Source organism: Acomys russatus, chromosome 3, assembly GCF_903995435.1.
Source record: "Acomys russatus chromosome 3, mAcoRus1.1, whole genome shotgun sequence".
In the NCBI taxonomy this organism is placed as follows: Eukaryota; Metazoa; Chordata; class Mammalia; order Rodentia; family Muridae; genus Acomys; species Acomys russatus.
The window spans coordinates 55,983,368-56,127,546 of NC_067139.1; the positions used below are offsets into that span (position 1 = coordinate 55,983,368).

General features: G+C 40.8%; 2 protein-coding genes across 5 annotated transcripts; one reads left to right on the forward strand and one right to left on the reverse strand.

The window, feature by feature from the left end:
- Positions 1-22,310: 22,310 nt before the first annotated feature.
- On the forward strand, positions 22,311-75,062 carry Tasor (transcription activation suppressor). Of its 3 annotated transcripts, none has more exons than XM_051140726.1 (24): positions 22,311-22,738; positions 33,212-33,357; positions 35,446-35,538; positions 36,979-37,051; positions 37,815-37,906; positions 38,452-38,613; positions 42,570-42,694; positions 44,683-44,714; positions 45,390-45,495; positions 47,329-47,432; positions 47,514-47,617; positions 53,858-53,930; positions 54,021-54,092; positions 55,748-56,449; positions 58,083-58,447; positions 60,541-60,685; positions 61,863-61,922; positions 66,409-67,331; positions 69,509-69,631; positions 70,568-70,727; positions 71,174-71,282; positions 72,518-72,696; positions 72,828-72,992; positions 73,849-75,062. In XM_051140726.1, exons 1-24 carry the CDS (start codon positions 22,384-22,386, stop codon positions 74,328-74,330), a joined length of 4,950 nt encoding a protein of 1,649 aa, XP_050996683.1. In that variant the 5' UTR covers positions 22,311-22,383; the 3' UTR covers positions 74,331-75,062. The 3 variants fall into 3 exon arrangements, with proteins under 3 accessions (XP_050996683.1, XP_050996676.1, XP_050996692.1); XM_051140719.1 differs by having other exon boundaries at positions 22,329-22,738; positions 73,571-73,989; XM_051140735.1 differs by lacking the exon at positions 61,863-61,922 and having other exon boundaries at positions 22,329-22,738; positions 73,571-73,989.
- A 66-nt stretch (positions 75,063-75,128) lies between these two features.
- Positions 75,129-106,701, reverse strand: Ccdc66 (coiled-coil domain containing 66). 2 transcript variants are annotated; one of them, XM_051140746.1, is made up of 17 exons: positions 106,623-106,701; positions 105,586-105,650; positions 104,949-104,974; positions 99,493-99,946; positions 96,889-97,054; positions 96,549-96,652; positions 95,464-95,576; positions 87,174-87,424; positions 86,910-86,994; positions 85,539-85,700; positions 84,101-84,245; positions 83,477-83,605; positions 79,635-80,098; positions 78,406-78,446; positions 77,148-77,395; positions 76,748-76,872; positions 75,129-75,618 (listed from the first exon to the last, which is right to left on the reverse strand). In XM_051140746.1, exons 1-17 carry the CDS (start codon positions 106,631-106,633, stop codon positions 75,532-75,534), a joined length of 2,676 nt encoding a protein of 891 aa, XP_050996703.1. In that variant the 5' UTR covers positions 106,634-106,701; the 3' UTR covers positions 75,129-75,531. The 2 variants fall into 2 exon arrangements, with proteins under 2 accessions (XP_050996703.1, XP_050996712.1); XM_051140755.1 differs by lacking the exon at positions 85,539-85,700.
- Between the last annotated feature and the right edge of the window lie 37,478 nt (positions 106,702-144,179).

Consider the following 144,179-nt stretch of genomic DNA (forward strand, 5'->3'; position numbering starts at 1 on the left):
CCTGAAGTGGGGGAGGCTGTGGGAGGTATTTGTCCTGGCCAGTTAAGAGCCAGACAAGTCTGTCTTGCCAGAAAGAGCCATTTCCGGCCCACACCAGAGATTCCCAAGGGCCAGGGAGGAACTGGCAGGATCGAGACCCCATCTGCATTATGTTCCATCATGCCTCAGCCACTCCTATTTAGAGTGGTGCCGAGGGGACACGGAGACTGTGGCTGCATCAGTGACTGTTGACAAGCATGAGGGGAGGACTTGGGGGTGAGAAATGTGTCACCATCACAGAAGCCTCCTGTGGAAAACACGGAAGTTGAGGTTACTTTTGTGGGGTCTTGGGATTTTCTGCTCTGCTTCTGGACCTTGTATCTGCATCCCTGGCTCCTGGGCTATAATCAGAATGGTCATTAACTCCCCTTGAGGCCAATCCCGTTAGCTCCAGTGAACTAGGATCAGCTGGTCAAACTGGAAAGTTCTGTGCTCCAGTCCTGATTTCACAGAGCGAGGATGGGTACAAAGACCTTGGAGGGGAAAATGTTCACAAAATACATGGAGCAGCTCCCTGCAAGTGTAAATACTTAGGGGACTTGTACAAACTTATACCCACACCAGCACTAGTAGTAGTGAGTCTAAATTATTGCCAAAAAGGTCTTTTTTGTTGTTAATTTCTGCATCTATCAAGTTTACAGAAAAGAAAGTAGCAAAATACAAAGGCGTCCCTTTATCATGCACATGTGCCATGTGCACTAAAAGAAGCTGCGTGACAAGACTTCAGTAGAAAAGCAAGCTATATTACATTATTATTTTTCAAAAAAAATTGTGGTCAGCTCTACCCTGTAAGACATATTTCTGTATTTATAGAGTTTAACCGTGGTGATTTTTTTCTATAACAATTTTATTTAAAACCACTTTTCAAGTTGCTAATTAAGCAAATGAACCTGCTGCAGACAGACGCAGTGGAAAGCTGAGACAGGACACTGGATGATAGAGAAAAGCCTGAACTGTTTTCTGTAGAGCCGCTGGCCACTCTAGCCACTGAGTTGAGAAAAGGTCTCTATCAGGGTCATCCTGTGGGAAGAGAGTGGACGAATGTTCTGGTGAAATGATACTTTTGTATAATGGCCTTAAACTTTTCTGGAAGCATTTCAAATAAATTGCATTAAAAATATCTTCTTCCCTTTTATACAGTGTGTGCTCAACCATCATCAGACCTCAGGTTGTCTTCTTGAAGGGCAAAAGTTTCTTCATGAAATTTTACCTGTGGTTCCCAACTACAACTTGCCATAGAGCACAGGCTACAATAAATGGTGTGATTGATTGATTGATTGAAACCGTAATAGAACATTTCTAAAGCCTGTTTTCTCAAGCACGTATAAATATTACATGTAATATATAATATTTATATTATATGTATATATTATATGTAATATATAATTATATATTATATACTAATATATAAATATATACATATTAGTGTGTGTGTGTGTGTGAGTGACACACACACAAGTGCACAGGTACTACCACACCTGAGTGGAGATCTGAGGACAACTTGAAGTAGTCAGTTTTCTCCTTTCACTTTGTGGGTTTTGAGGCTAGAACTCAGGTCATCAGGCTTGGCAATCAGCACCTTTACCCATTTTAGGCACCTTGCCGCACCCCCTATTTATTCATCTTTAGTAACGACCTTGACTCACACCCTATACAAAGCTAAGTGCTAAGTTAGAGTTGTTACAGAAAAGAAGAGGTAACGCTTACTACTCGTACAAGTGACTGGCGAAGCTAACAGGTGTAGTGGTGGACTCCTGTTAGTCCAGCACTTAGGAAGCAGAGGCAGGAGGATCACCACAAGTTCAAGGCCAGTCTGGTCTATAAGACTACATAGTAAGGCCATGTCTCATAATAGTAAATAGAAGGAAGGGAAGAAGGAACATTTCATTTTTAAATTGTACTTGAATTTCAGTCTACTTGTTCACTAAATTGTTTTATTTTTAAGAAAGAATAATTGTTTGTGAAGAGGCCGAACAGCTCTTAGTAACCAGTTGCAACCAATTGTTAGTCCCATAAAGCTAGTGGTTAGTTAGTTTGATTGTTTGTCTGTTTATTTATTTATTTATTATTTTGGTTTTTCAAGACAGGGTTTCTCTGTAACATCTTGATTGTTCTGGACTCACTCTTTACATGAGGCTGACCTTGAACTCATAGCAATCCACTGGCTTCTGCCTCCCCGAGCACTGGGATCAAAGGTATGTGCCACCATGCCAGGCTAGGGTTTTTTTTGTTTTGTTTTGTTTTGTTTTTTGTCTTTATGATATGCTTCCTCTATGCTCCTTTTTTTTTTTTTTAACTTTTCCTCCTTATTTTAAATTTTATTATTATTATTTTTGTTTTGTTTTTGAGACAGGGTTTCTCTGTGTAACCTTGGCTATCCTGAACTCACTTTGTAGACCAGGCTGGCCTGAGATCCACCTGCCTCTGCCTCCCAAGTGCAGGGATTAAAGGCGTGCGCCACCACACCCAGCCATCTATGTTCTTCAAGACAGTTAATTCCTAGATTTGGCATGACATTCACATAAATGGTAAATACCAATTATTTTTCCTCAAGGGAAAACTCAAGTTCTCTGCCTGTAATTCCTGCACTCCAGAAGTTGAAGCAAGAGAATAGCTATGATTTGAAGGCCATGCTGGGCTAGATAGTACCAGGTCAATCAGCTATATACCTAAACATCACACACACACACACACAAACACACACGTGCACACACACACCACATGTGCATGCACGCACGAACACACACACACACACACACACACACGAGAGAGAGAGAGAGAGAGAGAGAGAGAGAGGAAAGAATGAAAGAAGAGAGAGAGAAAAGAAAGGACCCAGTCTCCTTTGTTCTCTTGTCTTCCTCCTGTCCTTCAGAGCACTTCAGATAGTCCCTCCATTTGCATTCCTAGAGTGGCATTGGCTTGTTCACCTTAGGGGCTGTGTCTTTACTAGGACCTTACTTGTTTGTGCTGACATTTTGAGAGTTAGGACAAGTGACAGAGGCTACATGGCTTCCAGTCTGTTCTGAAGATGATATGGTACACACAACTAAATGTAATCCTTGTAGTCAGACGCAATGAGATCAGCCAGATTTTGTGCAAAATTAGAATGTGGTTTCAGTTTCCGGGCTGTGGTCACTGTCACGGACTGCTTCGGTTTCCATTCCCAGAAGCCTCCAGCAGCTAAGAATACAAACTTCTCATAAGGACACTCTTGTTTCAGCGAAGGCTGCCTGGTTACAGGAAGCTACAGCCCATCTCAGTGAGCACCTGGCGGTGAGCAGCTGGCTTACCTTTACGTCCTCTCCGCATCCATTTTTTTTTTTTTTTTTTTTTTTAATGTATACAGTGTTCTGCCTACATGAACACCTGCAGGCCAGAAGAGGGCATCAGATCACATTACAGATGGTTGTGAGCCACCATGTGGTTGCTGGGAATTGAACTCAGGACCTTTGGAAGAGCAGGTGGCGCTCTTAACCACTGAGCCATCTCTCCAGCCCCCCACATCCATTTTTTAAATTTAATATTTCCAAAGCCAGAGCGCCACCTGGAAGACTTGATTCTAGAAAATGGCCATGCAGAATTGGAAGAGGGTTCCCAAACCCAAAGCTATCTGTGGGAATCTTAAAGTCTCCAGAATGTAAACTCTGCACACGAGCAAGTACACAATGAGAAAAGGTAATGATATCCTTCAAGTCTATGTAGGCAGACAGTTTAAAAAGCAGCACAGACCATTACGTCACACCTCTTTTCTTGAGGAGTGGTGCTTCTCCCAGTGAAGACCTTCAAGTTCAGTCCATGGAAGGTGCAGCTTCTTCTGTCAGATAGATGATCTGCTAGACTCCTGAGAAATATGCCAGGGGAATCGCCCCACGGAACTGATAGAAGGTTTCACTCTTGTTCCCCTTAATCTCCTTTCCCTCTTAATTAGGGTTGTCGGGTTGTAAGGGAGGTATATGCCTTTAATGAATCCCTAATAAAATAGAATCATTAAAGAATCAGAGCCAACAGGTATGAAAGTGTCATTACTCTGTACGCTAACTTAACAACAACAACAAAAATCTTAATTCAAGCCAGGGTGATAGCAAAAGCCTGTGATCATGAAACACTTAGGAGGTGGAGGTAGGAGAACTTCTGTGAGTTCAAGGCCAGCCTGGAATACATTTCAAGCCCCATGTAAGCCAAGGCTATACAGAAAGAGCTTGTTTTGAGCAGGTGGAGAGCTGCTGTGTTTGTTGTGTGATCACAAGGACTCAAGTTCAAATCCCAGGACCACATAACAAACCAGGCATCCCATAAATGCTTGTAACTCCAGCTCATGAGATTCAGTATCCTCTTCTGGCCTCTGTGTACTGATAGGAGCATGCATGGGCACAAACACAGGAACATGCACCTGTACACAGGACACATCCACACACATACATACACATAAGTAAAAATATTTTAAAATTCTGAATCTATAAACTCATTCATGAGATCAGACCCCTTCCTTGTCCAATCAAACTTACCAAGACCTCACCTCTGAACAATACTGCATTGTAAACCAAACCTTTCACATAGGAGCTCTGAGCACCGTGTGGAGAGACAACCTCCAAGATCTCCCTCATAGACTCAGAAGAACATTGGCCAGTGCGCTGATGTGCATAGACTCAATGTTGGAGAAAACCCACCAAAAAGGATTAGAAAGAACTCACAGTTAGTAGAAAAGGCAACATAAACTATCAAAATACACAAGACAGGATTTCCGTTTGTTTTTTAATGAAAAGAGCTCAGTCACGGGCCATCTTTAAGTACCATAGTATGCGTATGGAAAGAGTCTTCTCCAGGTGTGGTGGCTATAGAGAAATTGTAGTCTGTGGGTTGTTCCTGGCAATGGTGTGGTCAGCGTAAGATACAGATACTGTCTGCATCCTTGCACAGCTGCAGGGACTAAGCTGACTGGAGTGGCAAGAGAATAAAGAAAAGACACATGTACAGAGAAGCTGGGATCAGTGGGTCTGAAATCTCTGCTGGTGAAACTCAACTCCACTCCGCTACGCCCCGCCCCGCCCCGCCCCAACCCCACCCCCACCCGAGGAGCTCAGCATGCCTGCTACATACAGTTGAAAAGAGGGGCAGGGCTATGACATCCAGCTTGATCAAGAAGGCAAGGTTATCACACACAGACAAGCGAGGAAGTGGGGTTTATAGGGTACAGCTGAACAAGGGGGCAGGTTAGCTAATCTCAGTAGGAGCCGTCTTTGTAGGGGAGCGGTCTTCAGATTGTAAATGCGTAGGGTGAAAAGCTTTGGCCGACATGCTCTGCACACACTGTCGATCTCCACGCGTAGTCCAAGGGAAAGCTTTGGCACCTCTCTGAGCCCCAGCTCTAGTGGGAGTTTTGCCATTTCTCTATGGGTCTGAAGGTAGACATGTCAATCAACTGCACACATCCACCCAGGACTTCATACCCTCAGGTTCTCCACAGAAATTCCTCAAACAAACTAAAAATAGAACCAGCATTGTGCCCAACAAGCTCACTTCTGGGGATATAGCCAAAAGACTTGCAAGCAGGACTTCTTTTTTCTTTCTTTTCTTTTTCTTTCTTTTTTTAGTTTTTCGAGACAGGATCTCTGTTTCCTTGACTATCCTGGACTTGCTTTGTAGACCAGGCTGGCCTCGAACTCACAGCAATCCACCTGCCTCTGTCTCTGCCTCCTAAATTCTGGGATTAAAGGCAAGCACCACCACCCCCACGCCCCACCCCCGGTTTTTATTCCCCCCACCCCCACCGCCGGAGACGGGTTTCTCTGTGTAACCTTGGCTGTCTTGGACTCACTTTGTAGACCAGGCTGGCCTCGGACTCACAGAGAAAACTCACCTGCCTCTGCCTCCCAAGTGCTGGGATTAAAGGCGTGAGCCACTACACCCCAGTGAAAGCAAGATTTCAAAAAGATATTTTGTACATTCATGTTCATTGTAGCATTTCTCACAATGGAGAAGGGATTAAAAACCCAGGTATTGCCGGGCAGCGGGCGGTGGTGGCACACGCCTTTAATCCCAGCACACAGGAGGCAGAGGCAGGTGGATTGCTGTGAGTTCGAGGCTGACATGGCGACGAAGAGTCCAGGACAGGCAAGGCTACACAGAGAAACCCTATCTCAAAAAATTCCAAAAAACCAAAAACGAAAACCCAGGTATCTATGAGTGAGTGAATGGATCATACAAATATGGTATGTACTACTTGACTTTTTGCTGTTTTTTTTTTTTTTTTTTTTTTTGTATTTTGTTTCTAGAGACAGGGTTTCTCCGTGTAGCCGTGGCTGTGCTAGACTCGCGTTGTAGAACAGGCTGCTCAGAATCACAGTGATCCACTTGTTTATGCCTCCCGAGTGCTGGGATTAAAGGCGTGGGCCACCACTGCCCGGCTACTACTTGACTTTTAAAGGAAGAAAATGCTAACACACTACAAGAACAGATAAAGCTTTGAGCAAAGTGTGCTAAGTGAAATAAACTGCTCACAGAAAGACCATGTAATCCCATTTATATAACATTTTGAAGGTGGGGAGATTCATGGGCACATACTAGAGAACGTAGGGCTGCCAGGGGCTAAGAGGGGGATTGGCAAATTGAATGGATATAGGTTCAGTTTTCAAAGATGAGAAGATTCAATGGGACACACACCTGTAATCCCACCACTAGGGAGACTGAAGCACAGGGATTTTTAAATTCAAGGTCAACGTGGGCTACACAGACATCATCTCCAATAATAATAATAACAATAACAACAACAACTATTATTTATTATTATTATTATTATTATTATTATTATTATTATTATTATTATTATTATTATTAATTCTCCCTAGGAGAAAGCATCCTAGGGAGCTGGTGTGCAACGATACAAATATGCTGAACACTATTAGGCACTTCAGATTGGATTAGATGGCCGGGCAGTGGTGGCGCACGCCTTTAATCCCAGCACTCAGGAGGCAGAGGCAGGCGGATCGCTGTGAGTTCGAGGCCAGCCTGGTCTACAAAGTGAGTCCAGGACAGCCAAGGCTACCCAAAGAAACCCTGTCTCAAAAAACGACAACAACAACAGCAACAACAAAACGATTGGATTAGACAGTAGCTGTTAGGTGTTTATTGACACGAGTAAAAATAAAATAGAAATAAAGCAGACTCCATTTCAGATACGGTAGTGTGGACCCATTCTTCCCTGTCCACGAACCTTGAGAATAACACAAGATGCAACCACAGGAGGATTCTGGTAGTAGTGATAGAAGACGAGCTATTTGAGATCCTAGGACTAGAGAAACAACACAGTAACAGGGTACCCGACTGCCCTCCGGCCTAATGGAAGGTGGCCAGGCTCAGCATGGCCTGGGCTGGCAGCAGTCACCAGTCCAGCAGACCCCAAAGAGCAGTAAAGGGATGCTAGTGGCACTCGCAAGTGGGACCCTTGACACAACAAACCTCTACCCTTTTCAGAAATAGCAGGGACCTTCTATAAGAACTAAAGTCTGGAAGCACTTTTTGTCACGCAAAACCAAGGGGATCCTGCTACAGCAAACACATCCAGGAAGCTTCTTATTGTCAACAGGCCTGACCTCAGCCCTCATCTCCCAGGCACTTGATGGTCAAGCCAAGGAAACCCACTCTGCTCTCTCAGACAGCACCAGCAAGGACAGGCGGGGGGCCCCAACAGTATCACTTAAACACACTTAAACACTGATGGCACTCTGAAGAATGATCCAGAGTATTTTTTATAAATCAGCCTGTTGTTCCAGCACTTGAAAGGCAGAAGCAGGAGGATGGGGAGTTTGAGGCCATCCTTGGCTATGTGGCAAGTTCAAAGTCAGCCTGGGCTACACAAGACCTGTTTCAAACCCCATTTAAAAATTGTTTAATTAAAAAAAAAATCATACTGGGCTAGGCGTGGTGGCACATGCTTTTAATCCCAGCACTTGGGAGGCAGAGACAGCAGCTCACTGTGAGTTTGAGGCCAGCCTGGTTTAAAACAAGTAAGTACAGGATAGCCAAGGTAACACAGAGAAACTAAAAAAAACTAAAAATAAAACTAAAAATACTAAAAATAAATATATTTTTTGAAGATTTATTTATTTGTATAGTATTCAGCTTGCATGTACGTCTGTACACCAGAAGAGGGCACCAGATCTCATTATAGCTGGTTATGAGCCATCCTGTGGTTGCTGGGAATTGAACTGAGGACCTTTGGAAGAACAGCCAGTGCTCTTAACCTTTGAGCCATCTCTCCAGCCCCACAAATGAATTTTAAAAATAATTTCTTTGAGCCAGGCAGTAGTGGTGCATGCCTTTAATCCCAGCACTCAGGAGGCAGAAGCAGATGGATTGTTGTGAGTTCGAGGGCAGCCTGGTCTACAAAGTGAGTCCAGGACAGCCAAGGATACATAGAGAAACCCTGTCTCAAAAAAAAAAAAAAAAAAAAAATATATATATATATATATATATATATATTTTTTTTTAACTTTGGACCTTAAATCATGACTCATTGTAAATATATATATAGATCATAAACAGCAGGCAAATGATTGTATGGAGATGCTGGGACTTACCCTCTTGCCATTGTTTCAGGTTCTATGTAAGAACTGCCTGCAACTCAGACTTCTGGGAAGAATTCTGCTCTAACTAAATGTAAGTGTTGTGATGGTAATAGCAAAATTACTATAATAAAAACATTACACACACATAGACACAAGTATGTGTACATACATTTATCATATGACTCTTCTGATGAATTTTTTTTTTTTTTAAATAGGATTTCAGTATTTAGTCCTGGCTGGCCTATAACTCATTATGTAAATCAGGCTGTCTTTAAACTCCTAGAGATCCGCCTGCCTCTACCTTCTGTGTACTGGGATTAGAGTGTGCCACTGCAGCTGGCTTCCTGGGATATTTAAAAACACTGTCAGCCCAGGATGTATGAGACTCTGCTTCAAAAATGTCATATATATTGTATATAATATATCTTTATATAATATGTATCCCTTTATTGTGTATGTATATGCGCACTTGAAAAGCTAGTTTTTGAACCTGCTTGGTGACGTGTTGCTGCCCTCTGCTGGAATATTTGTGCATGTGTTCTTGGGGATCCCTTAAGTATCAAAAAGCCTGTAGTGTGGACCACTCTAGTATTATTAGTTTCTCTTCTCAGACCCTAGGGCTTCAAGGAGTAGCTGGGGCATTCTACAAGTGGCTATTTGTATTTTATTTTTGGAAGTGTTTAAACGATCTCTTCATAAACAAAGGAGTGTGTGTCTAAAAGGTATATGGGTTAGAGGTGTAGCTCAGTGGCAGATAGGTAATTATGATCTAATGTGATCCAGCAGTTAAGAGCTCTTGCTGCTTGGTCAGAGAACCCAAGTTCAATTCGTGGCGCGCACACTAGGTGGCTTACAAAGCACCTGTAACTCTGGCTCCGGGATCTCCTGGCCTCTTCTGGCCTCCACAGGCACCCACACTCACACAAACTATTTTTTTAAAAACTCAAATGCATTGGTTTATATGTAATGTAATTTATTTTTTAACCTTGAAAGCTGTAAACTAGGGACTTGAGATGTAGCTCATTGCGTGCGTGCGCACACCACACACACACAGACACACACACACACGCACGCGCACACGCACATTCACAGGCTGGAAGGCAAGTAAGTAGTAAACGTCTATAATTCAAATACTCAGAAGGCAGAGGCAGGAGGATTGCCTGGGATATCTAGGAAGTTCCAGACCAGCAAGTACTACATACTGAAATCCTGCCTCAAAAGAAAACTACACGCTATTGCAGTGCTTTGTTTGCTTGCTTTTTCTTTTCTTTTCCTTTTTGGTTTTTCAAGACAGGGTCTCTCTGTGTAGCCTGGGCTATCCTGGACTCGCATTGTAGACCAGGCTGGCCTCGAACTCACAGAGATCCCCTTGTCTCTGCCTCCCTGAGTGTTGAGAGTGCAGGTCTCGGCCCAGCTTATTGTTGTGTCTTTATAGCCAGAATTTGTTTGTTTTGTGTGTGTTGGGGGGGGGAGTGGCTGTCTGGGGGAGGGGGTGGCAGCTATGAGGGATGGAGAGATGGGTGCTTTTGTTTTGCTGAGCTGGAAAATAAGTTTAGGGCCCTGCTTACACAAGGTAAGCATACAACTTCTGTTGACCCTGAAAGGATTTTTGGCTTATTTTAAAAACTATCTAACAGTCTTATTTTATGGTTTACTATTTAATGCTTTCAGAAAATTCTAAATTGCAGAAAGGAGGGTAGGGGAGGCCAGCAATAGCTAAACTTCTTTTTAGTAACATTTCCCTTGAGCTAGAGATTGAGCCCAAGAACTCCAAGTCAGAGTTCTACCATTACTCTGTCCCCAGGCCATTAACTTTTTTGACCTCTTACCTTTTCCCTTTGTGTGGCTCAGCCCTGACACATACCTTTAATCCAAGAGCTTTCTGCTTGAATATTGTAAATAGGGTTAAATAAAGTCAATCATAAATTAAGAAGCAGAGCAAGCTGCCTGTTGACAGGAAGTGAACGTAGAAAAAAGAACCATAGAGAGTGAGAAGAAATCAAGAGGTCAGATAGAGAGACACACAGGAAATAGAAGGGAGGGACAGTCAGCTTGAGGATTTTTGAGAGGCCGGTGGAGGAGGAAGATCAACTGGGTGCTTTATCTGCCTCTCTGAGCTAGCCGGTTTTCACCCTAGCAACTAGCTCCTGAGTCTTTATTGGTAAAAATCAAACAATTGAGATTTTGCTAAAAACAACACACCTCCAAATAGCATAGCATCTGAGTTTAAGTTGCAGCATATGAATTTTGAGGAGACAAAACATTCAGTGTCTGCCAATAGAAGAGTGAAATTTTTCTTGAATCATTTCTGAAGCTTAAATATTTAAATTACCTGTGTGCTGGCTAATTTTATGTCTATTTGACACAAGCTGTAGTCATGGGAAAGGAGGAAACCCCGATTGATACAAAGTCTCTGTAAGAGTGGTGTAGACAAGCCTGTAGGGCATTTTCTTAATTAGTGACTGATGGAGGACAGCCTGGCCCATTGTGGGTGGTGCTGTGCCTGAGCTGATGGTCCTGGGTTCTATAAGAAATCAGGCTCAGGGCTGGAGAGATGGCTCAGTGGCTAAGAGCACTGGTTTCTCTTCCAGAGGGCCTACGTTCAATTCCCACAACCCATTGCGGCAGCTCACAACTGTAACTCCACTTCTAGAGGATCTGACGCCCTCACACAGACATGCATTCAGGCAAAACACCAATGCACATAAAATAAAAAAATAAATAATTTAGGAAAGAAAGCAGGCTGAGCAAACCGTGAGGAGCAAGCCAGTAAGCAACACTGCCACTGCCACTGCCATATCCCCCTGCCCCTCCACTCCTCCCCCCTCCCCACCCCACCCTCGCCATGGCCTCTGCATCAGCTCCTGCCTCCAGGGTCGTGCCCTGTTTGAGTTCCTGCCCTGAATTCCTTCAATAATGAACTACAATGTGGAAATATAAGGCCAAATAAACCCTTTCCTTCCCAACTTGCTTTTGGTCATTATGTTTTATCATAAAAGTAACCTTGACTTATACACTTTACATGCAATTCTATGAGGATCTGTCAGGTGTAGGCAACCAACCAGTTCGTGGCCAGCATATGACTGAGGAAAACTGAATTTTGCCCAACATAAACTCATGAGCTTACTCGAAATACTGTGAGGATTGTTTTGTTTTGTTTTTTGATTTTTCGAAACAGGGTTTCTCTGTCCTGCACTCACTTGTAGACCAGACTGGCCTCAAACTCACAAAGATCCACTTGCCTCTGCCTCCCTAGTGCTGGGATTAAAGGTGTGTGCCACCACTGCCTGGCTTTGTTTTGAATTTTAAAAAATAATTCCATTGTGAGGTTTTCAAGCATTTGCCTTGTATATTTAAAAAAAAAATCTGTTGTAATTTTGGCAAAAGTTTGGTGTATCTGACTCTAGAGGTTCTCTAATGTATTTCTAGAAACACTATTATAGTTGGTACAATAAATTTTGGAACAAAATTTTATAATCTTCAGGGTCTTACATTGTATTTATAATAAACTTATATTACTATATAGGCCATATGGTCTGTGACACCAAACCAGTTAAGACAGTGAAGAACTCATTTGCACTGATGTGTGACTTTTCCTGAGGGGATGTGAACAAACATTTATTTTTTTTATTCTCTCAAATTCTCTCTGCAGTTTCCCTCCTTCCCCTCCCCCCAAGTATCTCCAACCCCATCTCCCCTCTCTCCTAGTTCTACCTCCCCTCTCTGCCTCTTCTCAGAAAAAAAGTAGGCCTCCCAGGGACTTCAACCAAACATGAAATAACAAGCTACTATAAAGCCAGACACATACCATCATTTCAAGGCTGGACAAGGCAGCCCAGTAGGAGGAAAAGAGTCCTATAGGCAGGCAAGAGAGTCAGGGACCTCCCCAGGTCACTGTTAGGATTCCCACAAGAACACCAAGCTACTCAGCCATCACTTATATGCAGAGGACCTTGGTCTATGAGCCCCCATGAGTCCTGGTCAGATGATTCTGTGTCAAGGGAAACATCTTTTTATTGTAGATAGGACACTGATAGAGCAAAGAAGCATTCTACTGAAGTCTAGCCTGGGGCACCAATAAGTTCATTGGGGTTACTTATGGGACCATGGGTGACTCAAAGACAGCTGCATCATGGGAAAGCCTACCCTTGTGTGGGCAAGGACTGAGGAAAGCTACATCCCTGGAGCTCCCTGCTGACCTGCAGAGACAGCTCCTTGCAAGTTTCCTCTCTCTGAGCAGTTGCTTCCTGCTTAGATAACCTCAGGGAGGGCTGATGAGTCTTGTAAGGTTTCTGAGCTTCCTGAGTCTTGGACGCTTACTTCCTCCCAATAGGAGATAGTGTTTCAGCTCAGAGGACATAGCTGTACAAGAAGCAGGGAGAAGGGTGGGACATCCTAGTGAGTCTACTCCACATTGTTAGCAGGAATATGAGCAAATGTCTAAAGGAAGGATAGGTTTGTGCGATGTTAACGCCACCTATGACATATATGGATAATATTTTGTATTTTTTTGTTTTAGCTTTTGCAAATAAAGCAAAACTAATTCTTCCAGCATTATTATCATGTATTTCATCCCCAGAGGAACTCAGGTTCTCCAGAGAGTGAATAACCACCAAATGGCACCAACCACAAATAGAATTCCTCTAGATAAGTAACTGAAAACCTCATTTTCCTCAATTAGAGAAATACCTGGTGTCATGTTTCTATAATTTATGTAAACTGAAACCATAGACCTAACAACCACCTGATTTAAACTTGGCTAGCTCCCCAAAGACATCATAGAAGAGAATTTATCATAATTAATTGTCTATATATCCAAAACTTTGGGGATACTAAAACTTGAGGTGATCTATCTAGCTACGTGTCTCTTTTCTTTTAAAAAAAAAATCTCTTTTTTAAAAAACAGGACTTTTCTATTACACTGAATGGAAAATAAACTGCTAATTTGTTTTTCACTTGGGAGTATTTTGGAAGCAGGCATGTGAAAACCAGATAACTTGGGCTGGGCATGTAGAGACCCTAGGTTTGGTTCCCAGAGCTGTATAACCCAGGCATGGTGACATATGCCTGTAATCTTCGCACTCAAATGAACATAGAGGCAGGAGCATTTGGAGTTTAAGGTCACTCTTGGATACATAGCAACTTTGAGGCTCTATCTTAGAAAAACCAAATCAGCTACAATTTTTGTTTTGTTTTGTTTTGTTTTTTCAAGACAGGGTTTCTCTGTGTAACAACTCTAGCTGCCCTGGAACTTGCTCTGTAGACCAGGATGGCCTCGAACTCACAGAGATCCACCTGCCTCTGCCTCCCAAGTGCTGAGATTAAAGGCCACCACCGCCCAGCCTAAAACTTTGTTTTAAAAAGTTTAAATGTTAGTACTTTGGGGGGGGGGGGAAATCTAGAATGTTTTAATTGTTAACTCACTGGATTTTACGTTCCATAGTATGTGTAGAAGAATTTTAATTCAGGACATAGCTGTTCTTGCAAGAGATTACATCCAAAGATTTTCTCGGTCTATATGATCGAGCTGGAATACAAACACGCCTTTAATCCCAGGACACAGAGGCAAACAGATATCTAAATTCAAGGGCAGCCTGGTTATAAAGCAAGTTTCAGGTAAAGACAAGCTTAAGTCCAAGAATGGTCGTGCATGCCTTTAATCCCAGCATTCAAGAGACAGAGGCATACAGATCTTTGAGTTCTAGTCAGTTCTGTTCAGGCAGTTTGGTTGAGTCAGTAAAAGGAGAAAGCAGCACAGAGGGAGAGAGAGAGAGAGAGAGAGAGAGAGAGAGAGAGAGAGAGAGAGAGAGAGAGAGAGAGAGAGAGAGAGAAGTTAGTTTTACCTGGGCAGTTGTACAGAGACTGGTTGTAGAGTGAGAACAAGCTACACACTGCCAAAGCTAGTATGAAGCCAAGTAGAGCAATCCAGTCAGAAGCAGAAACAAACCAGTTTGAATCAGTTAGCTTGGAGAAGAGGTAGAGCCAGAACAGCTGAATTGAACCAGCCACTCGGTGCTCAGAAAGAACTAGAAAGGGGCTGGAGAGACAGCTCAGAGGTTAAGAGCATTGGCTGTTCTTCCAAAGATCCTGAGTTCAATTCCCAGCAACCACATGGTGACTCATAGCTATCTGTAATGAGAGTTAGTGCCCTCTTCTGGTGTATAGGCACACACATGCAGGCAGATACTGTATACATAATAAATAATTTTTAAAAAAGAGCTAGAAAGGATGACCTTATTAAGCAGTGAATCTCAGAGGCTGAATGTCCGGCAGTGGTGGCGCACGCCTTTAATCCCAGCACTCAGGAGGCAGAGGCAGGTGGATCGCTGTGAGTTTGAGGCCAGCCTGGTGTACAAAGCAAGTCCAGGACAACCAAGGCTACACAGAGAAACCCTGTCTCGAAAACCAAAAATAAAACAAACAAACAAACAAACAAACAAAAAACCCTCAGAGGCTGGAAACATTTTTGGCCTAATTTAGACTGTATAGAGGCTGGGAGCTTCCAGGACTAGGCCAAGGTTAGCAGAAGGATGCAGTAAACTGAATGAAAGTGACTTTTACTAGTATGTGCTTATTTATTTTTTGTTTTGTTTTGTTTTAACAGGATTTCACTCTATAGCTCAAGCTGGCCTGGACCTCACAGCCATCTTCTTGTCTGGGCTGTCTGAGAGCTGACGTTATATGCAGAAACTACCATGCCTGGTTTATAGACTGTTTTTGTTTTTGTTTTTGAGGCAGGGTTTCTCTGTGTATCTCTGGCTGTCCTGGAACTTGCTTTGTAAACCAGGCTGGCCTCTGTCTCCTGAGTGTTTGGATTAAAGCTATGCACCATCATGCCCAGCTAGTTTTTAGAAGAAGGCTAATATTAATTAACTTTAGCACAAATCATCTGTATTTGATAATCAAGAAAAATTAAATACAGAAGTGGTAGTACACACCTGTACTCCTAGCACTTCAAAAGCTGAGGCAGGAGAATTGTCAAACTGAGCTACATAGGAAGACCTTAAATGTGAAAATTAAACCAAACCAGCTGGGCGTGGTGGCGCACACTGGGAGGCAGAGGCAGGCGTATCTCTGTGAGTTCGAGGCCAGCCTGGTCTACAGAGCAAGTTTCAGGACAGCCAGGGCTACACAGAGAAACCCTGTCTCGAAAAACAAAAAAACAAAACCAAACAACAAAACCCTCACAGAACAATCAACCGAACAAATTAACCAAAACAAAAATAAATGAAGGAAACATAGCTGGCATTCTTACAGAGGGTGTAGCTATCTGAAATGACCTAAGCTACTTCTAGCTTACCTATTGTGTTTGCTTTATGTTACAGCCATGTTAGTAGAACAGCATGGGCTTTTGTTTCATTTTTTTTTGGGGGAGGTATAGGAGATTTTTATTGTTAGCTCTGTATACTCAACAGAAATGTAAGCAGTAGCCGCAAGTCAAACACCTTCCTGCATCATATACCTGAAAAGGCGTTTTCTCTACTTATTTGTGGAAACTAATATCAATTTTTCTTGGAAAAATGTTTTATTGGTTTAGTTTGTGCACCACATAGTTCAGTAATTTAGAGATCCACTCACTCGCGTCCACTTACACAGTTGTTGGTAGTGTTTTCAGAGTTAAGCAATCATCACTGCAATTGTTTAGTTATTTGCAAAACCTGACCTAAGAAATGCAGGCTGGTGTAAAGCTCACAGATCCTCCTGTGTTGGCCTCCTAAATGCTGAGAGTACAGGAAAGTCATGTTATATTAGTTTTAGAATCTTTTCATCACCTCCTCCATCCCCTCTTCTAATAACCAATCTAACCTCTCTATGACTTTCCCTCTTCTGGACGTTTCATGTTACTCTTTGTGCCTAGCTGTTTCCACTCATGTTGCAGCATCAGCACTTTATATTTTTTATGGCCAGATAATGTTCCATGTTACTCTTATACTACGTTTTTTTCATCTATTCATTTATAAGTTAATGGAGACTTTGCAGTATGCTTTTAAAATCATTGCTTTATAGCATTTATGGTGTAGACAAAGGTAATGCTAAATGCCTTTTACTGCTAGGCTTTTGTAAATTGGAGAGGATATGTACAAAATTAAAGCCCCAGGACCCTTTCGGTACTATAAGCCACAAAATAGTGAAGCACTGCTGAATCTGGTAAACAAAGTCTGGCTGGAAATTCAGTAATTGGTCCAAGAAACCAGATGATTGGTGATGTTTTGTTTGTTTGTTGTTTGTTTGTTTTTCTTTCTTTGAGACAGGGTTTCTCTGTGTAGCCTTGCCTGTCCTAGACATGCTTTGTAGACCAGGCTGGCCTCAAACTCACATCGATCTCCCTGCCTCTGCCGCCGAGTGCTGGGATTAAAGGCATGCACCACTACACCCGGCCTGATTGGTGATGTCTTTTTGCCTCCCAAATCATTTATAAATTTGCAGAAACCACTATTTTTTTTAAAAAATTAAGGGTTGGAGAGATGTCTCAGGGATTAAGAGCACTGTCTGCTCTTCCCGAGGTCCTGAGTTCAATTCCCAGCAACCACATGGTAGCTCACAACCATCTATAATGAGATCTAATGCCCTCTTGTGGCGTACAGGCATACATGCAGATAGAACACTGTATACATAATAAATAAATAAATCTTAAAACAAAAACAAAAACCCAAAGCCGGGCAGTCGTGGTGCATGCCTTTTATCCTAGCACTTGGGAGGCAGAGGCAGGCAGATCTCTCGGAGTTCGAGGCCAGCTTGGTCTACAAAGTGAGCCCAGGACAGCCAAAGCTACACAGAGAAACCCTGTCTTGAAAAACCAAAACAAACAAACAAGAAATTAATTAAGCCGGGCGTGATGGTGCATGCCTTTAATCCCAGCACTTGGGAGGCAAGGCACACACACACAAAGTTGTCCTTTGACTTCCACATGCATCCCACAGCATGCACACACCCACACACAAATAATGTAATTTTTTTTTTAAGCCAAAACAAGGGAGATAAATGGTGTATAAGGAGACAGAACAATTGAAATGCATTGTGGCATAATTTTGTTTTATTTGGCATTCTAGGGGTGAGGCAGAGCTTAATGTTAGACAGTGAACCCTGGGGGGTGGGGAGTGTGTGTGTGTGTTCAGTTTTCACGCCCAAAATATTTAGGAATTTAGATTAACTATTTAGAAAGGAACGTGCTGGAGACCAGCCTATAGCAACAGTAAGCAGTCTTGAAGCAAAATCCCTGGGGCTCTGCCTAAATCAGGGGCACACCCGTTCGTCAGCCACGCATGCAGAAAAGAGTGGGCTGCCTCCAGGAGGCTCGCTCGCTCGCTTCTGCAAATCCAGCATGCGCTTGCGCCCAGGGGGACAGGACATGAAAGATGGAAAAAGAGAGAAGAGGAGGAAGCAGCGGCGTGAACCCCCAGAGCTAACGCTGCCCGGCATGGACCCACAGAGCTAACGCTGGCATTAGAACGTGCAAACCTATCCCTCCACTCAGTAATAGTGTGTGCTTAGACAATGTCTATTTAATCCTCTGCCCCAAATGACAATGCTTGTGTGGCAAGTGTCGTGACAATTAAATGAGGTGATGAGTCCAACCAGAGTCAGGATGGGTCTGCTTTATTTACAGGCACATCCTCAGAAACCCAGCTTGGGGGCTTGGTAGCAGGTGGGTTTCAGGAACCATTTGTTCAGGAGAGTGAATGATGTGTTTGCTGACAGTAAGGCATGTTTCAAATGCTCTTTCTGAACATCTATTCCCAGTCCTCTTACTTACTCTCCCTCTCCCAAGTTGAGTGGCAAGATGGTTATCCATTCCTAAACATGAGCACCATACAATTTTTTGTCGTCCTTTATTGTAAAAAAAAGTACACCTTTTTTTTTCTTAGCGACTTTTGCACCTTTGTAGTGGTACCACATGGCCTTGAGTATCCCCCTCCCTTAACACTTTGTGTAACTCTTCTACTTGGCACCAGGCTCCCGAGTTAGAGAAATCCTCCAAACCTGGGTCTTTCTTCAGATGGAAAGGCAGTGCTGGAAATGACTGCAACTGGTCCTGACCTGAAAGCCCGCTGCCACAGCTCAATCGCTCCTCATGGTTAAGTCCTTTTGATCTCAGCAAGCTTTGGGTTTATTTAGCAAATGATTTCACCTCTCTTCTCAGATGCAATAAACAGCATTTTGAATCTGTGTAAATCATGTAAAAACATTTGAATAGATACTTCCTAGTTTATTTGTTTGTTTTTATTTTTCGAGAAAGGGTTTCTCTGAGTAGCCTTGGCTGTTCTGGACTTGCTTTGTAAACCAGGCTGGCTTTGAACTCCCAAAGAGCTGCCTGCCTCTGCCTTCTGAGTGCTGGGATCTCAGGAGTGCGCCACCATGGGTGGCTCACATCCTATTTTATATTGGGGGTAAAGCTAGATTTCTTATATATTAGGTCCAGTTTACTTAAGTAAGACATGCAAGATAAGGAAGAAATTACTAAGAATGAACCCAAATCATGTTGCATGAGATACCAAGAGTGTTTTTCTGCCAAAGAAAACAAGATACAGCATTTAGGAGGCAGAGGCAAGAAGATTGCTTTAAGTTAGAGGCAGCTGGCCTGGGCTATAACAGAGTGAGGCCCTGTATCAAAACAAACAAGAACTCAACACAAAATAGAGAGTGAGGGAGGGAGAGGTGGCCCAGTGGGTGAAGATACTGGCCACCAAGCTGGAGCCTGACACATAGTGGAAGGAGAGAACCTTCCTGTTCCTGCAAGGTGGCCTCAGAGCTCCACACTTGTGAACACTATATAAATAAACAAATGTGAAAAAAGGAAGAGACAGAGACAATGATAAGAAAAAGAAAAATGGAGTAAGTATAAGTACCTACCCTACTTCACAGGGTTACTGTGAAAATTAAATGAGTTGCAATATACAAAGCACTTAGGAAATTATAACCTTTATATTAGTTCTATATTATTGCTTAACAATGACCATAAAACTAGTGGGTAGGGATAAGGCTTGCACCTGCACTCCTGGGTTGGAAGCCTGGGCCTGACTTAGCTGAACAGTGTGCTGAAGGGGCTAGACTCATCCAGGTAAGGAGTTCTTCTGCTCCTCCACCTTTGCATTGGCAGAACTCATGGTGACCTGTTTATAGAAAGCCAGTGGTTAGGCAGGTGTGCTGGTCCATACCTGTAATAGCAGCATCCAGAGCGTAAGGCAGAAGAATCCAGAGCTCTGGGTAAGCCTGAGCTACACAGAGAGAGCCTATCTCAAAACAATAACAACAACCCCCAAACAAACAAACAAAAAACATTGAAAAACCGAGCAACAAACACCACAAAAATAGCCCCAAGATAGAGATGACTTCTCTGATCTTGTCTTTGGCCTCAAAGAATGTTTACTCTGTTGACATATAACAAAATGCACTGCTTTATATCCCGCCCCCCGTGTGTGTATGGTGTGTGTGTGCAGGTTAGAGGACAACCTTTGCTGTCAATCTTCATTGCTGTCTACCTGGTTTGAGATAGGGTCTCTGATTGGCCTCACCAAGCAGGCTAAGCGGTCTGGGATGATGACCAACTTACATCTATTTCCTCCACAGGCCTGGGATTATAAACTCAGGCCTTTAAAATGTCTGCCTTTAAAATAACAACTCAGGTCCTTATGCTTGCAATACAAACATTTGACTGAATCAGCCCTGAAGTTCTTTTTTTTTTTTCTTTTTCTTTTTTTTGAAATTCTTTACAAGATGTATAACTCAGTGAGTTTTAGTGCGTTGTGCAATTAATTATACTATTGCCAGTAATTCCAGAATATGTATGTATGTATTTATTTATTTATTTATTTCCTGAGACAGGGTTTCTCTTGTAGTCCTGGTTGTCCTGGATTCACTTTGTAGGCCAGGCTGTCCTCAAACTCACCTCTGCCTCTGCCTTGGGTGCTGGGATTAAAGGTGTGCACCACCCCACCTGGCTTCCAGAATATTTTTATCACCAAAACCAAACCTCGTATTTAGTAGCACCCGTCTCCCTCTTCCAAACCCTTGCAAACCACCAACCTTCCTCTTCTGTGGACTTCCTTTTTCTGTTTTGGTTTTGTCGAGGTAGGGTTACTCTGTGAGTCCTGGGTTGTCCTGGAACTCACTCTGTAGACCAGGCTGGCCTCCAGCTCAGAGATCCACCTTCCTGAGTGCTGGGAGTAAAGGCAGGTGCCACCACATTGGATTTTCTGGCCTTTCATATGAAGATCATACAACATATGACATTTCTGTCTGGCTTTCTAAATTTAACATAACATCGTACTGTTTTATCCATGTTGTAACATATGTTAGTATTCTATTTTTATGCCCAAAGATTCCATTGTATGGCTAGATAGTATTAGCAGGTATTTAGGCTGTTTCCAATTCTTTGCTATCACAGGTATCACCTATAATGGATATTCTTAAACATTTATAATAAAAATGAGTAGATTTTTAGCTTAGATTTATAGAAGTAAAAACTGCTGGGTTTATACATCTGTAACATAACCCTGTTACTGCTCAGTTATTATCACTAATAGTTGTTAGTGGTGGTGGTGGTGGGGCGTGTGCGCTCGTGTGTGTGTGTGTGTGTGTGTGTGTGTGTGTGTGTGTGTGTGTGTGTGTGTGTTACAGGGGAAAAAACCCAAGGGGGAAAATCTAAAAGCCACCAGCCTTTCTCCCCTTGTTAGGTTGTAAATTATGTGGAAGAATCCCAAATATTGGGCGTTTGCTTATGTTGTACTTCGGACTGGAGGAAGCCTGGGAAGGAAGCAGGTCTGGAGGGAATAGGACGCTGCATTAAGCTGATCACTGGAGGCCATTTTCTTTTCTTTCTTGTTTTGTTTGTTTTTCGAGACGTGGTTTTTCTGTGTAGCCTTGGCTGACCTGGCCTCTCTTCGTAGACCAGATTGGTCTCGAACTCTGAAAGATCCACCTGCCTCTGCTTCCCTGAGTGCTGGGATTACAGGCCTGAGCCATCGCATGTAGGCCATTTTCTTATCTCCTCTCACTGCCCATTTTATTATTTATTCAGAAGCTTTACGAGTAAAGGTGTTGTTTCCGTAGCATGTCAGAGCACCATGGGTATGCCTGGTGCCCACAGAGACCAACTGACTAAGAGCTGGTTCAGTTGCCATGTGGATGCTGGGAATGGAACCCTTGTTCTTTGGAAGAGCAGCTCAGAGCCGAGTACGTCACAAAACCTGCACCAGCCGGTTTGGGCTCACAGAACTCGGGAGGCGAGAAGACGCTAGCCTCAAAATGGGACACCTAGTGTCCGGAAGACCCCGTTGGGCTTGCCTCCGTCAATCTCAGAGCGGAAGGGGCAGGGCCCAGGAATTCGCGGAGCAAAGCGGGTCCCAGGCCCTCAGCCTGAGGCTATGGCGTCGACGCTCTCGCAGGGCGTGACAGTAGCCCCTTTTGGCGGGCTCGGCCTCGCGAGGCTCCGCCCCCGCACGGTCTATCTGCATTCGCGGAGGCGGGCGCTGCATTTCTATTGGTTGAGCCGGCCCGCTGGGGTCCCGCCCCCTCCCGGGCCCGACGCGAGCACGTTGGGTGGCCGGAGCCGGTAGAGAAGCCGCCCGAGTCGGGAGCGGCTCTCGGTGGGGAGAGGAACGCTCGGTCCTGCGCGGAAGTCTGAGCGGCGTCCCTGAGGCTGGAGAGCGGCTCCCGGGGCGGAAGAAGGGCTGCGTGGGTTGAGAAGAACTCGGACGCGGGCCAGCCCGCCGTCCTTTTCCCCCCCACGCCCGTCGACCCTGTGGGCGGAAGCTTCCCGGAGCTCCTCAACGCCTGCGCGATGGCGACTGCCGCGGAGACCGAGGCCTCTTCGACGGACGCGAGCTGGGAAAGCCGTGGCGGCGGCGGCGGCGGCGGTGGTGGCGGAGACGACGGGATGAAGCCAGCGTTTCCGGAGCTTGAGTCCTCCCCACAAAATGGCGGCGGCGACGGCGGCAGCGGCTTCTCCACCACCGCGGAGCTCAGCGGCGGCGCGGGCCCTGAGGAGACCGCGGCAGCCGAAGCCGCCCGGAGCCACAGCCACGAGCTGCCTCAGCACACCTCCGAGGCGGCCGCTCTGCCCAAAGACGCCGAAGAGCCCGAAAGGCCTGTTAGGCGGAGTTTTCAGATCCCCAGGAAGAGCAGAGAAAAGAAAGGTGGTGCCTCCCCTTCTTCCCAATCTCTCTCTCTCTCTCCTCTCCCCCTCCATCTTTTCATTAGGACCTCTCTGTCTTCTCTTCCCACACCCATCCGAGACACGTAAACACGCACGCGAGTGCCAGCCGCCTCCTTCCCTCACTGCCACGGCCGCCCAGCTGCGCTTGGTGCGAGAGGACAGGGTGGAACCACGCTCCGCCGCTCCCCCTCTCCCCGTGGAAGTTGGAATTAGCTCAGGTTTGAAGCGTATCCGTAAGGCTGCGGCACCCAGAGGAAAGATGGTACTTGGTGCCCCTCCTTCCCAACCCCTGAAGGCAGAGAAGCTGATGTGGCTCCTCCTAAAGATGCTTCGGAGAAGTCTCCTTGTGGAAATAGCCGGTGGCCATGGATTCTGAGGCTTTCTCCAAGGCCATTGCGTTCTGAGGACACGTTTCTCACTATGGAAATCTTCAGCTATGAGTGCTCTTGAAATGTGCTCGATGTCAGCGTCTCCTCTTATTTAGAAAACTCCATTAGGATATGCGCTCCATGCACAGTTTTCCATCACACCTCATTTCCATATAGTTTCTTTCTTTCTTTCTTTTTTTTAAGCATTAGATTAAATAGGTTTCTTCTGTTCTAACTCCAAACTTAGTATGGCTCTTGTATTTTAAAAGGACGGGAAGGTAGGTTCTTGGTGCGTTACTTTGCCCATGAGAAAAAGAAGTTCGATTATGACCAAGAATCTCCAACTTGAACTACAGATTAGTTTCTTAAATCGATAAAGGAACAGTTGTGCTAGTCGCTTACAGTTTGAAATCGTAGTACCATATTGTGAACCGTACAACACTGTTTTCCTTAGTGTAGGTTTTGGCCACTAATTTGGAATTTTCTGGATTTGATTTAAATCTTTCCTTCTTTACTTTAGTATTTTAGTATTTTAATGGTTTATTTCCCAAAGCTTTTTTTTTTTTTTTTTTTTTTTCATTTGAATCTCTGACTATTTAGAGTCTTGATCCAAACAATGTGCATCTGGGTAGCAGCTGAAGTTCTGGAAGTACAAAGAAAGTTTCTATTTGGATGACAAAGCCAAGGAAATAGCATGAGAAGCCATGCAGAGAAGGATGAAGTTGACCTTTGCCCACGGAATTGAATTTTTCTAGAAATACTCTTTAAATGAGTTAATGTACTTTAGAGTGTAGGGCAAGATAGTGAATTATTTTGATGTAGTTAAGGCGTGTATGGCAGTGTTGATATAAGGAAAGTTAAGATACTCTTCCCCAGTGGCCAGTTGGTAGAATAGATTGGAAGTACTTTTAAAAAGGCTCTGATTATGAGAATAGGGGGCTTAATGTTGCAACCTGTATCAAGCATTTCCTGTTTTTTGCAGAGAGGGTCTCTGTACAGCCTTGGCTGTCCTGAAATTCCATCTGTAGACCAGGCTGGCCTCGAACTCACAGAGATTCCCCTGCTTCTGCCTCCCAAGTGCTAGGATTAAAATAACCGACAAGTTTCTCAAGCCGTTTAAACATCTATTTTAGATTTTAAATGTCTAAGGCTGTGAACAAAACCACCGTTAAAATACTTTTTTTCTCAAGAACCAGAACACTGGCTTAGAATCCTTTAGGATTTGATTTTATTTGAAATATGGTAAAATGTCATGTGCTTCTTAAATTTCATAAGTTAAATCTCGAAGTTGCTCTAAAATGACTACCCTTGAATATACTAAAGTAGCATAGGGAATTAGGGACTATAAACCTCAGTTGCAGTCTCTGTGGAGTCTGACATATTCCTTGCAGGAAATGCTTACATTTTCCATTTTGCCTAGGGATACAATTTTTACCCTTATCTGTAAGGGAAGTTGTGCAGGGAGCATTGTAGATTTTTTTTAATGTTTACTAAAAATAATTATTAACATCAGTTGTTCAAATAGTATATAATATGGCTATATCAAAACGTTTTTGGTGTTTTCAAGACAGGGTTTCTCTGTGTAGCCATGGCTGTCCTGGACTCTCCTTATAGACCAGGCTGGCTTCCAACTCACAGACATCCACCTGCCTCTGCCTCCCAGAGTGCTGGGATTAAAGGCACACACCACCTCAACCTGGCCTATATCTTTAAAAAAGAAAACAAAAGCTGGGTGCGGTGGTGCACTCCTGTAGTCCCCAGCACTCTGGGAGGCAGAGACAGGGGTATGTCTGAGTTTGAGGCCAGCCTGGTCTACAAAGTGAGTCCAGAACAGCTAAGGCTACACAGAGAAACCTTGTCTGGGAAAACAAGAACAAAGCCCAAAAAACCAAACAAACAATAGAGATAGGATCTCCCTAAGTTGCTCTGGTCTTGAACTTGAAATGCTCCTGCCTCAGCCTCTCTATTAGCTGGAAGAATTACAGGTGATACCGTGATCTAGCTCGTTGAAGCACCTATTTTGCCAACTCAGATTTTATCCTAAATTGCGAGAAGTTTGTCTTTGAATATTAACTTTGTTTGTTTGTTTTTGTTTTTTGAGACAGGGTTTCTCTGTGTAACAGCTCTGGGTGTCCTGGAACTCACTCTATAGACCAGGCTGGCCTCGAACTCACAGAGATCTGCCTGCCTCTGCCTCCCAAGAACTTTTTACTATAAAAGCATACTTTATCACTTTCTTTTCTTTGCTGTATTTTTGAGACAGGGTCTTTTATGTAGTCTTGGCTGTCCTGGGACTCAGAGATCCACCTACCTCTGCCTTCCGAGTGCTGGGATTAAAATTTAGCACCATCACACTGAAGTCTGTTTTTCATTTTTCTTAACATCACATTATCATCTTAGGCTAAGCAATAGAGAACAAGTGACTGGAAGGAAAATGAAAGAACAACAACAAAAACCAAAACAGTACAGGTACTGTTAGTTTCCAACCAATGTCATTGACTGGAATGTTTGGAAAGTATGTTTAGGATTTGGCTTGGTACTAACGGTCATCTGATTTACTATAATACGACATTTTTAAATATTTAGGTCTTGAATTTTTCAGTGTCAAAAGTTTTTCTTTGTTCATATTCAATTCTAGTAGATTTGACTAATTATTAAATACCAATCAGTATAGTTTGACTTTCAAAGTTATATTTTAGACAGGTATTACTATATAGCCCATACTGACATCAAACATGCAGCAATCCCTCTTGCCTCTAGTCTCCTAAGTGCTGTAGTTTCACTGTAGCAGTTTGTCTAGCTCTTGAAAGTTTACTTGTGAAGATAATAGCATAACATCTAAATACTCCATTTTAGTGGCACAATAATACTGGCAAGCAGTATTGTATTTGATAGGTTGTAGACATTTCTCTAAACTTTGTATATAATTTCAAGAATCCTTTGTGGTAGGTATTATGTCCATTTTACAGGAAAACAACTACTGAGAAGTAACTTGTCCCTTAACTAGTAAATAGTGGAGGTGGAATTTGAACATATGTATAGATTTGGTACTACTCAGCTGTAGCAAGTTTATTCTTAATAGTTTAAATTTTATTTTTACTTATTTAGGGAGGTGGGGCTTATTTTGGCTCACAGTTTCAGAGTATAGTCCATCATGGGGAGAAATCAGAACAGCAGAAGGCTGGCAGCTAAGCACATGACGTACATCTGCAGCCAGGAAGCAGAGAAAGATGAATCCCCACCCTGGGATAGGATCCTCCCTATGTATTCTAGGCTGGCCTCAAACTTAAAACTTGGATACTACTACCTTAGCCTCTTTAGCGTTGGGTTTATGGGCTAACACCACCACCCATGGCTTTGTAATCTAGAATTTAAGTTAGCTTTTGATTTGACCGGTTGTGTAATTGCAATAGTTTAGCATATATTCAACCTTGGGGAGAATTTTGAGATGGAAAGATGATGTTCACTGTAAATACTGGGAGATTCTATGTTCCAAAAGGTTTTGTATTTTAATGTTGTGCCCCCCCCCCCCCCCCCCCCGAGCAAATACTGATTTATTAAGAAATTGTGAGCACTCCCAGGAGTGGAACGGAGTCCAAGGGACGAATACCCGTATTTTAACTGTTTTTGATGTGTCTTGTAGTATTTATTGGTTGGACTATCTTCTATAGTTCAGAGAGCCACAGAAATTGCATTGGCCTATAGTTGGATTGCTATGTTTTATTCTACATCTAGTATGTTATGAAAAATAAAATTAATAATTGAATTCTACAGTATTCTCTCCCACAGTTCTTGATAGACTAGTTTTTAAAAGATGTTCATCTTTTCTAGGAATTTACAGTTGTCTTCATCCTCTCTTTTTTTAAAGACCAGGTCTTAATATAACCCAGGATAGATTTACTTCCTGTCTCCAACTCACCAGTTTCTGGGATCAGAACTAGCTCTGCAGTTGTCATTTTGAGCCACGGTGTTTTAGTAGTTGGATATGGGTGTCTGGGTTTTGAAAACAATGACTTTTTCTACATAGACATAAACCTGGGTAAGAAGATTGATATTTACTGGTTTACTTTGACTCAACACCAGTGTATTATTTGTTACTAACAGCACTGTGTTCATTCAACATTGATGTTGAGCTAAAGCACCTTCTTAAAGTATTGTCAGGTCATTTTTAGATAGAAAAGCCATTTACAAATCAGTTGTAAAGAAATGGAGTTACATTGGATGATAGTAATTAAGACCAGTAGATACCAGCCTTGGACTCAGAATCACAGAACAACTTTGGTTACTAGCTGTTTTGCTAATTATTTCCTTTTCTTCCTTGGAGTTCAGGCTGGTTTTGTACTTTTTTAAAAACTTAAATTTTTTACTAGCTTATATGCAATAGTGGGTTATGAGATTCCTTATGACATTTTCATACATGTATATGATGTCATATCATAACCCTATTACCCTCTTTTGTGCCCCTCCAAACACTTTAATTTTTGGCTGTGAGCCTAGCTGTTAACTGAGCCATCTCTCCAGCCCCTTTTTAATTTTTAAAAATTATATGTGTATAGGTTGTTTGTTTGTTTGTTGTTGTTGTGGTTTCGAACTCACAGTGATCGGCCTTCCTCTATCTCCCAAGTGCTAGGATTAAAGGCATACGCAGCTCACCCGGCTGTGTATAGATGTTGTCTGCTCTATAGGTGTTGTCTGCACTACAAGCCTGCCAATCAATCCCCTGGAACTGGAGTTAGACAGTTGTGGGTGCTGTGGACTAAACTAAACTGATGTTTCCTGGAAGAGCGGCCAGTGCTCTTAATCATTTGAGCCATCTTTCCAGCCCTTCCACATGCCAATCCCAGCTATGGCCCTTCCCAACTTTTTTCCCCTTGGAGTGGTTAGGGTTCGGCTTGTTTACAAAGCACAGGTACCCCAGTCTATACCACAGAAAGAGAACCTTCCCCCTGCATCAACTATTAATGGTAGAAATGTTCAGAGAGGGATGGAGATCTGTCATCCCTTCTCAGTGTTGTCTAGATTGTACATAGGTAGTCACAACTGCTGAGTTAGTAGCCATGCCTTGTCTGGAAGTTAGCATTCCACTTAAACACTCTTACCAGCTTGTACAATCTAGGTGTCTCTTATCCAGTGTTGGTAGACCTTGGAGGAAGTGACATATTCCATTTATGGTTAGCATTCAGCAGTGCTTTATCACAGTAACCCACTACAAAATGAAGGTTCTGAGCTGGGCGTGGTGGCGCAGGCCTTTAATCTCAGCACTCGGGAGGCAGAGGCAGGCGGATCGTTGTGAGTTTGAGGCTAGCCTGGTCTACAAAGTGAGTCCAGGATGGCCAAGGCTACACAGAGAGAAACCCTGTCTCGAAAAACCAAAAAAAAAAAAAAAAAAAAAAAAAAAAGAAGGTTCTCTGACCAGAGCTGACAGCAGCACTATTCTGTGGGCTTTCCTTGAATTCTTGATGCTCCTTTCTCAGCCCACTAAATTCCATAGATACATAGATGGATGTTGCCACATTCAGTTGGCATTATCTTGTGGTTCTGGGACAGAACTTAGGACTTGCTTGTCAGCCAAATGCTGTACTACTGAGAAACATCAAAGTTTCATCCATTGACTAACTTTAGTTATAATTACTTTTAAATCAGAAAACTTATATCCTTGTTTATATGTTTTGATAGCCATACTCCAAGTTTTCCAAAGTTTTGCAGATTATGTATATACAACACAAGAAGGATGGCCGGGAGTGGTGGCGTATGCCTTTAATCACAGCACTTGGGAGGCAGAGGCAGGCGGATTGGTGAGTTTGAGGCCAGCCTGGTCTACCAAGTGTCCAGGACAGCCAAGGCTACACAGAGAAACTGTCTCAAAAAAGATAAGTTTCTCCCTATTAGTGATTCTTGACATGACTGTATAAGACATTGTGGGGCTGGAGAGATGGCTCAGTGCTTAAGAGCACTAGCTGTTGTTCCAAAAGTCCTGAGTTCAATTCCCAGCAACCACATGCGGCTTACAGGCCTCTATAATGAGATTAGGCAGAATACTGTATAAATAATAAGATTTTTGTTCCCGAGGCAGGATTTCTCTTTGTAGCCTCAGCTGTCCTGGATTCTCTTTGTAGACCAGGCTGGCCTCGAATTTATAGTGATCCACCTGCCTCTGCCTCCCAGAGTGCTAGGATTACAGACCTGTACTACTGAGCCTGCCTAAATAAGTAGATCTTTATTTAAAACAAAACAAAACAAAACAAAAATAAAAAAACAAAACAAAAAAGGTCTGGGGAGATGCTTCAGGCTCTTCCAGAGGTCCTGAGTTCAATTCCCAGCAACCACATGGTGGTTCATAACCATCTATAACAAGATCTGGTGCCCTCTTCTGGTGTACATGTGTACATGCAGGCAGAACATTGTATATATAATAAATAAGTAAATCTTTGGGAGGAAAAAAAGATACCAGAGATCTACATAGATGAAAAAAAAAATTTTTTTTTTTTTTTTTTTTTAAAAGACATTGCTTTGGATTGAATTGGAAATACTTTGTACTTTGGAAGGAGGTAATTTGTGCAAATTTGTGTTTAACTCATTTGTGTGTATCTATTTGTGTAATTTATATTTATGTGTGTATGGAATAGTGTGGTGTGTGCATCAAATCCCCTGGAGCTGGAATTACAGACAGGCTTAGACTTGCTGATACAGGTACTGAGAATCACACTTTTTGTAACTTTTGAAAGCAAAACAAAAAAACCAAAACCAAAAATGTCTTTATATGAACTGTTCTTTTGTTGTTGTTTTGTTTTGCTTTTAAATAATGCCTATGTGTTTTTTAACAATTAGATTTACTTGAGACTAGTACTCATTTCTACCTACGGGCATATTGGAAAGATGAAATGAACAAGGCAGTTGTAATTTCTTGAATGGACAATTTATTACTGGATACATGTACAAATTTGATTACAGGATATTTTAGTGGTCTTTGTTTTCTTTCCTTAGTTCTCTTCTTGCTGGCCTGTGTGCTTCCTGGGAACAGTTCTGTCTCTGCCTCTTATTTCATTACATTATCAGCAACTATCTGGCTTTTTATGTGGCTTCTAAGGATCCAAACTCAGATTATCATGCTTGCATAGCCAGCTGATCCATCTCACCAGCCACTTTTTTTCCCCAGTTGCATTATTGTACTGTGTCGACTTCCTTCCCCAGGATCCTTGCATATGTCCAGTTTAAACTAGGTACACATTGGCTTTCCCCTAGCACACTTTGTTATGACAGTCTGTAATCAAAACAACTATTTTTAGAGCTACTATTGTGCACCTTTTTTTTAAAAAACAAAATTATTTATCTATTTATTACATACAGTGTTCTGCCTCCACATACACCTGCATGCCAGAAGAGGGCACCAGATCTCATTATAGATGATCGTGAGCCACCATGTGGTTGCTAGGAATTGAACTTAGGACCCCTGGAAGAACAGACAGTGCTCTTAACCTCTGAGCCATCTCTCCAGCCCCAGTATGCACACCTTTAATCTGAGCACTCAGGAGGCAGAGCAAGACCAATCTGGTTTAGAGTTTGAGGACAGCCACGGCTACACAGAGAAACCGCATCTCGGACCTCCCTCCCTCCCCATTAAAAAAATGTATGCCATTTGACATTGTATCCTAATAAAAATGAATTGAAAATATAGTAAAACAGCTTATTTATAGTTAGCTTTTAAGTGGTATACTTTTTTTTTTTTTTTAAGTGGCATGCTTCTAAGAGTATGTATAAAGCTGAGCGTGATTGCACATGCTTGTAATCCCAGTACTTGGGAAGCTGAAGCTGGAAGATGACATGTTTGAGGTCAGCCCAGGCTACACAGTGAATGTCAGACTATTAAGGACTTTTTGTTGAGACCTTGCATCAAAATAAATAAATATACACACAATATTTTCGGTGGAACCCAAGAGTTACTTTTAATACCTGTTGACCTTGAAATAGTGTCTTGAAAAAATACAATGACTATAACCGTTTCTGCAAATAACTCTACAGTGAAAAATACACTTTTTTTAATTTGGGGAAGATTTATATATAGATTTGGTATTTGAAACTTATCAAATGAAAAATTTCATGTATACATTAGAAATGTAAGATTATTGGGCCAAATTGTTTCTTGGCTTTTTTTTGTTTTATGTAGCCCTGGCTGGCCTGGAATTCAATTTGTAGACCAAACTTGCTTCAAACTCACAGAGATCTGCATACCTCTGCGTCCTGAATGCTGTGATTAAAGGCATACTCCACCATGCTTGGTTATTAAACCAACTAGTTTAAATGATTTAGTTTTATAAAAATCCCAGTGCCAGAGAGCTTGAGTTTGATTCCTGGAACTACACTAGGAGGAGAGAACCAGTCTGGAAAGATGTTTTCTGACCTCTACATCTTGGCATGAGTATACTCATGTTCATGTATGCACACAAATTTGAGCCAGATGCAATGGTATATCTTTGTATTTCTAGTACTTGAGAGACTAAAAAAGGATTTGAGGTTAGCCTGTCCATTGAGAACTTGTGTTAGAGATAAAAAAGAAAAATAAATGCAATGTAGAATGGTGAAAACACAAGGGATATAGACTTAGCTTTGTTAACTTTGCACAGCTGCTCTATTCTGCTTAGCACTTTGTGTACTGCCTTATATAATGTATTTGGCATGTAATGGTTATTAGGAGACCTGGAGTTTTCCATTTTACAGTGAGAGAATTGGGCTATTTATATATTATCTGCTACAAAGTAAATGACAAGTCTGATGTTTCAGTTTTTACTCTAAAATGACCTCTCGCTGTTTTCTGGTATTATGCATTGCACCTAGAAAAACGTTCTAGTACTTCTTACTTTTTGTTTGGAAGTCTCACTCATCCTTGAACTCGATCTGTACTTAGCCATCAAGTAGGTAGGATAAGGACTGCCCACCTTTAATCCCAGCACTTAGAAACCAGAAGCAGATGGATCTCTTTGAGTTCAAGGCCACCTTGGTCTACAGAGAGTTCCAGGACTACACAGAAAAACCGTGTCTCAGGGTGGGGGGTAGGTGTGCGCGAATGTGTGTATATGTGTGTGTGTGTTATCGTTATCTGGCTTGGTTCAAAGCCTTGCATCTTTACAGTTGGTATTTAAATGTCCTATTTTAAATTGATTTAACGCTATTTGAGTACTGCATATTACTAAAAGCAAACAAGCATTTTATTTTATAGGTACATTGTCTAAAGTTGAAATTTTCTCTTTTTCTTTTTTTGGGATAGGCTCTTGCCATAATGCCCTGGCTGGCCTGCACCTCATTCTGTAAACCAGGCTACCTCAAACTTGATTATCCTCTTATTTCTGCCTTTGAAGTGTAGTAATTACAAGCACGAGCCATTATGTTGGGTTTGCGCTTTCATTTATAATAATAGTTTCTTGACTTCCATAGTCACAGACATACTTTCTTAATGCAATGTAAATAGGAACTGAGACAAGTTGAGCACATGCATGAGTTCTTCTGAGGCTTGAAGCAATTTAGATTGCCTTAATGTACCATCCTGGAGGTTTATAAAATTGCAGCCGTTTTTTGTATGTGAGGCTAGATCCTCATTTCTGAAGGAACTAATTAGTCTAGGTTAAGTACCAATTCTTCAGTGAGTTAAAAAAATTATTTGTACGTGCACACTTTACATGAATATGCAAATGGAGGCCGAGAACAACTTTTTTACGAGATTTTAGGAATCTAACTTAGTTGTCAGGTCTGTGCAGCAAGCATCTTTACCTGTTGTGCCATCTAGTTGGTTGTCTTCATTGAGTTCTCATAATTCTCATGTCATAAAATAAAGTAACTTTTGGTGCCTTTTGTTGATTTGAAGTTATATTTAAAAACCTGAAAAACCTGCATTTATGATAAAAAAATATTTTTTTTTTGAGGCAGGGTTTCTCTGTGTAGCCTTGGCTGTCCTGGACTGGCTTTGTAGACCAGGCTGGCCTCAAACTCACAGAGATCAGCTGCCTCTGCCTCCCTGAGTGCTGGAATTAAAGGCGTGGGCCACCATGCCCAGCCCAATAAAATAATCTTAAAATATGCTTTTTTTCCCCCAGCACTTTTCCAGCCATTAACTCCAGGGTCTCGAGAATTTGAAGATGTTTTAAATATTCTCCATTCATCTTATCTTGAGCCATCCTCAGTAACAAACTTTAACTATAGAAGAGCTTGCTTGATACATAATGAAGTTTTGGAAAAAGAGGTATGTAATTAGCCTGGGAAAGAATTTGTTTTTATTTTTAAAAATAAGCTAATTATTTTTCAGAAAGGCAACTTAAAGAACAGTGAAAATATTTCAAGCTAAACAAGTGCTCTAGCCCTGAGATATATCCCCACACCTATGTATATCTTTTATTGCTATACTGTGTTTATCTACTGTGGTAATTGTTACTAATGTGTAGTTATACAGAATTCTGAAATTATATCATCCACATAGAAATAGCTTACTAAAGAGTACTTAATTGTAAATTCACAATGAAGTTTTTCTTTTTGTTTTTTAAAGATTTGTTTACTTATTTTTTATTCAGTATTATGCCTGAATGTGTGCCTGCACACCAGAAGAGGGCACCAAATCTCATTGTAGATGGTTGTGAGCCACCATGTGGGAACTCAGGACATTTGGAAGAACAGACAGTGCTCTTAATCTCTGAGCCATCTCTCCAGCCCTTTTTTGTTCGTTGTCACTTTGTAGACCAGGCTGGCCTTGAACTCACAGTGATGTGCCTGCCGCCTCTGCCTCCCAAGTGCTGGGATTAAAGGTGTGTGTCACTGCACCCGGCTTTTCTTCTTCTTTTTTTTTTTAATTGCCCCCTCATAAAAATTCTACTGAAAAAGTATGTACAAAAGGTAAAAGTTGACAGCGAATCCTAATTTCATATGCAAATTTGGTGTTCTTTGAATTTAATGTAGGAAAAGCCAGCATGTATAATTATGAGGTAACATACAAATGGAGTGGTTTTCTGTTTTGTTTTGTTTTTTAACGAGACAGGGTTCCTTGCATATCCTTGGCTGTCTTGGGTTTGCTCTGTAGACCAGGCTGGCCTTGAACACACATCAATTTGCCTGCCTCTGCCTCTGAAGTGCTGGGATTAAAGGCATGTGCCACCATGCCTGGCTTACAAATGGAGTTTTAGAATGTTAACTATTGTTTTCTAATGGATATGAAATATTACAAAGTTTAGTTTCATACCAATTGGTTAGTGATGTATTACCAAAATTTAACTTTGAAAAATCTTTCTCAAGGGCACTGTTACTAGTTTTGTTTTGGTTTTCTTTCTTTTTTTCTTTTTCTTTTTTTGGTTTTTTAGAGACAGTTTCCTCTGTGTAGCACTGGCTGTCCTGGACTCAGTTTGTATACCAGGCTGGCCTTGAGCTCAAATTGATCTGTCTACCTCTACCTCTACCTCTGGAGTGCTGTGATTAATGACGTGTGCCACCATGCCCAGCTCTGTTACCAGTTTTTAGAGAAAATAAAATTTTGATAGTTTGATGTGGTTTCATGCTATAGTAGGGATTATTTGTTAATTGTGAATAAGAATTTTATCTGAAGTTATATTACATGGTTGAGGTAGTCTGAATACAAATAAAAAATGTTAGCTATTCTATAGTTTAAATAGATGCATATTGTTAGGCAGCATTCTTTTCTGTAACAGTCTAGCTTGAACTCAAAGGGATCTTCCTGCTTCAGCCTCTATGCCGGTGCCTTTAGGTGCCATTGTATCTGGCTTAAATAAATTAAACCACCTATTATAGTCAGTGTACCGTAATAAGTGGAAGATAAAAAATGAAAAAAAAATCAATTTATAATCTTTGAGGAGATTGAGGATACAGTAAATTTTTAATAGAAAATTGGTAAGTACTAGAAACTTTTTTTCTTTTCCTTCTTTTCTTTCTTTCTTTCTTTCTTTTTTTTTTTTTTTTTTTTTTTTTTTTTTAGACAGGGCTTCTCTGTGTGTAGCCCTGGCTGACTTTTTTCTTTTTGAGTCAGTTTCTCTTTGTAGCCCTGACTGTCTGAGATTCTTAGTTTTGCATCAAGCTGGCCTTAGAGATCTGCTTGCTCCTGCCTCTGAAGTGCTGAGATTAAAGGCCCGTGCCACCATGCGGGGCTCAAGAACTAAATACTTCTGACTAATATGGGGAGTTAAAATGAGAAGAAATAAAATTGAAGATTTGAATAGCAGAAAGCATAGAAAGATTTTTGATAGTTTTGTGATTTCTTAGAAAATTTTAACTCTAAGCTTAATCAATGAAACATTTCATGCTAAGTAGTTATAGATTTAATTTCTTTTAGTTTACAGAAAAGAGAAGAGAACTGAAGTTTGATGGTCGTTTGGATAAGGAACTTTCAGAATCTTATGCATTTCTCATGGTTGATCGATACCAGGTGGGATAATTTGTTTCTATTGTAAGTCATTAGGTTAACAATTAATTATTCAACAGCACATTGGAAAGTATAAGGTAACTTTTTTCCTGTTTTTTTCATGGGGGTGTGGAGAGTGAGAACGTTCAACTGAAGTTGCAAGGCTTGATGGTAGGCATCTTTATCTAATAAACTTGGTAGGAGTCCTTGTTTATTTTTTAAGAATTATCTTTATTTTTAATAAAGTGTGTGGTGTAAGCATATCAGTTTGGGTATGTATTTGATCCCCTGGAGCTAGAGTTAACAAGCAGTAATTGCATGACATGAATGCTGGGAATTCAATATGAGTTTTCTAGAAGAGCAGTGTGAGCTGTTAACCACTCTCCACCCTTTGTCTGTTTTTTTGAGGCAAAGTCTTGCTGTGTGTGTCAGGTTGTCCTACCTTGAGCTGAGAGGCATCTTGCTGCCAGTCATCTAGAGTTACAGGCACTCACTATAACCTAACATTTTCACTGACATATAAGTAGACATAATTCAGAGAGGCAAAGTATATGTTTAGTAGTTTCTTTTTCAAATGTAATCATTGCTTCTTTGATCAGGTCTGTTTTCTTCCCTTAAAACATGCTTGGTTAAATGTTTTCTTTTATAAAAACAAGATTATCTTAAATAATGCTGATTCTATGTTCTTATAGCCATTTTTTCCCCTTTAATTAAAAACATTGGTTAACTTTTTCTTTAAATATTTGGGCTGGGGCTAGAGAGGTGGTTCCAAGGTTAAGAACAAACACTTGCTGCTCTTCAAGAGGACCTGTGTTCAGTTCCTAGCAGCCATATTGGTCTACTCATAAGTTCCTGTAACTCCAGCTCCAGAGAATCCACTGCCCTCTTCTGGTGTTTGTGGGCACTGCCACACACAAGTACGTATCTCACATAAATAAAAATATTAAAAGTAAACCTTAAAAATATGTTATATGAGTCAGGCATGGTAGTGCATGCCCTTAATCCCCAGTACTTGAGGATCAGAGAGAGGCAGATGGATCTCTGTGAGTTCGAGGCCAGCCTGGTCTACAAAATGAGTCTAGGACAGCCAGGGCTATCACACAGAGAAACCCTGTATCCCTTTAATCCCAGCACTTGGGAGGCAAAGGCAGGCAGATCCATCTGAGTTTGAGGCCAGGCCAGTCTACAGAATGAGTCCACAACAGCCAAGGTTATACAGAGAAACTCTGTCTCAAAAAACCATATATAATCTCCATTCTCTGTCATTTGCCATAAACAGCATAAAAATGAATTTCTGATAGGACTGTCCTAGAAATTTAAGCCAATTTTACATTGATACCTACTAGCTTAGCTGAATTTTACATGTGAAATTTTTGTAATGTACAGTTTAGAAGATTATATTTTGAAATCTTAAATTAATTTTCTTGTTTTGTGATTTCAAACTGAAGTGTTTTGTTTACATAGGTTCAAAGCATATGTGAAAAAGGATTGCATGTGGGCCAATCCAAAATAACTATTCTTGGCAGTCCTTCCATGGGTAATGCTTTTTTATTTATTTTTCATTTATACTTAACAATTACTAAGTTGCCATTTAAAATTCTTAATATAATCTGCCTGTAGTCACTAATTAAATGTTTTTTGTTTGTTTTTAAACAAAGAGACTAGTATTAAGTTCTGAAGTGTATCACTGGTTTTCTTTCTTTCTGATTTTGCCTACTTGTAATTGATCAAATATATATTTAAAATATTTTGTTCTGGCCAAAATGATTTTGAATAATATGATTAATTTTATGCTTTACTCTGGTTAAATATCAGCCATCTCCAGTTCACTGTGGTGGTGCCCGCCTTTAATTCCATATGCTCAGGGCCCAGAGACAGGCGGGTTCCTCTGAGCTGGAGGCCAGCCTGGTCTACAAAGCCAGTCCAGGACAACCAAGGCTACACAGAAAAAAACCCTGTCTGGAAAAACAAAAACAAAGAAAAATCAACATAATCAGTTTATATTTACTGTCTTTAGTATTGCTTTTAAAAAGTTGTCACTGACTGCTCTTCCAGAGTTCTTGAGTTCAATTCCTGTCAATTACGTGGTGGCTCACAACCATCTATACTGTGATTTGATGCCCTCTTCTGGCATGTGGGTGTACATGCAGGCAGAGCACTGTATACATAATTAATAAATATTTTTAAAACTGTTCAAAAGTTGTCATATCTCCTATCACTTTTGTTATTGGTTAAATATTTTGATTTTTTAAAAAATTTAAGCCTACTTTATATTCAGATTATTTTTCTCTTTCTATTAGGTATCTATCTTTGTAGGTATGCAGATCTCTTACAGGCTAATCCTTTGGAAGCTGGAGCAGTAGGCGATGTTGTTATTTTTAAAATAATGAAGGTAATTTTAACTTTTATTTGTACCCATCAAAGACATTTAACTTGAATTTTAATTTTAAGTGATTTCATACTTTTGGAGTTTTAATAAAAGTATATTTGATAGTATATGAAGATACTCTTGACTCTTTTAAGAGTTGCTATCTTAAAAGACTATATTAAATGAGTAGCAGTTGGTTTGCTATCTTTTTTAGATTATGTTCATTTATGAGTTTAATATATATATATATATATATGGCACACATGTCATAAGATAAATGTGAAAACCAGAGGAAGACTTGAGGGACTTGGTTCTTCCTTCAACCTTGGGGATCTTGAGACTCAAACTCAGGTTAGCAGGCTTGGTGTTTTTACCTGCTGAACTAAATGCCCTCAATCTTCATCTATTTTCCAAAGAAAAGAATGAAAAAAAGGGAGGGGGAGAGAGTGTGTGTCTAACACGTTGGTAATGTAAGTAGGTGAATAGTTTAATGGCACTTACAGTTCTTCATTATAGCATATAGTAAGAATTAGGTTGAACAGACACTGAAAATGCTTTCTTTATTGTAGGGTAAAATAAAGAGTATCTATGATCCTCTGAGTGTAAAAAGCTTGGAACCGCTGATAAGTAAAAATGCTTTGGATCCTACACCAAAGCATGAATGTCATGTGTCTAAAAATGCCAGTAGAATTACATCCCTTTTGGCTTACAGAGCCTATGAGCTTACTCAGGTATGTACTTGGATCCATTTTAATGTGAAAGATGTATTTATGTGTGTCTGTCTGTTTTCCTGTGTGTGCATACAGACCTTGCACTTGTAGGATTGCAGGCTGGAAGAAATGGGGATCAGATCAGAGCTGGAGTTACAGAATATCCACCTGGTTTGCTAAGAGGGTACTGGGATCCAAACTCTGGTCCTCATAGGCAAGCAAGCAAGCATTTTTAACTATGAACTATCTCTCCACCATCTTCTTATTACATCTTGAAATGACTGCCTTTCAGGGCTCTAGAAAAATCTTGTTGATGAATAAAATACCACTTCTTTTTCAAAGTAAAGGTCAAGCCCCTTGACTATCTTAATTCATAGCGCTTTGTTCTATTGATTTATTAGAATACAGACTTAAGAGCATATTTTAAGCCTTACCAGATATATAGAAAACTATACATAATTCTCTTCCTTTTCTAGAAAAAAGATTTTCTTTTTTTTTAAACAAATTTTTAAAGATCTTATTTATTTTATGTGTGTGACTACTTTATTTGCATGTACACTTGCAGGTCAGAAGAGGGCATTAGATCTCATTATAGATGGTTGTGAGCCACCACATGGTTGCCAGGAATTGAACTCAGGACATCTGGAAGAGCAGCCAGTGCTCATAACCACTGAGCCATCTCTCCAGCCATTTTGTATTTTTGAGATAGAGTTTCTCTGTGTAGTCTTGGGTCTCCTAAATTTGCTTTGTAGACCAGGCTGGCCTCCAACTCACAGTGATCCATCTACCTCTGCCTCCCTGAGTGTTGGGATTAAAGGTATGTGCCACTATGTCCAGCTCTAAACATTTTTTTTTTAAAGATAAGATCTTAGTATCTGTCTCAGAACTCTTTATGTAGATCAGGCTGACTTTGAACTCAAAAGCATCTGCCTGCCTCTGCCTATCTAGTGCTGGTATTAAAGGAGTGTACTGACATACTCAGCTTTTTGCTATGTTTGTTTCTGGTTTGTTTGTTTTTGCGACAAGGTTTCAGTATGTAGTCTTGGCTGGCTTAAAGCTCACTGTGTAGACTGGGCTGGTCTATCCTGAGGGTTCTCTTTTGCCTTGGCCTCCTAAGTGCTGAGATTAAAAGTGTGAGTTACCACACTAGGCTACTTTTTGATACAGGGTCTTAAGCTGGTCTCAAAATTGCTATGTGCTGGAGGCTGACTTTATGCTACTTCGTGATATTCCTGTTTGGCTTTGTAGTTGTTGTTAATACTGAGTCGTCTTACATAGCTTAAGCTGACCTCAAACTCATGATCTTCTTGTCTCAACCTTGTGAGTCCTGGGAAAATCATGAGTTCTAGGAAAGACTATTTTTCTTGCTCTCAACATTCCTTAGTTAGTTGCTCATAGTGTTATCTAGGGTTGAGGCTTTGTGAACTTCCCCCTTAACAAGCATATAAAAGATGTATAAGTCCAGTGGATTGTATATGAAAAGTAGTGATGTTAACCTACTTTAATATATGTTTAAATGTTATTTTAAAATTTTTGTACAATATATTTCAATCATTTTTTCCCTTCCCCCAATTCCTCCCAGATCTTTCCTTCTCCCTAACCACCCAACTCCCATTAAAAAAAAAAAAAAAAAAAAAAAAAAAAAAAAAAAACTAAGTAAGAAAAAGCATGGAGTCTGTCTTGTGTTGGACAACTATTCTTAGTCATGAGACCTGCCCTGAAGTGTGGTTGATATAACACACAGTGTGGCTCTGTTGGAGAAAATAGATCTCCCCTTTTCTAGCACGTATCATTTGTAAATAGTTTCTTAGTTAGTTGTGGTACTTTGTGTCTACTTCTCTTTCTTCTTGTTGGGATTTTGTCTGGTTTGACCTTGTGTAGGCCTTATGCATGCTGTCACAGTCTCTGTGTGTTCATATGTTTATCAGTCCTGTGATGACTAGCTAATACTGTTAGAGAGCTCTACCATCTCTGTCTCTTAGAATCTTTCCTCCTTCTCTTCTCATAGATTCCTGAGCCGTGAGGTGGGAGAGCTTTGATAAAGACATCCCATTTAGGACTGAGTGCCACAGAGTCACTCTTTACACATTGTCCAGTTGTGGGTCTATGTTAATTAAGCTGTTGCCTACTGCAAGAAGCTTCTCTTGTGAGGATTAGCTGATGCATTGATCTATGGGTATAGCAGTATGTGGAGTCATTAATGTGTTTATTTAGCAGACTAATAGTAGTAGGTTTTCCACTAGGGCCCATTATGTAGTCCCAGATTCTTGGCCACTTTAGCAGTGACAGGGCTCCATTTCATAGAGTGTACCTTAAAGCCAATTGAAAAATGTTTGTTTACACCCATAACATTTGTATCACTGTTGCACTATTACATCTTGTAGGCAGGTTGCTGTTGTAGGTCAAAGAGTTTATAGCTGGGCAAAACTAATGATTATTTCTCTTTCTGTTAGTGCGCATAGTACCTTCCAGCACCATGAATGTTAGCAAGGGTGAAGCTCTTAGTTGGGCACCACCTCAGTTTCTCCAGTTTTGATGACATTATATAGTGAACCTAGAAATAAATACTCTTTAAAATTTTTTTGGGGGGCTGGACAATAGCAAATCAGTTAAAAGCACTGGCTGTTCTTCCAGAGGACCTGACTTTGTCAGCACCACATGGCAGTACACAGATGTCTAATTCTAGTTCCAAGGAATCAGATACCCTCTTCTGGCCTCCCCAGGCACCAGGCAGGCAAGTGGTGTGCAGACAGACATATATAGGTAAATGCTCTAAACAGTAACACTTTTTGCCAGATGTGGTGATGCACACCTTTAATCCCAGCATTTGGGAGGCAGAGGCAGATGGATCGCTGTGAGTTCGAGGCCAGCCTGGTCAACAAAGTGAGTCCAGGACAGACAAGGCTACACAGAGAAACCCTATCTCAAAAAAACAAAACAAACAAAACAACAAGAAGAAAAACTAGTTTGAAGGCTCCTTGTTGAAGTGTCTCAGTAGAGAAGACTTATGCCTGGGGATTTTAACAAAAATTGTATTTATACAAGACATCAGGAGCTTATTCAATTCACTACTTTTATTTATTTTTAAAATTTATGTGCACTGGTGTTTATCTCCATATGTGTTTGTGAGAGTGTTGGATCCCCTGAAACTGGAGTTACAGACAATTGTGAGCTGCCATGTGGGTGCTGGCAATTAATCCAGGCCCTCTGGAAGAGCAACCAGTGCTCTTACCTACTGAGCCATCTCTAGGCCCAGCTCACTACTGTTAGATAATAGTGTTATGAGACTTGAAGTGTAGTTAACTAGGTTCTCAAGAACTTGTAAGCCAGAGCTTTATGTCTCAAATGTTTTGGAAGAAGTTTGAGAGAAACAACATTGTAGAAATCAGTAATCTCCCAGGGAAACTTGATTATAGACTCAGACATTCCTTTACAATAAAACTCAGTTTTCTGTCAGTCAACCAAACTCCAGCATGACGGCTGTCATGAACAGGAGAAGAGAAGAGGCTTGTGAGTAATAAGACGCCCCTGGACATTTACCTTTGCAGTCTTATCTTGCACACCTCCTGTGCTTCTTCATTCTTTGCAGTTGAGTTCTAGTTTTCTTTTCTTTTCATTAACACAGACAATGATACTGATTTTGGTTGAAGTTTTGTCCTTAATATTTTACTGTTTTATCAAGTTGGCTTTTGTGGGCTGACCTAGCTTAGGCTTCATTTTACAGTATTTTCATTAAGAAGTTAATTACAGAAGTTAGTTGTCACTCTTCAGAAGTAAACTTCTGGGATACATTGGTATCTGGTACATAAAATGCAAAGAAAGCATGTTTTTCATTTTGGCTAAGTGGACAAGCTCAAGGAAAATTTCTTTTCTGCCAGAGCTGCTTAAATGGTGCTAGGTTATTAAAAAAAAATAAACATATCTTCTCTCTCCTTGCCTATTTATAATACTAATTTTGTGCTTTTTCTTATTTTTAGTATTATTTTTACGAGTATGGCTTTGATGAGCTAAGACGAAGACCAAGACATGTTTGTCCATATGCAGTTGTGTCTTTTATTTACAAAGATGATATACAAACTCCAAAGTTTGTGTCTTCACTGAGGTAAGATAGTTTGACACAGAGAAATGGTTCAGAAGCTACCATTGCCCTCTTCAGCTTTTTTTTTTTTACATTAACTAGGTGTTTTCATATTCATGATAAGTAGGATAGACCATTATGTGGATATAGGAACTGAAATTCATTTGATTCACCTAGCTAAGTTGTAGGTCTTTTTTTCTTTTTAAGATTTATATGTACTTAATAAATAGCTGCTTATAAAAGTGTAATTTCAGCTGGTTGTCACATATGCCTGCACTCCCAGCACTTGGGACAGAGAGGCCAGCCTTGGCTATTCAGTCAGTTTGAAGCCATCTTCGCTACATGAGTCCTTGACTTCCTCAAACAGAAAATTTGTGGTTTTAGCTGTCTATAAAACTCTATCCCAAACCAATGACATATTTAGTGGAATGCCTAGACATTCCTAGTTTTAAGAATCAGGTGATAATTATTTTCTTTTTGAGTTCATAAACATATTTAAAAGTAATTTTTCAAACTACTGTTTTGTTTTTTAATGTATTTTTAAAGATAATACATATCTTCTTTAGGATGACCTATTGGATTTTAAAGTCAAATGTACTTGATAAAGAGTGCTTTGGGGGTTTTTTGTTGTTGTTGTTTTTGGAGGTAAAGTTTATTCTATACTGTAGCCCAGGCTGGCCTGGAACTAACTGTAAATAGCTCAAGCTTCAGATTAAGATGATCCTATCTTAGCCTCCTGAGTGTTGGTATGAGCCACCAAGCCCTCCTGATATAGTACTTTTTTTCATGTTAATTAATAAGCTCTCAGAACTTCTACAAGGACCAATTCATGTAATACAGAGATGAACGTTTCTCATTTTTGCTTCGTATTTACGTGAAGCAAATGTGCTGACATACACATTTACTATAGCTTTTTTTTTTTTTTTCCCATAAGTGTTCTTTAAAAGACAGAGCACTTTTAACTGAGGACAATATCTCTGAAAATAGTGGCTATTGATTTTCTTTGTTTTCCTATCTCTCATCTCTCTGTCAGTCTCTGTCTCTTGTCTCTTTGTGTCTGTCTGTCTGTATGTAGCCACGGCTGTCTTGAAGCTTGCTATATAGACCACACTGGTCTCAAACTCACAGAGATCCACCTTCTTTTGTCTCCTGAACGTTTGGAATATCTGGCTCCTTTCCTACTTTTTGAATTCCTTCTGTTGACCCAAAATTGTTTGAAACATTAACAAAACATCCATCCTCTATTATGAGTGTGCCATGAGGATGTTTGCCTTGGGATCCCACTTTTACTGGCTTTTCCTTTTCCCCCGGTTACTGCATAGCTGTTTCTTAAATTAACCTCTAGCCTCTCCTGTCATGGGGTGTCCTCTGATGTTTGTTTTCTTTTTAAACTCTTGTACTTGATCTTTTTCTGTATAGCTCTTGAAACCATCATCATCTAATAAACTGCACTTGGTGACAATTTCCTTTCTTCATCATTAGATTGTAAATTCTTTAAAGTAAGGGACTGTGTTCTGTTTATATTTAGAATTCTGTTACCTAGAAATGTGCTGGTAGCTAATAAGAGCTTGAAGTTAAATATTTATTAAATGGCTAATGGATGAATTTACATAGAGACTTTTTCCTAATCTTATTTCCAAGGTACAGTCTACAGAGATATTAATACTCTTATGTCTATTAATGAATACTTTTTGAAATATAAAACAGCTTTTGTCAAATTTGGCAAATACAGAAATAGAACAGTAAGTAGTTTTCTAAGAATAATCTTTTCTTACTTGGAAGAATTTTGTTCTCTTTTGTAGTACCAGTGAAAATAGCACTTATAGGTTGGTGCTTTAGTTCAGTTTAAATTGTTTGCTGTGCATGTGTGAGGTGATGGGTTCCATCCCCAGCACTAGAAAATACACAGCAACAACGAAACCATAGAAGGTATGTCAGGGTCCTAAATGTTAACTTTCATGTTGTTTCCAATCAGTAATAATTTTCCTTTCTTTTTAAAAAATTATTTGTAGATCTAACAGCTTTAATGCAGATAGAAACATAGGTAAGAGTCTTACTTTTTTTTACTTTTATAAGTTGAAAGTATAAATAGTGAAAGATTAAGTTAAGTGTTTTGTTTTACTTTCATAATAAAAATACGAAACATAAAGCAGGTGAGGTCATATTATAAGGTAGCATCAGTACTTGATTATTCAAACATAAAAATTTCTTTTAGAAGATGCTACTACTTCAGAATGGATCAGAATTTCTAGCACTTGAATTGAAAAAAAGATAAATTGGGCTTTACAATTGAACACTTTAAAAGCATTATATTCACCAGAGATTTTTTTATTTCAAGAAAGAATATTTTTAAAACTATTTTTAAAGTTTCTTAATCGCAACGATAAACACAAAGAAGATAGGAGACATTAACCAGGTTTAATATAGTCTCCTTTGGGATAGTGACTGTATTGTTCTCCTTTCTAATGAGGGCACTTAGATAGATTAGCTGCTCTTTGAAGTTGGAATGTTTTTTTTTCCTTTGTTGTTGTTGTTGTTGTTAAAGGGAAAAGATGCCTGAAGCTAAAATCTTAAACATTTTGAACCTTTCCCTGAAGGGCATGCCAGTCACTTCTGTGTTTATTTTGTACTTAAAACCTTATTTCTAAATACTTTTCACTTATAGTAAATATTACCTTCTGGGCTATCAGGCTACTAGACTCTTATTTCTTTTGTTTAGATAAGCTTAACTACACCTTGTGGAAAGGACAACTTTTAAATAAAGGGAAGCTTCTATGTTATATTTCTTTGAGGTCAGCCACTCGTGCCTTTTTGCCTGTCAAGCTGTAAGTATATTGCATTAAAAGAAATAGTGGGAGGTGGCAGAGAGCGGGTCATAGGGAAGGGGAATAAATGAGAACAAAGTATATGTCATACATAAGCCCTTAATTTCATATGTTAACCTAAAAAATTAATTTAGAAAATTAAAAAGAAAATAGTAATTGATTGTTAAGGGACTATTGGTTTCTTCTTTAGTTATTTTATTTGTTTCTTTTTAAAAAAATCTTGTTTGAGATTATCATACTGGATTGGAACTCACTATATAGCCAAGGCAGTCTGCTTGCTTCTGCTTTATGTATGACAGGATTATAAGTCTACACCACCATTCTTGGCTTGCTTGCCGTTTATCGTTTTTCAATTTTAAATTTTACAATGCTTCATAAAAACTTAATGTGTTTCTAAATGGTTGATTTTGTAACTGCAAAAGGTAGTTGGCACACAGGAGACAGAGGCAGGTGGATTGCCGTGAGTTTGAGGCCAGGCTGGTCTACAAATTGAGTCCAGGACAGCTAAGGCTACACAGAGAAACCCTGTCTTGGAAAACTGAAACAAACAAAACAAAACAAAACAAAAAAGTAATTAGCAAACAAGCTCAGGTTCTCTGCTTTGAAGATGGCTAGTCAGATGTATGGTGTATTCTGAGTTGTTTTAAGTCTGAAAGATGAATTAAAATTTTTATTCTGGGGGCTGGCGAGATAGCTCAAAGGTTAAGAGCACTGGCTGCACTTCCAGAGCTCCAGAGTTCAATTCCCAGCAACCACATGGTGGCTCACAATCATCTATAATGTGATCTGGTGGACTCTTCTGGCCTGCAGGTGTACATGCAGACACAATGTTGTATACAAAGTCAATATATAAATAAACCTTTAACAATTTTTTTTATTCTACTTAGATTTAGTTAGCAGTTTGTATATAATAGACTTAAAAGCAGACAAATTTTAGCTATGTGTGATGTTACATACTTGTAACCTCAGTACTTAGGAGACTCAGACAGGATCTTTTGTTCAAAGACAGTCTTGGCTGCATAGTAAGTTCTAGACCTTTGTGTTGCAGACTGTAGTGAAGTCCTGCTTTAAAACATAAAAGAGTTGTTGATGTTGGTGGTTAAACATTTCTTTGTTGAAAAGAGCTTTGATGTGATTAAGCTAATGTATGTGCGCTATTTACAATTCATGTAACATATATTAAAACTAAAAATGCATTGTTAATATCACAGAAAATGGTGTAGATGCTTGAAGATGTAGGTCAGTGGTGGAATGCTTGCCTGCTATACAACCCTTGGGTTTGATCCTCAGCATCTCCAAAAGAAAAGAAAAACTATAGTAGCTTATACTTTAACTGTAAATAACAACTATTATTCTTTTTGTTAGTAAAATTGGAATGTAGGGTTAGCTTCTGATTTAAGGATGTAAGATTGGCAATATTGCCAGTTGCTACTTACCTGTATGTAGATATGTGATTTTCCTGTATCAGGTCCTCTTTAGAATAAGGTGATTTATTAATAAGTACATATATTTTCCCATCACGTATATTTTATTTTGTTTACCTGGAGGCAAGGTTTCAGGTTGCAGCTGGTCACAATTCACTGTGTCCTTGAACCTGTGATCCTCCTACCTTCTCCAGCTCCCAACTGTTGGCATTACAGAAATGTGCCACCACACCTGATATATACAGTACTGGAGACTGAGCCCAGGCCCTTCTGTATGCTAGGCAAGCACTGAACCAGCTGAGCTGTGTCTCCAGGCCCCATCCTCATTAATTATATTTTAATGTGTCTGATAACATTGCTAGAGTTAAAAATACAGGCATGCCAAACATGTTCTTATATTTTCTTTCAGTCCTGAGAAGTTAGATGTTGAAACAGTTATGAGTATTGATTATTTAAAACAGAAAATCCCTCCTGCATTGTTTTATAAAGACACATACGTGGGTCCTAATGAAGGTACAGTAATTTCATTTTACTAAAATATGTAAGAAGTAGACCTGATTTGATATTTTACTGTGTATTTTTTCTTTTTCTCAGTTTTAAAGAATGGGATGTATTGTAGCCTTTATGAAGTTGTAGAAAAGACAAAAATTGGAAGTAACATGGAGTGTTTACTGCAAAAGCTGGAGAAAGAAAAGCTTGTAAGTGAAAAGCTTTAAATATTCCCATATCCTTTGATAATAAAAGTTATTATTAATACTTCAATTTATTTTTGCTTCTGGGAGTCCTACAAGGTCTCTATTGGGTGCTCTTGTTTAATTAATAGTATTTTACTATTAGTAGTCCTATTTTATTTTGGAGATCAGTTCTTGCTATGTAGTCTTAGCTGGCCTAGAGTTTGCCATGTAAAGCAGGTAAGTACTCTTTATCCATGACAATAGGCTTTGTGTAGACCTATTTTTATTATGCGTTGGGATTATAAATGTTGTGTGATTATCAAAAATATTTGTGGAATACTGAATGAGACTTCTGAACAAAGTTATTTAAATGTAGTTTGGTTGAGGAGAGGCAGTAGCATTTGTTTCTGAAAGATTTGTTTTTATTTTGTGTGTTTGCATAAGTATATGGATGTGCACTGTGTTCATCATTGATGCCTGTGGATGCCAGAAAAAGGCATCAGATCCTATGAAACTGGAGTTACAGGTGGTTGTGAACCTCTATGTGGGTGCTGAGAATTAAACCCAAGTCCCCTGTAAGAGCAAGTGTTCCTAATTGATGAGCCATCTCTCTATGTCTGTCATAGAGAGATTTATTTACAGTTTCAAAAATAATAAGACACTTGGTGAATGTTTAGGAGATACGACAACATTGATCTATCTGGGAGCTATGTCTCAGTGTCTTTGAGCCAGTATTGGCATGAGAATTTGGGTTTTGTCTTGAGAACAGTAGATTTTGAAGGAGATCAGGCCTTCATTAAAAATAGGATGAGAATAAAAATAGACTGAAAAGAGTATTTACTAGGTAGTATCCATGTAATAGATACTGAGAACAGATGTCAGATTGTGATTGAAGAAAGAGTATGTGGTGCCAGTAGGTGTGGTTTATCAGAGAAGTGTAAATGTAACTTTTATTCGGCTTAGAGACTTAGCACCTCTGCTAACCTAGACCTAATCCTGGAAGCTTCTAGTCTTCATACAATCTAATTTACGTCTAGAATGTTTTCAGCCTCTGAGATGTACTGCTGAATAAGCTCATCCTTACTTGTTCTTTCTGAGCTCAGGCTGGCTGGTTCAACTCAGCTGTTTTGGCTCAAAGTCCTCTTCAAAGTGACTGATTCAAACTGGCTTCTCTCATCTTCTCTGGGCTCTGCTTCGCCTCATACTAACGTTGGCAATCTGTTTTGTTTTTCAAGACAGGGTTTCTCTGTATAGCCTTGCCTGTCCTGGACTCACTTTGTAGACTAGGCTGGCCTCAAACTCTGGCCATCTGTTCTTATCTTCTGGCTCTTTCTGTCTTTCTTTACCTGTATCTAGCTTGTTCTCTTTTCAACCTGTCAATAAAACTGCCTCCTTTGTTTTCTCTGAGAGTTGAGCATATCCCATTCTGTCAGATCTTCCTCTGATTTGTCATTGTCTAACACTCAACTAGACATCACTTTCAGACATGGGTGCTTCCTTTTACAAACTAACTTTACCTTCATTGTGTGTGATTAAAGGCATGTACCACTGTACCTGGACCTATACCAGGCTGGCCTTGAACTCAGAGATCTGCTTGCCTCTCTCTCCTGTAATTACAGGCGTGTGCCACCACCACCCAACTTGTCTGCATTCCAGCCAGATCAGAAAGACCTAGAAGGTCTTTGGATATGAGCTCTTGCCAGAGCAGCCATATTCTAAATTAAAATTCCTCTACAACTTCCCCCTTTCTGGTTAAGCTAAAGAATTGTACACAGTTTAACTTATAATAGAAACAGTTATTGATTCCACAAATTTCACAGTTCTTATGAGAAGCCACTGGTGTGGTGATCCTTCATACCTGTGGCCCAGATCATTTGTCTTCAGCAACAGAGAAAAGACTGGTTTCTTTTATGAGAAATGAGTGTAGTCAGCTGTCTAGTTTCTGTAGAGATGTAGAATGTTTTGTATAGTGTGCTATTTAATACAAGTTTTCCAACAGTTAATTTTTTATTCCTCACATTATGTCTCCATTTCTAGGTAATCAAATGGAGATTTATGTCAGTAATTTTTAGAGCTTGCAACTTAAATGGGTACATAGAGTTTCATCATGTGTATAAATGGGAATTTAATCAGTGTCCGGTATAATAATAGGTGTCTTTATTATAATCAAAGTCCCTTGTTCCTTGTAAATACCTTTTTTGGTATTTACTCAGACTACTATATAGCAAGAATAGCCTTGAACTTCTGAACCTCTTGCCTATACCTCCTGAGTGCTGGGATTGCAGTCACCTATCATCACCACCACCACCACCCTTGGCTTTTTTTTTTTTTTTTTTTTTTTTTTTCCTGAGACAGGGTTTCTCTGTGTAGCCTTGGCTGTCCTGCACTCACTTTGTAGACCAGGCTGGCCTCGAACTCACAGCGATCCGCCTGCCTCTGCCTCCCAAGTGCTGGGATTAAAGGCGCATGCCACCACGCCCGGTTTGAGTCATTTTTAAAGAGGGTAGTAATTAAATATTGTTCAGTAGACAACTATTTTCTGACCATTATTACTATTTAATTCTGTAACGTTTTGTAACCTAGTAGGATACCTTGTAAACCATTAAACATTGACTCTACTTTCTTCCTCTAAATCACTCATAGCCATTAATTTATATATGATGGGCATTCTGTACTCATAAAATCACCCACTATGTGTCCTGTGTACTTTTACTGAGTATATATTCATGTATTATGTTATGTATCTGTACTTTGTTCTCTTTTATGGCTGAATAGTAGTTCATTATATGGATAATGCCACATTCTGTGTGTCTCATGAGGTTTTTTTGTTTGTTTTTCACTTCTTGAATATTCAGGAAAATGTTTTAAACATTTGTTTATAAGGGGTTGTGTAAATAAATTTTCAGTTAAAATACTTTATAATGTTATTGTTTACATCTTGTAATTATCTTTTTCCTACTGAATCTCATTTAGTATAGCTTATCTCTAGGATAGGTGATGCAAGATGTGAACTAAATTGTATGTAGTATTTTTTTCCTTTATTTTCATGTATATGTGTGTTTTGCCTGAATGCATGTGTGTTCACCACATGAGTGCCTGGTGCCTGTGGAAGCGAGAAAATGGTGTTGGATCTCATAGGTCTGGATTTACTAATAGTTACAAACAATCAATCTGAGTGCCAAGAATCAAACCTGGGTTCTCTGGAAGAGCACGTAGGTGGTGCTTTTAACCACTGAGCCATCTCCCCATCACTTCTAATAATTTGTTATTGTTCATATGGCCTTGAAATCCTGATTCTACCTTCTAGGTACTGAAAGTGTCTGTTTATGCCACCATGCTGGGCACCTGTAATGTTACCTGAAAAGTCAAAACAGTAGAATAAAGTAGCAAAAAAAGTATAAATTATATTAAATATAATTTTAAAAGGAGAACATAGTAGTCAACATATAGTGACTAGAGGCAACAAAAGCATATAGAACTTTCAGAATTTTTCTTTCTTTTCTTTTCTTTTCTTTTTTTTTTCAGGACAGGGTATCTCTGTGTAGCCATGGCTGACTCGCTTGTAGACCAGGCTGGCCTTGAAATCACAGATCTGCCTGCCTCTGCCTCCCCAAGTGCTGGGATTAAGGACATGCACCACCACGCCTGGCTGAATTTTTCTTTCTTGTAGGGCTGAAATGCTACAAATAGGACTTATAGGGCCTTTGGTTGTGTTAGTGTTGTTTCTGAATATAGACTTCTCAAACTCCATGGCATCTGGATGCAGTGGTTCTTTACACTAGTCTGTAAACCATTAAGTCTGTGGGATTTTAAAATATGGTGTTACATTTGGAGTTAGTGGGAAGTTAAAGGCAAGTAGCTAGTGTCCCTCGGTAGCAGACTCATTATGCCGTTCTAACACCTAGGACTTGAGTACAATATTAAGAAAAGGCATACATACCATGTTTGGAACATTTTGGATTAGGGTATTTAGGTTTGAAATAATTTTACAGGTGCATTATTTATGTGTATACTGTGAGATATCTGTGTCTGTGTCTGTAAGATTCATGGTAATCATAAGGTCAACTTAAGCATCTTTTTAATTCATACTTCATGCCACTTAGCAGTATGATGTAGCCTGGCCTGGACGTTTCCAGGAGACTAGGAAAGGCCACCTTAGTGTGTATATGTATATAACTTTTATAAACCTTAAAACAAAAATCTTATCCTTGGCTTAAGCTCCCTATATATCAGAAACACCTGGCAACTGACCTACACTAAGTATAATTTTTTTTTTTTAAAGATCGGGGCAAGGCTCCCCTAAGTTTTATGAAAGGTCTCTAGATTGAGATCTTTTGGGCTCCCACCCTTGCCACCCTTGCCCCTGTTTTGACTCATGCTACCAGCCAGCCTACTTAACTTGTTGGTCTGAAGAGTCTTGCTAGATCACCAGGCAGTTATTTTTAAACAGATTGAATTAAAGGGGAGAAATTACTCCTGGGAATAGGCCAGCTAGCTGGAAGCACCTTGAAACCCAAACATGACACCACTGTACTTTGAATGTTTTTGTTAGGGCAGCTACTTTTTATCTTTAAATTACAAGTCCATATGCTGACTGTTGTTTGTATTGTTAATAGCAATTCAGGTAGCACGATTTTCACAGTACAAATATCCTTTTCTGTTCAGCTCATCTCATCCTTTAATCTAGAAGCTATTTTAGTAGGTCTTAAATGCTTTACATTAGATTGTTGTCTTTTCCTCTGACACAGTGCTCTCAAGATCTTTTCTGTTACTGTTTCTGAAGGAAGTAGTTAAGAGTGTACACACTCAAAGATGTTCTAGCTAAATTGGGGTTCTTCTTTTCTTTGCCTCCCTTCCTCCTTTATTCCCTTCCTCCTGCCCTCCTTTCCTTCTTTCCTTTCTCTAGTTGATCTTTGCATCTCGGTATCTATTCAACATTTGCCTTGCTCTGTTCTTAACACTCAGCCAGTCATGAGTACCAAAATGCTTGCAAACTGTCCCGTGTGTTATAATTTGCTCTGCCTTACAGTGTTGCCTATTCTGCAACCTTGGTGGTCTTGTCAATATTCCCGTTATTCAAAGTACAACTTCAGTGCATACACTCTGTAAGTCTTTCTTGTCTGCCCTTTGCTAGCATAAATGAGCTGTGCTTTTTCATTCTTACTACTCTGTAAATTTTTCTTAAAATACTTTTTTTTTGGCCTGTGTGTGTGTGTGTGTGTGTGTGTGTGTGTGTGCGCGCGCGTGCGCCTGATGGCTATTGAGGGCAGAAAAAGGGCATTGGAATCTCAAGAATTGGACTTATGTTTGAGTACTAGGAACCAAACCCTGGCCCTCTGCAAAAGAAGCAAGTACTTTTGCTGGGCAGTGGTGGTGCAGGCCAAAGGCAGGTGGATCTCTGAGTTCAAGAACAGCCTGACCAACAGAGTGAGTTCTGTAACAGCCTGGGTTAAACAGAGAAAACCCTGTCTGGAAAGCCAAAAAAGAGCTGGGGGTGGGGTGGTGTGGTGGTGGGGACTTAGAGAAGAAAGTACTCTGTTGAGCTATCTCTCCTGCTCCTGCTTTGTAAATTTTGGGGTAAACTTCTTTGTTCTTTGTAATTATAGTTAAGAAACTTATGATTAAGGACCTTACTGTTTATCTTTCAGGTCATCTTGGGCAGGTAAATTATGTAATGAATGATATTTATTAAATAACTGTAAGATTTAGATTCTGGCAACGTATTTGAACATTATCTTGAATTTTCATAGGCAGTTCTTTTCTTTTTCTTTTTTTTTCAAGGCAGGGTTTCTCTATATAGCCTTGGCCGTCCTGAACTTGCGTTGTAGACCAGGCTGGCCTCAAACTTCTCTGCCTGCCTCTGCCTCCCAGAGTGCTGGGATTATAGGCACGCACCACCACGCCCAGCTTATATATGCCCAGTGTCTAGCATACTGCCTGGCAATTAATATCTTTTGCACTGATAAGAAATATTGGGAGTCTGTATTTTAGCATCAAGTTATTTTTCACAGATACTTGTAATTATTTCAAGAATATTCTCAGTATATTATAAGTAAAAGTTTTCACTTGATTGGAATTTTAACAGTTAGCTCAATGGTTTTAATGTTAGTTGTTTTGCAATAGTGAAGTTTTAACCTAATTTATTAGCATTATTTTCTTTAAAGAACTGATTATAGTTCTTTATACTTAGTAGAAAGAGTTGTGCCTACTTTAAAGTAGTAGTAATAATAAGGCGTATACAATTTCTATCTCCCCAAAATGCAGGTTCTTGTTAAACCTTTAGGAGACCGAGGATATCTTTTTCTTCTCTCTCCTTACCAGATGATTTCTCCATATGGTAGGTAGTCTGGCTTTACTTTTTATAATTAGAAAAAAAAAAACTAAAATATTTTGCTAATCAATTTTGCTTTTCTTTTTTTTAAATTAGAACATCAGACTGTGAAGTCTCGAATCCTACATGCTTTGTTTATGTTTCAAGAACCTAGATGCCTAATTATCAGTAAGTTATTTTTTAAGCGTTGAAGTAGAAGTATACTTGCTGGTAGACAATGCTGAAATCTTTTCAGTAAGCTTGCATTCTATCTTTTCTACATCTTCTGGAAATATTGGAATTATTCTGTGGAATTAGCAATATAAAGCATGTCTTTGTGTTCTCTATTTTTGTTTATGCTATGAATTTTTTTCAGTGCTTCTTTTTTTTAGATTTTATTTATTTTATGTATATGAGTTTTCTATCTGCTTGTACACCTGTATGCCAGGAGAGAGCATGAGAGAGTGTACACATGGTTGTGAGCCACCATGTGGTTGTTGGGCATTGAACTGAGGACCTGTGGAAGAGCAGAGAGTGCTCTTAACTGCTGAGAGCCATCTCTGCAGCCCTCAGTACTTTTTTTTTTTTTTTTTTTTTTTGGTTTTTCGAGACAGGGTTTCTCTGTGTAGCCTTGGCCATCCTGGACTCACTTTGTAGACCAGGCTGGCCTCGAACTCACAGCGATCCGCCTGCCTCTGCCTCCCGAGTGCTGGGATTAAAGGCGTGCGCCACCATGCCCGGCCAAGTACTTTCATTAATGTAGTTTTATACTTGTTTTAGTACTATAGCTCATTAAGAGTTTTTTGTTTTGCTGCTGTTGTTTGTTTGTCTGTTTTTGGTTTTTTGTTTTGTTTATGTTGGTTTTTTTTGAAACAGGGTTTCTCTGTGTAGTCTTAGCTGTCCTAGAATCGCTTCGTAGACCAGGCTGGCCTCAAACTCTCACCAATCCTCCTGCCTCTATTAAAGACATGTGTCACCATGCCTGGCTTGTTAAGAGTTTTATGTGACAGATTTTTCTTTTTTTTTTTTTTTTTTTAAACAATATTCACTCTCTTTTTTAAAAATTTTATTTTATTAATTTATTCATATTACATCTCAATGGTTATTTGTTTTGTTTTTTGAGACAGGGTTTCTCTGTGTAGCTTTGGCTGTCCAGGACTCCCTTTGTAGACCAGGCTGGCCTTGAACTCACAGTGATCCACCTGCCTCTGACAGATTTTTCTTTAATTCGTTTGTGCATTCAAATTTTAGTGATTTTAAAGTGTCATATGACATATTAAACTGTAAACCTTTCAAAGTTAATGAAAATTTGGGGTGTTTATGGTAGAGAACATTTTACTGTTTGCCTTTTCTAACAACAGACTCGAATACTATATTAAAGAATTTACACCAATGGGCTTACTTTTGAAATAAGCCTGGATTTTTTCAGTTATGGCTACTCAGTGCATGGGTGCTTATGGGAAAATATATTTATATAAGTAAAACTTTGTTACTTTATGAATAAAAGAAGTGATATCATTTGCAGACTGACACTACTTAGAATCTCACATCTTGCTTCCCGCCTGCCCCCCTGCAATTTTCTTAGCACCATTTGTGTTGCTTGTGGGGGAATGAAGTGAAGAGCGTTAGTGAAGGGATTTCTTTCCATTAAAAATCTGATCTCCCTTTTTATTTGTTTTGGGTCCTGACTCATTTAAGGAGAAGCATACTGCTTGTTAGTTTGCTGTACTGCATGTGTGGCTCAGCCTTAATGTTCAAATCTTGTTATACTTGTGTAGTATGGAGATTTGTATTTGATTAGTTTCCTTATTGCTAATAACATTTAACTTTTTGTTTATTTGCAGCACAAAAAGGTGTAACGAATACAGCACCACAGGAGAAGCATGAGAACATACCAGACATATTAAAAATAACTCAGTTTTTACAGTATGCTTTGATTCAATGTAGAAAAGAATTTAAAAATATAAATACTATAAATTTTCATTCTGTTGTTGAAAAGTATGTAAGTGAATTTTTTAACCGAGGTTTTGGTTCAGGTAAGCGAGAGTTTTTCATGTTTTCATATGACTCACGATTAGATGATAGAAAATTCCTGTACTCGGCACCAAGAAATAAATCTCATATTGATGATTGCTTACATACCTACATTTTTCAGCCAGAAATGTATCAGTTACCTATTTTTAAACTAAAAGAGTTATTTGAAGAAAATCTAAAACGTCAACAGTTTAGTCCACTTTCAGATTATGAAGGTCAAGAAGAAGATCTGAATAGTTCAAAAATGAAATTTGGAAAATGGAATAACTCACAGAGTGAAACTACTGAGTCTGCACAACAGAAGTCATCTCATTCTTTGGATTATGATAAGGATAGAGTCAAAGAATTGATTAATTTAATCCAGTGTAAGAAAAAAAATGTGGGTGGGGACCCAGATACAGAAGATACAAAAAGCAAAAATGTCTTGAAGAGGAAACTTGAGGATCTACCTGAAAATATGAGGAAGTTTGCCAAAACCAGTAATTCATCTGAAAATTACCACCAATATGAAGGTAAAATAACACACTACTTTTATAATAGTCAAAATATATAACCTTGGTTCTGTTCTTCCTGTGTTACAGAGATCCTCAAATTACTAAGACTAAGCCAAATACAAAATGTCCTGGGTACTTGGTTGGGTTCAGGTTTTGTTTTTGTCCCCCCCCCCCCCCCCCCCCCCCCCCAGATCTTTTGTGAGGCAGGTTGTCACACTGGAGCTCTGGCTTGCTTGGAATTCTCACCAGTCTTCGTGCCTCAGCTAACCAGAGTGTGTAGTCACAGGCATGAGCATGCCTGCTTGGCTTGTTCAGAATTGGTTGGCTGACTTTTAAAGTTTTTACAGTTCTCCAGCTTTGTTTTTGCCAGTGTAGCCCACTGACTTTCTTCATTCCATTCATGTGTTCCTTTTGCTTTTTGTTGTGGTGCTTTTCTTCCTCAACAAGCTATGTTCTTCAAGTGTGTGTTAGGGCTCAATTTTTCTTTGTACAATCCAAGAAAACACAAACCATCCTGAATCAGATACCTTGCCACCATCAAAATGGTGTATTAACTCACATTTTGTGCTGTTTTTAATGTGATGACAGGTCTCAGAATTCTTCCATTGTTTTTTCAGATGTTTGTCTCTGACTAAGTTGGGCAGATTAATGCCATGTCTATATTTACTGGTACACTTTGATCAAACCAAAAGCCTTGTTCATGCTAGACAAGCGCTCAGCCACTGAACTGCATCTCCAAATCTCTTTCTTTTTGAAGCATCATTACACTAAGTTGCCCAGATTGGCTTTTAACTTAATTCTTTAGGCCAGGATAGGCATGTGCCACCAGACCTGAAGCCTTTACTTTTATTCTTGAATTATCCATTGTGATAATCATTACACGCATATCTTTAATTTAAATGAAATAAAAATACATTTCATCAGCCATACAACCGTATTAGATCATATTTATGGGAACATTTCCATCATTGCAGAAAATTATATTTGACAGTGATGTTGTCTTATAAAACTTTGAAGGCTTTTTCTTTACTTAGGTATTTCTTTACTTTCAGTGTCTATGTCTTATCTCCTTTGTGGCTTTCCTGGTTTTTAATTTCCTTGATTCATTTCAGTATCCTCTCTGTATTGTTTCATTAACTTAATTAAGATCAATTTCATCTTCAAGACTTTGTTTCAGACTAACGAGGGTCTGGCCATGCTTATTACTCTTCCCTGTGCTCTTCAAATTTTCAGAAACAGTTACAGTAAAGGGCACACATATTTGTAATATCTAAGCCTGAAATATTTTAGTCCCTGCCCATAAATGTCTTACATGTGACTTTCAAGTAACATTTAATGTTCTTGTTTTGTTTTTTTAAAGATGTATTTATTTATTTATTTATTTCACACACAGTGCTCTACCTGCATGTGTGCCTGCATGCCAGAAGAGAGCACCAGATCTCATTATAGATGGTTATGAGCCACCATGTGGTTGCTGTGAATTGAACTCAGGACCTCTGGAAGTGCAGCCAGTGCTCTTAACCTCTGAGCCATCTCTCCAGCCTCCTGTTATATTTGATTTTTTAAAAAATATATTAAATTTTGTCATCTTGTCATATGAACTGAGTATACTGGCTTTTAAAATATGAGATGACTTTTTTCTTTTTCTCAGAATCTCCGCAGTCCATTGGCTTACTTGGACATGACCCTAACTTGAGACTGCAGCAGGAAGATGCATGTAACACTGGAGATACCCACAAATTTTATAATTGGCTATCAGAAGCACTAGCAAATGCACGACAGTCAGATGCATTCCTTACAGATACAGTCAACAAGGCCTTAGGATTGAGTAGCAGTGGTAACTATGAAGAGCTAAAACAAAAGTCTGAATATGAGCTAAACCCTACTTCAGATAAGAAAGACTGTGATCAGCCTGCTTGTACAAAAATTGAAAATGTGCATTTTAAGGGTGCTCAGAGCCCATTGCTAGAAGTTGAAGCAGCTTCTGTAAAGTATCCTACTCTTTCTACCAATGAGGTAGGCATTGGCTATAAGCTACATTTGAAAGTAAACATGTCTTTCTGATTATCTGAGTTTGCTTTTGTATGTGTCCTCAAAAGAGTGTACGTATATTTCAAGGAGTTGTTTTTCTTTTCTGAGAGAACTAAGACATACTCTTAAGTAAAAGTGGTGGTGGGTGCTGGGCTGGTGGGTTGGTGTGATTCTAAGCTATTCTTGTTGAAAAAAAGGTAAATGCTGAAGTAACTGTTTTCTATATGCTTATTGCTTTATATAAAGTTTACCTATTATGATAAAACTAGGGCTAGGTAGTTTGTCAGATTGGCATAGCAGGAGTCAGTGTCATACTGTTTCATAATGAGATGAGTCCTTGAAAGTGTCTGTTTTCTGGCTGAAACAGAATCAGCGTGAGGTAGATGAAGCTACTGAACGTAGTAACATAACGTCATAAGTTAGGTGTCCTGTGTTGTGCACATACCAATGGGCAGCCTTTGGTATCATCTCTAAGGTGTTATCAGCTTTGCTTATTAAGGAATCCAGTTTATGTGTAATTCGTGCTTAGTAAACAAGTGACTTCCTGTACTAGTGCTTTCCTAAAAGAGTGGCTGAATCATTGTAGGATAATAATGAGATGACTTATGGCTATGCATGTCTCAGCCTTTCTGTATGTAGTTTGGGGATATTTATGGAGAAGATGGTGATAGGTTTCTAGGGTAGGCATTAAGATATTAACCTGTATTGTTAATGTTTCTCAGTATGTTTAACAAGAGTGTGGGCTGAACATAGTCTTTCTTTCTTTCTTTGTTTTTCAAACTTTTATTCCTGCTTATTTAAGTATTGTCTGTTGGTATTGTTAAATTATAGTGACAGAGTTGAATATATGGTATATAAAATTTAAAATATAAAAGTATACCAGTCATTACTTTAAATCACCACCAGTTTTGTATGTGTGGTGTGTGTATTACCTGTTTTTAAAGTTTTGTTTGTGTGTGAATGTCTTCCCTGCATGTTTAAATATGTTGTAGGACATACACCCATGGTGTGCTCTGAGAGTAGTATAGGTCAGATCTCTTGGAAAAACTGGAGTTAAGATATTGTGAGCTGCCAGGTGGGTGCTTGGAATTGAACTCTGCTCCTTTGCAAGAGCAGTCAATGTTCTTTATTGCTGAGCCATCTCTTCTGCTCTGTTTTTTTTTTTTTTTTAAATGAAAACATTTATAACGATTATAATTTTGTGTATATGTGTAAAGAACAGGGGATAACCTCTAAAAGTTCATTCTCTTTCCACCATGTGGACCCTGAAGAGAGCTGCTACCTCAGGTTATCAGGCTTGGTGGCAAGTACTTTTACTCACCAAGCCATCTTGCCAGTCTTCAGATAACCTTTAAGAACAATATATATTGCTTATTTTGTTTATTGGGAGGAGGTTTGTGTTTATGACGGAGTTTTACTGACCCTGTGGCTGGCCTGTAGCTCACTGTATAAACCTGGTTGGCAGCACTTGGGAGGCAGAGGCAGGTAGATTGCTATGAGTTCTAGGCCAGCCTGGTCTACAAAGTGAGTCTAGGACAGCCAAGGCTCTACAGAGAAACCCTATCTAAAAAAAAAAAAACCCAAACAAACAAACCCAAGAAACCATACCAGAGTAACAGCACCAAGATTTCATTTGGGGCTAGAGAGATGGCTCAGTGGTTGAGAGCATTGACTGTTTTTCCAGAGGACCAAGGTTCAATTCCCAATACCCCACATGGCAGCTCAAAACTGTCTGTAACTCAAAGATCTGACACCCTCACATAGACGTGCATGCGAGCAAAACACCAATGCACATAAAATGAAAATAAATAATTGTAAAAAACAAAACCAAACCAGGTTGGCTTCATACTTTTGGTCTTCCTGCCTCTGCCTCCTGAACTTGATTATAGACAAGCACTATCATTCCTAGCCTTGGCAAAATGTATTTTAAATTTGAAGCTGGGGTATTGTAACTTTACCATGTTGGTTTTATTCATTTGTAATGTTTAGGCTGAAATTTTTGCATTTGCTTTGAGGAAGTAATACAGTCTGACATAATTAAAGAGAAGGCTATTGAATGCATGTACTTTTATTTTTAGGATCCAAGTTCAATTAAAGTCAATAATTTTGAAGAATGCAGTCTCTGTCCCACAGTTTCCATTGAGCATGGACTCCTTAGACAACATTCTAAGCCAAATGATGATGAAGAGACAGAAATACATTGGAAATTGATTCCAATCACAGGTGAGAACTGGTATATTCACTCAGTCATAGGTTTGCTTCTTTTTACTTAGCCAACCAATTTCTTGGAGAGTTTCATCTTTGCTAGATTCCAGTCTTGTGTCATGAGGTACTTATCTTTACTTGGCTCTGCTATGAGTCTTTATTTTGAACAGTGTATTATTTATCACTATTCTTGGTTGACATCAGCAAGTGTCTGCAAAAGGGCCTATTAATATAGGCATTTAGGGCATAGTTACTCTTCTTGAGTTCAGTGTGCTTATTGTCAATTGAAAACTGTTGACAGAAACTGAACTTGGAGAAGTAGATCTTGGAATGAAATAATGCTCTTTGGTTGGCTGTTACTTTTCAACTTACTAACCTAAACTTCACTACAACAAGCTGTCTGTCATCTAGCAAATGGTCATGTTGAGGCTCATCTGTGTGATTTTTTTCTAATGATTGATTCTGGAGTTAAATGACCACATGCAAATAACTCAGGAAAGCTTGTTGAACCACTGGCGCTCGACAGTTGTTGAAAGATTGTCATTTATAATATTCTTAACTTGTCCATGAACACACTACATGCTCTTAATATTTCAAGTTCTTATTCATCTCTGTTAGCTAAATATGTTTGGGATTGTTTTCTGGCCACATCTTTCCCATTACTATACCTTTATTTAGCCTTTGGAAAGAAATCGAAGAAAGAATTACTTTTGCTAAAAAGTAGACTGTCTTGTGACCTACAACCTATGAGATCTATAGGGACTGTGAGAATTTCTCAAACTTGATGAGTTTCAGTGGGCTCCAGCACTCTTTTCTATTTCACACCTTACTAGAGAAGGCAAAAGACTCCAGATCGGATCCTAGAGAGGAAACGATACTCTTTTATGAAATGGAGGCATAGCGGAACTTTGAAATACAATAGGAAAGTAGTTTGTAGATGGTGGTTATCTTAACCTTCCTTCATTTAAACACCTTCATAATTGCTGTTGAGTCATTTAAAGAAGTAATATAGGTGTTGTTTTTTCATCGCCTAAATGGAAAGGGAAACAACTTCCTATTTCCAAATGATCTTTCAAGAATGTTTAGGCAGAAGAAGGGACATTCCTTTGTTAGCATTATGGTTGTCTGAAAGGTGCCTAATAGGCGTCACTGGTGTCTGAAGAGAGTCAACAAATCTAATGGATGCTTTCCTCAGGAGGGAATGCAAGAAGCCCAGAAGACCAGCATGGGAAACATGGTGAGAAACAAGTATCAGGTGAGAAGGCTCACTTTGCTTTTCTTCCCAATGTGCCCTTCTTCAGAATTGCTACTTGCATTCTGGTTCTTCATCAATAGGGCATGAGTTTTACTTTGTGCTCCATCCAGAGAAGTCTACACAATCTCTCTCTCTTTTTTTAATTGTCATTTTAAAATTATTTATTTATATTGGATATTTTTGTAACAAATATAATCTGTGTTCTAGACTAATTTAGATTTAGGAGGATGAAAATGTTTTCTTAATGTGTTTCTTCAGATACTCTGTAAGAACCAATCTTTTTAAAAAAATACCAGAAGGTAAAAACCATTTTTTAAAAAAACCTTTTCGTACTCTGTTCATAATCTTGGAAAGTTTTTGGCCTACTTTTTAAGTGTAAAACTAACTTCTGCTGATGGTTTTAAGAGACTGGAAAAACTATTTCCAGAAATAAAAATAGTTACAGTGGATGCATAGAAGAAAGTCTTAACTTGTCTGACTGCGCTCAGTCAAAGTCAACTTCTGTGCACATGCTTTTTTTTTTTGGTTTTTTTTTTTTTTTTGGTTTTTTTTTTTTTTTTTTTTTAAGATTTATTTATTTATTATGTATACACTGCTCTGCCTGTACATACACTTGCAGGCCAGAAGAGGGCACCAGATCTCATTATAGATGGTTGTGAGCCACCATGTGGTTGCTGGGAATTGAACTCAGGACCTCTGGAAGAGCAGTCAGTGCTCTTAACCTCTGAGCCATCTCTCCAGCCCCTGTGCACATGCTTGTTGGGCATTTTTTTTTTTTTTTTTTTTTTTTTTTTGGCCTGAGTTTGATAATGTTTCCATTTGTTTTAATAACCTTATTCTTTAATAAAGCTTGTGGACCTTTTGGTTGTTTTCATTTAGGTGGAAAGATAGATGACTTTTTTAGTATACTTGGAGAAATCTGAGGTTATTTTTAATAGACGTAAAGCTAAATGGCTTTCTTAGTAAATTAGCCCTTCTCATAATTTTCTTGAAGATCTTTACTTCCTTGGAAAAATAAAAATGCATGATAGAAGAATATACACAAATTTTAGTGTACAGCTTAGTAATGTTCACATATGTATCTGTTTGACTACTACCCAATCAAGATTAGAACAGTCCCAACACCTTAGCTTCTCATCTGTATTTTCCTGGTTCATGATCTCTCCATTTACAACAGGTGGCCACTAATCTCATTCTCTTCACCATATTTTTAATTTTATTGATAAATTGAATCCAGTCATGTCTGTCTGGCTGGCTCTTTTACTTAACTTTATGTCAAGGTTTCATCTATACTGTATATTGTCAGTGATTCTTTCTAGGAGAAACAGTTGCCTTGTTTGAACTTCCTCATGTTCCATAGGCATGCATCTTTCTCTTCCTTGAGATGCTGTATTCATATTTTGCATATGAAAGTTAGGTCTAAATGACATGATTGTCTGAGAAATAGTACATTGTCTTCACATGTTAGAAGTCAACTGACTGGTGCTTCATCAGTAACCAGTAAAACATGTATTATAGATATTGACATCTATCTCTTTATTATCTATTGATGAAGATGTGGTTTTTCAAAAGTGTTAATCCCAGCACTCGGGAGGCAGAGTTTCAAGGCCAGCCTGGTCTACAAAGCAAGTCCAGGACAGTCAAGGCTATACAGAGAAACCCTGTGTCAAAAAAACAAAACAGACAAAAACGTTGATTTTTAAGTCATATGGAGTAATTCATGCAAAATAAAATTAAATGGTGTTTGTTTACAATTTTAAAGAGATTTACTTGGGGCTGGAGATAGCTCAGCAGTTAAGAGCACAGGCTGCTTTTCCAGAGGTCCTGAGTTCAATTCCCAGCAACCACATGGTAGCTCAAACCATCTATAAGGAGATTGGGGAGCTGGAGAGGTGGCTCAGAGGTTAAGAGCACTTGCTGTTCTTCCAAAGGTCCTGAGTTCAATTCCCAGCAACCACATGGTGGCTCACAGCCATCTGTAATGAAATGTAGTACTTCCTTCTGGCCTGCAGTTGTTATATGCAGGAGAATATTGTATATTTAATAAATAAGTCTTTAAAAAAAAAAGAGATCTGGTGTCTTCTGGCTTGCTGGCACTCATGCAGACACAATACTGTATACATAATAAATCTTTATTTGCCTTCTAAGTGACAAGTGTGAGTGTGTATTAGGTATGAGGAGTACATTTGAGTATGTTAGATGTGAATAAGTATATATGGAGGCCAGAAGAGAACCTTGGTTTCTTCCTTTTTTGCTGTTTGCCTTACTGCTTTGAGACAGGGTCTTCACTGAACCAGAAGCTTGCCCTAATGTTTTGCCAGCAAGTTTCTAAGGTCTACCTCTCTCAACTCCACAATGTTACAGGCGTGTGCATCCATGCCTGACTTCTCACATATACCCTAGAGTCCTAGACTTTGTATAGTAAATGCTTTTACCTCTATATTATCATCATCACCATTGAAACAGGATTTCCCTGGCATAGCCCTGATTGTCCTGGTCTGTAGACCAGGCTGGCCTCAAACTCAGAGAGGCGCCTGTCTCTGCCTCCCAAGTGCTGAGATTTAAGGTGTGTACCCCATTCCTGGCTTGCCCCTAGAAATTTTTAATATGGAAAAAATCTACATGAGGATTTAAGATACACTTAATTTAAAAAAAATATTTATTATGTATTCAATGTTCTGCTTGCTTTGAATCTGCCTGCATCCTTATCTTGATGGCTTTCCCTCATGTTATGGTGGCTTAAACCTAGTACTTATTTCAAACATCTGTTAAAGACAGACAACTATATTGTCATAAAATAAATGTACTGAAAACTACCTATATTTTCAGAACTTTTATTGCTGTAACCAAAGTAGTTGCTCTCAATTATCTAGTACTTAAGATGCTGGGGCAGGAAGATTTATGAGTTCAAATCCACCGTGACCCTAAAAATAGGGAATAGGGGTTAAAAAGAAAAAAGTATTACTTTTATTTTGCCCTCAATAGGTCAGTTATGATTACCAATTTCTTAGATAGCCATGTATATATTTTATATGTATCTGAAACTACATTTTTAATGTCATAAATTTAAGGGTAGAACATTGAGAATTCCTCATTCTTAAAGAACTTGAATTTTATATTTCATACAGATTTAGTTGTTGACAAATTGAATGTTTTGCTTTCTTGTTTTTGACCTTTCTGCCTGTTGTTCTTACTGTATAAATGTTTTTGCAGTAATTGAATGAAGTGGTCATGACATTGAAAAAAGAGTGAGTGTGGGGAAAATAAAAATGGAATGTTTTTTGGTAGATGGAATGCAGTTATATTTGAGCATAAAACTTTAATTTTTAAGTTCACTGTAGGTACCATAGTTTGAAAAATGTATAAGTGGGTTTTCTATATTACAGGAGTGATGTTAGGGAATCCCGTTGGCTGAGTCTTAAGAAAACTTTCTCGTCTTTTAGCCTAAAATTGTGATAGTTTTTAAGCAAAAATTTTGACTTTATTATTTTAAAAATACAAGACTATAAATGATAGATATATTTTCCTCTTATTTAAAAATAAGTAGACGTACGGTGCTTGTTTTGAAAAGTAGTTTAACAAAATTAATCATATATGGTTAGTATAGACATAGTATAGATATGGTATAGATAGCATAGAGTGTGTGTGTGTATACACACACACACACACACACGTTGAGCCCCAGTTATCACAAGCCAAATGTTGTGGTTTCATTAGCACTAGATTATACAAGGACTTTGTAATCCAAAATGTGTAGTGGCTGTCCTATTTCTTCTGGAATTATTTACAAATTAAATGAGAGTACTAGGAGAGCATTATCAAAGATACTACTCAATGCAGCTATGAAATATTTTCAACTCTTACTTTGTTGAGCCTTTCTTTCCTGACAGAACGAGTCTATTATGCTGTAGGTAATCCATCAACAACCTTCATGTAAGAGCCAGCCTAAGTTTTTTCTAAGATCTTAAGCATACAATATTTCTGTTGGGCCTTCTTTCATTGCCTTCTATTCCAGTCTTAAACTAATATGGTATGTGTCACTTGACCATTGAATACAGTATTATAAGTCTGTTAACATCAGATGTAATGTGGTATTATTGTCACTTGGCCTTTGAATACAGTATTCTAAGTCTGTTAACATTAGATGTACAAAATGGTAGGAAAGCAAACATAGAGAGCTGGTTTAACATTTGTTTATGCCAAATAGGTACTTTTAAAAAAAAAAAATCTTTTTCCAAAGAACACTTGGAAAGAATCCAAAGAAACCTTTCAGTGTTGTTACTCTGTCTACTGAAATCCAAAGCCTAGCCTATAAGTACAACAGATAGGAGATAGGGTACACACAGTTTTTTGAGGTTTTTAATTTACTTTGCAATGCATAATTTTGAATATATGCCTGAGCTGGTGTATTTTTAACTGAGTTTTTGTTTGTTTCTAATGCTACCCATTTGGATTGCTCTTATAATAATAAACTCTTTTTGTATAGGAATGAAATCACCAGGAGAACAACTGGTGTGTCTACCACCACTGGAGGCCTTTCCTAATGATCCCCGGGTAATAAATAGAGAAAGAAGCTCTGACTACCACTTTCCACCCTCTCCGCTAACAGACTCTGTAAAGGGCACCACTGAGCAGGACCTGGTAACAGGCCAGGTGGTAACAGTGGAAGAGCAGTGTGTGCCTGCAGCAGAGCCTCCTACAGTGAGCGAAACTACAGAGAATACAGTGTTAGGAGAGTTCCACCTCTTTTCCAGAAAGATAGAAGAGATTTTGAAGCAAAAGAATGTTTCATATGTTAGTACAATTTCCACACCCATCTTTTCAGCACAAGAGAAGATGAATCGCCTTTCTGAGTTCATATATTCTAAGACTTCTAAAGCTGGTGTACAGGAATTTGTAGATGGTTTGCATGAAAAACTAAATACTATTATTATTAAAGCATCAGCGAAGGGTGGGGATTTGCCACCACTAAGTCCTAACCATTCTCACACTACAACGACACTGAATCCCCTGGGGAGGCATGTCATATCAATTTCCTCAAGTGACTTCAACAGTAGAGACCTTTTTGAGCCACTCTGTTCGGAACCTTTAAAAGCTAACAGCTCTAATGAACAGTATTCTTCTTCAATTGAAGTAGAAATGAACCAGCCACACCACCGCAAAGAGTTAATGGTGACTTCTGATCACACTGTACCTGGTGATACTGCCCTGGAACCCGCAGAAAAAGAAATAACAAAATCACCCAGCGATATAACGATTTCTGCACAACCAGCTCTTTCGAATTTTATAAGCCAGTTAGAACCTGAGGTATTTAATAGTTTGGTTAAAATCATGAAAGATGTCCAGAAAAATACTGTGAAATTTTACATTCATGAAGAAGAGGAGAGTGTGCTTTGCAAAGAAATAAAGGTAACTAATGAGAAGGCAATCATAGTACCATATAAGCTCAATGGTCTGAACTCTGTAAAACTGAGTTTTAAAATTGGCCATAATATATTATCTGAATTTGGTAATTCATAATTGAATGGAATGGGAATGCATTGAACTAAATGTAGAACTTACGATCTCAATATCATGGCTATCAGAATCTCTCTTGTTGAATGTTAAAGTGCTTGTATGTGTAACTATAAGGATCAGGGCCTGGAGCTGGAGCTCAGTAGTAGGATACTTTACTTGAGTAGCCTGTTCTAAGCATGGGGATAGGAAGACGCCTCTGGGCACAGTGCAGATTTACTTAAAACTTGATCCTGAGACTTAAAAAGATTTAAGTATTTATTATTATGGGAGGGCACTATGGTGCATGTATGGAGGTCCTAGGACAATTTGTGAGAATTAGGTCTCATTACTACGTGGGCCCTGGGGATCAAACTTGGGTAGTTAGGCTTGGCCATCTTGGCAGCCTTTGATTGAGAGATTTTAAATACAGCGTGCTTACTTGGTTTTTAATGAACGAGAAAATTACAGAGAGGTAATTGAAGTTCTTGTGTTCATCTCATAGGGGGTTTTATCAGTCAAATGAAATAAACTGTCCAGAAATGGCATAATATATATTCATTTGCCATTTCTTGATGTACTGACTGTGTCAAAGCTCTTTTTTGTTGTTTTGTTTTTTGTTGTTTTTGCTTTTTGAGACAGGGTTTCTCTGTGTAGCCTTGGCTGTCCTGGACTGGCTTTGTAGACCAGGCCGGCCTCAAACTTACAGAGATCTGCCTGCCCCTGCCTCCCTGAGTGCTGAGTTTACAGGTGTGTGCCACTGTGCCTGGCTGTGTCAAAGCTTTTAATTATCAAAAAACTTGACGCTCCCAAAGGACTCCAAGAGCTATAGAACACCATTTCAGGTATTTGATCTTGGGGTTTTGAAGTAACTGCTTGTTCCTATTTATGGAACTTATTTGCTATAAAGCGTTTCTGCCTGCTTTGCTGGAGGAAGCAGAGGAATTATAAATGGCAAAACATGGTAGCTGAGAAATTCAGTATCGATAACAAATATTTAATCTTTTTGTCTTTATAAGGTTTCTCATGCTAACTTATTTGATGTAGTATCTCAAGTAATACACAAAAAGCATTAAGCTGGAAAAGGGTACATAGCACTAATGTGCTTTCCTTACGCTTTCTTAGGAAGATGAAAAAAGACTTGGTTACATTTTTGTCCTGTGTGAGTGAATTTAGAGCTTCTTTTCCCCACACTCTAGAAACACATTTCTAATAGAACTCTATACATAACTGCATGTTGGTGTAGTGCTGGGCAAAAGTTGAACACCTTTCTTAATGTCTTCAGTGTAATTCTCCCTTTTTAAAATAGATTGCTAAACACCCATGTGACACCTATATTGAAGAGATAGGCAATACAATTCCCTTTGAATTATAGCATCTTATTACCATTATTTACATTTATTTATCATTATTTACATAGATTAGCTCTTACAAATTTTGTAAAAAAAAATTAGCTTGGAAGTAGAGTGCAGTGGCGCACACCTGTAATCCCAGCACTCTGGGAGGGAGAGGTAGGCAGAGCTCTGAGTTTAAGACGAGCCTGGTCTACAAGGCAAGTCCAGGACAGCTAAGGCTACACAGAGAAAGAAACCCTGTAAGTATGTGTGTATGGGGCGCAGGGGGTGGGGACGGAGATTAGATTGGAACATTATTTTTTGTTATTTTAAATAAGGTTTCACCATGGCTATTCTGGAACTCATATATCGACCAGGCTAGCCTCAAGCTCAGAGATCTCCCGACCCTGATTTATGAGTGCTGCTCCTGGCTGGGTATCCACAGGAAGTTTTCTTCCAGGTGTTAGGGTAAAAGATTATTAATAATTTAAATTTACCAGCTAAACAGTCGTATCCAGAATAACTTGAATTTTGAAGCTTCTTAAAGTAAAAAGATTGCCAGCAGTCCTTTCTATCAGCAGTTTAGCTTTATTGTCCTTTCTAACATTGTGAAAATGTCTGTTCAGATATGATGAACTCTCTGATCTTCTAAAGTGAAAGTTCAGTGTTCTAGTTAAAGCTTATCACCTTGTGTTGCATTTTTCATGTTAAATTGATGTTTGCTAGAAAGTTAATGTTGACTTAGTTTTTCTTTGACAGGAGTATCTTACCAAATTAGGCAATACAGAATGTCATCCAGACCAGTTTTTGGAAAGAAGATCAAACTTGGATAAACTATTGATTATTATTCAAAATGAAGACATTGCAGGTTTCATTCACAAGGTCAAGTCCAGTTCACTATTTTGCTTTCTAAGACCTATTTCATTATTACTTCATTATTAAGTCTTATTCTGAGAACAAAGATTTTGTTTTAAAAATAAAGATAAAAGCTAAGTACCTGTCCAGGAGCTGGCTTGTGAGAATTGTGCATTTGCTGTATGTTAGGAATCTTCCCTGTCATTCAGATTAGTTCTTTATTTTTTTCCTCCTATCCTTTTTGTTGTGTTTTGTTTGTTTTTGTTTTTGATTTTCAAGACAGGGTCTCTCTGTGTAGCCTTGGCTGTCCTTTGTAGACTAGGCTAGCCTCTAATTCACAGTGATGTGCCTGTCTCTGTCTCCAGAGTGCTGGCATTAAAGGCGTGTACTACCACGTCCAGTTGATGTGTTGGATTCTTAAATGCAGGGGTGAGGAGTGTTCTGCTAACTCTTCACACTGTTACTATATTTGAATGCCCCCCCCCCCCAAGAGTCCCCATTTACATGCCCTCCTGATTTTTGGAACCTGCCTCAAATTGACCATTACTATTCTTATACCATAGCCTCTCTTCCTGCCCCATCTTTTGGAGACAGTATCCTATGTACCCTGGACTGGCTCCAACTTTGTAGCTTAGGCTGTCTCCTAATATTCCTTCCATAACTCAAATGGTAGAACAAATATGTACCTGGCTCCTTGTCTTGAATGCTGGCTGTTTACAGGTTAACAATACATTAGCATTTTATCCATTTTGTGTTTTCAGCCTAAGGTAAACTCCTTTTCCTTAGTGTTTGTTCATAAATGTTGGTTTATACTACTGGGAAGTAATACTTAAAATATTATGTGACTTTCCAATACCGAACAATACTGTATTTTAAAAAACTTTATTCTTAGGAAATTCTATACTTAACATATTATTAGTTCATTTATCCATCCTGTTTCTGATTTTGTTTGGTATTTAACAGGTACCTGGCTTGGTGACTTTGAAGAAGCTCCCGTGTGTTAGTTTTGCTGGTGTTGATAGCCTGGATGATGTGAAAAACCATACATACAATGAGTTATTTGTGTCTGGCGGCTTTATTGTGTCTGATGAATCAATTCTAAATCCAGAGGTCATCACAATTGGTAAGGATGAGTGTGCTATTTTCAGCATGTCATATGTGGGGTGTGGTTGCCTTAGGTTTTCATGAAAAATTAAAGCTAAGGGCTTAAGAAGTTATCTACTTACTGCACCATTCATGGCAAACTGGCATATTTCTATATTTTCCTTAGCTTTTGACACCTCAAACTTCTCTATTCTGTCTTGATATATAAATGTTTTCATGTAAGTCTGGCCTACACTACCTGCTGCTACACTTGGGTCCCTCTGGTATTGTTACTGGGTGGTTTGTAGGTGTTATATTAGAGTTTTAATGATCTAATGAGTTCTCTTTATCCTCAGAGCACAATGAATATATGGTACATATGAAAATAGATAGGTTTATAATAAACAAGCATTTCTTCCAAAACTTAGGCATGGCATAGACGGTTTAATACTGGTTTTTAAAACTGAATTTCATTGTCTTTAACAGAGAGCCTTAAATTTTTTTTGACATTCCTTGAAGAACTCAGTACTCCAGAAGGGAAATGGCAATGGAAAATTCACTGTAAATTTCAGAAGAAACTAAAGGAACTGGGCAGGTAAGAAAATACTGAATAATTATTGGTTTTTAACATTGTGGTCACACAACTTTTCTTTTCCTGGGTTTGTGGATTATGAAATTTTCACATGTCAACAGACCATAAATGGGTGTAGATATTGAATTAGTTCATTCTCTTTCAGAAACAGAATTCTTAGCCGGGTGATGGTAGCACTATCACTTGGGAGGCAGAGGCAGGCAGATCACTGAGTTTAAGGCCAGCCTGCTCTACAAAGAGTCCAGAATCATCAAGGCTACAGAGAGAAACCCTGTCTCGAAAAACCAAAACAAAACAAAGTAGTATTCTTGTTGACATAGACAATGTGGTAAAATTCTCATAATATATATAGTTAGAATTGTTTGTAGATCTGCATAGTCAAAAGGATCAGAAAATTTTCTACTTATTTGCGGTGCTAGATTGGAAACACTGTGAGCTACATTTCAAGCCTTTAAAAATAATAACTGACTCTGATAATATTTACATACACACAAGAATGTATTTTGGTCATATCCACTCCTCGACCAATTCTTCCTCGCTGCCCCCTCCATCCCTCCCTACCATATTCAGGTCCATGTCCTTTTCTCTTCCTACTGGAGCACAGGCATACTACCAGGGCCAACACTTAATTCACACTTCTTTACCAGACCTCTACCAGCTGCCAGTAGTTCCTTAGCTAGGGATGGTGCCTCACAAGCATCTTTCCCATCCATGCTGGAATTTTGACTGGCTTGATTTTGTACAAGTTTTGGGTAAGTAACCCAAGCTGTTATACATTCTTGAGTACAACAGACCAGAAGATAGTTTTTCAACAGCATTCTATGACATCGGCTCTTAGGGTATTTCTGCTCCCTATTTTAGATAGTTCTCTGAGCCTTGGGGGGACTTACTCATTTTCATAGCCAATGAAATAAAAGAAAGGGCAAGTTTTGCCTTCATATATAGTATAGAACATAACACTGAAACCCAAAGTCTTTAAAGTTACTAAAACTAAGAATAATTTATTTAGTAAAAAGAATGAGTGTTTCAGGTGTTAACCTAACTGAATTACAAGACCCTCCCAAAAAACAGGCTTGTCAGATGCACAGTATTACTTTTCTTCAAACAGTAAGCAAAACAGCTTGTAATGGTTACTAGTTTCCTCAGTTGAAAAATGCTTTTAATTAACTGAAGCAGAAATGTCCAAACTGAATTTAAGATGCCAGTATTGAGGTATTGAACTCTGCTTAATCTCACAGAATGAACACTAAAGCTCTGAGCCTGCTGACTCTTCTGAATGTGTATCAGAAGAAACATCTGGTTGAGATTTTGTCTTATCACAGTTGTGATTCACAAAGTCGAAATGCTCCAGAAATGGACTGCCTCATCAGGCTCCAGGCTCAGAACATACAGCAGCGCCACGTAGTCTTTCTAACAGGTAAGTGTATGCTCTTGCTGATACAGGAAAGGGGCTGGAGTAGGGGTTACGTCGTCACTATTCTGACCATGTGGTGAAAAGGAATTTGTTGAGAGCAGCTATCAGTTTATATACATTTTTTTTTAATTTAGAGAAGAATATCAAGATGGCTTCCTGTTATACAGATAATGGAATTATAGTTGCAACTGCTGAAGACTTTATGCAGAACTTTAAAAGTCTTGTGGGCTATCACAACTCAATCACAGAAGAAAATCTTCCGCTGCTTGGTGCTAATGAGAATCTTGAGTCACAGTCAGGTAACTTTAGTAGTTTTCATTTTCTTTAGGTGAGGCAGAATGAGGAATGGTTTTGTTTTTCCAATAATGAAATGGTTATTTGAAACCTATTACCTCAGTGTCAACAATAGACATCATTGTAGGACTTAGTATGTACAAGATCTGCTCATTTATTATACCAGAGTACAAGTTGTTCATTACTATATGGGATATATATTCATTGTTCTGTACTGTGGACAGCACATACTTTGAGGATTATTTTTCCCTCTGAGCTATATTAAACTTTATTGCCTGCTGTTTGCTGGCAGTTTTTTCTTAAGAAAGCCAGATAGAGGGATTGTTGGGCTACGAAAGCTCTTTAGATGTGCTAGTTTAATTACAAGATGATGAGACTATCTTACCGTCAGTCTTCTGTGAGATGGCCTCTGCTTGGTTCCAGACTTTCAAACTAAAAATGGTCTTAAATTGTTTTTTGGTGAAAAGCAGAGATGACTGAGCATTAAATAGAGCTAACCAGTTTAGTAATTCAGTGCAGCTACATGTCAGAAGTTTTATTTTATATTTGCCTTATGAAATACTGAATTACCGTATAACTTTAGATGCTGTTTTGACATTAACCCCTTTGGAGCTGGGAGTTGGGATTTCCCAACATTAAACGTGAACACATTTCGCAGAAGCTTTTAGCATCGGATTATCTGGACACTCACACCTAGTGTGAGTGTTGTGACTAAGTGAACTTGTGGCAGAAGACCAAGCTTTAAGGGATTGTGGACTTTGCAGATCCTGACGCACTATATTGTGTGAGTAGTGTATAATTGTAAAAACTAAACAAATTGTATATTTCAATAGAGGAGGGCTTTTTGTTTTTTAAATGTAGCTCTTTTAGAAAACGATGAAAAGGATGAAGAGGATATGTCTCTGGACTCAGGGGATGAGATCTCACATATAGAAGTATTCAGCAGTTTTCACTCAGAAATATTGGCGAGAGAGACCAAAGGATCAAGTGGAACAGATCAAAAAAAGAATATTCAAATTGAATTGCAGTCATCTCTTGACGTGCAAAACGGTCTATTAGAAGATAAGACTTACCAAATTGATTGTGAAGAGAGAGCTCCTATTGATAGAGTATGCGCTGAAGGAGAGAACAGCAATTCAGCAGAACAAGATTCGTATAGCAACTTTCAGGCAAACCAAAATCAATTAAAAATGTCCCATCAGTGTAGTCATTTTAATGTTCTCACTCATCAGACATTTCTGGGAACACCATATGCCCTTTCATCAACTCAGTCTCAAGAAAATGAAAATTGCTTTTTATTTGCTTACAAAAACTTGGATAGAGAGAAATCGCCACTAATTTAAGGATGTGTTCAAAGAGAAATTACAGTAACTCAAAAAAAGGGGGGGGGTTTCATGGACTTTTTTCAGTTTCTCAAAAGTGAATTGATTTATAAACAAGTTTCTTGGCCTTTCTGAAATGTTTTTTTTTCCCCCTCGTATGTAAATCATGATGGCATTTGAAGCATCTGAAAGTTGAAATAAATGTACTTTTTGGACATATTGTAATCAAATTATCTCATGTTGGCACCTTTGAGTTTTACATGTTACCTGTACTTGGGCTTCAAATTGAAGTCTGTTTTATATGTAAAGTTTGATGTTTATAAAATGGTAAATAGTAATGACTTTAGAGTCAGATAACTAATTTTGCTGAAATGTCAACTATTTATTTTGATGAAAGCTTTTATATAGTGTTTTTACATAGGTATAAGCCAGTAGTGTAAATATTTATAAGATTTTGGCTCAGTACCTCAAGCTATACCTAACAGTACAGTTGCATTTCAGGTAGTAAACCTATGTACATAATACCAAGTAGCATTTTCTCAATCTTTAGGTTTAGCTATGGGAAAATTTACTTCACTAAAATTTTGGTCAAGTTTTTGAGATCTTTGACAAATACTGTTTTATTTATCCTTTAGTTAAATAAACTTTTTAAAAATGGGGCTTCTGTTTTCAATGGTATTAGATAATTTGGAACAGATCTTTGAGGTGGCTGTAATTAGAACTAGTTAGGTACTTACTTGAGTGCTATACTAAGTCTATTCAAACAGTGTACGTTGGAGATAGATTTTAAGCCTCATCACTTCCATCTCTTGCCTAATGCTAACTTCAACATGGTAAAAACTGAAATCTCCACATTAATATGATGAAAACAAGATTTACAGATAAGGAAAAGCACAGAGTTCTAAAATGAGTTTGTGTTATTTCAGTAAGAGTCTATCTCAGTATGTTAAGAGAACTTCCTTCGCATGCTCTAAAAGAACCTTTCACAGAACAAATGAGCAACATAGTTAAGTCTAAAGGAAAGGAACACTGTTAGCAAGTCAGGAATCTCACGATTCTACTATGGTAAGTAGAACATACTTTTACACCCTAGTATGACAGAGATCAAAAAATTTTTTTAAACTATAAGTGGTTTTATTGTATCTTTAAAAATACATCATTTCACTATATAATGTAGTCTTTCATTGAGTGCTTGAAAAATGCAGTTGTGTGGTGAGCATATTTAAAACGAAGAACTAAAATTATCTTCTTGATTTGCAGTTAAAGGTATGAGATTCGTTTCCAACTCCTTTTGTTTCTGGAGAAGACCCTGCAATCACATTGATATTTTAGTGAAGGTATATATAGCCAACTTAAATGTTTTTTTCTATTTTATATTTCTCTTAATCCATGATAGGAAAAAATTATTGAGCTCAGGATAGAATTGTTATTGCATATAGCTCGTTTCATCTTATTTAGTAATTCTTATAGTAGACCTCCTTTCTCATTTGGGTGTTGTCTAGCTAGCTAGAGTATTTTCTACTATAAAAACAACAGGGATAATTTCTTGTATCTTACTGCAACTGTGGATTTCTAAAATGAAATCCACTCTCAAGTGCTCTTAAGTTCATGAGAAGACAAAGTGAGAGTCTTAACATTCCCAGTGTTTATTTTGGCTCTGCTGAAATAGCGTTAAAGTTATAGTGAAGTGAAACATGAACCACATTCCTTTCTCTTGCTCTTTCATGTACGCTACCCAGGTTGAGACACGAGCTCAAGCCTGTGTACGTAAGCAGCTCAGCTATGTAAGCCGAGAAAGGACACAGGTTGAATCTCGAGTCTAAGCAGGGGTTGTTTCTAGCTTTAGGAAGGGTGATAAACGGTAAGCAACACACAAGCAAATCTCCCCCAAATACAATGTAATAGGCCTCTGATAGGTTTTTAGCACATCACCAGCTTTTATTTTTGCCTGTGTAAAGGGTAGTAAAAGTTTATGTAAAATCACAGGAATGGGTCTAGGAGGGAAAATCTGGTGAACAATTACACGTACAATTTCAGTTTTTGAACAGATCTGTCCTAAGCTCTAAAAAAAAAAAAAAGAAAGGACCATACTGGTTAAAATTCATTGAAGCATAATTGTGTATTTGTTGGTTTTAGCATTATTGTTTATGTACATATTTTTAAATAAAAGTCGTCTTAATATCCAGACTGTCTCAGGATTTTCATTCTCAGGACTACTTTATATAGCCTAGACTGGGATCCCCCTGTTTCTCAAATGTTGAGCTCATACAGGTGGAAAATGGTAATCTGAGAGCAAATGGAAGGGAAAAGGTTCTTCTGATTTCTGTCTAAGATTAATATAGGGGAATCAAAAAATTAACTATTATAAACTGGGATGCAAACACCGCCACCATATAAAGAGAACAAGCATCTAAACAGTTATTTGGTGAAGAGCTTACCCGTCTTAGTTCTGAAAGCCCCTTAAGGATAGCTTGCTGTCGATCCCTTTTTTTCACCAATTTAGGATTAAGAAGTGGATCCCTGATATGGTCAGAGTCAAATAGCTGTTGTTCTTGGTCATGATCTGAAGGACAGGTAAGTTTACAACAGTCAAGGAAATTACTAGTAGTTAGCTGTAGTGGGGTAAAGCATTGACTAACATCGAAGCAAATTTAGGGTTGGGAGTTGGCTCAGTTTTGTTTGAAAGTTCCTGAGTACTGAATCCAGTATACGTATTGGGAATTAAACTCTGGAAGAACAATAGGCATCTCTGTAGGCCTTCATCTTTAATTCTTATAGTAATTAGTAATAACTGTAATTATAGTAATTAGTAATGTAGTAATTCTTATAATAACTTACCATGAGATTTTTGGTATTGGTTGTCCTGGGTTGAAGGCCTAGACAACGGTGCATCTGGATCAAGGTAATATATCTCATTTGTTCGAATGTAGGGAATAAAATGAGATGGCTCAGACACCTCATCTAATAATTTGGTATGACCATCTCCTAAGGACAGAGTCTGTTTTTCATAGTCAGTGGTTTTTAGTTGTAAATGTAATGTCTGAGTTTGCTGAGTTCTACTTTTTACTGCTGGTGATGGCTGTAACCTATTAAACAAACAAACAAACTTTAATAAGAAATAGCATGTTTAAAACTGGAGTCATAGTTGGTTGTGATCCACTGTATGGGTGCTGGGAAGGGAACTCAGGTCCTTTGGAAGAGCAACCAGCTCTTAGCTGCTGAACTCTTACCTCTCTGGCCCCTAGAAACTGCATGTTTGAAATACAGCTAATCAGCCAGTGGTGTGGTGGTACACACCTTTAATCTCAGCACTCAGGAGGCAGAGGCAGGAGGATCTCTGAGTTCAAGGCCAACCTGGTCTACAAAGAGTTCCAGGATAGCTAGAGCTACACAGAGAAACCTTGTCTCAATAAATAAATCTAATCACATTACAGTTCATTCAAGATGTGCCTGGTCTACCTTAAAGAATATAGCCGTCTAAGGTCTATAACTTTTCATAAAGCAGGACAATAGAATGTGGTTCATTTGAAATTTTAATAAAGGATATACTAATACACTCCAGTGGGCAGGGGGTAAATTGCTAGATTCTAAGAGTTGTCAATGTTGGGTGGTGGCTAGTTCAGCCTCATTCCTCTTTATATGATTTACCTAATCAATAAGAGTCATACCTCTTTCCTATTGCTGCCTTCATCGGCATATGGAACTGTCACCCAGATTTTGAAAGGGTCTTGTGTTTTTTTCCAAGACAGGGTTTCTCTGTGTAGCCTTGGCTGTTCTGGACTCACTTTACAGACTAGGTTGGCCTCAACCTGATAGTGATGCGCCTACCTCTGCTTCCCAAGTGCTGGGATTAAAGGCGTGCGCCACCACGCCTGGCTTGAAAGGTTTTTTTTGAGACAGGGTTTCTCTCTGTAACAGCTCTGGCTGTCCTGGAACATGCACTGTAGTCCAGGCTGGTCTCAAACTCACGGAGATCCTCCTGCCTCTGCCTCCCAAGTGCTGGGATTAAAAGCATGCGCCACCACTGCCTAGTTTGAAAGGGTATTTTGTATCCCACAAAAGCACCACTAAGTAGCTAAGGAAGTAATGCACATACCTTTCTTTACTAACTGAAGGAGTTTTCAGAGGTTCTTCTACCTAAAAGTAAAAATGGGGTAAGTATCATTTTCACACCCCCCCAAATAATTCTAAAACTTGTGTACGTGTGTGTGCATATGTACAGTATATATGTGGAAGTCAGAAGAGTTGCTTCTGTCCCTAGTAACCATGTCTCAGACTCAGGTCATCAGCTCTGGTGGGCATGCTCACTGGCTGAACCATCTCACCAACTTATCAGACATGCTCAAATAATCTAAGCATATCTAAGTAAGAGAGATTGTATAGGATACAGTGTCTCCTTTCTACATGGACAATATATGAGTTTTAATAAAGTCACAGTATTCTAATTAATTGACAAAAACTTCATACAGCTACTTTAAAGAAGGGACTCAACTCTTGACCAGTCCAAAAGTTTGTCACAGTGAACTGTTAGGATGACCATTCTGGAACTTTGGGGTTTGTTGTTGTTGCACTGTTTTTCAAGACAAGATTTCTAGAACTTCCAAACTGGCTTCAGATTCCCTAACTGCCTCCTGAGTGCTGGGATTAAAGACATGCCCCACCACACCTAAAGCCGTTTAGGGTTTTATACTTTACTACATTTTTAATTAATTGTCAGCCACCAAAACAACAAAAACAAAAATCCCTTTATTTTATCTTCTTTCAGAGTTCGTGTAGTCTTTTGTCAATATTTCATCCTTCCACCACCTATTGGTCTCCTTTCTAAATTCTTATACTCTTAAATATTAATTTATATGTCAAATTATAAGCTAGGGCCCTCATAAAAGTGTGAGCCTAATGTTTTCCATTTCTGAGTTGGATACCTTAATATACTCCACCAATATCTCTACAAATTTGATTTCATTTTTGGGTTTTTGTGTGTGTGTGTGTGTTCAAGACGGTAGATTTCATTTTTCTTTACATATGAGTAGTATTTCATTTTATATATGTATAATGATTTCATATGCATCTGAGTACAGAAAGCATTCGTCTATGTAAGGATTTTTTTTGGCTTTGGGGCTACACAGTCTGATGCAGCTACTCAGGTGCTATACACAGCACAATCACACAGTTCATACAGCAGGCACAGCTGTCTTCTTTGACCCCTGGCATAATTTTCTATAACCTACTTTAAATGAACCTTGGCCTTCTGGAAACATGGACTTGGGTGACTACTTTGATTTCAGGACCATCTAGCATTTTAGCAGTAGAATGAAAGAGCCCTACCTTTTTGATGCTCTGTGATTCAGTTTCGTGATGAGATGAAGTAAGAACTTCTGGTGAAGTGCCTCTATTCTGGGAGAGGTTCTCGGGATTGTTTCTCTTTACTAAGTGAAGCAGCTCCATCTGCCTTCGTGCTCTTTTTTCTTCTTTCTCCTTCTGGAGATGTATAGGGTACTTCGCTGATGCAGGAACATACCTTTTGAGAGGCTTGTTTATATTCCAAGCAGGTTTTTTAGGACATTTCTTCATGAGTTTTGTTTGTTTCTCTGTTCTTCTGTACTGATTACACTGGTCATTACACCAGCTGTTTTCTTTGTCCATACTTAGTTCTTGCTTTTCTTGTTTAATGCTAATCTGTTCACTGAATTCTGCAGAAATCTCCTGAGAAGAAAAGTTTCTAATGCCACTCTCTGTTGCCAATCCACAGTGTGGTAGTGCATCATTGAAAATTCCTAAGTTTATGTCATCTAAATAAAAATTTACAAATGGTTAATTTTAAAAACACAAGGTAAAAATAAAAAATTCTGATCACTTTTTCTTGGATATTTAATGACTTTATTCACTGCAGGTATTTATTTATTTATTTATTTGGAGTAGTGGGGCATGCCACATGGTAGTCAAAGGACAACTTGTGGAAGTTCCATGTGGGTTCCAAGAATGGATCTCAGATCCTTGGCCTTGGTGGCAGTCACTCTTACCTGCTGAGCCATTCTTCTGTCTCTAATAATTTAATCCTCAAGATGAAACTATACCCATTCAAGAACTGCTAATTATCCCCTTTAAAAGAAGCTTGTAACCACTATTCTGCTTTGATGTTCTAGAAATCACTACTCAAAATAACCCTGGGCTACACACCTATCATCCCAGCAATTAGGAAGCAGAGGCAAGAGGACTGGAGCAAGTTCAACGCCAGCCTGGCCTACAAAGTTTCAGGAGACAAGTTCCACATCAATCCAGACACCGTATCAAAAAAAAAAAAAAAAAAAAAAAAAAATTAAAAGTGATAAACATGAAGTTCTCGAAGTGTGTAACCATGTCAGAATTTCCTTATGCTAATTCCACTGTTAGGCCTAGTTTTATCTGCATAGACACTTAAGTTGGAGGCAACCTAAGTAATGCTGCTGTGAACCCAAGTTTCTATTATTTCAGGAAGACCTGGGGTCTTTTGTTTTTAATTATTGTAGGTGTGAACCCAAAAATGGAATTCTATTAATTTTTTAAGCAACTGTACTCAGGGAGGCAGAGGCAGCCTGGTCTACAAAGCAAGTCTACATAGACCCTGACTCAAAAAAACCAAAATAAAAAAAGGCATTTCAGTAGCACCACAAATACCACAATACCCTATTACCACTTAAACCATCTCTGCATATGCGCTGTAGCTATTCTGGTGTACTGAACAAAAATCTCAAGTAACTGGCAGAAAACAGTGATGTGTTTATGGCTGTTTCGTCCAGGAGAGAGGCCCTTGAGCCTCAGATTAAGAAAAATGGACACGTTTGAGAGAAGTTTCTTGGAAGATCCTTTGGGTTTTTTGTTTGTTTTATTGTTGTCGGGTTTTTTGAGACAGGGTTTTTTTTTCCCTTGGTGTAGCCTTGGGCTGTCCTAGACTCACTTTGTAGACCAGGCTGGTCTCGAACTCATAGAGATTGATCTACTTGCTCTGCCTCCCCAAGTGTTGGGGTTACAGGCATGTGGCATGGCACCAGGCTATCTTGGAATATTCTTGAGAGTCCCTTCCCAGCACTATTTAAAAAAGAAAGAAATACTTAGTGTAGGAGACTGGCCAGCAGATCCACAGAGAGCCCCACTGTGGAGCTGTCTGCAAGCAGTACAGAGCTCCAGGTTGAAGCTTTCAGGGTGGGCTCTTTGGTGAGGCGGCTGCTTTTGAGTTATCCCTGATCCTCAACATTGACCCCAACAAAAATAAGACTGGCTTACCAGGAGAATATTGGTGCAGTTACTCTGATCTCCTGAGCTTCCTTCCTAAGGGAAAAGAAGTTGCATCTCCCCAGGAAATGTTTGTCATAAAACCATGTTATATGGGTATTCTGAGTTTGCATCTATCCAACTCCAGAGTGGTGTGGGTATTATGACCCCTTGGCTTAGGATTGTAGTTACTGTAAGGGTCATCAGGAGCCATAAATACTAGGAAGAACCACTGGTAACTCATTTTAAGTGGGAAAAGATAAAAATGACTTGACAGAACTGAAAAAGTTAGATGAGTTAAAGGCTCCTCTGGGGCACTGGTCACAAAAATCTTCAAACCCCGGAGCCAGAGAGCAGGCCCAGCAGTTAATAGTATACTGCCCTTAAAGTCTGGTTCCCAGCACTTACTCATCTGTAGCTCCAGCTCGAGGGAACTGGACAGACCTCTTCTGGTATCCACAAGCACTGTGCCCATTTACACATGCCCACCCACCCCTTACACATAGACACCAAATTTAAAAAAAGAAAAGAAAAAGGTTCAGGGGTATCAAACATCGATATTGACTTATCATTTAAATTTTAAAAGCCCCCACATGAAAACATGCAATATCAGTCACTGGGGTAATGCAGATCAGAGTCCACGTGTTGGCGAGTGCATGAGGGGGTCAGAGCACCTTTACAATACTGTTAGGTGCTTTGGATGACAGTTCAACAGCTCCCCAAAATGCTTAATACATCTATCAAATAGGTCACAAATCCTAACTCCTCTCTCCTAAAAGACTAGAAAATTTGTAACTATTCACAGTGGTACTATTTACAATAATAGTCCTTAGTAGAAATAACCAAAATGTTGATAGACTTGCAATATCCAGTGTAATTCACAGTGGAGTCTAAGGAATAAATGGAATTTTATCATAATATCTACAAATGGATACACCCATATATCACGTTGAAAGTCTCTTGGGCTGGAGAGATGGCTCAGTGGTTATGAGCACTGTCTGCTCTTTCAAAGGACCTGGGTTCCATTCCCAGCACCCACAGAGCACCTCAACACCTGTCTGTAACTCCAGTACCAAGGCATCTGACACATTCATACTAATACACTTAAAAAACAAAAAAGTCAGAGTAAGCCAGACATGACTGCTTACAGCAATATTCCCGTTACATGAAAAGTACAAACAAGGTAAATAGTCTAAGACAAAATGAAGTGGAGAGTGAGGAGTATTTGTACACTGAAACCAGGGTGAGATTAGCATGGCCCTGTGCAAGGATGATGTGCAAATTGGTTAAGTGTTCCATATTTTTAAAAAGCATCTTCCATAGAAAATAAATTTGAATAACTGAAAAGGTTCTAGAAGGTGATGGTAACTGCACAGGTATGTGCATGTTACAGAACACAAAACAGCTGGGCATAGTGGTGCATCCTTTTACAGGAGAATTTGGAAGGCAGGTTTCTGAGAGTTCCAGGCCAGCCTGGTCTACACAGTGCACTAGTGTCCCTTAAAAGGGTAGGCTCTGGGCTAGGCATTTTGCCTAGAAAGTGTTAAGGTCCTAACTCCCCTGAACTATAAAAGAAAATATAGGGAAAACTTAAAGTTTCTGTGATGTGAGTTGGATCTCAAAATAAATCCAAAACTAAAAAGCAAGAGATCCTTTATTTTGCTAAAAACCTCACATTTCTGAGCTAGAGACAACTAATTTTGGTAGCACTTGGCTAGCATGCGTTACATCCTGGGTTCAGTCTCTAGTACCACATAAAGGGAGTGGTGCTATATGCCTTTAATCTCAATGTTCATCAGGCGGAGGCAGGAAGATTAGTTCTAGGTCATGAGACCTGGTCACAGACGCAAAATAAAATCGATCAGATGTCTTCATTTTAAACATGAAACAGAATTTAACAAAACACTTTGCATGAATACCTGTCTGCACACCAGTATCCTTTTTGGGAGAGGCCGTAGAAGTGGCAGCTACACTTGTTTCAGCAGCAGCAGCCTCAGTGTCACTTCTTGAACTGGAAATGTTAGTGGATGCCTTATAATCCACTTGTGCTGCGTCAAAGGGCAATGAGAAACAGACCTTAAAATGACATGTAAGAGTACTAACACACGCCCATGTGGGGGCTAGGGATGGAGCTGAGTGACTGTCTGCCTAGCATACAAGGCCCTGGGGTTGAGCCCTTCCTCTGAAAGACCAAAGTAGAGCTAAAGTCTTTCTGACTTAGTCACTCACCACAAACTGTAGTAACATTTTTGAAAAGCTAGACTTTAGTGTGTAGCCTAAATTTATGACTAAAAGTCATCTGTATTCTTAGCACTTGCTTAATTTAAAGTTTTTAAGAATAAATATTAAAGTACATATTTTACCTGGAATGTCAGGATTACTGAAAATTTCTGCAAAAAAGATACTATAAAGTATAATATTTCAGGGCAGCTTTCTAAATGATTAAAGATGGCTGAGTTAATGTGTGTTTTTAAGGAATTAAAGCAGACACTTAAAATCATCTTCAAAACCAAAACTAAATAGAATTCTCATTAGTCACTTACCACCAAGATTTTTAATCAGCCTGGATGCATCATGTCCTTTCTGTGTTAGGTCTCGGATCCTCTGCTCCTGTTTGAGTCTCTGTGCCAACTCCTGAGCTCGCTGCATTGTGTGGAATAGCTCATTTGTCTTCAGAGTCATGATTTCCTATCAAGATTGGCAAGCACAGTAAAAAATTACCAAGTACATTCAATGAAGTGACTGTTACCATGCAGCACAAACGCTCATGCTTTCCTGATAGACGCTGGCTTAGCTATCAGCTGGAGAATAGTCAACAGGGCAAAGTGCTTGCCTTGTAGAGATTACAATTCTAACATGCTATTAGAAAGGGTCTCACTGTGTAGACCAGGCTGCCTTTTAACTCCCAAATACTGGATTACAGGTGTATATCACTTGTCTCAGGCTACTTAATGAAACTGGACTGTGGACTAGTTGTCCACATCCCATTTTTGAAAGGTACCAAGTCAAAACCAAGGCTGGAGAGATGGCTCTGCTGTTAAAGGCTAGGCTCACAACCAAGTGAAAACCCAGCAAGCAAGTGCAGACTGTGTGTGTGTGGTTTTTGTCTTTTTCTGAGATAGGGTTTTTCTGTGTAGCCTTGGCTGTCCTGGAGTCACTTTGTAGACCAGGCTGTCCTGGAACTCACAGCAATCCACTTGCTTCTGCCTCCTCCCTAGTGCTGGGATTAAAGGAATGCACCACCAGACTTTGTGGGTCTTTTGTTTGTTTGTTTTTTCAAGATAGGGTTTCTCTGTGTATCCTTGGCTGACCTGGAATCACTTTGTAGACCAGGCTGGCCTCAAACTCAGTGATCTGCCTGCCTCCCGAGTGCTGGGATTAAAGGCGGGCACCACGACTGCCCAGCAGACTTTGTGTTTTTAAAGCTGACAACTGAATTACATTGGATGATCTCAGTCAGGTCAGGTCAAGTCAGACACAGCACTTAGACCACCCTACCTACCCTGTCTGAATCAGTAATGGTTTTGCTAGACAATAAGATATATCTCTCTGAAAAGGCTATTAAAGAGCCCAAAGGAAGCCAATTGTTACTTTTTAAAAATATCTACAATCATTATTTATTCTAATTTATTTAGGAGGTAGGGAAGTGGTAATGGTTGTGTGTATGTGGAGTTAGAAGCCAACCTTTAGAGTCCTCTTCTGGAACACGGGTTCTGGACACTGGTGGGTGGTCAAGAGCCCTTACTGCTGAGCCATACTTCAGGCCCAACACTTACTATCCAAATCACAGTAAAGCTTGGTGCTGCATTTGCCCCAACCACCTCCCATTAACAGGCCAAGCATCTGAAATATGGGCCATGTGAGGATGACCTTGCCAAAGCCTCCCTTTCCTTACTCAGCCATAGTGTCTCCACACGTAGCTGCATAATTGGAAAGGCATGCAGCCCCTCAGCCCCACGATGTCCTTGCTAGGACTCCTACTTCTTTCTGTTTCCGCTCCAGCATGTCCTCTTCATACTGCCTCTGCATCGCCTCCCGCTCCCGGGCCAAGCGCCGCTCCTCTTCCTGCTCTTCTTTCTTTCTCTGTTCTTCTTCCAGCTGCTTCTTCTTGCGGTTCTCTTCTACCTGAGCCGTGATTGCTTTCTAGTCATAAATAATTACAAGTTACTGTCACAAATAAAACCTCCTGTGCAGCACTGGCTTTGATAACGAGCATACCATTCATCAGTTACACATGCAGTGGGGTGGGAAGGGAATTGTGCTTGCTTGGCCTGTGGATCACAAAAACCATCACTAAAGAAATAACCTCAGTGCTCATGACACTGCCTGAGAAATGGGAGATGCTCTCAGCTTTCACTGAGTTCAAGAAAGAAAATTAAAACAAAACAAAGAAAGTTAACTGGTACTGGGTGGTGGCGCGGCCTGTGATCTCAACACTCAGGGAGGCAGAGGCAGGAGGATCTCTGTGAGTTCTAAGCCAGCCTAGCCTACAAAGCGAGTCCAGGACAGTGAAGCCTATACAGAGAAACCCTGCCTCGGAAAAAAAAAAAAAAAAAAAAAAAACAGAAACAATAAAAGAAAATTACTCATATAAAATGTTTAAAATGAATTTCTGGCACAGTGCTGCTTGCTGAGTGCCCATCTGTGGCTCCTGCAACTTAGGAGACTTGGATTCTAAGAAATGTTTGAGCTACATCTGAGCAACATGGTGGGAGCTCATTTCAACACACAAACACACCCACACACACTCTCCAGAGGAACATGAACCACCAAAGTCACTCAGACCAGTAAGTCCCTCTAATGTTAGCCTGAAATGAGTTTTAATCTCAGCCTTATATTACTACTAGATTGCTGAGTCAACAGTCTACTTTTTTTTTTTTTAAATGTGTTTTCTTTCAAAAACCTGAAAAGAACTCTGATGAACTAGCTAACACTTAATGATAGTACAAAATCCCATATACAACACATTTATTTAAAGGCTCCACCAGAAAGCAGGCAGCATGGTAATAATACTGTCTGGTCCTCAGCCCAAGCTTAATTCTACTATGATGCCAGCAGGGTTAAGAGACTGGATTTATAGCAGGATATAACCGGGCCCAAGGTGAAAATTTATATCAGAATTTCCAGCTGGGTGTAGTGGTATATGCCTGTAATTCTGGAACTTGGGAGGTAGAGACAAGAAGATCAAGAATTCAAGGTCACCCCTGGTTACATAGCAAGTTCAAGACCAGCCTAAAATACATGAAGGTTTGTCTCAGGGAAAAAAAATTCAATTTTCATTTACTTAGGTGTATGTTGGCCATGATCATGACTTAATATGGAAACAACACCAACTGTCTTACAGTACAATACCTGATGTTCTAATTGCTTTTGTCGGCGTCTTTCCCGTTCCTCAATCTGTGCTGGGTCCAAGAGTGCAGTCATAGAACGGAGAAAGCTGGGAAGATATATACATTTGCTAATTCAAAACTGCAGAATGGTTAAGCATTCTTTGCTTAATCTACATCTGCTAATCATTTCTATTAAAGACGAATGCCATACTGAAACTAACTGGACAATGACAGTTCTATTCAAATATACTTTCTTAAAGGATTCAACACTAAAAAACAAACTTACTTTGTTTTCTGACCATGTGACACAGCCATATCCATAACAGGTCTGGCTCTTTGTTCTTCCTCTGAAGGCTCCACCTGGATTCCAGGTGGTGGTGTGTAAACAGCGTTGACATCAGCCAGTTCCTGAGTGTCAGGAGACACACACACCGACTCCAGGCACTGGTGTGTCAACTGAGAGGACAGTCGAGACTGAGAACCAGGATGACTCCTTAATGAGTCAGAATGCATTGCCCATCTGTCATGTTCCTCACCCTAACAGTGACAAATAGGAAATGCTCAGAACTGGTTCATCTATTCCTTTATAAAATTATAAATGACAAACACAATCTATAAGCCAGCACTGATGGGCTGGAGGCAGCTCACTGATTAGGCGTGCTGACTGCTCTTTCCAAAGAGACCTGGCATGAGTTCCCAGCGCCCACATGGTGGCCAGCACCTGCCTGTTACTCTACTTCCAGGAGATCCTCTGCCCTCTTCCGGCCTCCTTGGGCACTATACACATGCAGGCAAAACATCCATACAAATAAAAAATACATAAAATCTCAAGAAATAATTTAAAAGAAATTCAGTAGTATACACATCATAAAGACTAACAAACATACTTTTGGATTCCTTGTATAATTAGATATCTTGGGAAATTTTTAAAAATGCATTTCTAAACTTTTAAAAAGCTATGTAAAATCATACTGAATACATTCAGTGTAAACAGTTTCATAAGGATAAGTGTATAATTTGCCAAGTAATTTTAGAATACAAGTTTATCTGAGTAAAGACTTGGAATTTATTTCCCTTAAAGCCATAAACTTCCTCGATTAACTTTGAATATATCACTTTTTCCCTCTTTTCCTCTGCCAGTCATCTTCTGCTTGTTTACTATCCTCTTTCTCTGCTGCTCCTGTTTGGCAGCTCTGCAAGGGCACTCCAACTGAAGTCAGGCCCCTGTACTGTCGACCTTCTTAAAGTACTCACAGACCTAACCCAGGAGGCATCTGTCCCTAGGAAAGAATCTGACCACACTACTAAGCCGACATGCTCTGACCCTCAGAAGGGTGTTTTAAATATATACTGGTAGAGGATGTAAGACATCTCAGTACACAGAAAGAAAATGTTTTATCTATTGATTCTTCACTTAAAGCAGTCTATAAAACTACAATCTTGGGAAAGAATACTCTGATGACTACATCTATCTTCCAAGAATAAAAACAGCAAAACAAGGAAAAGTACACCCAACTTCAAAGGTACTTATTCAGCGGTGTTCACAGTAGCTGGGAAATGGCCTCTGACTGATGGAAAATGAAATGTGGTACATAGACACAATGCTATACTACTATGCTGGAAAGAAAAAGAAGGAAAGGAAGGAAGGAAGGAAAAGGAAGAGAGCAGAATCTTGAATCATGAAATGTGCAGGTAAATAGGTGGACTAAAAAATTGGACACAGACAGACAAATGATGAATGTTCTGTCTCACTCATGGTTCCTAACTCCCAATCTTCAGGTGTGAATATATAACTTAGAGCAGCAATTCTCAACCTGTGAGTTCTGACTCCCACAGAGGTCACATGACAAATATCCAGCATATTAGATATTTATGCTATGATTAACAATAGTAGCAAAATTATAGTCATGAAGTAGCAACAAAATGATTTTGTGGTTGGAGGGACTTCATTACAGTGTCACATTAGGAAGGTTGAGAACCACTGACCTAGAGAAACTGCAGAAACAAGGAAAGTAAACAGGACTGTGGGGGTGGGGTGAGGGGAACTCTAGTGAGAGGAAGGCAGGTAATAAGGGAAAATGAAGAAGGGGCTTCAATTGGGGAGGAAGGAGGGAAAATGATACAGGAGATGGAAGGAGGAGGCAAAAGTAATGATGCTTAAAAGTGATAGGGAGTTATTATTTAATAATATTACACGTTATTTTATTTACCTAAAATTATATCTAAGTGTATGTGTATACAAATTTATATAGTTTAAATGAAGTTATACCACTTGAGGTCATAGTACCCCCACCAAGAGGAACCTTAGATTATCTAACTAAACCCCTAATACTAAGCATGAGAAACCTTTCATGTTGCTGGTCAGGGGAGTCCAAGAGACTCCCAAAACAATACAGGGTATTTCTACTTGGTTGCCTCCTAAAAGTTAAAAGGTAAGTCCATATTAGTGAAGACACCACAGCCCTGGAGGATTTGAGCTGGAATCGACCCAAAAGCATCCTCCCTGAAGACTAGCTTTTATAACACAGGAGGGTAATACATAAGCTACTAAGGGAGGAAGCAAACAAAAGTCCTACACAGCTGTAATGCCAAAACAATGGCCAGCATAGCCAAATATTCCTAAAGGTACAATAGTGGCACTAACATCTTGGTGGTAACCAACAACTGTTTAATTGGACTCATGGCCCACTTAACAGGAAAGAAATTATGCTTGCTACTGTAAACCTAGTCAACTACATATGGCTAATGAGATCATGGATGTAAGAGAACCTACAACTGCCACTTTCTTAAACCAGTGTCGTCCTGATTGTATCTAAATACTTATCCTTACACCCACAGGTAAGTGTAGATCTCACCTCTCATCAAAGCAGCAGCAGCAGCAGCAGCAGCAGCAAATCATTACAGAAAGGCACAACCTGTCAAAGGTCCAACTGATACACTTACAACACAAACTCCACATCTACAACACAGCATCTGTAACACGGCACCCACATCTATAATGTAACACTCATCTAAGGCTCAGGGAGCATCACAGAAGAAGGGGGTGGAAAGATTTTTAAGAGCCAGAGGAATAGAAAAAAGTCAGCTGTGTATCTTCTAGCTGTGTCAGGGAAGCTACACCCATGAAATCCCAACATGAGTGCTTAAAGAAGACATGAACAATTCCAACAGTGGACATCCCAACCAAGAAGAGAAAAATCTCTAGGCCCCACCCACAGGTGAAAACCTACAGGGAAATTAGTTTCCACCAGGGACAAGCCCCCTGGTTATTTAATACCAAGTGGTCAGTCCTAGAAACATGTACATGCAGGCAACACTAAACTGACTCAGCAGGTTATATGTATATATTTGTGTGTGTGTGTGTGTGTGTGTGTGTGTGTGTGTGTGTGTGTGTGTAACAACAATGGTTAAAGAAGAGAAAGCTGTGAGCTTGGTAGGGGGAAGCACAGGAAGAGGAGAATGATGTAATTATATTTTTAAAGTTTTAAAATTTACTTCCAATCTAAAATTTTCTGAAACCAAATGACTTGTAAAAGTTTAGCATACAGTTCAAAGTCTCAGTTTCTCACATATTTACTTACCATGCTTGGAGTTATAGCTACTCAGAATCTCTTGCCTGATTAAAAAAAACATATATGCTAGATACAAGTCCTTCAAGACATCATTTGTTTCTTCTGTGTGTGGATATGTGATATAAAGAGCAGAGGTCACCCAGAAGCATTATTTCTTCCTTAGGAGCCATCCACCTTGCTTTTGTACATAGGGTTTCTCACTGGGACCTAAGACAGGCTGAAGTGGATGACCAGCAAGTGGATGACCTATATGTCTCCACTTGCCCAGCACTGGACCGCACCACCATTTAGATCCTCCTGACTGTGCTGTCTTCCCATCATTTTGCTTTTGTAGGTCATCTTTTTAATGCTGTGTTAGGGACTTTTTAAATATTAATCTTTTTTTATGGTTTTTCAAGACAGGGTCTCTCTGTGTCGCCTTAGCTGTCCTAGACTTGCTTTGTAGACCAGGCTGGCCCCAAACTCAGTGATCCACCTACCCCTTCCTCCTGAGTGCTGGGATTAAAGGCATGCGCCACCATGCCCAGCCTGTAAATATTAATCTTAATCTAGCCTTCTTATTGTTTTGAGTCAGAGTTTCTCTGTGTAGCCTTGGTTGTCCTGGAGCAAGCTCTGTAGACCAGGCTGACCTCAAACTCACAGAGACCCACCTGCCTGTGCCTCCCAAGTGCTGGGATAAAAGGCATGCACTACCACCAACCAGCTTAATCTAGCCTTTTTGATTAAGTTTATCCTATGGTATCACTAGTGTGTAATTATTTTTTATAATTTTTCTAATGTTTCTAGTCATTTTAAGCATCAAAGATGCTTTGTCAGTCTTGTTATCACGCTCACTAGTCAACATCACACTGCAAACCTTCCTATTGTAAAGACATCTGGGCCTGGAGTTGAGTTTGCTGGGGCTCCCTACCTTCCCTTCTTCAACTTTGGTTTGAGATAAGGGCTCACTACATGGTAGCCCAGGCTAGCCTCAAACTGATGATCCCAGAGCCTCAGCTTTCTGAGTGTAGACACTTTAATAAAAAACTCAATTTCTCCAGGAATACAGTACCACTTAATCACTGTTTCATTTGCCCATTTTGCATTAAAATTCTATTATGCCGGCATAAGGTTTTAAGATTTTAAAAAAATTTTATGTGCATTAGTGTTTTGCCTGCATGTATGTCTGGGTGAGTGTGTCAAGATCTTGGGAGTTACACACAGTTGTGAGCTCCCATTTGTGTGCTGGGAATTGAATCTAGGTCCTCTAGGAGAACATTCAGTGCTTTTAACCACTGAGCCATCTCTCCAGCCCTGGTTTTTATTATTTTTAATTACATGTATGTGTAGCTCTGTGCATGGGTGCAGGTTTCCACAGAATCCAGAGCAGTACGTCAGATGCCCTCGAGTTTGAGTTACAGGCATTCATGAAGTACAAGGCTGCCCGGTGTGAGAGCAGCCTGCATTCTTAACCACTGGGCTCTCTCTAGCACCAATTGTTCTAAATGTCCTCTTTTTGCAAAATGTTCATAAGCTGCACATGCTTTTTAATTCATGCTAGTCTTCTGAGGAGCTTACATGTTGTAATGGACAGTGTTATGTCAACTTGACACAAGAGTTATCAGAAAGGAGGGAACCTCAATTGAGATGCCTCCGTAAGATCCAGCTGTAGGGCATTTTCTTAATTCGTGACAGATGTAGGAGGGCTCAGCCCATTGTGGGTGGTACCACCCCTGGGCTGGTAGTCCTGGGTTCTATAAGAAAGCAGGCTGAGCAAGCCATGAGGAGCAAGGCAGTAAGCAGCACCCCTCCATGGCCTCTGCGTCAGCTCCTGTGTCCAGGTTCCTGCCTGGCTTGAGTTCCTGTCTGCCTTCTGTCAATGATGAACAGCAATGTGGAAGTGTAAGTCGAATAAACCCTTTCCTCCCCATGCTTTTTGATCATGGTGTTTTATTTTCATTGTAGCAACAGAAACCCTAAATAAGTCACGTATTATTGACTTTTTAATAACATAGCTTTAATTATTCCCAGTATACAAGTTGACCTTGGGGCCCAGTGAGATGGCTCAGCACGGACATTTGTCTAGCATGATGAGTTAAGTCCTGAACCCACTGACTCTTAAATGTTGTCTACTGACCTCCACCCAGGCTGTGGTGTGAGTGCACCACCACATACACACCCAAACATACACACACATACACAAAATAAACAAGTGTGAAAAACACTTTAAAAAATGGTGTATGTGGGGAAATAGAAGGATCCAGAGGGTCCTAGAAACCCAAGAACATTATGATGGGCAGATCTGGGCCCAGGGGTCCTGCTCAAACTATGGCACCAGCCAAGGACAATACGTGCAGTATTTCGAGCCCCTACCCAGATCTAGCCAATGGACAGGACATTCTTCACAGTTGAGTGGAGAGTGGGGACTGACTTTCACACGAACTCTGGTGTCCCATACTTGACCACGTGCCCTGGATGGGGAGGCCTGGTGGCACTCAGAGGAAGGATAGCAGGCTACCGAGAACAGACTTAATACCCTATGAGCATATACAGGGGGAAGAGTTCCCCTCATACACAGTCCTAGGGGAGGGGAGTAAGGGGAAAATGGGAGGGAGGGAGGAATGGGAGGATACAAGGGATGGGATAACAATTGAGATGTAATATGAATAAATTAATAAAAGATTAAAAATGGTGTATGTTAGGCTATATGTATTTTATTTCAAAATATGGGGGTTTTTGTTTGCTTTTAATTAGGTAATGTACAAAATCACTTTCTGTTGACCAACTGCAGACCTATGGTCTGGAAATGATAAGCAATGGGTGTGTGGTCAGAGATGGTGTGTTAGGACATGCCCTCTTTACTTCAGAAGGGTCTAGGGTCACGAGTCCTGAGGAAAGCTAAGAGGTCAATTAAGGAGGCAAGCTCAAAAACACTGATGCTAAGTTAACTCAGAAGCACAAAAGCAGTTTGAAAACGCAGTGTAAAGGGATGAGGTTCTGTATTACACACTTTGGTTTTTCCTCAATAAAATAATATTTCTCCGAGGGCTGAAGATATACTTCTTACCTAGCATGTACAAAAAGAAAGAGCAACAACAAAAACTTCCCCAAAGGCCTATCACATGCACAATGCATAAAGCCACCCTTCAAACAAGCAGCTCATTTCACTTCTTGCTTATCCAGTGTTAGAGCTTCCGTATGTTAGTTTTCAGACTTCCACTACTGCGCCACAGATAAAAACCCTTGACAATAAGTGTGAAGAAGTCTGGAACACTGGGGGTTGGTCTGGTGATATGTATTCTAATACTAACTACTGTACCCCAAGATCTGGTTGCTGCCCAGCCTCATGTACACTGGTCTTTGTTGTGTAAACCTTCTCTTTATCTAATTTAAAGTTGATTGGTTAATAAAGTTGCTGAAGCCTGTAACTGGGCAGAGAAGAGGAGGAGCTGAGGTTACTGGGGTGGGAGTCTGAGAGGGAGCACAAGCTGGGAGGAGGAGGAGAGAGAAAGAGAAGACGTAGCAGGAGGAGAGGAAGCTGGAGAGAAGGAAGCTGCCATGGGGCAGGATGGAGCATGAGCATGTGGCCATCAGGGCTGGCCTGATGGAACAGCAGCAGCCCAGACAGGAACGAAGTAGGCAAGTAACATGGGTGTGTAGCTGGGAAATAGCAAAATAGCTTAGAGGGTTGATACCTGCTCAGTTACTGTGATATAAAGCTTTTATAAATTCAAGAGGTCACTGTCCCAGAAACTAGTTGGGGTAGAGAAGCCCTCAAGGGGTCTACAACACTGGACACCCCCATATAAATGCTGGGCAGTTAAGGGGCCTGTCAACTCCAGCATGTGAGCTCAATCCCCAGCCTAACAGAACTGGGAGCTCCAGGTTCAAGTGAGAAACTTTGCCACAACATACAAGGTGAAGAGTGATCTAGGGAGACCTGGAGAAATGCCTAGCACTTGGCAGACTGCTCTGTAGACTGATGCAAGGGTGAGGGGGCCACCTTGGCCAGATGCCTAGTTGTGCCTACCTCACCTTAATCTGTACTTTCCCACCAAGACCCTGCAGATGGATCTGGGGAGATGCTGGATCTCTCTGTCGCTCTTCCCAACATGGCAACACTCAGAGAGTCTCCTCTTCTGCTTTTCAGTATGAGTTTGGCTCTTTTAATGAGCTTTCCAAGAACATGGCCAAAGCTGCCTTGTTGGGGCACAGGCTGTGACTCCTGAGTCCACTAACAACAGAGCTGAAGAGATGGCGGCCAAACCTGAAGCCCTGAGCTCAATGCCCGGATCCCCATGGTGGGAGGAGAGAGCCCACTCCCAGGATTTCTCTAAAGCCTCCACTCAGGTGGCATACACAAGCCCACATGCATACATGTACACTAACACACGAAGGTAAGTGCAAACAGAAATGCCACACTTTCAGATTAGGGGAGGTTGCTGTGGTCGCAACATTTAACCTAGCAATACAGCAAGGCAACTTATAAATTACAAATGGAAGTTTAGAAAACTAGTTTGGATCATGATTAAATTAAGTACCATGTCAACCCTAAGAAAAGTACAGTTTTTCATGTTTAGTCAATAAGCACTAAAAATAAAATTGATAATGCTGGGCATAATGACATATGCCTGGAATCCTAGCACAAAGCAGCTGAGGCAGGAGGATTGCCATTAGTTTGAGGCCAGCCAGGGCTACATAGCAAATTCCTGCCTCAAAAACAAAAACAAAACAAAAGAAAAAAATTATTGAAGTAATGTCCTATAATTTGAACATTATTTTACATTTTAAAAATTGTAATACAGGCCAGGCATGGTGGCACATGTCTTTAATCTCAGCATGTGGAAGGCAGAGGCAGATGGATCTCTGTGAATTGAGGCCTGGAGCATAGTGAGTTCCAGGACAGCCAGAGCTTTTGAGACCCTGTCTCATTAAAAAAAAAAAAAAAAAAAGGCAATAAAGATGTCTTTTCCTAAGATGCATAAAGACACAAGCAGGAAGCTCGCTTGACTTTGATATACTCACCTTAGATTGGTCAAGGACTTGAAGTTTCTCACATTCTATTTCAGATTTTTTCCAAGGATGATTCCATCTTTGAGAAGCTTCTTTTTCTTTCTTCTTTAAAGCAACCTGTTCATCTGTAAATAATGTGGTTTTTTAAAAAAATGTACACAAACTGTTAAAAAAAAAAAAAAAAAAAGGAATCCTGTAAATGAATCATGACTGTCTTAAAGAAAACAAACTGAAACACAGAGTTAATCACAGCTGTCTGTTTGGGAGGAGATGCCTGACAAGGCAGAAAGGAACTCTGAAAGATATAGTGTAGGAGAAAACATTGAATCAGAACCAGACTCAAGTATTTTTATTTATGTATTTATTTTTAAGTACTTTCATTTTTATTACAGCTATCAGTTGCATGGAACAGTTTCTCAGTATACCGTCATGCTACCAGCTCCTCAGCTCTACCTTCCTATATTGTTTTTACTAACAGACTTAAGAGGTACGAGGGCAAGCTTCAGGGTCCAGCTCTAGGTCAGCCACGTCCTACCTATGGCACGGGCAAGCTGCTACTGTGCCTGTACCCTGTGGCTCCTTCTGTAAAGTGCAGCGATAGTACTGCTACCTCAGTGTAGGGTCAGCACCACACTAGTCATTTCTCATTAAGGCTGGAGGTGAAATAGGAACTAAAGCTATAGGCTGGTGAGACGGCTCAGGAATAAAGGTGCTTGCACAAGCCTGACAACTTAAATTCAATCCCAAGACCCACACAGTGGAAGAAGGAACTGACCCTTACAAATTGTTTCCGGAGCCCCCGCCCCCAGACGCCACACATAATTTTAATTTCAAGCTACAGGATTTATATAACAGAAACACACACATAGAAAAGGGTTAGGAGTGCTTGCAGGGCTTCAAAAGGATACTAGTGGCATGTTGCTTTGGCGCACACTGCACAGCACCAAAGACACAGGGCAATGGGAAACTCCGAAGCTGCTTAGGAGTTTGCAGAGAACTACAGATGTCAAATGTTATCAAACAAGACGATAGTACACTGAAAGGTAACAAAATATTCCAGAAGCCAACAAAAGTATTATAAAAGATCCAAAAATTACCTAGCTCTTTTCTCCACTGGGCTCTTTTTGCTTCCAACAAAGCTCTATCACGTTCCCTTTCCCCCAGGGTACTGAAGATGTCAGCTGGTCTCCATCCACTCTCTCTAAGGGAAAACACACACATGAAAACCCAGGAACCTCACTATGTGTCTACATGACTGATTGCATAAATATGAAGTGATAAGCTCTTAAACAGCTAAGTCTTTAAACATTTCACATGCACTGGACAAGCAAGCACATATTCTACAGACACCCCAGCCAAGTCTCCAGAAACTTCACATGCAATGGACAAGCAAGCATATACTCTACAGACACCCCAGGAACACACGATGTCACCTACATGGCAACACTCTGCTCGCACTGCTGAACCGCCTCTTGAGCTGTACTGAAGGTGTGCTCACGTTCACTTGGGTCAGGCGAAGCAGCCTCTGCTCTTTGCAGAACTCCTGTAACATTCGCCTCCTTTGGCTGACTAGGAATTTTGACTAAATGTAAACTATCTTGGCCTAGGAATAAAATGCATGTTTTAAAATCATGCCAGTTGTAATATTTATCCTAACATACTACCAAACAGTTGGAAGGAAAGCCTCGACAGGCATGATGGCTCACACTTACAACCCTCAGGTATGACTCAGGACGCTGGGACAGGAGGATCACTCTGAATTTGAGGCCAGTCTGGACATCACACCAAGTCCTAGGCCAGCCTCAGATGCGGAGTGAGACCTTGCCTCAAAATAAACAAATAGGGGAAGTGTGGAGACTTTAGGCCCAGCACTCAGGAAGGAGCGGCAGGCCAATCTCTGTGATTCAGGCCAGCCTGGGCTACACAATGAGATCCTGTCTCAAACAACAACAAACTCTTAAAACAGTCCTTGAAGTATCTGAAAAAACAAAACAAAACAAACAAACAAACAACCTGTGGGCGTCATGGCATATACTGGCAATCGTGGCCCTCAGCAGGTAGAAGCAAGAGGATCAGGAGTTCAAGGCCAGCCTGGGCTATGTGGGAGCATTTCAAAAGCAAGATCCCAAAAAGCTAGAGTGTGGCTTGTAGAAACAGAACCCTAGGTTTGTGCCCCAGGACCATGTAGTGCACACCTATGGTCTCAAAGGCATTTGGGAGGGGAGGACAGGAAGATAGGGAGGAGGAGTTCAAGGCCAGCCTGAAAACAACAGCAGCAGCAGCAAGGTCACATAACTTTTTGTTGTGAGACAGGGTACTAGTAGACTGAGGCCAGTCTGCCCTACATGAGACTTTACCCTAAATAGACAAATAAATCAAGAGGAAAGAGAAAAATTGGGGGCCCAAGATTAAAGAGCTGACTCATGGCCACAGGCATACAACTTTTTACATCAAAGAGAAAAGAAAGACTGGCAGTGGTGGCCTTTAATCCCAGCACTCAGGAGGCAGAGGCAGGTGGATTGTTGTGAGTTCGAGGCCAGTCTGGTCTACAAAGCCAGTCCAGGACAGCCAAGGCTACACAGAGAAACCCTGTCGAGAGAGAGAGAGAGAGAGAGAGAGAGAGAGAGAGAGAGAGAGAGAGAGAGAGAGAGAGACGCGCAAATGGAAATACTTTAATAAAAACGCATGACCTTGTTTTCCTTATTTACCTGTGGACAATTTCTGTGAACTGTGGTCTATGCGCCCCAGCTACTGTAACTAAACCAAGGGTTCTACAGAAGGCTCACACTCTAGCATGATTCTAGCGTGTTGTGACTCCTCCTGAACGTGTTATTTCTTTCAGAAAAGAGAGAGCACATAAAATGAAAGTTACCTCAGGGTTAAGTAAAATGTCTTAATTGTACTGATACTAACTCAAAGTATATCTAACAATGAGGTATAATTCTGAGCAACAATTCCAGCCTAAAGAAAGCACCTTCTTTTATTTTACAAATAGCACAGACTGGGAGATGGGTCCCCACTGTGAACATGTGGGAGCATACAGAGGTTACTATGTGTGCCCTTCCCTGCTCATGGCCAATTTTACTGTCACCTTACTATACTCATTCAAATTTTGGCATTTTGAGTACTTTCATAGTCACCAATTCCTTAGCTCAAAGCTGAAACTAGGTTTCTAAAACATAACCTTGATTGGTGAAACAGAAAGCCTACAGTATTTTACTATCTCTATAGATAATCTGACTTACATTGGTGAAAGAACATTTACAGCCCCTTAGGATGACTGAAGGGACAGGAAGGACCAACAGCAGCCAGAGCAACGTATTTCTGTAACTCCTGTCCTTACAGAAGGGTTTTCTTAACTCACTTCAAATGCCAGAGGCTTACTGTTTTAAACACTTGAATGCATTTTTTTTGTTTTGTTTTCTTTTTGAAATGCGATCCCACTATGCAGCCCGTGCTTGCCTTGGGTTTGCAGCGCTCCTCCTGCCTCTGTCTGCTGAGAACAGGAATCCCAGGTTCGAAACCTGTATCTGCCTTAGATAAGTATTTTAACTGCTGAGCTATCTCTCCAGGCCCCAAACCAGATATCTTAAGATTACTTTGAGGCCTTGAACTCACAGCGATCCGCCTGCCTCTGCCTCCCTGAGTGCTGAGATTAAAGGTGTGTGCCACCATGACCGGCTGAGCATTAATTTTAAAACATGGCAAAACTATAAATCAGTTTTACATATTTTATGCATAAGAAAAAGACTAAGCTGGGCCTAGTGGTGATCTCAGCACTCGGGAGGCAGAGGCAGGCAGATCACTGTGAGTTTGAGGCCAGCCTGGTCTACAAAGTGAGTCCAGGACAGCCAAGGCCACACAGAGAAACCCTGTCTTGAAAAACAAAAGCAAACCAAAAAGACTAATGTGAACAATAAAAACATTACTGCATTTTAAATCAGATTTTTAAGAGGCACAGTTACAAAAGGCAATGAATCTGAACTTCCAAAGCATGTACTGGGAAAAATAACAGTCAACGAAGCAGAAGGAAAATCTTACTTGTCCTCTCCTCTTTCCCATGTTCAGTTAGGGACACAGATCCGTTGCCTGGGTTTACACTCAGCATCAAAATCTGTCGCAGCTGTTCTTGTGTTAGACACACCAAACTGCTGTCCATGTTTTCGGCTGTGGTGTGTTTTTTGCAAGGCTTCTGTTTGGCCACTAGACAAGGATCTGTGCTGTTTATAATCTTCCGTATGTTACAGGTTGCAGGCGAGATCTCCTTTTGGGAGCGAAGACTGTCTTTTTCTGCATACTGCTTACATAAGTCCTTAGTGGGTGAAAATGTCGATCTGCTTTTTTCAGGTTTTGCCCGTGAAGTGTCTGAAGTACGTATACTCTTTTGAAAAAGGTTTTCACTCCCAATGTAGATATTTTGTGCTGATTTTAGAATGTGTCCAGTCTGTTTTGTTCTTAAAGGGGGACACTTTGCGATCTTGATCTTATTTCCCATCTGTTAAAACACAATTTTATTCTTTATGACGGTGCCTGAAGGAACCGTGACATGCTCATTTTGTCTGGAGACACAGTCTGCTCTGTCGCCTAAGCTGGCCTTGCTCCTCCCACTGCCCCGAGAGTACAGGTGTGAACCACTGCAGCCAGCTAACAATCACCATTCTTAAAGCCTGACAGACCAGGCCTCGAAGCTTTTCATTTCGCTCAATTAGAATACTACAGCCATAAGATGCTGTTCACCTTGGCAGACTTTCTCCTGAGAGAGTCAACAACGAGAAATGACTTTAATTCCAGATAATAAAGAATACAAATAAGATTGTACGTTACAGGTCAATTCCATTCTACACCAGCTTTGAACTGTGTATCAGTAAGTTATGTAACTCGCGCTACCTGCTGTAGGTCACCAGTCGACTATCTTAGCTCCCGCACACCCTCTCTCCAACACCGGCCGTGTTAATTACTGCTCTGTTCACATGCACACAGGCAACCCACTTCCCCACTCTCTCCTCCATATGGCCTCACTCAACCCCACAGCAATCGTACGGTGGCCTGTAAGGACCCACAACTGCAAGCTCTAGACAGACCATCCTCCTGTTTCCCAGCCCACTCTCTCCCACATCCAACTCCATGTACTGTTTACCCGTGCTGGGATCCATCATGCGTCCATGCTGACAATTCCCCGCCTGCTCTCCTTTCCCTTCTTAACATTTCTTTTTCATTCTTTATCCTGCAGCTCGTCTCACGTACTAATCAAATCCCAACTCTAGAAAAGTCCAATTCTCCACAGCCTGTAAATACTAGTGGAGAAAGGACGGTAACTGCTTCTATTATACTCATAACTGAGACTGTCCAACAGGCTACCCAGCAGCCCCACACGCACCAAGTCCATGCGCCCCCTCACTGTTAGTAACTGCTGCTCCTTCACAAAAGCCCTCACATTTCCCTCATTCGATTCTTGGCACGTGTTCTGCCTGCATATACGTATGCAGCATGCACACCTGGGGCCAGCAGTTAAAAGCCACCATGTGGGTACTGGGAAGTGAACCCGGGTCCTCTGCAGGAAGACTATCAAGTGCTCTGAACTGCTGAGCTGTGTCTCCAGCCTGGTAGATACCATCTGTCAAAGGCTGTCTGCTGGATTCTGAATGACCACCCCTCACATCACTCCTTACTTCTCTGCCCCAGGGTAGCAGCTCTCACTTGACCTACGATCCCCTCTTCCACCCTTGCTTCCCAGTCTATTTTCAACACACCGATTCACAACACCTAATTCAGAGCATGCTGGTATCCTTTAAAAGCATCCCATGGCCTCTCATGCCTCTTCTGTCTCCACTGTCTATTTAGATCTAACCTTATTTATCTATCTATTTATTTATTTATTTGTACTTTTTTTTTTTTTTTTTTTTTTTTTTTTTTTTTACTGGGAGGAGCTGGAGGACAATTTGTGGGAGCTGTTTCTCTCCTTCCACCATATAGGCTCTGGGGATCAGACTTGGAGACAAGCACCTTTACCCCTGAACCAGTCCCTGACCTCATTTTCTATCTTAGTCCCCAGCCACGTGAGCTTCTTAATGTTCCTTGGCCTCAACAAGACTGCGGCCCTAGTCAGTGTGTCCTTCTAGAACACTGTCACTTCAGACACAGCTCCTTCCTTACCACCTTCCAACCACCGCTCGAGTCCTTCCCTGAGGCCCTGTTCCGCCCTCCTCTGGTACTCAAACGCCTCCCCAGTGCTGCTGGGCTCTGTCCTGATCTTGCCTTCCCCCTCTTTTTTCTCCACAGCTTCTTTGTCTTCTATTTATTTACGTTTCTTAGTTCTGTCCATTCTGTACCAGCCTAATATAAACCCCATAGAACAGACTTTATTTCTTTTGTAAACCTCCCTATCCCCTGTACCTACAGCATGAGTGTAACAGGGCAGGTGATAAAAAAAGAATTTTTTTTTTTGATAAAAACATTTTGACTGAACATCCTTAACTACACCTCATGTGCCACTGAATTCATCCTAACTTCCAAATTAGCTTCTTTTTCAAAAATACTCACATTTCTGTGACACCAGTGTTTTATTTGAGATCAGTAGCCAAGGATCATATTTGACTCTCTTCCTTCAGGGTCTCCCTTAGCTAATTAGCATATACATAAAACATGTTTTGAAATATATTCATATGATGACAAGTCTAAGTTCAGTTTTCATTACTAAATTACATCTTATCTATTTTATCTATCCTTCATTTAATCCATCAAGCACCACTTGCTTTCTATGTGCACTATGAAAAGTGGGAGAAATGCAAGAAAATTATTAAGAAAAGATCCTTGCTGTCAGAGCGGAGTAGATGCCCTGAGAGCTTTCATCACCCAAACTTCCCTTCTCTTCCAACAAGCTGCAAACAGACAAGCATGCTGACGACGTGCTCAAGCTCCTCCTACACCACTTTCCGAAATATGCCCCAGCCCCACCCCAGCCCAAGATTTCTTGATTACCTGTATCTCTTCACCCTGTTTATTCCTAGCTTTAGGTTTTTTGTTCTAAAAATAGTGTGTGTGTGTGTGTGTGTGTGTGTGTGTGTGTGTGTGTGTCTGTGCGCGCATGCACACAGACACACACACACCTGAGTATGTCTATGCACCACAGGCCACTTTCCGTGGAACTGGAGTCAGAGATGGTTGTGCGCTGCCATGTTGCAGAAGCAGTTGGTGCTCTTTGCCCCTGAGCCACCTCTCCAGCAGCTGGCTTCAGGTTTTGATAATACCAACATCTAGGGGCACCGTTTGCCCTTGCATCCCTGGATTATTTTCAATATAACTACCCAAATGACAGCTGACACATTAAAACATGTGCCATGTTAGATCACATAGAAACTGGCATACTCTTCTCATCTAATGGGTGCTACCGTGTTTCCCAGGAACGCTGCACTGTTGTACTGAAATAAGTTGCAAGATCCTCCACTATTTCAAGAAAATTAAGAACGCCAGATTTTACCTTCTCATTTTTAGGCATAAATAAGTCATTTTAGAGCCAGTCGCACACACCTTTACCTCCAGCACTCACGAGGCAGAGGCAGGCGGATCTCTATGAGTTTGAGGCCAGCCTGGTCTACATAGCAAGTTTCAGGACAGCCAGGGCTACACAGAAAACTCCATCATCTCAACCAAACCAAACCAATCAAACAAACAAGTGCTTTGGTTTTTCAAAAGTCACTTTATCAAATTATCAACATATAGCACATGGCTCAACTCAGCTAGCACCTCAGCCCATCTCCAGCCACTGGACGGCTCCTTTCTCGCTGTCTTGACTCTTGAGCCTTCGCTGTCATGGTTGGGCACGTCAGCTCTCTAAACAGATCGTCTCATTCAACCTACTAAGAGTGGCACACTCCGGTAACTGGCACTCAGAGTCATTTCTGGATGTTTCCTCCACCATGTAAGCTCTTTAGACTGCTGCAACTGACAAGTAACTGGCCATCCTGTAATGATAATCTGCCTTACACAGAGCTACCTGCTGTGCTTTCCTCCAAAGAAAACTTAAGATTATAGCTACTTCCTTTATCAAAAAATCCTACACTGAGCTGAGCTTGGTAGTGCATGCCTGAAAACCCCAGCACTGGGAGGCTGAGGGAGGAAGACAATGGAGTTCTATGCTAGCCTGAGTTACACAGTGAAATTTCATCTTTAAAAAAAAAGATAATAATGGTGGTGCGTGTCGTTAGTGCCAGCACTTAGGGAGGCAGAGGCAGGTGGATCTCTATGAGTTCAAGGACACTCTACAATCTGAGTGTCCAGGACAGCCAACGCTACATAGAGAAATCCTGTCTTGAAAAAACAAACAAAACCCCCTAACTAACCAACCAACCAAACAATAAATCTTTAATGGATTCCCCTATAGTAAATCACACCATTTTCTAGGTCCTTGAACATAAATTCAAACTCTCCTCCTTAGCTTTCTGTTCTACTTGTCCTCACGGTACACCATTTTTCACAGCCGACTTATTTTTCATAACTTGGCATTTCGTACTATTTCCTGTAAGCCTGGAATATATTTCCTACTTCTCTAACTAGTACCTAGCTCCCTCATCTCTAAGCTTCTGATTACAGAGTTGCCATGCATGAGCTTGGTCTCCTACACGGGCAGAAGCGACTCTCCCACATCCTCTCCCTTCTAGGGATCTATAGCACCCATCGAACATTCATTACAGTCACACCTGACCCGGCTCTTGTAGACAACAAGGGTGGATCTTACTGTTTCCCTTTCCTGAAGAAGACGTATGAAGCCAGAGCGGAGGAGCTCCAGGCCACACTGGAGTTTCACAGCTGCTGGACACAAACCTACCAAATGGAGTGAAACAACTACGATTCTTTTGTCATATTCCTGTTGTTCCAAAGGTACTATGCAGAAAAGGGTCTTCTAAGAACATTTATTAAGAATGAAACTCAATGAGCATGCCACAGCAAGGTACAGCTAATCCAGTTCTAAACACTGCCTATCGCTCAATCAATGCCAATGAGGAATAATGAAAGGAGGCTGGCTGCATTTAACAAAAAAGTCAGACTTCCCTACAAAGATTCAGTTATGTTCAGGTTACTGAGCAAGAAAAGCAATGGAGCCTAAACCACCCCCAGGAGCTTCCTGGATGAGATTATGTCACAAGACACCTTCTTATAGTGTGCTGCTCTCCTACCAAGCTCACCAATACTTCTCACACTAAAAAGACAAAGTCCAGGTTAGAGAGATGACCCAGTGGTTAAAGTGCTGGCCGTGGAATTGTGAGGACCAGCATCTGGATGCTCAGAGCACACATAAATGCTGGGTACATGGCAAGGCCCATCTCTAACTCCAGCACTTAGAAAGCAGAGACAGGAACTCCTTTGGAGAAAGCTGCCTAGCTTTACTAGCTGTCCTGGCAAGTTCTGGGTCCAACCGAAAGGCCATGCCTCAACAAACAAAACATGAAAATACGCATTTTACATGTGGAAACAGGCAGGGTCAAAATCACTTGGCTTACCTTCACAGAAACTTTTGACTTATGCTCTACAAAAGAAAATAAAATTACTAAACTATAAACCCAAACATATTAAGTCAGTGACAAAAGAAAAGGTTAAGTACTGACTAAGATGTTAGGATAAAAATACTATCCCGAAAGCATTAATCTTAAGCCCCACCCAAATATTCCAACTTTTACGATGTAGTGGTTGGAGTATTAACTCCCATTTCATCTTTATTTCAGTTATCTTTCCAACGTATGACTATAAACAGATGGTAGTGGGGAGAAGACTGAGGAACTCTATTGAGTTAAAAAAAAACCTAATAAGTAATAATAATAATAGACTTTAGCAATGTGGTTATACTGTATAAATTTAACTTTCTCACATAATAGTGTGTTTACATGCAAAAGTACATAATTACCTGAACTCTACCCGCATTAGATTACACATGAAATATATTTTATGAGCCAATACTGACAATAGTGATCACTGTCACAATCTGACTTTATTTGGATAAATGTCAATTTAAAGACATAAGGAAAACATTGTTTCGAAGTGTCATTCAACTATCTCTATTACAAGCAAAACATCTGCTAAACTACTACATATTCTACATACAAACTTAAAACATTTTAGACTTCCAATAACTCATCATACCATATGGAGACAGAATTAGCTTGGTTTTTCCATCCAATAATTCAGTTTCAAGCTTTAAGCCATCTCTGCAATATAAAAGAAAATTATTTTGACAATTTTAATTAGACAATTTTGAACTAAATAGCAACCAGAAATATTTATATGAACCTTAAAATCTATACCTTTGAATGTGTGTGTGTCTGTGTGTGTGTGACAATCAAGGAAGGGTGTTTTTTTTGTTTCAGTCATATAGCCCAGACTGCCCTCAACTCTCTATGTAGGCCAGGCTGGCTTTGAATTCCTGATCCTCCTGCCTGAACTTCCCTCAAAGTATAGTCTTTACATGTCAAAAACACCGGCATTAAAAAAAAAAAAAAAAAAACAGCAAAACTTATGTTGTCTATTAAAGGTCATCAAAACTCTACTAATGGGATTCCAAAATATTTCATTGTTTTACGGGGGTGAGAGTGGGGTGGGGTTGGGTTATGGATCAAATGAACAGTAAAATAATGAAGACAATGTTAAAAAGAAAACATCAAGCCAAGAAATTAAAAGGGCGAGCAGATGGACTAGCAAAGCAAAAGCCCGGGGTTGCTTTGGTAGAGGAAATCAAAGTGCCTCCGTTTGTTAAAAGAAACAACCTGTGAGAAATAGGTTGTTAAAGGCTTCCCGGTTGCAGGGATTACAAACAGTTTTACGTTACAAGGCAACATCTTCAATGAAACTGAAGTTGTAAAGTCCCTTGTCAATCGCCCCGTAAGCTCACAGGACGGGCTGCCTCATTTATTTCCAAACTCCCACATGAGAACCTAACACTCAGCTGCTGGATGCGTGGTTAAGTCTAGGTTTGGTGGTTGGTCTTCTTCCAAAACTGAACTTTTGAAAAGAAGACCGCACCCCACACTCGCTCATGCCCCAGCTCAGGATGCCCAGCTCGGTGCGGAGCAGCTGTAGCGACTCAGCGTCTCGCCCTCTGGGACTCCGTGTCTGAACCCCGCCCGCCACCACGCGCCCGCCGAAGGTCAGCCCCGCACCCCAGGAAGTCCGGGCCAGCTTACCCCAGGTTCATGGCCCCGCCGGCCACCCGCAGCTCGCTCAGGCCACTTGTGTACCCAGGTTGCCGCTGCTGCTCAACAAACGCTGCGCCGATTGGATGCCGGGGGCCAGCCGAGCCAATCAGAGTGGCGCATGCTGGCGGGTGCATTTGGTTAGTGTCTGTTTCCCCAGAGTCTGAGCCTTTGGGGGGAGTCTGTGGTTTCCCCGGGGTCACCGCTAGCGTCAAGGAGCCGCCTTGGCGCAGGTGGAGGTTTCCGAAGAGGCAGAGGCAACAGATGTAACCATCCTAGCTCATATTTGGTGGAGAGATTTATTTTAGCCCAGAAAAGTTGAGGGACTAGGGACGCCTTGGGTACATAAGTATGTGTCGCTTCCCATGACCCACATGATCAAGCCTTACATACTGAAGTTCTTTAAATACTGCAGCAACAATCACAATGTAGACCATACCTGTCATTAGCAGTGCTTTCTCAGGGGCACGAAGAGGCCTTGCCTGGGTCACCGACCACTAAAAAACAACATATTTAATGTGTGAACAACCCCTGTTGCTGCTTTAAGACTCAATCAAATTGTCACTTGTGGCTCTTTCAGAGGTGCCGAGTTTGTATCCCAGCACCCAAATCAGGTGTCTAAGCCACCTGTAGCTATTTCAACCCCTGGTACCAGAAGTTTGGGGGCGTGTGCCAGCACACACAGCTTTAAAAATAAAACAAAATAAAAAATTCTGAGTTCGAGGCCAGCCTGGTCTGCAGAGTGAGTAGCAGAAAAGGTAGGACTATACAGAGAAACCCTGTCTCAAAACCACCACCACCCAAAAATTCATACATACATATATACATACATACATACATACATACATACATACATACATACATACAAACAAATAAATGTCAATTCCTCAAGGAAGCTGCTGGGGGTAAGAATAACTAGGCAACGTCTACCTCCTCTGAGGATCTCAACAACAAAACAACGTCATTAGCGTTACCTAAAGTGCTATGGGTGAGGGGTTTCAGGCTGGAGCTTGGGTAATGTAACCCAAAAGTAACAACACCAGAAGGTCTACACCCAACAAGGGTGATTACTTCCCCATGGCTGTGCTACCCTTGTCTCCCCGGAGGCCACGGGTGTAATTACAGCAGCACTGCGTATAATTGATCGAGAGGGGCACCTGGGTACTCAGGCAAGGTTCCCTCAACTTCCCTTACCCACTCTTTCTATGAGGGAGGGCTATCTCATGCAAGCAGAGCCATCTAAAGATCCTGAAGACGACGGTAGTCAGGCTTGGAGGACAGTCCTGTGCAGCAGATGCCCTCCTGGAAGATCGGGGGACTCCGCTATCACGTCACACAAGCATTTGGGACCCTGTACCAAAGGGAGCAGCAGAAAAACAGCTGGTGTCGTGTAAACGTCTGTAACCACAGCTGGGGCCACTTAGGAGGTGGAGGTAGGCGGTAGGCCACAGTTTGAGGCCAGCCTGGACTACACAGGGCAATCAATCTTTCTTTAGAAAACCAAACAGCAGCCAGTCATGGAAACATGCGCCTGTAGTGCCAGCACTGGGAGTCTAAGACAGAAGACTAAAGAGTTCAAGGCCACCCTCTCCTACAGGAGACTCTGTTTCAAAAATGAACCTAGAGAAAAAGAAACAAACGAACAGAAAATGAAACAACAAATAAAGGAAGGAAGCCTGAAAGGAGGGCACATTTATACATTTTACTATTTTGTTTTCTTTTAGCTGTTTGTGGTGGCACACGTCTTTAACTCCAGCACTCAGGAGGCTAAGGCAGGGGAAATCTGTGAGATCAAGGCCATGTTGGCGTAAATAGTAAATTCCAGGTCAGCAAGAGCTACATATTAAGCAGCTTTCTTAAAAACAAGACAAAACAAAACACATAAAAGGATACTTTTAAACTTAAAAAATTTTAAAGGGCTAAAATCAGCAGGTGAGCAGTAGTTATTTTCTGGGAGGTGGAGTGGTATGAATTTGAAAGTGTTACATCTTTCTTTGAGTTTGTGTGGTATGTATTTATGCAAGGTATCTGTTCCCATGTGTGCTCAAGTGGGTACACGAGTGTGAGGCCTGAGGTTGTAGAGTGTTTTGTTTTGTTTTGTTTTTCTGATTTATCTTCACATTGTATGTTGATGCAGAGTCTCTCACTTGGAGCCAGAATTTGCTAACTCAGCTAGTGTATCTAGCCGGCTCAACCTAGCCTACCTCTGCTGTGGAGGTGTCTGCAAGCACCAGGGCCAGCAGAGAGTGTCGATTTGCATGAGGCAAGAAGGAAGTCCAGTTCAACACGACTCAGTAGCTGGTGTTGGTTCAAACTTCAACAGTCTGACACTGGGTGGTTTATTTCAGACATATTTAAGCACAGCACAATTTCGGGGAGAAAAGTTTCCTGGTGATAAATAATTGTCCAGTGTGTACAACAAAGCCTAAGACACAATTTCATCAAAACTCTAGGATTAAAGTCTAGTAAAGTAACATCTTCCATAAGAATGTATTCTATAGATCAACTAAAGAAGGAGGCTCAAGGTAAACAGTGCTCACAAAGGTCTGGGGCGTGGATAGCAATATAGACGAACTGGGATAAACATAAGAGTTTTGGGGAGCTGATGTAGCCTGGTCATACAGGTAACATAACACAGAAGTCACCAATCTATTAACCACATCCATTTTCAGCTTTCTGGCAGAACGCAAGTTATACACCTCTCCTTTTGAAGGGACAGCCATGTGTGTTTAACATTCCTGTTTCCCTGCTGTTTGTCTCTGAGCACAAGGATCCTGTGTCTCCTACACTCTGCATGTCTAGCATAAGAATACTGGTGGAGACACCATAACCACACAAATGAATGTGAACTCCAGTCCTAACGCTTAGGCAGCAAACACTTTCTCTACTGAATCATCTTTGCAGCCCGCTGAGAATATTGTTTTGGGAAAAATAAAAGCCAACCAAGAACTGCACATTATATGGTAAGCCCTTTTCCTTTTGTCTTCTCTTTACCTCCTTTCTTTCTTTTGTATTTTTTTTTAGATTTATCTATTTATGTGTGTGAGTATTTCACTTGCATATATGTGTGTGCTGTGTGTACCTGCTGCCCATAGAGATCAGAAGAAGGTGTCAGATCCCCTGGGACTGAAGTTTCAGGTGGCTATGAGCCTCCATGTAAAGTGGGAAATGTACCCTGATCCACGGCAAGAACAACAGCACTCTTAACCACTGAGCTATCTCTCCAGCCCCTAATTTATTTTTTTTTTTTTGATACAGGGTTTCTCTGTGTAGCCCTGGCTGTCCTAGACTCACTTTGTAGACCAGGCTGGCCTCGAACTCACGCCTATCCATCTGCCTCTGCCTCCCGAGTGCTTTCTTATTATTGTTAATGGGTATGGGTGTTTTATCCCCATGTATGTCTGTGTACCACATGCATGACTAGTGCCAGCAGAGGTCAAAAGAGGGTGTTAGAATCCAGTTTGGTGCTAAGAATTGAATCTGGGACCTGTAGAAGAATAGCCAGTGCTATTAACCAACAATCCATCTCTCCAGCCCCACTTCTTCACCTCCTTTCTCTCTCCCTCTCCAGGAAAGTAAGAGGAAGTACGTGTTATTAAACACTTGACAAACCTTTAAGTTTAAAATAAAATTTATTGTTTAGTATATAGTAAAAAGTTGCATGGTAACCGTTGTCAAGCATTGTCAGTGGGTGGCAGTGTTGTGAGACTATCATCCGAAATTCCTCCCCACTCCAGACAGTTCTGAAGTAATGTTTCTCTCTTCTCCAAATTCATAGAGACTTCTAATTTCATATCTGTCAGGGGTGTTTTGTTTTTGTTTTTGTTATTTTGTTTTGTTTGGTTTTGGTTTTTCTAGACAGGGTTTCTCTGTGTAGTCTTGGCTGTCCTGGACTCACTTTGTAGACCAGGTTGGCCTCAAACTCACAGAGACCCACCTGCTTTTACCTCCCCAGTGCTGGGATTACAGGTGTGCACCACCAACCCAGCTATATCTGTCAGTATGAATGTGTCTACCTTTGATATTTTGTATACGTACAATCATACAATATTTGTTCTTTTGTGTCTGGCTTTGCTCATTAACATTATATTGTTTAGTTTCAGATATCCCTTGATCCCTACCTGCTACAGGGTGTGGCTAACATACTCCACCCCCTACCCAGAAATCTCCAGCCCAAGGGCAGGGTCTCTCCCAACCCCAGCTCTACCCACCCCAATGAAGACTCAGGAGCCAGATATTGGGGTGAGAACTATCTAGCTCAGAGAGGCAGAGAAAGACCCAGCTGACCTTCCTACTTAGGTGACATCTCAGAAGGGAAAAGTTTTTCCTATTTATCATACATCCCATAAGGAAAAGGCCTTTTCTCCTTCTTCACACTATCTTATATACCATTTAACTAAATGTCCTTCCTTTCTACTTCCTGTGCATCTCTCTATCTGTCTTCCTCTCCCTCTGTTTTTTTTCCCCCTATGTTCACTCCCTGTCAATTGGTTGCTTACCCCTACACTTGACCTAGGGTTAACTTTATTTAATCTTGTTTAGAGAAAGCTTTTGGATTAAAGGTGTGTGCTAGGGCTAAGCCACACCTCAACCACCTGTTTACAATAATCAGAAAGCTCTTGGTTAAAGGTGTGTGCTAGGGCTGAGCCACACCACAAGAAACACATTTTTTTTCCAGTTCACAATCTCAGGAGTCACAATGGCATCAAATATCCTGCAGCATTCCTGTCCCTGTGACTTCCTCATTGTGATGGGCTGTATCCCTCAAACTGTGAGCCAAAATAAGCTCTTCCATCTTTAAATTGGCTTTGTTGAGTATTCCATGGCAGCAATGAAAAAAGTAATGCAGTGATAGCACATCTGTTAGTATACACACAGCCCTGGCTTTGATAACAGCTCTATAATACACAAAACAACCCTTTTTACCTTCTAAGCTTCCTGTGAGAGAGGAACTAAAAAGTTCTTAGAAGTAACATTATTTAGCTGCCCATGCATCTTCCTGTTCTGTTCTTCCCCACCCCCCTTCAGAAACGTGCTGGACATCTTTGTTATTTGGGTGCAAGGGCAGTTTAGAGGTTTCACAAGCACAGCTTTCATATAAGTAACTACATGGACAGTCATGTGGACAGTAATCTTGCTACAGAGTGTTTCTGGGGGTTATTAGCTCATGCTAAACACTTCTATAGCTTATAAAAGCCCCTGGGGTCACACGTTGCGAGTCCTTTACAGATAAGGAGAAAAGCATGACCCTGGAGTTCTATCTTGTTGGGAGTGAAGTGTGATGTAGGAAGGCACTGGAAAATGCTTGAGTCAGACTCCATCTCTGCTGTTGCCCAGTTATGTGACCTTGGTAGGTTACTTTCTCTGCTCCAGTTTGTTCTTTACTATACTAGACATGAATACTCGTGCCCCTTTCAGAAGGTTACCATGAGGATTAAATAAGCTTAATATACAAAAAAATCCTTAAAATGGCACTGTGTGTGTGTGTGTGTGTGTGTGTGTGTGCGATCATCATCATTACTACTATGACTACTCCTGTTTTATCAAAGATGTATTGTGTAAGTCCTATAATTTACACATTTTTAGATCATTTGAATTTTTTTCCTCATTAAAAGAAGAATACCAGTATGAGCTGGAGAGATGGCTCACCAGTTAAGAGCGTTTGCTGCTACTGCAGAAGAACTGGGTTCAGATCCCAGCACCCATAACACAACCATCTGTAACTCCATTCCAGGGGATATGACACCCTCTTCTGGCCTTCTTGGGCACTGCACACACATTGTGCACATACACAAATGCAGATATATACTCATACACATAAAAAATACAACTAAAATATGTCTTTAATTTTTATTTATTTATTCATTTTATTCATTCATTCATTTTACATCTCAATAGTTATCTCATCCCTTGTATCCTTCCATTCCTCCCTCCCTCCCATGTCTTAATGATATACAAATATAATCATTTGAAAATTTTTGGTAAAAGTAAACACTCCTTTTAGTTCCACTTTAAAAAAAAAAAACATAAAACATATTTGTGACTTTGGAAAGTTCCCTTGTCCCTCTTTTTATCAACCCCTGCAGGTAACTATTCTGATTTCTATCAACATAGACTACCTTAGACTGTTCTATAGCATCATATCAATGAGCTCATGTAGGGTATAAGCTTTTGAGCCGGGTTCTTTATCTAACCCAGTAGTTGTGACTTCATTGTGTGTGAGTAAAGTACCATTTCAACCATCTATCAGACGAAGAGAGCCACCTGTCTCTCTCTTTAGAATATTTTTGCTCCTTCCAACGGTTATCCTTTTCACAGGCATCCCTAAGCATGTTGACTTGGCCTCTATGGTCCTTTGAAGGAAAATGGACCCCCTAGGCTCATAGGGAGTGGCACTATTAGGAGGTGTGGCCTCATTGGAGGAAGTGTGTCACTGTGGGTGGGCTTTGAGGTCTCGGATGCTCAAGGCAGGCCCAGTGTAGCATTGTCTCTCCCTGTTGCCCGTGGATCTAGATGTAGAATTCTTAACACTTGGTTTGCCATGATGATAATAAACTGAACCTGTGAAAATGTAGACCAGCCTTAATAACTGTTTTCCTTTATAAGAGTTTCTGTGGCCATGGTGTCTCTTCACAACAATAGAAACCCTAACTAAAAATAGCCTCTGTGGCTTTCTTTCTAGGATTTTTGACAGACTCAACTTTATATTATACAATAAATAATTAAGACTCAGTCTTGGAGAGCTGCATTTGAGAATGGAAAGAGAATGTGGTCAAACTTAGCATATGTGCTGGCTAGTTTTCTCAACTTGACACAAGCTATAGTCATCTGAAAGGAGGGAGTCTCAACTGAAAAAAATGCCTCTACAAGATCAGGCTGTAGGTAAGCATTTTTCTTTTTTTCTTTTTCTTTCTTCTTTTGGTTTTTCAAGACAGGGTTTCTCTGTGTAGCCTTGGCTGTCCTGGAGTCTCTTTGTTGACCAGGCTGGCCTTGAACTCACAGCGATCTGCCTGCCTCTGCCTCCCGAGTGCTGGCCTTAAAGGTGTGTGCCACCACTGCTGCCGCCACCCCTCCCCTCACTTCCCCACTCCCTGGCAGCATTTTTCCTAATTAATAATTAATAGAAGATGGTCCAGTCCATTATGAGTGCTCCACTCCTGGGCCGGTGGTCTTGGGTTCTATAAGAAAGCAGCCATGAAGAGCAAGGTATTACTCCAAAGTAGATTCTGCATCAGCTTCTTCCTCAGATTCCCACCATAACTGTTTTGGATGGTGAATTGTAGCATAGAACTATAAGCAAAATAAACCCTCTCTTCCCCAAGTCGTTTTTGGTCACGGTGTTTCCTCACATCGGTGGAAATCCCAACTAAGACAGCAGATACCATAAATCAGACTAGAAACTCCTCCCCACCGAGGCTGGTGTTGGACAGAGCAGGATCAGGAAAAAAAAAAAATCGACTTTGCAGATAATGTATAAAAGTCCCAATTTCCTCGAATTTAGGTGCCACTGAGATTCTAATTTTCCTCCCAGTTCTGGCCCTCTTCCTTCCTCGGAAGTGCCCTCTTTCTTAGTAGACTGTTTCTTTATCTACCAACACCTGTGTGCTCCTGTCCAGTTCCTCGTTCTGTGATACAAGACCCTGCAAAGTCTGCGGGTGCCCACTGGGCTCCATTGTCGCCCCTGCAACACTGGGTCTATGGTTCTGGGCTTTCTGAAGCTTTGTTTGGAACTGTTCAAAACCCTTCCCTCCTTGGTGTGGTGGTGAACACCTTGTAATTGCTGTAAATCTGGTGCCAGTCTGGTGACCACATTAAAACAAAACAAAACAAAAGGAAAAAACAGAGCTGTCACCTCAAGAGAGAGAAGAGATAGTTAATTCTGGGGTCAGATATGAATGACCATGGCCTGGGAACAGGATTTCATATTTCAATGTGGTAATGTTTTCTTGATGTTTTATAGTACAGAAAAAAGAAAGTTGTAAATCAAAACTTTTCAAGTACATTGGTGGGCACAGTAGATAGGTAGGGTAAGAAAAGCTAGGACGTCGCTGCTATTGGCTACAGATGCTATCTGATGACATTCTTAGCTTTTTGGTTGGTGGGAGGTAGTGATCTGCTAAGTTAAGACCTTTCAAAGATTTCACCTGATAGTCACAGGGATATTAAGTCGGGCAGTGAATAGACATTAAGTAGGCTAAAGATAGTCCAACAGAGGTTGTAGAGATGGCTCAATGTTTAAGAGCACTTGCTGCTCTCCCAGAGGACCCAGGTTTGAGTCCTGTCATCCACATGGCAGCTCCCAACTGTCTTTAAATGTAATCCCAAAAGATCTGATGCCTTTTTCTGAGAGGCAGGTACACACATGTGCACACAGACATAAATGAATGCAGACCATTCATAAACATAAAAAGTAATAAGAAAAAGAAAGAAAAGATAGCCCAAAAAAGGGGGAAAGAGAGAAATGTCTCAGCAGCACTTTTTGTTTCTACAGAAGACCTGGGATGTTTCCCAGCATCCATACGGTGGCTCACACCCACCTGTAACTAACCCAGGTCTAGGGGCCCCAGTGCCATCCTCTTCAGGCATGCAAGTGGTACATAAACCTATGCAGGCAAAACACTTATACACAATAAAATAAAATAAATAAATTTAAGGGAAGCAAACAAACAAACAAACAAAAAGCCAAGATAAACTGTAATTAGTTCCTCGACTTGCAACATTCCAACCTCTTTACGATTGTTAAAGTTCTAACCTGTCAACCAATCTATATAGAAGGTTCAAAGTAAGCTTGGGAACTCAAGTCTGGGAACTTGAGTTCACAATGGACTAAGTAGTGATGAGACCCAATAACCAAACAACCAAAGATCTCCCAGAAGCCCACAGCTGGGAAAGCCTGAAGCTGTATCTGTGGAGTCCTCTTTGTCTCCTTACCTGGAAGCAGTGTTAGGGATTCATATTTGAGGACAGCTTCACAAAATAAGTTAATTAGATTCCTCTCTGTCTGCAGGACCAGACAGTAGAAACCAAAGGAGATATGCATTCTGTGAAAGCAAAGTTAAATTATGTAAATTGTTCGGGTGTGAAGAGATGCAGGTCTTAATTGGGACATTCTGAGAATTGGCTCCAGAAATATGCAAATAGCGCAGGGGGGGGGGGTGGGGCAGTAGTCAGTACATTAACCTTTCCGACCTCAGTTTCTTCTAATGAAAGATCAGGAGAGCCATCTGAGGCTGGTTGAAACTGTGCTCAGCTTGTCCTCACACTGCCTCCACCCCGGGTCTCCATTCTGAGGCCAGCGGGGTTTTCAAAATGCAAGTCTCTTTATATTTTCTACCACTTAAAATCCCTCAGAGAGGGGAACTGCCTCACGTTGTCAGACTGTGTACACACATACAAACAGCAATGGCAAACTATAGCCAGCATCAGGATAGCTTTAAAGGTTAGGCTTTCTAAGCAAGAAGACAGCAATGGGAGAGGAAGAGGAGGGGCCAAGCTCCCACCATCTCCCTTGAGGACCACCGCCATCCAAAGACATAACTTTGAGCAGCTCCTATTAGCACTACAGGCTCATAGCAAAGCTACCAGACCAAATGGGTCTGCCTCTTCAGGCTGAAGCACTCTCAGGAGACTGGCTCCACGCCTCACCTGGCCTGGGCAGCAGGAGTAGAGTGCGCTCCTGTTGTAGTGGGCAGGCACCGGTGAGCTGCTTGAGGCCATAAGAGCAGGAGAGCTGGCTCTGCTTCTTGCCAGCTGCAGGACTGAGTGAGCTGGCCTGGCCTGTGCTGGAGATCTGGCCTTGGTGGTGTGCGTTGGGGAGAGCCGGCAGGCTGACCAACTCAGCCACTTCTCAGGTCCAGATCCAGGGCTTTGGGTTGGCCCACCCCAACGTCTACCCCATCGATGATCTGCTGGAGCATGTGAAGGGGGTGGTTCTGCAGATCCAAAGCTGAGGACTTCCATGATACAGGATAACAACAGGACATCCAGGAGGAGTCCCAGCGATGATCCAGTATTGACAGTGCAGCCGAAGCCAGAGGCCTCGATCTAGCCCAATTGCAATGAACACGTGTAAGTAAAGATGTATGGACAAACAGGATATACCGTGGGACAAACTATCACACACTACAGCTACCACGAGAAGATGTTTTTATTTTTTGTTTTTGTTTTTTATTTTCTTTTGGGTGGGAGGTTGCAAGGGATGGGGAAATGAGTGAGATTGAGGTACGCGATATGAAATTCACAAAAAGATTATAAAAAGGTTTTGTTTTTTTTTTGTTTGTTTCTTTGACACAAGGTTTCTCTGTGTAGACTTGACTGTCCTGAACTCCTTTTGTAGACCAGGCTGGCCTGGAACTCACAGTGATCCGCCTGCCTCTGCCTCCCAGAGTGCTGGTATTAAAGGTGTACAGCACTGTGCCTGGCCCCATAAAAAGTTTTTAAAAGTGAAGTAAAACAGCAGGGGATTTTAAGGTGAGGTGTTTACAAATATGTAAAATGACAAAATGTTCTAAGGGGAAGAAAAACTTTATTCTTCAATAAAGATAGGAAGTAAACGATTCAAAATCACTTCAGGAAGTCCCCGAAACTTACCTCTCCCCGACCCTGACCAAAAGTATATAGATAGTAGACTGCTGAGAGTCAACTCTCAGAAATGCCAAGCTCCAAAGAAGTATCTCAGACAAGCCCCGGAAGGATCACAGACCACACAAGCAGCCTGGAAAAAGCAGAGGCCCGGTGAACTGCATAGATACAACAAAGACTTGATGAGCTGCCTGAAAGAGGCTTAGGCCTACTTGTTACCTAGAAAGGACTCTGAAAGCTTTGAGCTCCCTGCAGCATGTGCATTCTGCTCCAGCTTTTGTGAGCTGTGATCCATGTTGGGTGAACTTTGGTGACGCAGCTGTCTTTGAGTCATTTCCGCTCCTACTGTAGTAGCCTCTCACCCACATTCCTGTAAACATCCCCAATAAAACTCATTGGTACACACACACACACACACCACAGACAGCAGCACTGTTTTGAGCTGATCTGTAGTTCCTGAGAGGATTAACGGAGAGTGGAAGACCTTCCCCAAGTGTGGAAAGAATCTTCTGGGGTGGCTCAGACATAATGTGATCTGAGGGAAAAGCAGGCTCATATATTGCCCTCATTTTTGGTTTAAAAAAATTTTTTTTTGTGGTTTTTTTTTTTTTTTTTTTTTGAGACAGGGTTTCTCTGTGTAATAGTGCTGGCTGGCCTGGACTCACTTTATAGGCCAGGCTTGTCTTGAACTCACAGTGATCTACCTGCCTCTGCCTCCCAAGCGCTGGAATTAAAGGTGTGTGCCACTAAGCTTGGCCCCATATAGTGCCTGTTAACCACCTCCCAACACTCCCCTCTCCCCCCAGTCCCCCCTCCCCCGCTGAAGCATGGTAGCTCATGCCTATAATCTCAGCCCTTGAGCGGAAGCAGGAGGATTTCTAGTTCAAGGCTAGCCTAGCTGTACACTGAGATCCTGCCCCCCACACCAACCATCACTAGCAGGACAGCAGCAGCTGTAACTGTCCTCCACCAGAAGCCACCAAAAACCTGGCAGATGTACAGTGGTTCTCAACCTGTGGGTTGCAACTCCTTGGGGTGAGGCGGGAGGAGGGTCAAACCACCCTTTCACAGGGGTCACCCAAGACCACTGGGAAACACGAACATTTACATTGCAATTCGTAACAGTAACAAAATTACAGTTATGAAATAGCAATGAATATAATTTTATGGGTGGTCACCACACCATGGAGAACTGTATTAGAGGGTCACAGCATTAGGAAGGTTGAGATCCGTTGTGTTAGAAGAATGGCCAACGGCATGTGGAAGGAAAACACCATCAAAGGACTGGTTAGCCTCACCTCCCATAAGCCTGTAGTGTTGAGACAGCGTGGTTTTGGTGCTACAAACATCGGTGACAGATGTGATGTCCAGGAGGGGAAAATGTTTGGCATGGGAATGGTGACAATAAGACCAGAGAGAAAAGTCCAGGAAGAGTCCGTGGATGTGCACTGTTCTGTAAAGATGGGGAAGGCATAAGTCTTGTTACGTTATTTTGCTTTTTTTTTTTTTTTTTTTTTTTGGTTCTTCAAATTTATCATATTTTGAAAACCACACATAAGCCTCCCCCCTACTCCTCATATATGTTGAAACATACGACTGCATATGTGTTTCTTCTGCGCTCAAGCCTCACAGAGCAAAGCCACACAGGCTTCTTGTATGTGATTCTCACTCCCCGGGAGCCACCGATGTGGGTGATCTTGAACCTGATCTTGACACAACACAGCAGATGGCAGTATAGCACCAACGCCCTCTAACAAAGTGCCATGTGGAAACCTTCACAGAACAAACTTCTTTCAGCTGAGGAGTTGTGGTTTTCTGCGGTTAACATAGAAAATAGAAAATGATAGAGATTTGGGACTCTTTCTGGGGCTTTGGAGGTCATGTCTTAAACTGGTAAGCTCGTTTTTACAAGCACTTCATTAATGAAGCACACGTTAATTCTTTTCTGTTTTTAAAAAAAAAAAAACTTTTTAAAGCTAACACAAAGTAATGGGCTTCATTATGGCATTTTCATACAAGTCTGTTGTTTTTGAAAAGGTATTTTGATTTTGATTTTACGTATGTGTTTGCCTCGTACATATGCGCCTTATACACATATGTGTACCATGTGCCTGCCTGCTACCAGAGGAGAGCACCACATCCCTGGGCCTGGGAAGCTCATGAGCTGCCACATGAACACTGGGACCTGACCCAGGGTCCTCTGGAAGAGCTGCAAATGCCCTTAACTCTTCAGCCCCCACGAGCCTACTGCCCTGCACAAACCAGTTCTTTTTAAAATTGCATTTGTTTTGGAAGTAGTGCATGTGCCACAGAGCATGTACGGAAGTCAGGTGGGAGTCGGATCTCACTTCTACCCTTTGCAACTTAGGGCTTGAGCTTGGGGGGGTGGCGTGCAACTTAATTGTTAAGTGGACCCCTCATTCTCATGATATTTGAGTGTCTGAACTAGTTGTTGAACTTTGGCTCCCATAAATGAATCTCCTCATATAAAATTTCTTAAGATCCTGATATTTTGCTAGACTTTTTTTTTTTTTTTTTTTTTTTTTTTTTTTTTTTAAGGCAAGGTCTCACTTGTGCAACTCTGGCTGTCCTGGAACTCACTGTGTAGATTCCAACTCACAGAGATCCACCTGCCTCTGCTTCCTCAGTGGTGGGATTAAAGGGGCATGCCACCACACCTCTTGATTTTTTTAAATTGTCATCCTTAAGCAAATTCCCTGCTTCAAAGCCCCAGAACATTGTTTTGAGACATCAAAGAAAGAACCAGAGAACTCCTTGGGGGAATTTGGTTGCCTTTTATTATTCACGTTATCCTTGGGGGTGGTTGTACTGGAGAGAGGGTTCACACTGGCCTGCAGGCAGCAGCAATGTTTACTCATATCCAGAGCAGAGAAAAACAGGGCCTGGTGCTCAAGGATGAGTTAACTAACTTGTAATGGGTGAGTGTCCAGTCTCCAACAGATGTTAGCATCTTTCTCTGGTTTACTGTCTCCAAAGGACAGAAAAGGCAGGGACTCTCCTCCCATAGCTGCACCTAGTTGGGGTTTTAAAGCCATCTATTAAATTTACTTGATTGATTGATTGATTGATTGTGTTTATATCAGGGTATATGTGTGGATGTGAGCACATGTGTACCGCACAGCAAGTGTGTGGGGGCCAGAGGACTACTTGGGGAGCTGGTTCTCTCCATCCACTGTTTGGGTTCCAGTAATATAACTCATATACTTAGTTTTGGCCACAAGCACCTTTGCCTGCTAAACCATCTTGACAGCCCCTGGTTTCTTTGTTTTCTTTCTTTCCTTCTTCCCTCTCTCCCTCTTCTTTCTTTCTTTCTTTCTTTCTTTCTTTCTTTCTTTCTTTTTCTCTTTCTGAAGCAGAGTGTCACGTGGCCCTGGCTGGTTTCCAACTCTCCATGTAGAACTTCAGACCTCCTGTGCCATGGGAGTACTGAGATTATAAACGCGTTCCTCTAGGCAGGAGCTACACTCACTTCACACTACCCTGGAGAATGCCAGCCAAGGACAAGTTGCTATGGCTGCCGCAGACACTGACATTGACGCTGCAGTGTTTCCCACTCTGCAAATGAATGCGATTTTTCCAGAGTATTTTTTTGTGTCTCCCTACTCCCTCTCTCGCCCACCCCACTCCTCATATTAATTTCAATCGGCTGCTTTCTTTGCATGACTAAGACCCAGAAGCCAGAATGCAGCTCTGATTAAACAGACTGCCTGCTCCTCAGCAAATTTTGCTGTGTGGTACCTGTTGTTTTAAAAAGAAGTCCGAGCCATTTGCTTTTTACTAATGAAGAACCAGGAGCCAGATATTGGGGTGAAAACCTGCTAGCTCAGAGAGCCAGAGAATGCATCCAGCTGGCCTTCCTACTCAGCAGATATCCCTCAGGAAAAAAGTTGCTTCTACTCTGCCTAAGTCCCAGAAGGAAAAGGCCCTCCTCCTCCTCCCAGCTGTCTTAAATACCCACCTCTCATGTCCCTCCTTTCTGTTTAATCTTTGTCAGCTGCTTTCTTGCTCCACCTCTTGATTTAGAATTAACTTTATCTAATCCTGTGTACAGAAAGCTTTGGATTAAAGGTGTGTGCTGGGGTTGAGAGCCACACAAGAAACAGGTTTTTACCATTTACAATCTCAATGTGATCAAATATCCTGCCACAGGTACTAGAAGAGTTAACTGGTTCCTGTGAGTGTCCGTTTCTTTCCCTACAAAATGAGACAACAGTAGAACTTGGCATTAGATTTCGAAGGGATGAATATTAGGGAAGATTGCCAGGCCCCAGCTTTATTGCTCCCTCCCCCTCCTCACCTACAATTTGCAGGAATGTTAACATACAGTCCCCAGTTGGTCTTGGTCAGCTTGACCACAGTGTGCTTGCCTCACACTGCCCAGGTTAGACCCTGAACCTCCTCTCCTGTGTCTCCTCTCCCTGCCCCCTCAAATGCAGCTTTCTCTCCTCTTCTGCTCACTGTTGTATGTCTACACTGTCTACAGTGACTTCCAGAGAGATTCGTGACAGATCTTGCTTGCTCCTTCCCACTGGCGATGACACACTTCTCGGCCACCCACCCTTCCTAGCATTCCCTGGGAAGGGCTTGGAGAACTCAGAGCCCCCAGGGTTCACAAGACGATGCACCAGATGGCTCCCCTTCCCTTGTCTTAGAAACATTTGAAAACTGGCCACTTTACAGCGGCACTTGGAAGCACTGACTAGAACGGGTTTCAGTCTGTCAGAGAGACTCATGGCAGTTCAACTTCACATTTTATTTTGCACTCCATGAAGGCGACATGCATACTCTTGATAGCTTCGCTAAACCTTTGAAGGCATGAGATACAGCACAGCAACAATTATCTAACTTTTTTTCTGAAGATACCACTGGATTGGAAAAAGGAATTTGATCATAGTATTCTTGAACACAGACTAAAACAAAACTGTTCAATGGACAGTTGAGATGGTTCAGGGGGTCCAGGCAGTCCTTGTGGCCAAGCCTGATGTCCTGAGTTCCATCACACACACACACACACACAATAAAAATGCAAACAATCAGATAGTTAAGCCAGTAAGCCAGGCTTGGTGGTTCATGCCTATAATCCTAGCATTTGGGAGTCTGAGGCAGGAAGACTGCTGTGACTCCAGTGCCAGCTTGGGCTATACGGAGAGTGCCAGGCATACCCAAATAGTCATATAAAAACTTAGCGATAGCTTCAGGATTTTCTGCTTTACAGAGGTGGTTGATGCAATGAAAGTTTGGAAGGGTTCTTGCTTATGATGGAAAAAAAAATCTATTCAGGATTTGAACAAGGTGTTTGTAGGATCAGAAGTACAATTTTCTACTTCCCTTTACAACCTGTGATGGTACAGTACTTTTGATGCTGACGCGAGAAGGGAGAAAAAGTTCAAACGTCCTTTGATGAGAACAATACTTTCAACAACCCTTCCTACATAGTATGAACTAAGGATTCCTTTTCCTGAGGCATCTACTATGGGCCAGGAATAAATGCCAGGCCATAGAAGAAGAAATCCCTTGCATATTTTGCTACTGTAGAGTTGAACTAAATGGGATCACAGAGTTCAATGGTGGCCTGAGACTGGGGCTGGTGAGTGGACTGTACATTCTTTACTATTTTTAACCTCATGTCTTAGATCAAGATGGGCTGAGGCTATGAGAAAAGAAAAGGAAGAGGAGCCTGACTTCTACAGAAGGTCCTTTAATGAGAGGTATGAGGGCAGCATCTCTCTGTACAGGGGAGACTGTGTGCACAGACTTTCTGTCGTCAGCTCTGTAGTGTGTGTGTCTCTGTGCAGGTGATGAGTGTGGGCACCCTCGGAATACGTCGAGTCTCCTGGAACTGGATTTACAGGAGACTGTAAGCTACCTGATGTGGGTGCTGGGAATGGAACTCGGGTCCTTTACGACAGCAGTAGGCACTCCTAACTGTGGAACCATCTCTTGAGCCCTCCCCTTTTGTTGGCAAATGACATAGTGTCCAGATATCAGTAGGTATAGCCCCAGCTAGTCTGAAAATTACTAGGTCTACCAGGCTGACCTTGAACTCATAGAGGTCCACCTGTCTCTGCTTCCTGAAGGCTGAGGATAAAAGGTGTGTCCCACCAAGCTTCAGTGCCACCAACAATCTATTGTAGTCATGTATAAATCATGTTTTCATTTTCCATGTTATGGTTGCTCCAAAAGCAAATCACATATTCTCTCTCTCTCTCTCTCTCTCTCTCTCTCTCTCTCTCTCTCTCTATCTCTCTCCTTCCCTCCTTCCTCTTTGCCTCTTTTCATTTTAGTCAGTGCTGGGCCTTTCAGTCCAGCTAGAGCCTTCTACAAGCTAGGCAATCTGTGAGTTCGAGGCCAGCCTGGTGGACAGCCAGGGACAGACAGAGAAACCCTGTCTTGGAAAAACAAAAACAAAACAAACAAAACAAAAAGTGGGCAGTGGAGAAAATTAATCTTCAAAAAGACTCTCCCCAAACCATATGAACTTACAAATAAGGCCCAATGTAGTGTGTTTATTTTACTTTCTTAAGGTTTGTTTTTAATCATGTGTGTCTCTGTGTCTCAACAGAGAGGGAATTAAAGAAAAGTTTAAAAATCTATAAAATAGCCATGCTTTGCCAGAATGAAGCAGATTTCCCTTGGTGGAATTTACCAGTACCCTGCTGCCTCTACCTTCCTCCCTTAGGCCACAGGGAACAATTTGGATTGATAAACTGGCTTTAAAAGAGGGCAGTGAGTGCCGGGCGGTGGTGGCACACGCCTTTAATCCCAGCACTCAGGAGGCAGAGGCAGGCAGATCACTGTGAGTTCAGGGGCAGCCTGGTCTACAAAGCGATTCCAGGACAGTGAAGACTACACAGAGAAACCCTGTCTCAAAACAAACAAACAAACAAACAAACAGAACAAAACAAAAAGTGGGCAGTGAGAAAAAAATTTAAAAAGTTGGGCAGTGGTGGTGCACACATCTCTGTCTAAAGTTTGGCTGTGGGTCTCAGCATCTGTTTCAATCCACTGGATGGCCTCTCAGAGTGACTCTAGCTGAGAATCCTAGCAGTGGGGTATATGAAGACTGAAGTGGTCACACCTATGACCAGGAAGGACTCCTAATGGAGGGAGAGGGACACCAACCCACCCACAAAACTTTTGACCCAAAATTTACCTTGCCTACAAGATGGCCAGGGATAAAGATGCAGCAGAGTTTGAGGAAATGGCCAACCAATGACTGGCCCAACTTGAGACTTGCCCCATGGGAGATACCCACCCCCTGTCACTATTAATGATACTCTGCTGTGCTTGCAGACATGAGCCAAGCTAGCTGTCTGCTGAGAGGCTCCACCTCTGGAACTTAATGAAATGGCCTCTTAAGATCTCTTTGAGGGACTCTGACCCTGCCATACACTGCTCAGCTATAGAAGGTCTCTGGGACCTTTTTTTTTTTTTTTTTTTTTTTAAGATTTATTTATTTATTCAGAAGAGGGCATCATATCACATTATAGATGGCTGTGAGCCACCATGTGGTTGCTGCGAATTGAACTCAGGACCTCTGGAAGAACAGTCAGTGCTCTTAACCACTGAGCCATCTCTCCAGCCCCAATGGTCTCTGGAATCTTAGTGGCACACTCCATGGTTCCTTCAGTCTTAAACTATTATACCTATAAAACCAGTACCGTGTGGATGATTCTGAAAAGTTCTTTTGCCAACTCAGTATGTAGTGTCATCCCCTTGAACCAAAGCTGCAAGTATGCTCCCTCCCTCCCACCCCTAGGGAATCCTTTTAGTAGCATTCTTAGTTAAAATTCTCTCCTTAGAAATGAATATCAGTTTTCACAAGCTAGAGCTTTCAATGAGTAGTTTTGCATTCAGGGTGCCTTGCCTATTGTCCCAGTGCTGCAGGAGAGTCCCTTTACTGGAGATAACTTTTCGATGAATTAAAGCTGTCTTCTCAGACCAGCCTTGTCCTCGGCTTTATACTCTCTCCTTTTCCCCATCAAACAGCACAGCTTTCAGCTTGTCTTTGATCCATTTGTGCTCTCCTTCCCTGCAGACTTGGCTAAGAGCAATGAGCAGTAACTGTTATACAGCCTGAATGGTGTCCTGTCTTGATATTTCTTCTGCCAAACCAAGTAGCCCATATCTATTGAGTTCAGCGTCGCTTAGCTTCCCAGGACATGGGCAGGATGAAGACACAATCTTCTCTAGGATACAACATGAACGGCCTCAATCTAGAGCTTTTGTTTACATCTCCAAACTCTCAACAAAATGACCCTTTAAGCTCCAAACTCTTCTACATTCCTTCTGTAAACTAGTTTCAAAGGCCCAAGGAGCACATGGTCAAGATTAATCACATCAGTTGCCAAACTCATGGCCTCATTCAAAAAGTATTAGCTACTTTTCTCATCACTGTGGCAAAATTCCTGACAAAACCAGGTTTAGAAATGAAGGGTTTGTTTGGGCGTACACTTTGAGGATGCAGTATGTTGTGTGGGAGAAGACAGACACTTGAGGCAGTTGGCCATTGCATACACAGGAGAGAGAGAGAGACAGAGAGAGAGACAGAGAGAGAGAGAGAGAGAGAGACAGAGACAGAGACAGAGAGAGAGACAGAGAGAGAGAGAGAGACAGAGACAGGAGAGACAGACAGACACAGAGAGAGACAGGGAGAGACAGAGGAAGGAGGAGAAGAAGGATGAGAGGCAGGGAGAGAGGAAGAAGGAGGAGGAGGAGGGAGAGAAGAAGGGGGGTCAGGGGCTAATGTTGTATCCACTTCCTCCTTTTTAGTAAGTCCCAGGTCCTAAGGAATGGTACTTAGTTGGGACATCCACTTCAGCTAACCCAATCTAGGACCACCATCACAGATGTGCCAGAGATTTGTATCCTAGGTAATTCTTGATCTATCTTAGGCCAGTTCATCCCCACACCTGATGCTCTTCTAGGCAACTATCTCACTGTATCAGCACCTCCAACATTCTGGGGTCTCTTTGGTTTGTGAGATGGGGTCTCGCTGTGTAGGCCAGGCTTCTTCCAGGCAATCTTCCTAGCTCAGCTTCACAGGCTTGTGCTAACGTACCAGTTTCCTCCCTGCTTCCTTCTTGCTTTTTTTTTTTCCCCCCGGGTGGGAGGCAAGGTCTCATGTACCCAGGCTGACCTTGAACTCAATACTTAGCTGAGAATGAATTTGAATTGATTCATCTGCCAAGGTCTGAAGTGGCAGGTATCTACCGCCACATCTGAGTTTACTTTCTTCTTCTTCATCATGTATTTGTTATCACAGGTTCATATATTAGTACAGTGAAAAACACAGTATTTCTTTTATTGTTTGTATATATTATCTCATCCTGTAGGAAGTTTCCAAGTTACGTTTTCATATTAGAATCTTTGATCTAGTTGTTTTTTTTTTTGTTTTTGTTTTTGTTTTTTAATGTATGATGTGAATCTGGGTTCTCTTGAACTTTAAAGCCATTTTATCAAACATCAAGGTTTAATATGTGTTGGGGCATAGTTCTTTACCCCAAAGTATACTATATTTTGCTTAAGACAATCTCATTGTCTGAATTGATTATTGACAGTTTAAGTCTTCAGGTAAGTCTTAATACCCAGGCAAGTTTTTATGTCTTGGAAGGCCTTTTTCTCCTCTCTCTATTTTATTTTTTAAAATATTTATTTATTATTATGTATACAGTGCTCTGCCTGCATGTACATCTATATGCCAGAAGAGGGAATCAGATCACATTATAGATGGTTGTGAGCCCCCATGTGGTTGCTGGAACTCAGGTCCTCTGGAAGAGCAGTAAGTGTTCTTAACCACTGAACTGTCTTTCCAGCCCTCCTCTCTCTATTTTAACACCAGCTTGTCAGTGTCTCTAGTTGCAATCAGGTTGATGAGCTGAATGCTTTAGGCGTAGTCTTCCTACCCATGAGTAGGGAATACCATTTCACTTGAATCTTTTTACAAATGTCTTAAATATTCTTTTGTTCATAAAGATGCACACATTTGCTGGACTTACTTTTAAGTCTCTCATAGTTTTTGGCTTCACAGATGGTATTTTCACAGTGGCTTATGCTTCTATACCATCTTCCTTAACAATATTAGGTGGTTGTTACTGGTATCTCTTATTAGACTACTTTCAATGATTCATCAGTAGATTCTGGTTTGCTCTTGTGTGGGTACCACAGCTGCTCTGAGCTTTGTCATGTTCAGCAAACTGCATTTCATACCACTCTCCCCCTATCTTCCAGCATTTATGTTTTTTGCTCCCTCTCTGTAATGCTCCATGGTCCTTGCCAGAGAGGGGGAGGGATGCAGATGTTCCACGCATGAGCACTGAAAGTCACCTGCTCTCCCCATGTTGAGCAGTTATCAATTTCTGCATTACCCACTAACTACTACTAAAAAAACAAAAACAAAACAAACAAACAAACAAACAAAAAAACCCAAACAAACTTCTCTATCTATGCCTGCAAGTCTTTAAGTTTTGTTTCTGGTTTTCTTTTTGGTGGGGGGGGGAGCAGGGGAGGTTTGAGATGGAGTTTCTCTGTGTAACCTTGGCTATCCTGGATTCATTTTGTAGACCAGGCTGGCCTTGAACTCACAGAGATCTGCCTGCCTCTGTCTCCCCATGTGCTGGAATCACGCCACCGCAACCAGCTCTTTAAGTTCTTAAAACATCCCTCCGTGACATACTTCCTCCAGCAAGGCCATACCTTCTAAGCCTGTCCAAACAGGCTCAACAACTGGATACCCATCCAAACTACCACTCCATGCCCTCCAGACAGATTTACAGTACCAAGAGTAAATTCTCTGCTGTGAAGAAATCAGAAAGCTGTTGGTAACTCCTATGCTGTTTATGCCATTATTGTACCAGTGGGCACATCTTGCCTATCATGTTGATATTTTAGCAGTAGCGTTCAGCACTGTGTAAGATCATTTCTCCCTTAGTGTTCTGCATAACATTTTCTGGCACTATGAAGTCTATCCAGCAAGGAGAGAGGTTTTCTGGTTAGTTCAAGATTGGTTTCTATGCCTCCTGCAACCAGAGTGTGTGGTATCTTCTTCAATAGGAGCTTATCATCTAGTTATGACAGGAAACCAAGAGCAAGAGTGATAGCTATGCTGTTTTGAGGGTACTAATGGAGCCTCTATGACCAGTAACTCAGAGAGATACAACCCATGCCTACCTCTGAAGTGTTCATTGAAAAAGTCATGTCTTCTGGGAAAGTATTGTCCACCCATGAATGGGACCTCTGTTCAAACTCCTCTTTTTACAAATTAGTGGGATTTCATAAAGCTTCTCTATACATCCCTAGTTTGGGTTAATCTTCTCATCCCCTACTTTTCCCACTTTTGCTTCCCCATCCCACTTAAACCTTTAACCTCCTTCTGTATTCCTCATCCTGCTCTTTCATACCTCCAGCGATCTATTGACCTCTCTTATTTTACCTTTTACTTGGATTACGAGGTTGTAAGTTTCTACATATCTTTACCATACACTGATTGTTTTGTCTAACCCACCTCCTGTCTCCTCTGTTCCCAACCCCCACCCTACTCCCTGTTTGAGTGTGTCTGTCTTTATTCCCCAACCTTGCCTTCATTTTACCTATATGTTACTATCCTTACCTCCCTTAGTGTCTTCCCTTTCTTTAGCTAACTTTCTAGAAAGGATCACAAGTGTAATGAGAGATTGCCAATGCTGGGAAGACAAATGTCCATCTTGTTTTTACAGGGATGCTCAGTGTTTCACCATTATGGAGGATGTTTGCCAGAAATGTATTGTATTTGTCCCTTTGAGTTTACTTGTTTGTTTGTTTTTGGTTTTTCGAGACAGGGTTTCTCTGCATGACCTTGCCTGTCCTGGACTCACTTTGTAGACCAGGCTGGCCTTGAACTCACAGTGATCCTCCTGCCTCTGCCTCCTGAGTGCTGGGACTCAAGGCATGTGCCACCACACCTGGACTTATCCTTTTGAGTTTAAAAAAGCTCATTTTCCTTAAGACACTGAAGAAAATTTTTGTTATGCTAATTTTATCAAACTTTTTTTCTTCAATCTATTGGGTTAATGTGTTTTTCTTACTTTTAATCTATACATTTCATAAGGATACTAATGCATTTTTCTAACATTAGAGCAACTTATGTTTTTATATAAACATATTGGTCATAATGCATATGCATGATGTTTGGAGTACACTACCATTTCCTATGTATGCCTTTTCTTCTTTTGGTGTACATGATGATAATTGGCTTGGAATTTTCCTTTCTTGTATTCCTTTAATCGTGTTCTCATACTAAAGTTAAATGAACTTTATAAAATGATTTGAGCCTGTTCTAGTTTGTTTTCACTGCTCTGATGAGCACCATGACCAAAAGCAACTTGGAGAGGAAGGAGTTTACATATCCTGACTACAGTTCATCATTGAAGAAAGACAAAAGCAGACTGCAGGGAGGAAACTGGAGGCAGGAACTGAAGCAGAGACCATGGCAGAATGCTGTTTACTGGCTTGCTAAGCATACTTGCTAAGCACCCTACCCACCCAGGGGTAGCACTGCCCTCAGTTCCTTAGAGAGAGAATTGGTTTCTTTAAAGACACAGAAATGAGCCAGGTGTGGTGGCGCGTGCTTTTAATCCCACTACTTGGGAAGCAGAGACAGGAAGATCTCTGAGTTTGAGGCCAGCCTGGTCTACAAAGCGAGTCCAGGACAGCCAAGGCTACACAGAGAAACCCTGTCTCAAAAAAACAAAACCAACCAACCAACCAGCCAAACAAACAAAATCCAAAAACAACAGAAAGTAAACAACTCCCCCCAAAATGTTATGGGAATATGTTTTTGTTTTAATCTCAGGTATGGGATATGGGGCTGCTTCAGATTGTCCACAGCAGCTAGCTATGATTTGCCATGTGTTCTAGTAGGAGTGTGATTTTGCCAGATGCAGATAGTTCTGCAAGTGTATGGCATTTGGAATTCTGGGGATTCTTGAGAGGGTATACAAATACAAGAGTCCCCAAGAGTGGCTGTGGCAGAAGTGGTGGCAGCAATGGTTGTGGCGGCTGCTGGTTTCTGATAGCTGTTTGCGGGTTTCTGGTGGCAGTTGTTGGCTGGTTTGTGGTCTGATGCTTTCTGTTAATTAGTTGTGTACAAAGAAATGAGAAGAAATTAAATACCTGATTGTGAAGAACAACTTTGTCCAAAGGAACCAGATGCCCTAATTAGCAGGAAGTAGTCAAACAATAATGATGGTCCTTCCCCCCTCTTTCCCTCTTTCTCTCCTACCTAATATTGGGGGGTTGGAAAAGTGGAATAAAGGTGGAGAAAGGTGGAAGAGAGTAAGGAACCCATAAAGTAGCAAACATCAGCTACAGTTCCTTTTTCCTAAATGACCTCAGTTTGTGTCAAGTAGACAAACAATTAACCAGCATAGAGCCTTACTTTTCCTTTTAAAAGTTCCAGTGGAGGGAGGGGCACCAACCTACTCACAAAACCTTCCACCCAAAATTTGTCCTGCCTGTAAGAAGTACAGGGATAAAGATAGGACAGAGATTGAGGGAATGGCTAACCAATGGGTAGCCCAATTTGAGAGCCACCCATGGGAGAGAGCCAACCCCTGACTGTATTAATGATATTATGCTATCCTTGCAGACAGGACCCTAGCGTAATGTCTTCTGAGAGGCTTCATCCAGCAGCTGGTGGAAACAAAGGCAGAGACCCACAGCCAAACAATAGGTGGAGCTAGGGTGGTCTTGTGGAAGAGTTGGGGGAAAGGATTGAGGGAGCCAGAGGGTTCAAGGACATCATAAGAAGACTTACAGAGTAAACTACCCTGGGCCCATGGGGCCTCACAGAGACTGAACCACCAACCGAGAGCATACATGGACTGGGTGTAGGCCCCACACACATATGTAGCAAATGTGCAGCTTGGTCTTCATGTGGGTCCCCTAACAATTGGAGTGGGTGGGGGCGGGTGGACAGTCTCTGACTCTGTTGCCTGCCTTTGGATCCCTTTCCCATAGCTGGGCTGCCTTCTCTGGTCTCAGTGGGAGAGAATGTTCTTAGTTCTGCTGTGACTTGATGTACCGGGGTGGGTTGGTATCCATGGGGGCCTCCCCTTCTCTGAGGAGAACAGAAGGGGGAATGAAGGGAGGAGGTGTGAGTGTGGGAATAGGAGGAGAGGAGGGGGCTTGATCAGGCTATAAAGTGAATTAAAAAGTCTCTTGAAGAGGCTGTATAAAATTAAAACTAGATGTTTATGGACATTTTTGACACATGAATCTTTATTTTACCTATAACCTCTAAAGTCAAGTATAGAGGAAGAGACATGAAGAGGCTGACAATTCCAAAGCTGAATAATATGTCAGGATGAAAATAATTAGCATTAACAATTCTGCCTTCCTGCAGTGTTCACAATGTGCAACTAACGAGAGAGAAAAGAAAATAATTATGAATTGTGAGACTCAGCTCTGCTTGTGCAGATAGGAAAGGCAAAAAATAAAAAGAACTTCAAACCTCCATTGAAAGAATGAAAATCCTTCTCTACAGAAGACAAACAAGACAAACTAAAGCTGACTGCCTCCTTTCTCCAGGCGGCATCTGTAGCCGATTGGCACTCTCTGACACTCCTTAGAAGGCTGTGTTGCCATAGACACATGCTAGTAACCCAAACTCCCTTCTCTTCATACATTTCACAAAATGAGCGTTGATTGAGAAGAAACACATTCATGAAAAAAAAAATGCATACATAAAAGGGAGAAGAAAAGGACAGTGTGGTTTTCTTCCCCTCCTAACCCCACTCATCCGGATCTTTCTCAGCCAATGAGAGGAGTAGCTTGCTGAATGGCGCATAGTTTCCGCACTCATACGTAGCGTATGCAAATTTGGCTGAGCTGGCAATGCATGCCTTGAGAAGCTCTTCTGTTTTAAATTTATTTCTCATGTAACTATATCACCTTTGCTGCACTTTATTGCACTCATCGTTTCACCATTCACTGGAGTAGAACCACTGCTACTTTACACTATCTCTGTGACTGTCCAGGAAGGCAGATGACGTCAGTTCCGGCCTCAGGTTACCAAAGCGAATCTTCAGACAGTAGTCTAGTCATGGTTCCCCCAAATCAACTGATTATCAACCATCTAACTAAAAATGCAACGTATCCATGCACACATAGAATGCGTTTGTCACTCTTTCCTCTTAGTTGGCCCTCTGACCACCCTCATCCTCAACTGCTTGCCGCTACCCTTCCTCCCTTGAAGTAGAACTCCCCTTCTGCCTTCACTCACATATATCGCATTGCTGTCGTCTTTCCCTCTCTCCCAGTCTCCTTAGAAATTGCTCGCGACAGGCTGAACTGTGTTCTCTCAAAGCTCATAGGCTGAGGCTCTACCCTACCGGTACCTCAGAATGTTACCATGTGTGATTGACAAGAACATTTGCAGAAGTAATTAAGTTAAAAAGACCCCTGTCCAGCCTACTGGTGCCCTTAGTAGAAGAGGAGATTGAAACAGAAGAACCCCCAGAGACGAACGTGCCATTTGCAGGCCACGGACAGATGTCTCAGGAGAAGCAAAGCTGCTAATGCCTTGACCTTGGGCTTTTGGCCCCCAGAGGGTTTTAAACTTCTGCTTTGTAAGCCATCCAAGCCCTAGTATTTTGTGATGAAAGCCCCCAGGAAACAGGCGGGGGAGGTAAATTTCACACATCAATGAGACGCATCCTAAGGATCCTTCTGTTTCATGAGCCACAAATTGAGGCTTTCAGAAAGGAAGTCTTCCCAGAAACTGAAAGACAAAGATGGACATTTAACTATAAATACTCTGTGAAAAGTCACTCTGTGAAAAACGTCCACTAGCCTGGAAAAATAGCTCCCAATGAACCAAGCACTCAATGGAATTACATTACGCCGAAGCCCTGGCAGAGATGCAGTCTATCTGCAAGTTAATACATCATAGACAGTTCTATATTTCTTTTCTGGGCCCTTTTCCAAGAGAAATTATTTAATTTGGGATTCATTTTTTGCATTCATATAAATGTTTAATAAAGTATCTTTTGAAATAGCAAATTCATAGGAAGGTTTTCTTGAGGTGCTTTTTAAAAATTATTTGTATTTTAATTGTGAGACTTATTGACGTGAAGTTCTTGTAACATAATTAGCCAGTGTAGCGTGAACAACTCAGTGGCATTAGTTACACTTGCAGTCTGTGCAGCAATCCCTCAATCTAATTGCAAAACAGTTCTATTTCTCCAAAGGAAAAGCCCTTACTATGGAGCAGTGTCTGCTGTCTTCCTTTGACCCCTGGCTCCAAGCCGGCTGTGTTCTCTCTCCAGATTCACCTGAATATGTCACAAAAGCTACTTGTCCTCTGGCAATGGCCTTATTCTGTAGCCTTGTATTTTCAGGACTCACTCACGTTACAGTATCCACTGAATAGTGCCTCACTGCATGTTCCGCCAAGCCTTCCCCATACATACTTTCCCTTATATTGAAAATAGATCTTTTCCCTCACATTCTACACCCTCATTACAGTTTCCCCTTCCTTTACTCCTCCCAATTCCTCCTCAGCCCTCCCATCCAGATCTACTTTTCTGCCTCTCCTTAGAAAACAAACAAGCTTTCTAAGGGATAATAATAAAAATATGGTAAAAATAAAATATAATAAGATAAAACAAAAACTAACACTGCAGAGTTGGACGTGACAAGTAAACAGAAGGAGAAAAGTCCAAGAGAAGGCACAAGAATCAGAGACTCACTCATTCCCACACGCAGGAGTTCTAAAAAAAAAACCCCACTAAACTGGAGGCCATTCTATATATGCAGAGGACCAGCTGCAGACCCGTGCAGGCCGTGTGCATGCTGCCTCAGTCCCTGTGAGTTCATATGAGCTGTGATCTTGTTGATTTGGAGGACATTGTTTTCTTGGTGTTCCCCATCCTCTCTGGCTTTTACACTATTTCTGTCTCTTCTTCCTTGGGGGTTCTCTGAGCCCTAAGGGGAGAGATTAGACAAAGACATCCCACTTAGGGCTAAATGTTCCAAGGTTTCTCACTCTCTGTGTAATGCCTGGAAGCTTCTTTGGTGATGGCTGAGCAAGGCACTGGTCTGAGCAACAGCATAATGTCCTTAGGAGTCACTTTATTGTGGTGGGGTTTTGTTGTTTTTAGAACAGCAGTATTTGGGTTTTGCCCTACGACCCTGGTCTATCTATTCTGTAGTTCTTCATCACTAAAGCAGTACCTTGTATGGGTTCCATCTCATGGAGTGGGACTGAAGTCAAATCAGATATTGGTTGGCTACTCCTACAAGTTTGTGCCACCATTGCTCTTGCATACCTTCTAGGCAGGACACCATTGCATATCAAAGGGTTTGTGGCTGGCTTATGTTTCTCTTTTGGTAATGTGCAGGGTACCTTCCTGTACCAAAGATGCTAGACCATAGAGGTGAAGTCTTTATGTAGGCACAAGCTCAACTTCTCCGTTATCAATGAATTGTATAGATATTGCCTTCAGCAATGGACCTTTCTGTCAGTTTGTGGAGAGCAACCTATAGTCTTGGCCAAAGCCTGGGTCATTTGGGGACTTTTATGGTACCTCTTTGGCCCACAACTCAATTGGATGTAACACATTTCCAGTACAGGAAGCTTCATTTGGTGACAAAAGGTGGCTAGAAAGGACTCTGACCCCCCCCCTTATTATTTGGTGATTTCATTTAGATTGCCTTCACATATGTATATGAACTTTCTACTGAATTAGGTGTCCACACTACCCCTCAAATGGTCCTTAACTGCAGCTGTGTCCCCTCTACATATTCCCTGCATAATCCCCCTTTCCTCTCACCTCCTGCCTTGATCCTCTCATTCTTGGCCCCCCATCTATCCATACCTATCTATTCTATTTCCCTTTCATAACAAGATCTACCTGTACCCACTCGCCCCTTACTTTATACCTAACCTCTGTGGTTCCATTAACTTGTTTATCATTGTGGGTCTGTAGCTTGGTTATCATTGACTTAACAGCTAAGATCCACATATAAGTGAATACATAGCATATTTGCATATTTGTCTTTTGGGGTCTGGGATACCTTACTCAGGATGATTTATTTTCTAGGTCCATTCATTTACTTGGAGTGGATTTTTTAAAAGTTTATTTTTTAATTTTTTAATTTTTTTTTTATTTTTTAAATCCACTCTTCTGTTCAGGGACATCTAGGTTGTTTCCGTTTTCTGGTTCCTGTAAATAAAACAGTAATGAATATGGTTGTGGTAAGGTAAAGCATCCTTTGGGTATGTGCCCAAGAGTGCTATAGCTAGATTTTGAGGTACATCAGTTCCCACCTTATTGGGGCACTGCCACACTGATTTCCATAGTGGATTGTGGTGGTTTGAATAGACTTGGCCTCTACAGATTCATATGTTTGAATGCATGGCCCATAGGGAGTGGCACTATTAGGAGCTATGGCCTTATTGGAGGAGCTATGGCCCTATTGGAGGAGCTATGGCCTTATTGGAGGAGCTATGGCCCTATTGGAGGAGCTATGGCCTTATTGGAGGAACTATGGCCTTATTGGAGGAGGTATGGCCCTATTGGAGGAGCTATGGCCTTATTGGAGGAGCTATGGCCTTATTGGAGGAGCTATGGCCTTATTGGAGGAACTATGGCCTTATTGGAGGAGGTATGGCCCTATTGGAGGAGCTATGGCCTTATTGGAGGAGCTATGGCCTTATTGGAGGAGCTATGGCCTTATTGGAGGAGCTATGGCCTTATTGGAGGAGCTATGGCCCTATTGGAGGAGCTATGGCCTTATTGGAGGAGCTATGGCTTTATTGGAGGAGCTATGGCCCTATTGGAGGAGCTATGGCCTTATTGGAGGAGCTATGGCCTTATTGGAGGAGCTATGGCCTTGTTGGAGGAGCTATGGCCTTATTGGAGGAGCTATGGCCTTATTGGAGGAGCTATGGCCCTATTGGAGGAGCTATGGCCCTATTGGAGGAACTATGGCCTTATTGGAGGAGCTATGGCCTTGTTAGAGAAAGTGTGCCACCGTGGAGGCAGGCCTTTGAGGTGATATATATGCTCAAGCTCTGCCCACTGTAGAATTCCAGTCTCCTTGTTGCCTGAAGATCAAGGTGTAGAACTGTTGTGGTTAATTTATCAGTATGGCCTAATAATGTTTATTATCAGGCCTATAATTATTATTACAGCAGTATTTTCTAACCTGCTAGCAGTCAATCAACACACACACACACACACACACACACACACACACACACACACATATTATATTTTAAAATACTCTTAGTTAACCTGGTGTAGGGTAGATATTAATCCCCTAATCTACATCCCATATTGTGGCAGGTATGGGATACCTGTCCCCATCCCATGTCATCTGCTTCTAATAATTTCTATCGAGCTACCTCCCATCCATAAACCCAAATGCTTGCTAATTATCATCATCTGGACCAAATCTCCATCCACATGGGCATGTGCTTTCCTCTAACCCTTGGTGCAGCCTTGTTATTCTTCTCTTCTCCCAGGTCTCTTTCCTTCCCAAGAGTCTTTCTCTCTCCCAAAGCCTGGGAACCTTAGCCACACCTATCCTATTTGCCCTGCCCAGGTGTGATGGCCCTTTATTGGCAAAACAGGAAGTTCCTTGGGGTACTGAGACAATAGGCAGTAATTAGCAAAGTATATCAGACCAACCTTCAACATAGAACTCTCAGCTCCTCCAACAACACGTCTGCCTGCACGCTGCCATGCTTTCCGCCATGATGATAATGGATTAAACCTCTGAGACTATAAGCCAGCCCCAATTAAATGTTTCCTTTTATAAGAGTTGCCTTGGTCATGGTGTCTCTTCACAGCAATGGAAACCCTAACTAAGATGTGGATGACCACATTTGCACTCCCATCAGCAATGCATGAGTGTTTGCCTTACTCTGTATCTTCATCAGCATGACCTGCCACTTGTTTTATTGGTCTTATCCATTCTGATGGGTATAAGATAAAACCCCAAAGTTTTTTAGATTTGCATTTCCCTGATGGTTAAGGATGTTGAACATTCCTTTAAGTGCTTCTCAGCCATTTGAGTATCCTCCTTTGAGATTTCTGTTTAGATCTGTCCCTCACTTTTAATTGGGTTATTTGTTTTCTTGACTTGGGTTCTTTATATATTTTTGGATATTAGCCCTGTAACACACGTGTAGCTGGTAAAAATCTCTTCCAGTTCTGTAGGCTGCTGTTTTGTCTGAATAATAGTGTCCTTTGTTTGGCAGAAGCTTTTCAGTTTCATGAGGTCCCATTTGCTAACTATTGATCTTAGTCCTGCTAATAATATTCTATTCAGAAAGTCTTTTCCTGTTCAGGTTCAGTGCGTCTGGTTTTCTGTTGATGTCTTTGATCCACTTGGACTTAAATTTTGTGCAGAGTGATAAGTATGGATCCATGCGTATTCTTCTACATGTGAAGATGGTGTGTTTTTCCCAGTGTGTGTTTCTGTTGTCTTTATCAAAATTAGATGTCCACACAAAATTAGGTGTATGGATTTATGTCTGCATCTTCAATTAGATTTCACTGATGGATGTGTTTGTTTTTTTGCCAGTAGTATGCTCTGTAATACAAGTTGAAATTGGGAATAGTGGTATTTCCTACAGTATTTTATCATTCAGGATTGTTTTAGCTATCTTAGGTTTTGTGTGTTTCAGTATAAAGCTGAAAAAAGTCCTTGAAAGATATGTGAAGAACTATGTTGGAATTTTGATGAGGATTGCAATAAATCTGTAGATTGCTTTTGAACCAGTGGTCATATTTACTATACTAATTCTGCTGATCCAGGAGCATGGATGATCTTTCCATTTTCTGACATTTCCTTTCTTCAATGTGTTGAAGTGTTTATAATACATTTGCTTGGTTAGACCTACCCCAAGATATTTTATATTATTTGAGGCTACTATGAAAGGTGTTGTTTCCATGATTTCTCTCTTAGGTCATTTGTTTTTGTATATAGAAGGGCTACTGCTTTTTGTGAGATAATTTTGTATCCAGCTACTTTGTTGAATATGTTTATCAGCTGTAGGAGTTCTAAGGTTGATTTTTTAGTGTCACTTATATATACTATCATGTCACCTACGAATAAAGATTATTTGACTTCTTCCTCTCCTATCTGTATCTCCTCCATCTCCTTCCGTTGTCTTATTGCTTTAGCTGAGACTTCAAGTCTTATACTGAATAGGTATGGAGATCATGAACAACCTTGTCTTGTTCCTGATTTTAGTGGAATTGCTTTGAGTTTCTCTCCACTTAAGTTGATGTTGGCCACCAGCTTTCTTTATGATGGTGAAATATGCCCCTTGTATCCCTGATCTCGCCAGGACTTTATCATTAAGGAGTGTTGGACTTTTGCCAAAGGCCTTTTCTGCATCTAATGAGATAAACATGTTTCAGTTTGTTTATATGGTAGATTGCATTTATCGATTTATGTATGTTGAATCATTCTTACATCTTTGGGATAAAGCTTACTTGATCACGGTGGATGATCTTTTTGATGTGCTCTTGGATTTGGTTTGCAAGTATTTTATTAAGAATGTTTGCATCAGCTGGGTGTGGTGGTGCACACCTCTAATCTCAGCACTCTGAGAGGCACAGACAAGCAACTCTGTGAGTTTAAGGCCAGCCTGGTCTACAAATCCAGGACAGCCAATGCTACACAGAGAAATTCTTTTATGTTCATGAGGGAAATTGGTCTGTAATTCACTTTATTTGATGTGTCTGTATGTGGTTTGGGTATCATGGTGACTGTGGTCTCAGAAAATGAGTTGGACAATGTTCTGTTTCTATTTTGTGGAATGAGTTGAGGGAAATTGGCATAAATTCTTCTTGGAAAGTCTAGTAGAATTCTGCACCAAACCATCTGGCCTTTCGGATGGGAGATGTGCTGCCTGGTTTTATGTTAATTTGACATACACTAGAGTTATTATCTGAATGAAGGGAACCTCAGTTGAGAACATGCATCCATAAGACCCAGCTGTAGGTCATTTTCTTAATTAGTGACTGATGAAGGCAGGCCTAGCCCACTGTGGGTGGTGCATTCTTGGGCTGGTGGCCCGGGGTTCTATAAAACAAACAAAAAAGCAAACAAGCAAACAAACAAACAAACAGGCTGAGTAAGCCATGGAAAGCAACCCCATAAACAGCACCCTTCCATGGTCTCTGCATCAGCTTCTGCCTCCAGGTTCCTGCCCTGCTTGGGTTCCTGTCCTGATTTCCTTCAATAATGAACAGTAGTACAGAAGTGTAAGCCAAATAAATCCTTTTCTCCCCAACTTGCTTATTAGTCATGTTGCTGTGTTGCAGCAATAGAAACCCTAACTAAGACAGGAGACTTTAATGACTGCTTCAATTTCACTAGTGATTATAGGTCTGTTTAAATTGCTTATCTGCCCTTGATTTGACACTGGTAAGTGATATGTATCAAGGAAATTATCCATTTCTTTTCGATTTTTCAATTTGGTGGAGTATAAGTTTTTAAAGAATATACTTAAGATTTTCTTGGTGTCTGTTGTTATGTCCCCCTGTTAGTTTCTAATTTTGCTAATTTGGATATTCTCTCTGCCTTTTAGTTAATTTGGATAAGAGTTTGTCAATCTTATTGATTTTTTTTCAAAAATCAATTTGTTCATTCATTCTTTGTATTGTTTTTGTTGTTTCTATTTTATTGATTTCAGCCTTGGGTTTGATTGTTTTTTCTCATCTACTCCTTTAGGTATGATTTCTTCTTTTTGTTCTAGAGCTTTCAGGTATGCTATTGAGTTATTAATATTTTTTCTTTCCAACTTTTTTTATTTTTGGTTTTTTGAGGCAGAGTCTCTCTGTGTAGCCTTGACTGTCCTGGACTCTCTTTGTAGACCAGGATGGCCTCAAACTCACAGTGATCCACCTGCCTCTGCCTCCTGAGTGCTGGGATTACATCTACTATGGGCCAGGAATAAATGCCAGGCCATAGAAGAAGAAATCCCTTGCATATTTTGCTACTGTAGAGTTGAACTAAATGGGATCACAGAGTTCAATGGTGGCCTGAGACTGGGGCTGGTGAGTGGACTGTACATTCTTTACTATTTTTAACCTCGTGTCTTAGATCAAGATGGGCTGAGGCTATGGGGAAAGAAAAGGAAGAGGAGCCTGACTTCTACAGAAGGTCCTTTAATGAGAGGTATGAGGGCAGCATCTCTCTGCACACCTGGTTTTTCATTCCAATTTTTTAGGTAGGTACTTAGTGCTTTAAACTTGCCTCTTAGAACTGCCTTTATTATGTCCTCTAAATTTTGGTATTTTGTGTAGTCATTTTCATACAATTCTAGAAAGTCTTTAATTTCTTTACCTATTTTTCATGCAGTTGTGAGTTATGCAGTTTCCACTAGTTTGTAAGCTTTCTGTTGTCGATTTCCAGGTTTAATCTGTGGTGGTCAGATAGGATTCAGGGTGTTACTTTCTCTCTCTCTCTCTCTCTCTCTCTCTCTCTCTCTTTAGACTTGCTTTGTCTCCAAGTATGTGGCCAATTTTGGAGACAATTCTATGAGGTGCTGAGAATAAAGTGTATTCTTTTGTGTCTGGCTGCAATTTCCTGTAAATATCTGTTAGGCCCATCTGGTTTATAACATCAGTTAGCTTAGCGCCAGCATTTCTCTGTTTATTTTTTGTCTGGATGATCTATCTACTGGTGGGAGTAGGGTATTAAAATCTCCCATTATCAGTGTGTGAGGGTCAATATGCGATTTAAGCTGCAGCAGTGTTTCTTTTGTGAGCTTGGGTGCCCCTTGTGAACAGATGTTAAGAATAATATGTTTTCTTGGTGGAGTTTTTCTTTGAGTATGCAGTGTCCTTTCTTATTTCTTCTGATTAGTTTTTGTTTGAAGTTTATTTTGTCAGATATTAAAATGACACCACCACTTTTCTTCTTAGGTTCGTTTGCTTAGAATATATTTTTCCATCCTTTTTACCCTGAGGTAATGGTTATCTTTGATGTTATGATTTATTTCTTGGATGAGGCAGGATGGGACCTGTTTTTTGCATCCATTCTATTAGTCTGTATCTTTTTATTGAGGAATTAAGACCATTGATGATGAGAGATATCAATGAACAGCATTTGTTAATTCCTCTTATGTTTTTGTTGTTTGGGTTTTTTTTGGTGTGTGTGTGTGTTTTCTTGGGTATAGTTTACTTTTTTAGATTAGAGTTTCCTTCTAGTGCCTTCTGTATGGGTGTGTTTGTAGATAAATACTGCTTAAATTTAGCTTTTAATCATTGAGTGACTTATTTTCTCCATCTATGATGGTTGAAAGTTTTGCTGGGTATAGTAGTGTTTTATTGTGTGCTTAGGGGACTTTCTTTTCTGGTCCGATCCATTTGGTGTTCTGTCTGCTTCTTGTACCTAGAGAGGCATCTCTTTTTTTAGGTTAGAAAAAATTTCTTCTATGATTTTGTTGAACATATTTTCTATGCTATTGAACTGGGTTCCTTTTCTTTCCTCTATTCCTTTTTCCTAGATTTTGGTCTCTTCATAATGTTCTAAATTTCTTGGATGTTTTGTGCCACAAATTTTTAAGATTTAGCATTTTATTTGACCAATGCATCTATTTCTTCTATCACATCTTCAGTGACTGAGATTCTCTCTTTTTACTATTGTATTTTGTTGTCAAGGCTTGCCTCTGGTGGTTCTTTTCTGAGTTCCTAAATTTTTCACTTCCAGGTTTCCCTCAGTTTGGGTTTTCTTTATTGATTCTATGTTCATGTTCAAGTCTTGAACCAATTTATTAATTTCCTTTCAATGTCTGTGTTTTTATATATTTTTAAATGGGATTCATTAATTTCCCCTTTAATAATCTCTATCATATTCATAAAGACTGTTTTAAGGTCCTTTTCTTGTGTTTCAACTATGTTGGAATATGCAGAGCCTGGTGTGATACGGTTTCTGGGTTCTAGTGGAGACATATTGTCCTGGGTGTTACTGATTATATTTTCCCTGTGTAGCCCTGGCTGTTCTGGAGTTCAGAGATCCTCCTGACTCTGCCTCTTGAGTGCTGGGACTAAAGGCGTGCATCCCCACTGCCCTGCCACATTTGCGTCTTCCTACAACATCAGAATGTATTGGATAACAGTAAATTCACAGGATACAGTGGTTTCAACGGCAGTAATTCTGTCATATGTACTTTTCTTGGTAAATATGGCCAAGGTAAATAGGCTTCTTTACTTTTAATTAGTAGGGGTTTTTGTTTGTTTGTTTTGTTTGTTTGTTTTTAATGAGAGAGACTATCTTGGCTCTTGGTGAACCTCACTTGGAAAACTGAGGTGCCTGATGGTCATGGACATGGAAAGAACCCCGAGCCAGTGGTTTCCATGCTCATTGTGTCATGCCCAGGAAGAATGAGGAAACATGAATAGTGAGCAGACAACCACAGATTTATTAAGGGGGATGAGAAAACTTCCTGAGAGTAGCAGGGGCTCCAGGGGAGCTTGGCTCATGGTCTTATGGGTCCATGGCATGAACTCTCTGGAGACTGTGGTAATTCTTTCTGGGGCCAGCCAGTTTTGAGAACACCATGGGCTGAGCCAGTAAGGAGTCCATATGCCTTATGCAAGCTCCCTTGGCTCAACCATAGAGTTGCTTATTCATTCAGGGTTGTGGCTGACTGTGCTATGTGACTAGCCCACAGGACACCATAGAGCCTATCTCAGTATTAACTCTCAGATGACAGATTATACTTGCCACAGCAAGTCTATCTGTCTAAGTTATGGAGTAGCTGTAAAAAGGTAAAGTAGCAAGGAGTTTCAAGGAGACCTAAGAAGCCAGTGCTGGAATGGAGCTAGAGAAGCTGTGATGGCTGATGGTTGTGAGTCGAGCTCTGTGAGCCACAAGTTTGGAAGCAAAGGAATAGAGTTGAGTTCTATGTCAAGTGGCAGGACAGCCCAATGGGAAGGAAGGAAAAGTGTATGTGTGGCAGATCCAGAAGGGGCAAAGAGTAGGACCGGAAGACAGAAATTTGAGTAGTCTGTGCCACCAGCACCAATCAAGTTGAGTTGAAGCTCCAGGGATAGTTGGGAGCTTTTTGCCTTTTAGTTCTTGATACATATACTGAGTGATGAGTTGACAGGTCAGGGTGGGCTGTTGTCATCTTGTGGATAAGTGTTCACCTCTGTATGGGGTCCAGGTGAGGGACTTATGTCCCTCCTTCTTCCAGTGTGTTCAAGAATTTCTAGGCCTGGTTTCCCTAGTATGATTTTAAAATGATTTTCATTTTTAAATTATGTGAATGCATGTGGGTATGCTATCTGTGTGGGTATGTCCACATGGGTCATGAGTGCAGATGCCCACAGAGGCCTGGGTCTTCAGATCTTCTTGTAGTTGGAGTTACAGGTAGCTTGAGGTGGGTGTTGGGAACCAAATTTCGGTCCTTTACAAGAGCAGAATGTGCTCTTAGCCATTGAGCCAGCTCTCTGTTCCCTCTCCTTATATGATTTTTTTCTTATATGATTTTAATATTGCAATGTGCTTTCTTAAAAAAGATTTATTTATTTATTATGTATACGGTGTTCTGCCTTCATGTGCACCTGCACTCCAGAAGAGGGCACCAGATCTCGTTACAGATCTTTGTTAGCCACCAAGTGGTTGCTGGGAATTGAACTCAGGATCTCTGAAAGAGCAGCCAGTTCTCTTAACCTCTGAGCCATCTCTCCAGACTTGCAGTGTACCCTTACAGTTACAATTCACCTTGATAAAATTATAGAGCGCAACACTCTTTCCATCCCCCAAGAACCAATCATTTAGTAGCTTGTGCTGTGTGAGCAATGTGGGAAAGCTGATGTCTTCACATGTCCTGCCAGGAGCAGCGTCCTCCTCTGCCCTCAAGAAGGACTCAAAAGCTCCTTGTAAAATGGAGTCTCTCAGGGCAAGACACAGTCTGAAAACCACTGTTTGTCATAG

Bases quoted from the DNA above. Each gene is read 5' to 3' on its own strand.
- Ccdc66 (XM_051140746.1), bottom strand. The intron at 96,653-96,888 runs GTAGGTGACATC...GTTTTCCCTTAG, and splicing joins TGCGAGCAGAGTGTTGCCAT to AGAGAGTGGATGGAGACCAG. The intron at 78,447-79,634 runs GTAGGGCTCTTT...TTTTACTTTTAG, and splicing joins AATCACAGAGCATCAAAAAG to GTAGAAGAACCTCTGAAAAC.
- Tasor (XM_051140726.1), top strand. From the start codon at position 22,384: ATGGCGACTGCCGCGGAGACCGAGGCCTCTTCGACGGACGCGAGCTGG. The intron at 37,907-38,451 runs GTAATTTTAACT...TCTTTATTGTAG, and splicing joins TTATTTTTAAAATAATGAAG to GGTAAAATAAAGAGTATCTA. The intron at 58,448-60,540 runs GTAGGCATTGGC...TTTTATTTTTAG, and splicing joins CTACTCTTTCTACCAATGAG to GATCCAAGTTCAATTAAAGT.